The 121,896-nt window shown below is 39.1% G+C and overlaps 2 protein-coding genes across 3 annotated transcripts; both read left to right on the top strand.

Annotated features, from left to right (window-relative positions):
• Nucleotides 1-1,588: 1,588 nt before the first annotated feature.
• On the top strand, nt 1,589-45,368 carry LOC106084668 (sialin). Of its 2 annotated transcripts, XM_013248531.2 has the most exons (7): nt 1,589-1,879; nt 17,917-18,140; nt 37,429-37,732; nt 37,804-37,917; nt 37,976-38,402; nt 44,274-44,550; nt 44,619-45,368. In XM_013248531.2, the coding sequence occupies exons 2-7, from the start codon at nt 18,094-18,096 to the stop codon at nt 44,956-44,958; spliced, it is 1,509 nt and encodes a 502-aa protein (XP_013103985.2). In that variant the 5' UTR covers nt 1,589-1,879; nt 17,917-18,093; the 3' UTR covers nt 44,959-45,368. The 2 variants fall into 2 exon arrangements, with proteins under 2 accessions (XP_013103985.2, XP_013103987.2); XM_013248533.2 differs by lacking the exon at nt 17,917-18,140 and having other exon boundaries at nt 1,590-1,879.
• Nucleotides 45,369-59,060: 13,692 nt separating this feature from the next.
• LOC106084656 (dual specificity protein phosphatase 18) lies at nt 59,061-69,978 on the top strand. The gene is made up of 2 exons (XM_013248517.2): nt 59,061-59,393; nt 68,893-69,978. The coding sequence occupies exons 1-2, from the start codon at nt 59,290-59,292 to the stop codon at nt 69,476-69,478; spliced, it is 690 nt and encodes a 229-aa protein (XP_013103971.1). The 5' UTR covers nt 59,061-59,289; the 3' UTR covers nt 69,479-69,978.
• The last annotated feature ends 51,918 nt before the right edge of the window (nt 69,979-121,896 follow it).

Raw genomic sequence — 121,896 nt, 5'->3', positions numbered from 1 at the left:
TTAGGCCCTTCGACATCCTTCGTAAATTTGGCTTAGATTGGTCAAGATTTGGATATAGCTGTCATATAGACCGATCCTCCGATTTAGGGTCTTAGGCCCATAAAATCCACATCTATTATCCGATTTTGCTGAAATTTGGGACAGTGAGTTGTGATAAGACCTTCGACATCCTTCGTCAACTTGGTCCAGGTCGGTGCATACTCGGAATGAAAGGTGGTTTACATATATACCCGAGGTGGTGGGTATCCAAAGTTCGGCCCAGCCGAATTTAACGCCTTTTTACTTGTTTAGTACTGAAATGCACAAATTCCCAAAAACCAATTTGCTCCCTCATCTTAGGATACCATTGTGTACCTAAATACCAAAATTCAGACATCTAGCTTAATCCGTAAAAAAGTACCAATTGCGATACCAAACGTACTATTTCTCCCACTTCCGGTACGATGTTGCAAATGTTTTTCTCCAAATCTTATTTTTTCGAGACGCTCTTTCATTTGAGCCCAATTATATCCTCCTACCCCTCTCCGTTCGGCCTATGCAAACAGTTCTCATTTTCGTGCTTCTTGGTCATTTGGAGTACCTAAACGTTCGAATATCTCCAAACCCAGCGTTATCTCGCGCCTACGACCCAGGACCAACATTCGTGCTAAATTTCATGATTCTAGCCATTTGAGCTGGGCAGTGATCAGTCAGTCAATCACTATCCCGTTTGGACCATATTCGGATACAACACCACTGTGACAAATTTCATCAAAATCGGACAATTAATGCTCCTTTTATGGGACCAAAAACTAAAGTCGGGATATCGATACACATACCCAAATATGGACCGATCTGGACCATCGGCACCGATAACGGCAGTGGGTAAAAAAGGTGAAACAAATAAAGAATTATAAGGTTTTGCTGGGCCTAAATTGGGAATCCAGCAGAATGTCGAGGAATCGCAAGGAGTCACAGCTTCAAACTTCAGTGAAACAGGGCCATGAATGCGCCTCTTACTTTTTTAGATTTTTTACCCATTTGAGTTAATAGTCAGGTGGGTAAAAAAATCTTTGCTTCCAAAATGTATGCAGAGTTTTGTGCAACAATTTAGTAATTACACACGCGATAACAGTACCCATAAAGTGTGAGAGATTAAACGATAAACGTAATCTGTCAACAATTGGTGTTTAATCGAAAATTGGTCAGTCATTTCGATAAAGCCTGCAGTGTTTTCAATTTTGCAATGAACATGGCTAAAATAGAGAAATTACCCGCCATCGGCAATAACTGGTTTGCAGAACCAACTCCAAAAGCTTTGGCAGCAGAGCAGCCATAAAAGATTTTCTTGTAAGAACAGCAAAGAGCAGCAGTATATGAGCTGGGGTTTTCAGCTCCACTTTTCCTTTCAGGCAATGATCGTTTTGTGATCGCTAGCCATCATCATAATCACATTTTCTTGTAGTTTCATCAAGGCAGCGGAGTAAGAGATTTTAACCAGCCATCATTGTCGCCAGCGATAAACGTTGTCGTTGGCGTTAATTTGCTCTACTGCTCTGCCAATGCCTTCAATTGAAAAGCGCTTAACTGGCGTTAAGCGGAAAGCGTGTAGTCAGTTCGAGCAAGCAACGCACCTGAGCATTCAGTCATTGACGGAGACTCGAAAGCTTAGGACGGTTATTTCAAGCGAGCAACGCGATTTTAGTTCAAGTGAAGTGAAGTGAAGTTCATTTTTGTTTGGTAACACCCGTGCCGTCGAGAGACCACCAGAAGACATACAAAGTAGTTTATGCTCGAACGCTCGCTCCGTGTGACGTGTGTGTAGAAACTGAAAAACAATAACCAACGTTATTTCAGGAACTGTAACCAGTAGCAGCTGATTGATCTGCAATCTTTCAAGGTAAACCACACCGTATGCAGGCGCTGTGGATAAAAGTGTGGTGTTTTGCTTTTAACTGTGGAACGGAAAGTTCAAACAAAGACTTTTAGTTGTCTGGTTATTATGATGAAAATTTGCATTTTCAGCCGGTTTTGAAATGTCTAAGAAATGTGCTTTTGCTTACAATATTGTGGTAGATTTTTTTTTTTCTTGAAAAAAATTACTTTTATTAATACACATGGTGTGATTTCCTTGTTGGGTTTTGCATTAAATATCTCTCCGTTTAGAATTGTTAAGAAATGACGTTATTGGTTATAAGAAAAAATTTAAACAATTAAAAGGGTGCTAAGTTCGGCAGGACCAAATATTGGAAACCCACCACCATGGATTCTGCAAAAAATGTATACAAAATAAATTTAGTTGAAGTGCCTCTAATTTTATTCTACATATCAAACTTCTGTCCAACCAGCAAAAATTTAAGCTACTAGGAACCGAACAAGGATGATCGATAGACTGGTTTACATGGGAGCTATATCAGGTTGTAAGCCGATTCGGACCGTACATGGCACAGTTGGGAGCTATATCAAGTTATAGACCGATTTGGACCGTACTTGGCACAGTTGTTGGAAGTCATAACAGAACACTGCATGCAAAATTTAAGCCAAATCGAACAAATATTCCGGCTTGTAAGTGGTCAAGAAGTAAAATCAGGAGATCGATTTATATGGGAGCTATATCAGGTCCGATTTCGAGCGTATTTGGTACAGTTGTTAGAAGTCATAGCAAAACTCTACATGCAAACTTTTAACCACATTGGATGAAAATTTCGTCTTCCATGAGCTAAATTCTAATCGGTTTACATGGGAGCTATATCTAAATCTCAATCGATATGTCCCATTTGCAATTCCCAACGACCTACTTGAATATTAAGTATCTGTGCAAAATTTCAAGCGGCTAGCTTTATGTTGACCGCTATCGTGATTTCGACTGACGGACGACATTCTGAGTCGATCTAGCACTCAGAATGTCGAGACCGTCAAAATCCGGAGAAAAATGCACACCTTATGCCCCATAGCCGATATGGACCAAATACTAACAAGTACAACCCATTGTTCAATTATGTATAACAAAATATTGGTATTTCTAGTACCTATATCTAAAAATAAACCCATCTGAACCATATACGACACGGATGTCGAAAAGTCTACCATAAGTCACTGCGTCAAATTTCAGTGAAATCGAAATAAAAATGCTCCTTTTACGGGACAAAGACCTGAAATCGAGCTATTGGTTTATATGGTAGCTATATCCAAATCTGGGCCGATTTGGACCAAGTTGCATTTGGACTGTACCAAATTTCGGCGACATCGGACAATAAATGCGCCTTTTATGCGCCCAAAACTTTAAAGCGAGAGATCGGTCTATATGGCAGCTATATACAAATCTGAACCGATCTGGGCCATTTTGCAGAAAAATGTCGAAGAGCCTTACACAACTAACTGTGCCAAATTTCGGCGACATCGGACAAAAAATGCGCCTTTTATGGGCTCAAAACTTTAAAGCGAGAGATCGGTCTATATGGCAGCTATATACAAATCTGAACCGATCTGGGCCATTTCGCAAAAGAATTTCAAGGGGCTTAATGTAACTCACTGTTCCAAATTTCGGCGACATCGGACAATAAATAGACCTTTTATGGGCCCAAAACCTTAAATCGAGAGATCGGTCTATATGGCAGCTATATCCAAATCTGAACCGATCTGGGCCATTTTGCAGAAGAATGTCAAGGGGCATAACTTTACTCACTGTCCAAAATTTCGGCGACATCGGACAATAAATGTGCATTTTATGAGCCCAAAACTGTAAATCGAGAGATCGGTCTATATGGCAGCTATATCCAAATCTGGACCGAACTGGGCTATTTCGCAGAAGAATGTCAAGGGGCATAACTTTATTCACTGTCCAAAATTTCGGCGACTTCAGACTTATGACTTTCAATAACTGTGCTAATTATGGTTCAAATCGGTCCATGTTTTGATATAGCTGTCGTATAAACCGATCTTGGAACTTGACTTCTTGAGCCAATAGAGCGCTCAATTCTCATCCGATTTTGCTGAAATTTTGCACGAGTTGTTTCATTATGACTTCCAATAACTGTGCTAGGTATGGTGCAAATCGGTACATAACTTGATATTGCTGCCGTATAAACCGATCTGGGGTCTTGACTTCTTGAGCTTCTAGAGGGCCGAATTCTTATCCGATTTGACTGAAATTTTGCAAGTGGTGTTTTGGTATCACATCCAACAACTGCGTTAAGTGTGGTTCAAATCAGTTCATAATCTGGTATAGCTGATCTTGGAAACTTGACTTCTTGAGCTTCTAAAGGGCGTAATTCTTATCTGATTTGACTGGTATTTTGCATGAGGTGTTTTGATATGACTTCCAACAACTGTGTTAAGTATAATTCAAATCGGTTCATAATCTGGCATAGCTGTCATATAAACCGATCTTGGAACTTGATTTCTTGAGCCTCTAGAGGGCTCAATTCTCATCCGATTTGACTGAAATTTTGCATGAGGTGTTTTGTTATGACTTTCAATAACTGTGCTAATTATGTTTCAAATCGGTCCTTGTTTTGATATAGCCGCCATATAAACCGATCTTGGGTCTTGACTTCATGAGCCACCAGAGATCGCAATTCTTATTCGATTTGGTTGACATTTTGCACGTGGTGTTTTGGTATCACATCCAACAACTGCGTTAAGTATGGTTCAAATCGGTCCATGTTTTGATATAGCTGCCATACAAACCGATCTGGGATCTTGACTTCTTGAGCTTCTAGAGGGCACAATTCTCATCCGATTTGGCTGAAATTTTGTACAATGGCTTCTCTCATGACCTTCACCATACGTATTCAATATGATCTGAATCGGTCTTTAGCTTGATACAGCTCCCATATAAACCGATCTCCCGATTTGGCTTCTTGAGCCCCTATAAGGCGCAATTCTTATCCGAATGAACTGAAATATCGCACAATGATTTCTGCAATGTTCAGCATTCATTTATGGTCGGAATCGGACTATAATTTGATATATTCTTTGTTTGCCAAAAAAGACATACCGCTCATAGAACTCGACAAATGCCATCCATGGTGGAGGGTATATAAGATTCGGCCCGGCCGAACTTTGCACTCTTTTGCTTGTTTAAGGAGCGATATCTAGAGCGGCCGTCCCACCTCCAAAGCCCGCCAAATGGAAATTTAAATCAATAATGACAATATTAGGCTCAAATGATAGGTATTTGAGACTAGAGCACGAATCTGAGACATGGTGTACAATCTCACAGCCATACGGGAGATATTTTCCAACCATAGCAATATAGGGCTCAAATGAAAGAAATTTTGGGAGAAGAGCACCAATATGGTATCTACATTAGGGCGAAATATCTGAAAGGCCGTACCAGCAGCCCCAATCAGGACTTTTTCCTGGCCCTGTCAGTATAGGGCTCAGATAAAATAAGAGAGTGAAAGAAGACGCAGCGGAGTGGGCCCTGTCCAGCTAGTCGATCGATATAACAAGCAAGTCGTAGAAAATGTTTTGCAAATGCAAATTTTGTCAATGACCCTTCCACTAAGGAATGGGGGCAAACTTCTCACATATTAATGAGTGCAGTCTGTGTTCAAGTTTAAGCTCAGTGATAAGGGGGCTCCTATTTATAGCCGAGTCTGAACGGCGTGCTGCAGAGCAACACCTCTTTGGAGAGTAGTTTTACATGGCATAGTACCTCATAAATGTTGCCAGCATTAGGGGGCAATAACCACGGCTGAAAATGTTTTTCCAGGCGTTCAGCGTCATAGGCAGACTTGCTAACCTCTGTGCTATGCTGGCTTCCCTTCAATGTTTAGTAAATTTACCAAATTAACGAAACCAAACCATTTAGCTGCATTTTAATGTCTTGTTTTCCATTTTATCAATGTAAGTATCGATATAGCAAAAGAACAACGGTCCAATTAACAAATTTAATGATTTATACAATCTTTCGTGGAATGGCCAATTAATGATAAACACCTTTAATCAATTTTTCACAATAAATCACTATTTTAATTTGTTATCACAAGAAAAAAAATCATAAATGAGCATAAACAATTATTGTCACAATAAATATCGGCATCTAAATCTAAAGAAAAATACATGTGGTAATATTAGAGCCAAAATCGATTGCCTTACTTTATTATATGGCAAAAATAGCCAATTTTGTTTTCGAGCTAATAGTTTATACTAATCAGTTCAACAATTGGGTTGCCCAAAAAGTGATTGCGGATTTTTCATATAGTCGGCGTTGACAAATTTTTTCACAGCTTGTGACTCTGTAATTGCATTCTTTCTTCTGTCAGTTATCAGCTGCTACTTTTAGCTTGCTTTAGAAAAAAAGTGTAAAAAACGTATATTTGATTAAAGTTCATTCTAAGTTTTATTAAAAATACATTTACTTTCTTTTAAAAAATCCGCAATTACTTTTTGGGCAACCCAATATAAGTATATGAACTATTGTCAGAGGTGAATGCTTTTGTTTTCGATATTCACCTATTAAGCTCAAACAGTAAATAAAGAAATCATCACGTAGAGAGAGAGGGAGCAATTTAAAAACACTTGTAGCCTATTCAGAAATTCCAACAACGAGTGTTCCTAACAATTGGAAATTGTGAATAAGATAAGATCTTTCTCTAGACACGTTAAGTTCATTAAAATAGAAAACAGTTGCTTTCATTTTTAGAACATAAAAAATTTACTTAGGAGAAATGGAAGCACGCCCAAAAAATCTAAAAATAAATAAACAAAAAACGGCCTTAAAAACCGATTATTTTACATTCCAGTTTTTATACCCACCACCGAAGGATGGGGGGTATATTCATTTTGTCATTCCGTTTGCAACACATCGAAATATCCATTTCCGATCCTAGCTTATATATAAAACTAGCTGACCCGGACCCGCTCAGCTGCGCCTCTTTTACTTTATATGGAACAAAAGTTCCCTTGCAATATTTATTTTCGACAATTAAAGAACTTTTAGTGAAATACCATGCAAATTTGACTAACAGTTTAACAATATAAGTGCCTTTATCTGAATCCCGAATTTAAGTTTGGATGTAAGGTGTACTCCATTCTTAAAATACTTAATTTCAGCCCGATATTCTCATGATGTCTGATTAAGTGGTGTTTTCAGGGGAGAGGTGGTCCCCCAGATAGTTAGCTCTGAAAAAATATCAGCATCGTGTTCTTCTCTCAAATACCATTTATTTAAACCCCACATTGCCATTGGCTTAAGAGGAGTTTACAGGATGAGGCGTCCCCCAAACACATGGCCCCAAAATAGGTTATCAAATTCGTTTTCTAATCTCAAATACCTTTCATTTGAGCCACATATTGACATGGTCGAAATTTGTTTTCCTTTGGGGGTGTTTTGGGAATGGGAAAGACCCCCAGAAAATTGGTCCCGCAAAATGGGAATGAATTCTTGCTCTACCCCCCAATTCCATTCATTTAAGATCCACATTGACATGGTCGCTAAATATGCCCGATTTAGGGGTGTTTTGGGGATTGGGATTGGGGTGGTTCCCCAAACACTATGCCGGGAAAATATATCAGCAACTTGCTCTTTTCCATTCATTTCAACTCCTTATTGCAAAAGTCAGCAAATATGTACGGTTTAGGGTATTGGCCCTAAAAACTATGAATATTTAGTTCCACTCTCTTTAAGACTCAAATTGTCTTGGTGAGCAAATATGTCCTATTTGGGGGTTGTTATGGTGGGTTGTTTGATTGATATCAAATTCGTGCTTTACTCCCAAAGACCTTTCATTTGAGCCCCATATTGCTATGATCGTCAATTTATCCCCTTTGGGGGATGTTTTTGGTGAAATACGGCCCCCCCAAACACTTGGTCCCGTATTTGGATATCAGATTTGTATTCTACACTCAAATACCTTTCCCCATAAGTCCTGTTTGGGGGGTGTATTGGGAAAGGGGTGGACCCCCAGAAACGTGGTCCCATATTTGGATATCAGATTCGTATTCTACTCGCAAATACCTTTCATTTGAGTCCCATATTGTCATGGGCGGTAAATATGTCCGATTTTGGGGTGTTTTGGGGCTTGGGGTGGTCCCCCTAGCACTTGGTCCGACAATTGGATATCAGATACGTTTTTTTATTCTAAATACCTTTCTTTTTAGTCCCATATTGTCGTGATCGGTATAAATATACGTTTGGTAGGTTTTAGGGTGGCCCCCCTAGGTACCCCATCTGAAATTTGGATACCAAATTTTTATTTTTAGTGTACTATATGACAGCACACGAAATTTCGCTTAAACCGCACCACCCATCTCCGAGATCTGGCGTTTCTGAAAAAAAGGGGTAAGGGGGAGGGTCAGATAACAAAAAATTTAGTACCCTATTTTCACCACGGGGACATTATGCACCATTTCAACAAAATCGGTTCAGCCGTTTCTGAGTCTATAAGGAACACACAAACATACAAACAAACACAAATTCATTTTTATTTTCTTCTTTTTCCGACATCTCTTCTTAGGCTAAAAAGGATATAAGAAATGATTTGCTCTGACATTAGAGCCATATCAAGATATGGTCCTGTTTGGACCACAATTAAATTATATGTTGGAGACCTGTGTAAAATGTCAGCCAATTCGAATATAAATTGCTCCCCTTGGGGGCTCAAGGAGTAAAATAGAGAGATCGCTTTATATGGGATTTATGTATATCAAGTTATGAACCGATTTGAACCATAGAGGCAAAAGAAGTCAAGTCTGTTTATTATACAGCTATATCAGGTTATGAACCGATTTAAACCATACTTACCACAGTTATTGGAAGTCATAACAAAACACTTCATGCAAAATTTCAATCAAAACGGATAAGAATTGCGCCCTCTAGCGGCTCATCAAGTCAAGATTTAAGATCGGTTTATATGGCAGCTATATCAGGTTATGAATGGTTTTAAACCATACTTAGCACAGTTGTTAAAAGTCATAACAAAACACGTCAGTCACGCAAAGTCTCAGCCAAATCGGATGAGAATAGCGCCCTATAGGTGCTCAAGAAGTCAAGATGCATGATCGGTTATATAGCAGCAATATAAGGTTATATACCGATTTGAACCATACTTAGCACAGATGTTTGCAGTCATAATAAAACACCTCATGCAAAATTTCAACCAAATCGGATAAGAATTGCGCCCTCTAGCGGCTCAAGAAGTCAAGATTTAAGGTCGGTTTACATGGCAGCTATACGAAGTTATGAACTTATTTAAACCATACTTAGAACAGTTTTTAAGTATACTCCCACCTAAGGATGGGGATATATTGGTTTTGTCATTCCGTTTGCAACACAAGGAAAAATCCATTTCCGATCCATATTCTTGATCAGCGTAAAAATCTAAGACGATCTAGCCATGTCCGTCCTTCTGTCCGTCCGTCCGTCTGCTTGTCTGTCTGTCAGTTGAAATCACGGCATTGAGCTGCAATTTTGCATACATTCTTTTTTTGCTTCATACGCTGGTTAAGTTCGAAGATGGGCTATATCGAACTATATCTTGATATAGCCCCCCTATAGACCGATCCGCCGATTTAGGATCTTAGGCCCATAAAAGCCACATTTATTATCCGATTTTGCTAAAATTTTGGACAGTGAGTTATGCTAGGCCCCTTCATCATCCTTCTTCAATTTGGCCCAGATCGGTTCAGATTTGGATATAGCTGCCATATAGACCGATTCGCCGATTTAGGGTCTTAGGCCCATAAATGCCACATTTATTGTGAAATTTTACTTAAATTCGTGGCAGTGAGTTGTGTTATGCCCTTCGATATCTTTGTTCAATTTGGCCCGGATCGGTCCAGATTTGGATATAGCTCCCATATAGACCGATCTCTCGGTTTTAGATTTTTGGGCCATAAAAGGCGCATTTATTGTCCGATGTCGCCGAAATTTGGGACAGTGAGTAACGTTAAGCCCCTCGATATATTTGTGCAATATGGCCCAGATCGGTACAGATTTGGATATAGCTGCCATATAGACCGATTCTCCGATTTAGGGTCTTAGGTCCATAAATGCCACATTTATTATCCGATTTTACTGAAATTTAGGACAGTGAGTTGTGTTATGCATTTCGACATCTATGTTCAATTTGGCCCAGATCGGTCTAGATTTCGATATAGCTGTCATATAGATCGATCTGTCGATTTAAGGTCTTGGACCCATAAAAGACGCATTTATTGTCCGATGTCGCCGAAATTCGGGACAGTGAGTCGTGTTTGGCCCTTTGACATCCTTCTTCAATTTGGTCCAGATCGGTACAGATTTGGATATAGCTGCCATATAGACCGATCCGTCGATTTAAGGTCTTGCGGCCATAAAAAGCGCATTTATTATCCGATGTCGCCGAAATTTGGGACAGTGAGTTAGGTTAAGCCCCTCGATATACTATTGCAATATGGCACAGATCGGTCCAGATTTGGATATAGTTGCCATATTGACCGATCTCTTGATATATGGCCTTGCGTCCATAAAAGCCACATTTATTATGCGTTTTTGCTGAAATTTGGGACAGTGAGTTGTGTTGAGCCCCTCGACATACTTTTGCAATATGGCACAGATCAGTCCAGATTTGGATATAGCTGCCATATTGACCGATCTCTCGATTTGAGGTTTTGGAGCTATAAAAGGCGCATTTATTATCCGATGTCGGCGAAATTTGGGACAGTAAGTTGTGTTAGGCCCTTCGACATGCTTCTTTAGTTTGGTCCAGATTGGTTCAGATTTGGATATAGCTGCCATATAGACCGATCTCTCGGTTTAAGGTTTTGGGGCTATAAAATGCGCATTTATTGTCCGATGTCGCCGACATTTAGGACAGTGAGTTGTGTTATGCCCTTCGACATTTTTTTTTCAATTTGGCTCAAATCGGTCCGGACTTGAATATTGCTGCCATATAGACCGTTCTCACGATTTAAGGTCTTGCGCCCATAAAAGGCGCATTTATCGTCCGATGCCTCCGAAATTTGGGGCAATTGTGTTAGGCTCTTCAACATTTTTCTGCAACTTGGCCCAAATCGGTCCAGATTTGGATATAGCCGCCATATAGACAAATATCTCGATTTAGAGTCTTGGCCCCATAAAAGGCGCATTTATAATTCGATTTCACTGAAATTTGACACAGTGACTTATGTTGGGCTTTTCGACATCCGTTTCGTATATGGTTCAGATCGGTTTATTTTTTTTTTTATATCTACTAAAAAGATTAATTCTTTTGTTATACACAATTGAGCAATGACTTGTACTTATTAGTATTTCCAAATCGGAACATATTTCGATATGGCTGCTAAGGTATGCATTTTTCACCGAATTTTGACGAAAAGTGGTTTCCGCATATACCCGGGGTGATGGGTATCCAAAATTCGGCCCGGCCGAACTTAACGTCTTTTTACTTGTTCTTATTCCACTTGGCGTGTTTCGGACACAACTACAAGAAGAACCGCCCTAATCATTGTGCTATAATTTTAATCGGACAATACTATTAGCATGAAAGACTTAGGCCCTGTTGTTCCTTAATACCATATTTGCCCGAAATTCGCAAGTATGTTACTAGTCAAGTTTTGAACTCTCACTTTCAAGGCCGTAAGCGAGTTTTTTTACTACTGTGGTCTATTAATAATTTTTTTAAATAGACATAACTTCAATTGCGACCTAACTACGTAGTTCATAAATCACATGTTTTTTATAGATCAGGAACTTCATCCAAGTCTTATCGGTAATCCAGGGAAAATAATATACAAATATTTTCTAGTCATCCATCATTGCTGGCAACATTTTGATATGCCATTCACTGGGAAGACTTTCATCCTAACCCAATTGAAATGTTTAGCATTTCTGGGAAGAAATGCTTATTTGTGTAAATAATCTCCAAAATAAACTTTAGTTCTACATTTCTACGTCGTGATCCGTTAATCTTTATTAACCATCATAATTTTGTTCAAAGCCTCTTAGCACATGCCAATTGGAGGGACGAGTGTCTATCTTTATAGCACCGTTCTATAATAAATCATATCTTTTGTTATTTCAATTCAAGAACTTTTTTTCTCAACACCTTTTGTTTTTTTCCTACTGGCAAGTGTTGTGATTACTCAATTTGAAACTTAATTCCCGTAAATTATAATTGACATTGAAGAACAAGCACACAAACAAAAAGTGAAAACATTTCTCTCTTATTAAAGAAGGAAAAATGTAATTAAAAGTTGACAATTTGCAAACGTTAATTAAGGCTATGTAAGCCCATGGGTTTAGTGAATTTTTGCCCTAAGCCTCAATTTTTTCCAAAATAATGATGAATTTCCTTTGTGCCTCTTCCATGACTAAGTTGTCATTTGCACATATCTTGGCTTCCTGGTTTCTAATTCCCACTACATTTATTATCTCCGTCATAGTGATCACAGATGTTTAGTTTCCACAATGAATTTGTCTTTTCAAATTATTTGAGTAAATATTGAAAGTGATCGGCTTTTTATTTCATTCACTTAAATTAGTCTCACATAATTGCAGAGTGTGTTAATACACTGTGCATATTTACCCAAGTGATTCCTACAGTTTAATAACTATATAATAAAAATGTCAGGGTATGGATTACGTTCGATTTTTCACACTTGAATTAATCTATTTTTCGTCAATGATTTAAATAACGAAATTGAAAGGTGAATTGAATCAATGCAATGTATCCCCAGTGCATCTGCAAATGTCAACACAAATTATCAAGAATTCTAATAAATACTCAATGAGAGATGAAAACCAGTAAGGAAAGGCAAAAGTCGGATAGCACTTATATCCAAATTTAGTCAGACTTTAATTTTGCATACCTATTGAAATATCAAATAGAACTTTACACAATGTTCTTACGATGGTACGAAATCTCATGAAAAACTTTGTAGAAATCGGATCAAAATTGTGGCTTCTACAGCCTTAAAAGGCCATATCGGATGAAAAATATACATGGGAGCTATATCAAAATCTGGACCGATATTTATGAAACTTTGCACACATATGAGGACGTTGAATAAATCGCTCTATGCCAAATTTTGTAAGGATGGGACCAAAATTGTGGCTTCTACAGCCTTAAAATGCCATATCGAATGAAAAATATATATGGGAGCTATATCAAAATCTGGACCGATATTTATGAAACTTTGCACACATATGAGGACATTAAATAAATCGCTCCATGCAAAAGTTTGTAAAGATCGGATCAAAATTGTGGCTTCTACAGCCTTAAAAGGCCATATCGGATGAAAAATATATATGGGAGCTATATCAAAATCCGGGCCGATATTTATGGAACTTTGCACACATATGAGGACGTTGAATAAAACGCTCTATGCCAAATTTTGTAAGGATTGGACCTTCTACAGCCTTAAAAGGCCATATCGGATGAAAAATATACATGGTAGCTATATCAAAATCCGGGCCGATATTTATGAAACTTTGCACACATATGAGGACGTTGAATAAATCGCTCCATGCAAAAGTTTGTAAAGATCGGATCAAAATTGTGGCTTCTACAGCCTTAAAAGGCCATATCGGATGAAAAATATATATGGGAGCTATATAAAAATCCGGGCCGATATTTATGGAACTTTGCACACATATGAGGACGTTGAATAAAACGCTCCATGCCAACGTTGGTAAAGATCGGACCAAAATTGTGGCTTCTACATCCATAAAAGGCCATATCGGATGAAAAATATATATGGGAGCTATATCAAAATCCGGGCCGATATTTATGGAAGTTTGCACACATATGAGGACGTTGAATAAAACGCTCTATGCCAAATTTTGTAAGGATTGGACCAAAATTGTGTTTTCTATAGCCTTAAAAGGCCATATCGGATGAAAAATATATACGGGAGCTATATCAAAATCTGGACCGATATTTATGAAACTTTGCACACATATGAGGACGTTGAATAAATCGCTCCATGCAAAAGTTTGTAAAGATCGGATCAAAATTGTGGCTTCTACAGCCTTAAAAGGCCATATCGGATGAAAAATATATATGGGAGCTATATAAAAATCCGGGCCGATATTTATGGAACTTTGCACACATATGAGGACGTTGAATAAAACGCTCCATGCCAACGTTGGTAAAGATCGGACCAAAATTGTGGCTTCTACATCCATAAAAGGCCATATCGGATGAAAAATATATATGGGAGCTATATCAAAATCCGAGCCGATATTTATGGAAGTTTGCACACATATGAGGACGTTGAATAAAACGCTCTATGCCAAATTTTGTAAGGATTGGACCAAAATTGTGTTTTCTATAGCCTTAAAAGGCCATATCGGATGAAAAATATATACGGGAGCTATATCAAAATCTGGACCGATATTTATGAAACTTTGCACACATATGAGGACGTTGAATAAATCGCTCCATGCAAAAGTTTGTAAAGATCGGATCAAAATTGTGGCTTCTACAGCCTTAAAAGGCCATATCGGATGAAAAATATATATGGGAGCTATATAAAAATCCGGGCCGATATTTATGGAACTTTGCACACATATGAGGACGTTGAATAAAACGCTCTATGCCAAATTTTGTAAGGATCGGACCAAAATTGTGGCTTCTACATCCTTAAAAGGCCAAAAAGGGCACTTATGCAAAATTTTGTGAAAATCGGGCAACAAATGCGACCTGTACCTTGATTACAAGAATACATGGACAGACGGACATAGCTAAATGGAATCAGAAAATGATTCTAAGCCGATCCGTATACTTATCAATGGGTCTAGCTCTTTTCCTTCTCAGCGTTGCAAACAAATGTACAAATCTACAATACCCTGTACCACAGCAGTGGTGTAGGCTATAATGAATCAGAACAATCTGCTAAAGGTGGAAGTCTGTAATTGTAGGCGATTTTTGATGAAGTCTACAGGGCTAAAGTAAAACAGGGTCAAAACTTTTTAATTGGCTTTTACGGTACTATGTATTGACTAAATCTTATATATCGATTTGTGTTTGTTTGTCTGTTCCTTATAGACTCAAAAACGGCTGAAGCGATTTTCTTGAAATTTTCCCAGATCGTGCATAATGATCCCGTGCTGAGAATTGGGTACTACGTTTTTATACCCACCACCGAAGGATGGGGGTATATTCATTTTGTCATTCCGTTTGCAACACATCGAAATATCCATTTCTGACCCTATAAAGTATATATATAAAGATATATATTCTTGATATAGCTGCCATATAGACCGATTTCTTGATTTATGGTTTTGGGCCCATAAAATGCTCATTTATTGCCCGATGTCCCCGAAATTTGGAACAGTAAGTTAAGTTAAGCCCCTTGACATACTTCTGCAATATCGCACAGATCGGTCCAGATTTGGATATAGCTGCCATATAGACCGATATCTAGGTTTTAGGTTTTGGGGCCATAAAAGGCGCATTTATTGTCCGATGTCGCTGAAATTTGAGACAGTGAGTTTGGTTAGGCTCTTCGACGTCCTTCTTCAATTTTGCCCAGATCGGTCCAGATTTGAATATAGCTGCCATATAGACCGATCTCTGGATTTAAGGTTTAGGGCCCATAAAAGAGGCATTTATTGTCCGATTTCGCCGAAATTTGGGACAGTGCTTAGTGTTAGGCTCTTCGACATGTTTATGCAACTTGGCCCAATTCGGTCCAGATTTGGATATAGCTGCCATGTAGACCGATATCTCGATTTAAAGTCTTGGCCCCATAAAAGGCGCATTTATAATCCGATTTCAATGAAATTTGACACAGTGACTTATGTTCGGCTTTTCGACATCCGTGTTCATATATAGTTCAGATCGGTATGAGGTATATGAGTATAAGGTATGAAATTTTCACCGAATTTTGATGAAAGGTGGTTTGCATATATACCCGAGGTGGTGGGTATCCAAAGTTCGGCCCGGCCGAACTTAACGCCTTTTTACTTGTTTGATATCTGAAGGGGGGCGGACCCTCCCCCTTACCCTTATTTTCAGAAACTCCAGATCTCGAAGATGGGTGGTGCGATTGAAACGAAATTTTGTGTGCTCTCTTATAAAATTTTGCCCATGAACATTCCACTAAGGAGCAGGGGGAAACTTCTCACATATCAATGAGTGCAGTCCGATTCAAATTTAAGCTCAGTGATAAGGGGCCTGCTTTTTATAGGCGAGTCTGAACGGCATGCCGCAGTGCGACACCTCTTTGGAGAGAAGTTTTACAGTTTGGCATACTACCTCACAAATGTTGCCAGCATTAGAAGGGGAAAACCATCGCTGAAATTTTTTTTTGATGGTCTCGCCAGGATTCGAAACCAGGCGTTCAGTGTCATAGGCGGACATGGTAAGCTCTGCGCTACGGTTGCCTCCGCTCTCTTATAGTAATCTAAAAACAAAAATTTGGTATCCAAATTTCGGTTGGGGTACCTAGGGGGGACGCCCCACCCCATAACCTACCAAATTTATATATATAGATTAGTCATGACAATATGGGACTCAAATGAAAGTTATTTAAGAGTAGAATACGTATTTGATACCCAAATGTGGGACCAAGTATTTGGGAGACCATCCCAACCTCCCAAAACACCCCTAAATCGGACATATTTACAGACCATGTCAATATGGGATTTAAGTGAAATGTATTTACGAGTTGAATACGAATCTGATATGAAAATGTGCGACCAAGAGTTGGAGGGGCCGCCTCTCCCTAACAATATCCCCAAACAGGACTTTTTTACTGACCATCGCAATATGGGGTCATTTAAGTATAGAATACGAATATGATATCCAAATGTGGAACGAAGTGTTTTTGGGGCCGCCCCTCCTCAAAAACACCCCCCAAAGAGCACAAATTTACCACCATAGCAATATGGGGCTCAAAAAAAAGGTCTTTGGTAGTATCCCACGAATATCTGATGATATTTGGGAAAAAGTTTCTATGAGGCTAACCCACCCCATAACACCACCCAAATTGGAAAAGAAGGTGCTTTCAAGTAGAATACGAGGCTGATATAAAGGGTGATTTTTTTGAGGTTAGGATTTTCATGCATTAGTATTTGACAGATCAGGTGGGATTTCAGACATGGTGTCAAAGAGAAAGATGCTCAGTATGCTTTGACATTTCATCATGAATAGACTTACTAACGAGCAACGCTTGCAAATCATTGAATTTTATTACCAAAATCAGTGTTCGGTTCGAAATGTGTTCATTCACCGTAACGTTGCGTCCAACAGCCTCCCCCTTACCCCAAAAATGCCACCCATATCCGAAAATGGTCCGATGGGCACGACAAGGCTATCAAATGAAAGGTATTGGAGACCAGAAAACGAAGATGGTATTAAAATTTGAGTCCAAGTACCCAACGGGCGAGCTTTTCACACTTTAATGAGTGCTTTCCGATTCAAGTTTGAATTCAATTATAAGGGTCCTCCATTTTATAGCCGAGTCCGAACGGCGTCCCGCAGTGCGTCACCTCTTTGGGAAAAATCTTTTAAATGACCATGCATGGCATTGTACCTCGCAAATGTCGCCAACCACCGTTTTGTCCGATGTTCTCGCCAGGATTCGAACGCGTTCAGCGTCACGAATTCGATATCCGCATTCAGGGCGAAGTGTCCCCACCCTAAATAGACATTAGGGAGTTAAAGAAGGCGCAGCGGAGCGGGCCCTGTCCAGCTAGTAGTATATAAAAGAAAAATCAATAAAAGATGCAAACATTTAATACATCTTTATAAATTTTAGGAACTTTCATTTGTTAAATCATAAATGTACGCCTTTTTTAAGTAACTTAGCAACCCATCATTATCCTCACCCTGATTAGAGCTAAAAATCGTAACAAATTCATCTCTAAATTTGTTTACAAAATACATGAAACTTTCTGTAATTGAGCATCGTTATAGTCGCATGATGTTTTGTACAATATTTCGTGTTGTAAATAACTTTAATTGAATGCCTTTTGTTTATTTGTTTATTCATTCATTACAGATAAATCTGCTAGTCCGTCTGTATAACCGTCCAAAAACAAAAAAAAAAGGAGTGTGCGTGTTCCAGAGAGATTTGAACTGTTTGCATGGCTTGCATTAACCAGTAATAGACGTCAAGAGCTGCATCATTTATCGATAGTTTTTATACGAATTCATGAACTAACCTTCAAACAACACAATGGCAAAAGGGAACGGTCATAATTTGGAGGCTTCAAACTACGATCCGTAAGTAGAAACTGACGATGGATAAATATGATATTCTATCGAAATTATTTCCATGGGAAATTCAGTCACAATTTTTTCTATGGAAAATTTTATCAAAATTTTATTATTGTAACCAATTTGTTTTAAAAGTTTCTTTCTATAACAAAATTTTCAAAATTGCTTTGGTTTAAACGTTTATTTAATGCATATTGTATTCTTTGTAAGGCAACTTTAAGCTTTTACTTTTCAATGTTGTTAAATTTTTTTTATACCCACCAACGTAGGATAGGGGGTATATTCATTTAGTCATTCCGTTTGCAACACATCGAAATATTCCGACCCTACAAAGTACATATATTTCGGATCGTCGGAAAATTCGAAGACGATTTAACGATGTCCGTGTGTCGGTCCGGCTGTCTGTCGGTTGCAATCTCTCTAGAGCCTTAAACAATTGAAATATTGAGCGGAAATTTGGCACAATTACGTCTTTCCGATGCACGCTGGTTAAGTTCTTGAACGGGTCAAATCGGACCATATTTGGATATAGCTGCTATATAGACCGATTTTCCGATAAAGGGTCTAATGCCCATAAAAACTTTATTTTTCATCAGATTTTGCTGAAATTTGTAACAGTGAGTAGTTTAAGGCTTTCCGACAACTGATCCAAATATGGTTCAGATCGGACTATATTTAGATATAACTACCATATGGACCGATCTCCCGATAAAGGGTCTGAAGACCATAAAAGCTTAATTTTTTTACCCGATTTCGCTGAAATTTGCAACAGTGGTTTATTTTAAGCCTCCCAACATCTGACCTAAATATGGACTAGATCGGTCCATATTTAGATATAGCTGCCATATAGACCGATGTCCCGATAAAGAGTCTGAGGCCATAAAAGCTTTATTTATTATCCGTTTTCGTTGAAATTCAAAACAGTGAATTATTTTTAACCTCCTGACACCCGACCAAAATATGATTGAGATCGGACTATATATAGATATAGCTGCCATATAGACCGATCTCCCGATAAAGGGTCCGAAGGCCATAAAAGCTTTATTTATCACCCGATTTCGCTGAAATTTGAAACAGTGAGTAGGTTAAGACCTCCCAACATGCGACCTAAATATGGTTCTGATCGGACTATATTTAGATATATCTGCCATATAGACCGATGTGCTGATAAGGGGTCTGAAGGTCATAAAAGCTTTATTTTTGGACCGACTTCGCTATAATTTGAAACAGTGAGTAGGTTAAGACCTCCCAACATCCAACCTAAATATGGTTGAGATCGGACTATATTTAGATATAGCTGCCATATAGACCAATCTCCCGATAAAGGGTCTGAAGTCCGTAGAATCTTTAATTATTACCCGATTTCGCTGAAATTTTAAACAGTGAGTTTTTCTGGGCCTCACGATATCCGATCTTAATATGGTTCAGATCGGTTTATAATTGGATATATCTGCCAAAAAGACCAATATTTTGTTCTGCAAAAGTGAATAGTGACATATATATTAGACCACCCAATGTCCGTGCCGAATTTGGGTGCTTAAGTTATCCAATTTTCATCGGATTGTGACGAAATGGAATTTACATATATACCCAAAGTGGTGGTTATCCAAAGTTCGGCCCGGCCGAACTTAATGCCTTTTTACATGTTGAAGAATAAATTTGCCAATATTTAACACCCTCTGTTGCTTATTTTGTGCATTTGCAAAAATAAAATCAATAATTCTCCATCGCTACAATAAGCAAAACGTAATTTTACTATAAATCATATTTTTATACCCTCCACCATAGGATGTAACTCCTCGAAATAGTCGACTAAGACCCCATATAGTATATATATTCGTGTTCGTCGTGATATTTTAAGTCGATTTAGCCATGTCCGTCCGTCTGTCCTTCCGTCCGTCTGTCTGTCCGTCCGGCATTCCGTCTGTCCGTCCGTCCTTCCGTCGGTCCATCTGTCTGTCGAAAGCACGCTAACTTTCGAAGGAGTAAAGCCAGCCGCTTACAATTTTGCACAAATACTTCTTATTTGTGTGGGTTAGTTGGGATTGTAAATGGCATATATCGGTCCATGTTTGGGTATAGCTGCCATATAAATCGATCTCGCGTCTTGACTTCTTGAGCCACTAGAGGGCACAACTCATATCCGATTTGGCTGAAATTTTGCATGAGGTGTTTTATTATGACTTCCAATAACTGTGCCAAATATGGTTTGAATTGATCCATAACCTGATATAGCTGCTTTATAAACCGATCTCGGGTCTTGACTTCTTGAGCCACTAGAGGGCACAATTTTTATCCAATTTGGCTGAAATTTAGTATAAGGTGTTTTATTATGACTTCCAATAACTGTTGTATGTTTAGTTGAAATCGGTCCATAACCTGATATAGCTGCCATATAAACCGATCTCGGGTCTTGACTTCTTGAGCCACTAGAGGGCACAATTTTAATCCAATTTGGCTGAAATTTTGCATGAGGTGTTTTATTACGACTTCCAGTAACTGTGCCAAACATGATTTGAATCGATTCGTAACCTGATATAGCTGCCAGATAAACCGATCGGGGATCTTGATTCTTGACCCCCAAGAGGGCGTAATTATTATCCGATTTGGCTGACATTTCGCATGAGGTGTTTAATTACGATTTCCAATAACTGTGCCAAATATGATTTAATAACCTGATATAGCTGCCATATAAACCGATCTCGCGTCTTGACTTCTTGAGCCACTAGAGGGCACAATTTTTATCCGATTTGGCTGAAATTTTGCACGAGGTGTTTTATTACAACTTCCAATAACTGTGGCAAATATGTTTCAAATCGGTTTATAACCTGATATAGCTGCCACATAAACCGATCGGGGATCTTTATTCTTGACCCACAAGAGGGTGTAATTATTATCCGATTTGGCTGAAATTTTGTACATCGGCTTCTTCCATGACCTCCTACATACATTTCAAATATGGTCATAATTGGTTTGTAGCCTGAAACAGCTCCATATAAACCAATCTCCCTATTTTACTTCTTGAGCCCCTAAAAGGCAAAATTTTTATTCGATTTGGCTGAAATTTTACACATAGACTTTTACTGTGGTCTCCAACATTCAATTCAATTGGCATAGTAATTCTTTTCTTGTATCCTTTTTTTGTCTTAAAAGAGATACTCGACAAATGCGATCCATGATGGAGGGTATATAAGATTCGACCCGGCCGAACTTTTCTTCTTTTTACTTTCCACAATCTAGTTTCCATTCTCCATGTTTCTAAGCCAAGCCCCTTGCTTGAAGCAAAGCAATTAAGTACTAGGAAACAAATCGTTTAAGCTCGCAAAGAATTATTCAAAATCTTGTTATTTGCTATCCACTTTGAATGATTTTGCAGCAAAAATGCAATCACTTCATAATTGAGTTGACTATCAGGCCGTTAGTCCGCTGCACATGTTTCCACAAAAGCTCTGGCTATAGGGGGTGTGTGTGCGTGTGTGTGTTTGTGTGTGGGTAACCCCACCACACTCAAGTGCTTATTATATTTCACAGAAATTGTGTAATAAATCGATGCTCTTACCTCTCCGCCACGACTACTTCTAATTATAGCAGGCGGTTTATGATAAGGGGCCCGCGCATGTAGTCAGATTCCTGAACTTAAGTACGTATGGTTGTTTACAAATCTAAATACGGTATTTGTACAATATTTATGATATCTCTCTAAGATCACCGTAAAGATAAGCAAATGACTGACATTCAATTACCCAATTTAAAAAGATTTAACATAACCATCGTTTAACGTCAAGGCAGCACGCTCAGAGGACACATCATGCGTAGATAGACGGTGTAGCGAGTTGTGTAGCAAATGTATGGCACATCAGAAAATTGATATTTATTTAGACCTAGGAAGCGTTATTGTCATCATTTTATACAATTGAAAGGTAGGTAATAACAATTAACTCTTATCTATGAGTATTTGAATACCAACTAATTGATGTATTGATAGCAAAGAAACAGAGTGAATAAAAAAATTTAATAAATATTATTTCTAATCAAAAAATAAGTGGAAATTATCTTTAAAAAATAATTTTTATAATTGTTTGCCCTAGAATGGCGGGTGTACCAATTCACCCACTTAGCTTGCAACATATAGGCATAATCGTTTGTTCCCAGTCTTCTTATACCTGTCCTAGTAGACTGGGGGCCTCCTCGTATAGCGCAAACATGCGTACAGCCATAGTCCGAACTTTGAAGGGTAAGTAGAGGGTAAGCCAATAAAACACTTGAGTTAAATCAAGATTAATTTGTTTTATTAAAGCAACATAAATTTAGCACATCAAAAGAATAAAAGTCTTGGCAACTATTACTGCAAACGAGTAAAAGCGTGGGCCGGACCATCTTACAGACCATACGCTCTGGATGGCATTTGGCAAGTTCCTTGAATGACCTTTCAAATAATGAAATCGGTTAATACTGGACATACAGGGTAGCTGAAACAAAGTATTACCAATCCAAATGACCACATACAAAAATGTGGCTACCACAACAGCCAGTTTTTATACTCAACACCATAGCATGGGGGTATACTAATCTACACTGATAGAGAAATTTACTTGCCAATATCGCCTGGCCTTATTTTGTTTTGCTTCATTGGCAACGATTTTTAATACCATTTGGTATCAATTCAATATCAGACAAAGGAGGCTATTAAGAATTGATGGCGTCACATTTGTATTCTAGTCATTGCGCCAGAAGTGTTGTTGAGCTTTGTACTTAAAATATTGACGCCATTATAAAATATTTCTTAAACAAATAAAAAAAATGTTTAATACAATTTAAGCGCGTAAAAACCTGTTCAAATAATCGAAAGTGGTGAAAATGGAAATATTGGGTTGCCCAAAAAGTAATTGCGGATTTTTCATATAGTCGGCGTTGACAAATTTTTTCACAACTTGTGACTCTGTAATTGCATTCTTTCTTCTGTCAGCTATCAGCTGTTACTTTTAGCTTGCTTTAGAAAAAAGGTGTAAAAAAAGTATATTTGATTAAAGTTCATTCTAAATTTTTGTAAAAATGCAATTACTTTCTTTTAAAAAATCCGTAATTACTTTTTGGGCAACCCAATATATACTCACCACCATAGATGACCATAGACCACCATAGAAGGGTGTACTAATCTACATTGATAGAAAAATGAACTTTGCCAATACCGCCTGCTATTATTTTGTTTTGCTTCATTGGCAACGATTTTTAATACCATTTGGTATCAATTCAATACCAGACAAAGGAGGCTATTAAGAATTGATGGCGTCACATTTGTATTCTAGTCATTGCGCCAGAAGTGTTATTGAGCCTTGGACTTATAAAATATTTGTTAAACAAATATAAAAACAAGTAAGAAGGCGTTAAGTTCGGCCGGGCCGAACTTTGGATACCCACCACCTCGGGTATATATGTGAACCACATTTCGTCAAAATCCAGTGAAAAATGCATACCTTATGCCACATAGCAGCTCTATAGATATCATCCGATTTAGCCAAATGCTTATAAGTACAAGTCATTGTTCAACCGAGAGATCGGTCTATATGGCAGCTATATCCAAATCTGGACCGATCTGAGCCAAATTGAAGACAAATATCGAAGGGCCCAACACAAGTCATTGTCCCAAATTTCGGCGACATCGGACAATAAATGCGCTTTTTATGGGCCCAAAACCTTAAATCGAGAGATCGGTCTATATGGCAGCTATATCCAAATCTGAACCGATCAGGGCCAAATAGAAGAAAGATGTCGAAGGGCCTAAGGCAACTCACTGTCCTAAATTTCAGCAAAATCGGATAATAAATGTGGCTTTTATGGGCCTAAGACCATAAATCGGAGGATCGGTCTATATGGCAGCTATATCCAAATTTGGACCGATCTGGGCCAAATTGACGAAGGATGTCGAAGGACTCAACGCAACTCACTCTCCAAAATTTTAGCAAAATCGGATAATAAATGTGGCTTTTATGGGCCTAAGACCATAAATCGGAGGATCGGTCTATATGGCAGCTATATCCAAATTTGGACCGATCTGGGCCAAATTGACGAAGGATGTCGAAGGACTCAACGCAACTCACTCTCCAAAATTTTAGCAAAATCGGATAATAAATGTGGCTTTTATGGGCCTAAGACCATAAATCGGAGGATCGGTGTATATGGCAGCTATATCCAAATTTGCACCGATCTGAGCCAAATTGACGAAGGATATCGAAGGGCTCAGCGCAACTCACTGTCCCAAATTTCAGCGAAATCGGATTATAAATGTGGCTTTTATGGGCCTAAGACCATAAATTGGAGGATCGGTCTATATGGCAGCTATATCCAAATCTGGACCGATCTGGGCCAAACTGACGAAGAATGTTGAAGGGCCTAACACAACTCACTGTGTCAATTTTCATCAAAATCGGTTATAAAATGTGGCTTTTATGGGCCTAAGACCCTAAATCTGAGGATCGGTCTATATGGCAGCTATATCCAAATCTGGACCGATCTGAGCCAAATTGACGAAAGATGTCGAGGGGCCTTACACAACTCACCGTCCCAAATTTCAGCAAAATCGGATAATAAATGTGGATTTTATGGGCCTAAGACCCCAAATCGGCGGATCGGTCTATATGGGGGCTATATCAAGATATAGTCCGATATAGCCCATCTTCGAACTTAACCTGCTTATGGACAAAAAAAGAACCTGTGCAAAATTTCAGCTCAATATCTCTATTTTTAAAGGCTGTAGCGTGATTTCAACAGACAGACGGACAGACGGACAGACGGACGGACATGTCTAGATCGTCTTAGATTTTCACGCTGATCAAGAATATATATACTTTATAGGGTCGGAAATGGATATTTCGATGTGTTGCAAACGGAATGACAAAATGAATATACCCCCATCCTTCGGTGGTGGGTATAAAAATGTTTAATACAATTTAAGTTCGTAAAAACCTGTTCAAATAGTCGAGAGTGCTGAAAATGGAAATAGTACAAATTCTAAGGACATTCTACATCAAAAATATGATAGTCTTTTGTGTGGTAAACAATGATGTGTTGGTGAATTCATTTGAAAACCTCTTCTGGGAATCAATAGATATGGATATATCATCCGATTTTGCTGAAATTTTAGGCAGTGACTTGTGTTAGAGCCTTCGACAGTCTTCTTCAATTTGGCTCAGATCGGTCCAGATTTGGATATAGCTGCCTTATAGAGCGATCCTCCGATTTAGGGTCCAAGGCCCATAAAAGCCACGTTTATTATTCGATTTTGCTGAAATTTTAGACAGTGAGTTGTGTTAGAATCTTCGACAGTCTTCTTCAATTTGGCTCAGATCGGTTTAGATTTGGATATAGCTGCCATATAGACCGATCCTCCGAATTAGGGTCTTAGGCACAAAAAAGCCACATTTATTATCCGATTTCGTGAAATTTGGGACAGTGAGTTGTTTTAGGCCCTTCGATAGACCGATCCTCCGATTTAGGGTCTTAGGCTTATAAAAGCCATATTTATTATCCGATTTTGCTGAAATTTGAGACTGTGAGTTGTGTTAGGCCCGTCGATATCTTTCGTCAATTTAGCTCAAATCGGTTCAGATTTGGATATAGCTGCCATATAGGCCGATCCTCCGATTTAGGACCGATATTTCGATTTAAAGTCTTAGCCCCTTAAATGGCGAATCCGATTTCACTGAAATTTGACACAGTGACTTATGTTAGACTTTTCTACATCCGTGTGGTATATGGTTCAGATCGGTTTATTTTTAGATATAGCTACTGTACTTATTATGATTTGGTCCAAAACGGAACATATTTCGATATAACTGCAATGGGACATAGGGTATGCAGTTTTCCCCAGATTTTGATGAAAGGTGGTTTACATATATACCCGAGGTGGTGGATATCCAAAGTTCGGCCCGGTCGAACTTAACACCTTTTTACTTGTTTTGGTTCATTAGCGGGTGGAATAATAACGGTTTGGTACTTAAACCAATAATGGTCTGGTGCTAAAACCAATAACAGATTAGTATTAAAACCAATACCAGTTCGGTAATAAGGCTAGAACCAAACGTTACTAATCATTTAATGTTTCATCCATAACATCCGGTATTGTTATTACACCATATCGGTACTGCTTTACTATCAATACCGTATGGTACTGAAATGAGCATGTTTGGTAACAACTTTTCTCTGGTTTGTAACACCTCGAAATATTGATCTAAAATTACTTACTTTACTTTAATTGGCTATGACAGGATATTTGTTCCACTAGCCGAATGTAGAATAGCGTTCTACGCGCTTCGATCTTCTGCGCTCATTCTAAAATCTCTGACACCAAGTTTCGAGGTGTCTCCCACCACTTGATCTTTCCATCGGGCTTTTAGTCTTCCCGGTTTGTGTGTACCACCGTGTTTGCCTTCAAAAGACTTCTTTGCCGGAGCTTCTTCATCCATTCTGACAACATGACCTAGCCAACGCAGCCTTTGTATTTTGAGGCGTATACCTATGCAATCGTCGTCATACAGCTCATACAGCTTGTGGTTCATACGTAGCCTATATTCTCCATTAACGTAAACTGCTCCATATATTTTACGAAGAATCTTTCTCTCAAATACCCCAAGCATTGAATCATCTGCTTTCGCAAGTACCCTTGCTTCAGAACAATATAACAGCACGGGTAGTAGATCGGTCCAAATTTGGTTATAGCTGCGATATAGACCGATCCTACGATTAGAGCTGGAAAACAATAGATAATGGTACAATTCGATATTTTCGACAGTTTAATAATAAATATTGATACTATCGTTATTTTCCCATCTCCAATATTTCAAACGAAAATGACAACTAACAAGTAAAAACATGCTAAGTTCCGCAGGGCCGAATCTTATATACCCCCCACCATGGATCGAGAAGTAAATAGAGAGATCGATTTATATGGGAGCTGTATCAGGCTATAGACCGATTCAGACCATAATAAACACGTATGGTGATGGTCATGAGAGGATTCTTCGTACAAAATTTCAGGCAAATCGGATATTAATTGCGACCTTTAGAGGCTCAAGAAGTCAAGACCCAAGATCGGTTTATATGGCAGCTATATCAGGTTATGGACCCGATTTGAACCATACTTGGCACAGTTGTTGGATATCATAACAAAACACGTCGTGCAAAATTTCATTCCTATCGGATAAGAACTGAGCCCTCTAGAGGCTCAAGAAGTCAAGATCCAAGATCGGTTTATATGGCAGCTATATCAAAACATGGGCCGATATGGTCCATTTATAATCCCAACCGACCTACACCTATAAGAAGTATTTTTGCAAAATTTGACGCGCCAGGTTTACTCCTCCGAAAGTTAGCGTGCTTTCGAAAGACAGACAGACAAGCGGACGGACAGACGGACGGACATGGCTAGATGGACATTAAATGTTACGACGATCAAGAATATATATACTTTATGGGGTCTCAGACGCATATTTCGAGGTGTTACAAACAGAATGACGAAATTAGTATACCCCCATCCTATGGTGGAGAAAATAAAAATCGATTTGTATAGAAGCAATGTCAATGCAACCAAACCAACCAAATAAAACCAAGATTAAAAAAGTCAGTTGGAGGTCATAAGAGAAATCATTGTAACAAATTTTAGCCTAATCGGATGAAAATAGCGCCCTCTATAGGCGCAATGCATCTTAAAGGATACATTTAGTGTCCCATCGTTTTTTATACCCACCACCGTGGGATAGGGGGTATATTCATATATTCATTCCGTTTGCAATAGATCGAAATATCAATTACCGATTCTACAAAGTATATATTGGGTTGCCCAAAAAGTAATTGCGGATTTTTTAAAAGAAAGTAAATGCATTTTTAATAAAACTTAGAATGAACTTTAATCAAATATAAATTTTTTACACTTTTTTTCTAAAGCAAGCTAAAAGTAACAGCTGATAACTGACAGAAGAAAGAATGCAATTACAGAGTCACAAGCTGTGAAAAAATTTGTCAACGCCGATTATATGAAAAATCCGCAATTACTTTTTGGGCAACCCAATATATTTCGGATAGTCGTAAAATTCTAAGACGATTGAGCGTGTGTCTGTCCGTCCGTCTGTTGTTTAAATTGTGATATTGAGCTGAAATTTTGGCACATATACGTCTTTTTGATGCACGCTGGTAAAGTTTTTGAACAGGTCAAATCGGACCATATTTGGATATAGCTACTATATAGACCGTTCTGCCGATAAAGGGTCTAAAGACATCAATGCTTTATTTTTCATCCGATTTCGCTGAAATTTTTAACAGTGAGCAGTTTTAGGCCTCCCGACATCTGATCCAAATATGGTTCAGATCGGACTATATTTATATACAGCTGCCATATATACCGATCTGTCGATAAAGGGTCTGAAGCCCATAAAAGCGTTATTTATTACCCGATTTCGGTGAAATTTGCAACAGTGAGTTATTTTAAGCCTCCCGACATATGACCTAAAATGGATTAGAGCGGTGCACATTTAAGTGTAGCTACCATATAGACCGATCTCCCGATAGTGGCTACCATATAGTCCGATCACCGGATAATGGGTCTGAAGACCACAAAAGATTTATTTATTATCCGATTTCGCTGAAATTTGGAATAGTGCGCAGTTTTAAGCCTCCCGACATCTGGTTAAGATTGGACTATATTCGATCTGCCGATAAAGGGTCTGAAGCCCTTAAAGCTTTTTTTTATCTGATTTTGCTGAAATTTGAAACAGTGAGTAGTTTTAGGCCACCCGCCATCCGACTCAAATATGGTAAATATCGGATTGTACTTAGATATAGCTGTCATATAGACGGATATGGCAGTTAAGGATCTGTCCCCCCCCCCCCTGGCTACGTCCCTGTTGGCAGCTATATTAGGTTGTGAACCGATTTGGATCATACTTGGCAAATTTTAGCCAAATCAGATAATAATGCGCTCTTTCGGCTTCGTCAACAACTAATAAAATTTTTCCATCTTGGGCTTGGAAAACCAAACAGAGTTTGGCGAGAAGCCTCAATGTGTAAATGCTTAGTATGGTTAATGATCCAGCGGTGTTATTGGACCTTATTTTTTCGAAAATGAGATTGGATCAACAGTTACAGTGAATGGATTGCGCTATGGAGAGATGATTAATGATTTTGAATATTGGATGGTATTGAGCTGGACAAAGTTTGGATGGTATTGAGCTGGACAAAGTTTGGTGCCACACAATCAACGTTAACATTGCTATTTGGCGGTAAAAAGTTTCAGAGCTGTGCTATTTTTGATAGAGGTGATCACACATTGAGAATTGAGGATTTCGCAACTTGCGATTTCTTCCTTTCGAGCCACGTGAAAGATAACGTGTAAGTCAACAGTCCTGCGTCAAATCAAGACCTGAAAGATAGAATTCGTGAGGCTATCGAGGACAAAGGTTCTGTAGCGTGGTCATGGTGCCCATTTGGCTTGTGTTCTTTATCGCTATTAGCGGCATACCTTATCTTAAAAAATTTTATTTTTCTTTGTATACCAAAATAACATTTCTAATTGGAAAACTTGGTTCCACGATTCCAACTGTTCAGTTGTTAATTTCAATGTTAAATGCAGAATACCCCAACATAACTACGATTCCAAGAATTAAAAAAAAAAAAAAACAAATAAGTAAATAAATAAAGAAAAACACTTAAATAAACGAGTTTCTGGTGTCACCATTTCGCTTAATCCCCGTAAATGGCTTTTAATTGTTATTTACTCACACAATTCTTTGTTTCAGTCAGTTATAATTGCATTGAAGTATTGACTGATAATTCTGAAATGCAAAGCGCGTAACGTCATTATGACGATGATATATTTGATATAAATTTAATAATACAAATAAGACTGCTTCCACAATATTTTTAGGGCTTAAACCTTTATGAAATAATTAAAATTTTCATGATGTTTAGTAATCCTACGATTGATAGATGGTTAAAGGAAACGATAAGAAGGGGCAATAGGTATGAATGATCATGCGCTTTATAGATTTTCTTTTTCTTTAGATTAAATCAAAAGGAGACAACACATAAATATGTTGGATGATTACACGATTAATTGTTACCTGGAATATACCCACCACCGAAGAGGGGTATACTCATTTTGTCATTCCGTTTGCAACACATCGAAATAACCATTTCCGACCCTATAAAGTATATATATATTCTTGATCAGCGTAAAAATCTAAGACCATCTAGACATGTCCGTCCGTCTGTCTGTTGAAATCACGCTACAGTCTTTAACAAGTAAAAGCGTGCCAAGTTCGGCCGGGCCGAATCTTATATACACTCCACCATCATAAGTGGATCCGTCGTACAAAATTTCAGGCAAATTGAATAATAATTGCGACCTCTAGAAGCTAAAGAAGTCAAGATCCCAGATCGGTTTATATGGCAGCTATATCAGGTTATGAACCGATTTGAACCTTTTTTGGCACTGTTGTTAAAAGTCATAGCCAAACACGTCGTGTAAAATTTCATTCCAATCGGATAAGAATTGTACCCTCTAGAGGCCTAAGAAGTCAAGAGCCAAGATCGGTTTATATGGCAGCTATATCAGGTTATAAACCGATTTGAACCATAATTGGCACAGTTGTTGAAAGTCATAATAAAATACGTCACGCAAAATTTCAGCCAAATTGGATAGGAATTGAGCCCTCTATAGGCTCAAGAAGTCAGGACCCAAGATCGGTTTATACGGCAGCTATATCAGGTTATGAACCGATTTGAACCATTATTGGCACAGTGGTTGAACACCAGAACAAAACACGTCGTGCAAAATTTCAGCCAAATCCGATAAGAATTGCGCACCTCAGAGGCTCCAGAACTCAAGACCCAAGATCGGTTTATATGGCAGCTATATCAGGTTATAAACCGATTTGAACCATAATTGGCACCGTTGTTGAGTACCATAACAAAATATGTTGTGCAAAATTTCATTCCAATCGGATTGGAATTGCGCCCTCTAGAGACTCAAGAAGTCAAGATCCAAGATCGGTTTATATGGCAGCTATATATCAAAACGTGGACCGATATGGCCCATTTACAATCCCAACCGACCTACACTAATTACAAGTATTTGTGCAAAATTTCAAGCGGCTAGCTTTACTGCTTCGAAAGTTAGCGTGCTTCCGACAGACAGACGGACGGACACATGGACGGATATGGCCAGATCGACATAAAATATCACGATGATCAAGAATGCATATACTTTATGGGGTCTCAGACGAGTATTTCGAGTAGTTACAAACAGAATGACGAAATTAGTATACCCCATCCTAGGGTGGAGAGTATAAAAATAGAGATATTGAGTTGAAATTTTGCACAGTTTCTTTTTTTGTCCATAAGCAAGTTAAGTTCGAAGATGGGCAATATCCGACTATATCTTGATATAGACCCCATATAGACCGATCCGCCGATTTAGGGTCTTAGGCCTATAGAAGACACATTTATTATCCAATTTTGCTGAAATTTGGGACAGTAACTTGTATTAGGTCACTCGACATCTTTTTTTCTATTTGTCCCAGATCGCTTCAGATTTGGATATAACTGCCATATAGACCGATCTCTCGATATAAGGCCTTAGGCCCATAAAAAGGGCATTTAATGTCCGATTTCGCCGACATTTGGGACAGTGAGTTGCGTTATGTTCCTCGAGAACTTTCTGCAATTTGGCCCAGATCGGTCCAGATTTGAATATAGCTGCCATATAGACCGATTTAAGGTCTCGGTCCCATAAAAGGCGCATTTATTGTCCGATTTTGCCAAAATTTGAAACAGTGAGTTGTGTTACATCTTTCGACATCCTTCTTCAACTTGGCCCAGATCGGTCCAAATTTGCATATAGCTGCCATATACCGATCTTTCGATATGAAGTTTTGGACCCATAAAAGGCGCATTTATTGTCCAATGTCGCCGAAATTATGGACAGTGAGTTGTATTACATCTTTCGACATCATTCTTCAACTTGGCCCAGATCGGTCCAAATTTGCATATAGCTGCCATGTAGACCGATCTCTCGATTTGAAGTTTTGTGGCCATAAAAAGCGCATTTATTATCCAATCGCGCCAAAATTGGTTACAGTGTGTTAACTTAGGCCTCTCGACATCTTCTTGGTATATTTAAAGTTTTGGGCTCATAAAAGCCACATTTATTATCCGATTTTGCTGAAATTTGGGACAGTGAGTTGTGTTAGGCCCTTCGACATCCTTCATTAATTTGGCCCAGATGGGTCCAGATTTGTATTTATATAGCTGCCATATAGACCGGTCTTTCGATTTAAGGTTTTGGGACCATAAAAGGCGCATTTATTATCCGATCTCGCCGAAATTCGAAATTCGTAACAGTAAGTTAGGCCCCTCGACATCTTCCTGGAATGTGACACATATCGGTTCGGATTTTGATTTAGCTGTCATTTAGACCGATCTCTCGATTTAAAGTCTTGGGCCTATAAAAGGCACACTTATTGTCCGCTTTCACCGACATTTAGGACAGTGAGTTAGGTTAAGCCCTTAGACATTCCTCTTCAATTTCGCTCATATCGATCCAGATTTGGATAAAGCTGCCATATAGACCGATCTCTCCATTTAAGGTCTTGAGTGTCGGCGGAATTTGGGACAGTGAGTTGTGTTACACCTTTCGACATCATTCTTCAACTTGGCCCAGATCAGTCCAGATTTGAATAAAGCTGCCATATTGACCGATCTCTCGATTTAAGGTTTGAGGTCCATAAAAGGCGCCTTTATTGTTCGATGTCGCTGAAATTAGGGACAGTGAGTTGTGTTAGGTCTTTCGACATCATTCCGACCGATCTCTCGATTTGAAGTTTTGTGGCCATAAAAAGCGCATTTATTATCCGATCTCGCCAAAATTCGTAACAGTGTGTAAACTTTGGCCTCTCAACATCTTCTTGGAATATTTAAGGTTTTGGGCTCATAAAAGCCACATTTATTATCCGATTTTGCTGAAATTTGGGACAGTGAGTTGTGTTAGGTCCTTCGATATCCTTCTTTAATTTGGCTCTGATCGGTTCAGTATTAGATATATCTGCCATATAGATTATCTCCCGATTTAAAGTCTTGGGCCGATAAAAGGAGCATTTATTGTTCAATTTTGACGAAATTTGGGACAGTGAGTTATGTTAGGCCCTTCGACATCTCTCTTCAATATGGCTAAGATCGGTTCATATTTGATTAAAGCTGCCATATAAACCGATCACTCGATTTAAGGTTTTGGAGCCATAAAAGAGTTTCAATTGTCCGATTTCGCCGAAATTTGGGACAGTGAGTTAAGTCAAGCCCCTCGACATACTTTTGCAATATCGCACATATCGGCCTAGATTTGGATATAGCTGCCATATTGACCGATCTCTCGATTTAAGCTTTTAGCCCCATAAAAGGCACATTTGTAATCCGATTTCGGTGAAATTTGACAAATCCGTGTCGTATATGGTTCAGATCGGTCTATATTTGGATATGGCTACCAAAAAAAGCAATATTTTGTTCTACCAAATTGAACAATGACTTATTAGACCTCTGTACTTATTAGACCTCTGTACTTATTAGACCTCTCCTTATTCGTGTCGAATTTGTTCCGAATCGGACCATAATTCGATAAAGCTGCTATGGGGGCACACATTATCCATTTTTCATCGGATTATGACAAAAGGTGGTTTACATATATACCCTTGGTGGTGTGTGGGTATTCAAAGTTCGGCCTGGCCGATCTTAATACCTTTTTACATGTTTTTCCAAAAAAATTGCATTTGAGTTTGCAACATTTTGCTGTAATTTCCCTTGCGATTTCTTTGATAATATATCCATTCTTGTCTCTGCATACACACGTAAAAGGCACAGATAATATGGTCACCTGACCTGATATCAGCCGAATGTTACCTAGTAACCCGGCAACGAAAATTCATACACGCCAATTGAATTCCAGTTTTTAATTTGAATGCTCAAGTCTGTATTCAACTGTATTCCAGTTTTTAAGATGAATGAGCTCAAATAAGCTTAACAAGAAAGTATGCTTAAAAAATTACACTCTACATTTGCGATCAGTCGTTATTATATCCCATCTAAGCAAAAGCAAATTATTATGCAAACTCCATCTTAAAAGTGGCATAAGTTTTAGCCTAATACTAAGAAGAAAAAAAAATTTTTATTTTATATTTAACTAAACGCATATATGAAAGTCATTTCATCCTTCTGTACCTATTTATACTTTCATATTTTTAAACTAATCTATTTTTTATCAAACATATTGGTATAAGAAATGGCTAATAATTAGCAAAGTTGATTCGAAATACGTTTAAAATGTGGTTATTTTGCATATCATATGCAAGACGCCATCTGTAGGTCATTAGCCTGCAAAGCTTTTTCGTTACTTGCGTATTTCGTTGAGTGTATTGAACTGAGTTAAACAAAAAGATCTGAACACCTTCGTTGAACGGGTGAACACACCTCAGCAACCACACTTAGATACATTCAAACGTTCAACTGGCTGCCTGACGCTCGCTGAATTATAAAAGCGAAAGTGATTACAATAGTTTAATGGCTGCTCTGAACTAGCTTGGCCCTAATAGCCTTAGGAGAACAGTGGGACTCACTGCTAGCAGATTTTAAGAAATAACGACAAAAAGATTATTAAAAAAAAGGGATACAAATGCTTGGATATCCACCACGATCCATGACGTTTATTCGGTAGATCGGTCTCTATACCGCTGTATCCAAATTTAGTCCGATCTGCATTATAAAGGGGTTAGGATGTTGACGGATTAAAATAATGCTGGCCACATTTGTGAGGTACTATGCCATGTAAAACTTCTCTCCAAAGAGGTGTCGCATTGCGGCGCGCCGTTCGGACTCGGCTTAAAAGGGAGGCCCCTTATCATTGAGCTTAAACTATGACTCTGTAATTGCATTCTTTCTTCTGTCAGTTATCAGCTGTTACTTTTAGCTTGCTTTAGAAAAAAGTGTAAAAAAGTATATTTGAATAAAGTTCATTCTAAGCTTTATTAAAAATGCATTTACTTTCTTTTAAAAAATCCGCAATTACTTTTTGGGCAACCCAATAATTTATGCCCCCATAGCAGCTATACCAGAAATTGATCCGTTTTGGACAAAATTCGACACGGACATTGAGTGGTCTAATAAGTACAAGCCATTGTTTAATTTTGTAGAACAAAATATTGGTCTTTTTGGTAGCCAAATCCGAATAAAGACCGATTTGAACCATATACGACACGGTTGTGTCAAATTTCACCGAAATCGGATTATAAATGTGCCTTTAATAAGCCCGAAACTTTAAATCGAGAGATCGGTCTATATGGTAGCTATATCCAAATCTAGACCGATCTAGGCCAAATTAAGGAGGGCTGTCGAAGGGTTTAACATAATTCCCGGTCCCAAAATTCAGCGAAATCGAACAATAAATGCGCCTTTTATGGGCTACAAACCTTAAATCGAGAGATCGGTCTATATGGCAGCTATATGCAAATCTTGATCGATCTAGGCCAAATTGCACATATATGTCGAGGGGCTTAACTTAACTCGCTGCCCCAAATTTCGGCGACATCGGAAAATAAATGCGCCTTTTATGGGTCCAAAACCTTACATCGAGAGATCGATCTAAATATATGACAGCTATATCCAAATCTGGGCCGATCTATGCCATATTGCAGAAGTATATCGAAGGACCTAGCACAACTCACTGTCCCAAATATCAGCAAAATCGGATAAGAAATGTGGCTTTAATTGGCCTAAGACCCTCAATCGGTGATCGGTCTATATGACAGCTATATCCAAACCTGAACCGATATGGGCCAAATTGAAGAATGATATCGAGGGAGTTAGCCTAACTCACTGTCCCAAATTTCAGCAACATCGGACTATAAATGCGCTTTTATGGCCCCAAAACCTTAAATCGAGAGATCGGTCTATATGAAAGCTATATCCAAATCTGGACCGATCTCATCCAAATTAACGAAGAATGTCGAAGGGCCCAACACAACGCACTATCCCAAATTTCGTCGATATCAGCCAATAAATGCGCCTTTTATGAGCCCAAGACCTTAAATCGAGTGATCGGTCTATATGGCAGCTATACCAAAATCTAGACCGATCTGTGCCATATCGCACAAAGATATCGAGGGGCTTAACGTAACTCACTGCCCCAAATTTCAGCAAAATCGGATAATTAATGTGGCTTCTATGGGCCTAAGACCCTCACTCGGTGGATCGGTCTATATGACAGCTATATACAAATCTGGGCCGATCTGAGCCACATTGAGGAAGGATGTCGAAGGGCCTAACATAACTCACTGTCCCAAATTTCGGCGACATCGGACAATAAATGGGGTATTTTTGGGCCTAAGATCCTAAATCGGCGGATCGGTCTATATGGCAGCTATATCGAAATCTAAAACCGATCTGTACCATACTGCAGAAAGATGTCGATGGGCCTAACACAACTCACTATCCCAAATTTCGGCGACATCGGACAATAAATGGGGTATTTATGGGCCTAAGACCCTAAATCGGCGGATCGGTCTATATGGCAGCTATATCCAAACTTGAACCGATCTAAATGAAGAAGGGTGTCGAAGGGCCTAACAATAATCACTGTACCAAATTTCAGCAAAATCGGATAATAAATGTGGCTTTTAAGGCCTAAGACCCTTAATCGGCGGATCGGTCTATATGGGAGCTATTCGAGATATGGTCCGATATAGTCCATATTCGAACTTAACCTGCTTATGGACAAAAAAAAAAGAACCTGTGCAAAGGTTCAGCTCCATATCACTATTTTTAAAGATTGTAGCGTGATTTCAACAGACGGACGGACAGACGGACGAACATGGCTAGATCGTCTTAAATGTTTCCGCTGATCAAGGTCGGAAAGGGATATTTCGATGTGTTGCAAATGGAATGACAAAATGAATATACCCCTATACTTCGGTGGTGGGTATAAAAATTTTTATTGAACTTGGAATGAATAATTTTTGCAAAAGCCTCTATTGATATAAAATTTTCATTATTTATTTTAAGAAAATATCTTTTTGGCGTTTTTCTATTTTAAACATCAGCCCTTAGCTTTGCGATCATTTGAATAGTTTTTATATTCCCATGTTGTATACGCATTGGATTAATGACATCAGCTCTTTTCATTAAGTTTTTCCTGCTCGCAATGATTAATTTTATTTTTTGCATTTTCTTTCATCGTCACTTGGCACTTTTTTTCTCTTTACAGCACTGCTATTGAAGAGGATGAGCCACTCACATGGAGATTTTGGCGAAAACGTCGTTACATTGTGGTGTTGTTGGCATTTTTCGGCTTCTTCAATGTCTACTCGCTGCGTGTCAATTTAAGTGTGGCCATTGTGGCCATGACAGAAAATCGCACTGTGATTGATGAGAATGGACAAGAGTCATGGGAACAAGATTTCCCCTGGGATTCCAAACAGAAAGGTCTCATATTGAGTTCCTTTTTCTATGGTTACATTTTGACACAATTCATAGGAGGTTTTGTGGGTGCCAAAATTGGTGGAAATATAGTGAGTGGAATTTTTTCTTACGAAAAAAGGATAACTTTTCAAAACTTATTTAAAATTTAAAATTTCTTTAGGTATTTGGCATTGGCATTGGAGCCACTGCTATTTTGACCCTATTCACCCCATTGGCCGCCAAGCATAGTTTGGAAATGTTATTGGCTGTGCGCATTATTGAGGGTATATTTGAGGTAAGTGGATCGCGATATATTACCCTTAAATCGCTTTAATTAATTTTGGCTTTTACAGGGTGTTACATTCCCTTGCATTCATGCTGTGTGGTCACGTTGGGCACCCCCACTCGAAAGATCTCGCATGGCCTCCATAGCATTTGCGGGCAATTATGCTGGTACTGTGATAGCTATGCCTTCTTCTGGGCTTTTGGCCACAGCCTATGGCTGGGAAAGTGTCTTCTATGTGTTTGGTGCCATTGGCTGTGTCTGGTTGATCCTTTGGATGGTCATTGTACGCTCAGGACCAGATCGTGATCGTTTCTGTTCGGCCAATGAGCGTGATTATATCATGAAGAGAATTGGTGTGGGTGCCAATAAGTCTATAAAGCATCCATGGAAATCAATATTCACCTCACTGCCATTTTTTGCCATCGTTGCTTCGCATTTCTCGGAAAATTGGGGTTTCTATACGCTGCTGACACAATTGCCGACATTCCTAAAAGGTAAAACGAAAGACCATGTACATATAAAGGGTGATTTTTTTGAGGTTAGGATTTTCATGCATTAGTATTTGACAGATCACGTGGGATTTCAGACATGGTGTCAAAGAGAAAGATGCTCAGTATGCTTTGACATTTCATCATGAATAGACTTACTAACGAGCAACGCTTGCAAATCATTGAATTTTATTACCAAAATCAGTGTTCGGTTCGAAATGTGTTCATTCACCGTTCAGCGATGAGGCTCATTTCTGGTTGAATGGCTACGTAAATAAGCAAAATTGCCGCATTTGGAGTGAAGAGCAACCAGAAGCCGTTCAAGAACTGCCCATGCATCCCGAAAAATGCACTGTTTGGTGTGGTTTGTACGCTGGTGGAATCATTGGACCGTATTTGTTCAAAGTTGCTGTTGGACGCAACGTTACGGTGAATGAACACAATTTGAACCGAACTCTGATTTTGGTAATAAAATTCAATGATTTGCAAGCGTTGCTCGTTAGTAAGTCTATTCATGATGAAATGTCAAAGCATACTGAGCATCTTTCTCTTTGACACCATGTCTGAAATCCCACGTGATCTGTCAAATACTAATGCATGAAAATCCTAACCTCAAAAAAATCACCCTTTATTTAAAAAACAACACACATTAATAGTGAGAAGTTTGCCCTGTTCCTAAATGGAATGTTCATGGAATGTTGAATGACATTCTAGACATAGCAGCAGATAGTAGATTTTATTGTTAGCTACTCACCAATAGATGGCGCTCAAATATTTCTGTTGACTCTACGAAAAATTTCTGCTCTAATTGAAGTTTTTGATGTGATTTTAAATGAAAATGTTGTGCCAATAGAATGCAAATTTGATATCCAAATATCGGTTAAGCCACCTAACCCCTAAAATCTTCCAACGCACAATGGGAACAAAAAAATCTGACGTTTAAGATAAAATGCAAATGCAAATTTTGCCAATGGACATTCCACTAAGGAACTGGGGCAAACTTCTCACATATCAATGAGTGGAGTCCGATTCAAATTTAAGCTCATTGATAAGGGGCCTCCTTTTTATAGCCGAGTCCGAACAGCGTGCCGCAGTGCGACACCTCTTTCAAAAAAAGAAGTTTTACATGGCATAGTACCTCATAAATTTTGCCAGTATTAGGAGGGGAAAACCACCGCTGAAAATTTTTTCTGACGGTCTCGCCAGGATTCGAACCCAGGCGTTCAGCGTCATAGGTGGATATGCTAATCCCTGTGCAACGGTGGCCTCCATGCTTAAGATAACTCTTTGAAATGTGTAATAGTTAGAGGTGTAAACGAGGCCTTAAATGGTCCGGGAACCTCTGGGCATGCCCATAAAGTTGGTCACCTCAGTGCTTCGAATATTTGTTCCAGCTGCCAAATCATTATTTGTGGTCCGATTTCCAAATTTTTATATTGGCTGGAAGGTGCTTAAACTGCCCACAAAACCGCCCTCGACTGTTGCACATCTCTCAACGAGATGGCTGAACAGTTCAAAATTCACCTGTTTTGGGTGCCGGGACACAGAGATATCCCAGGGAATTCTAAAGCAGACGAGGTTGCGAGACTGGGAACTACCTTACACACTCCAGGAACACTGGAATCTGTGGGTGTGCCTCTAGCGACATGGAAGCTAAGTTTCCAGGACCAGGCCCGAAGGGCAACCAATGATAGATGGTCACAAAGAGGTTGATGTGAGCATTTCAAAACTATGTGGCCTCATCTAGAATTGAAGAGGTTGACTGATTTGCTGTCATTGGCTAGAACAGATGTCCCAATCATTGTGTCCGTCATGACCGGTCACTGTCTAATCGGAAAACATGCTGACAGACTGAAGGTTGCCAGCAACGACTTTTGCAGAAGCTGTGAGGACATCAAAGAAGAAGAGTCTATAGAACACCTTCCGTGTGTTTGTCACGCACTAGCAGTTAGAAGGAGTTCCACTTTAAGTTCTCATTTCTTTAAGAACCTGTCTGATTTAGCGGATGTGAACGTTCGCAAGTTACTGGGCTTTTTAGAGCGATCTGGATGGTTCAACGGTAGGAACCAGAAGGCATCTTCCTTCTTCTGTTCCTGTGGTATCACAATGGGCGAAAACGTCTAAGTGAGTCTGATGGCACCACTGCCACTTAAACCTAACCTAACCTTGTTCGTCTATCTGTCGAAAACACGAAAACTTTCAAAGGAGTAAAGCTAGATGCTGAAATTTTTTTTAGTTGAGTCGATGTTTTGATATAGCTGCCATATATACCGATCTCCTGATTTTAATTATTGACCCTCAGGTGCGCGCAACTAAAATTGGCTAAAAATTTTGTATTATGACATTTTCTATGACACTCAACAGATATGTATGACCGAACCGGTCCAAAACCCGATATTACTTCCTTACAAACCGATCTAACGATGATACTTTTTGAGGGCGTCTCTAGAGGGCGCAATTCTTATCCGATATGGCTGCAATTTTGCACAATAACTTCTCCTATGACTTTCAATCTGCGTGCCAAATACGGTCTGAATCGGTACATAATCTGATACAGCTGTTACTTAACCTATTCCGGTTTTTACTACTTGACCTCCTATAGATCTTCACCATCCGAGTCAAGTAAGGTCCAATTCGGTCCATAACGTGATAAAGCTCCAATAGCACAGCATTTTTATACCCACCACCGAAGGATGGGGGTATATTCATTTTGTCATTCCGTGTGCAATACATCGAAATATTCATTTCCGACCCTAAGAGGTGTATATATTCTTGATCAGCGTAAAAATCTAAGACGATCTAGCCATGTCCGTCAGTCTGTCTGTTGAAATCATGCTACAGTCTCTAAAAATAGAGATATTGAGATGAAACTTCGCGCAGATTCTTTTTTTGTCCATAAGCAGATTACGTTCGGAGATATATCGGACTATATCTTAATATAGCTCCCATATAGACCGATCCGCCGATATAGGGTCTTAGGCCAATAAAAGCCACATTTATTGTCCGATTTTGCTGAAATTTAGGATAGCAAGTTGTGTAAGGCCCTTCAATATCCTTCTTCAATTTGGTTTAGATCGGTCCAGATTTGGATAGAGCTGCCATATAGACCGATCCGATTTAAGGTCTTGGGCCCATAAAACACACATTTACTATCCGATTTTGCCGAAATTTGGGACAGTGAGTTGTGTTAGGCCCTTCGACATTTCTCTGCAACTTGACCCAAATCGGTCCAGATTTGGATATAGCTGCCATATAGACCGATCTTTCGATTTAAGGTTTTGGGCCCATAATAGGCCCATTTATTGTCCGATGTCGCCGAAATTTCTGATAATGAGTTGTGTTAGGCCCTACGACATTCTTCTTCAATTTGATTTAGATTGGTCCAGATTTGGATATAGCTGCCATATAGACCGATCCGCTGATTAAAGGTCTTTGGTCCATGAAAGCCACATTTGTTGTCCGATTTTGCTGAAATTTGGAACAGTGAGTTGTGTTAGGTCCTTCGACATTTTCCTCAATTTGATTAAAATCGGTCCAGATTTGGATATAGCTGCCATATAGACCGATCCGCTGATTTAGGGTCTTAGGCCCATAAAAGCAGCATTTTTTATCCGATTTTGCTGAAATTTGGGACAGTGAGTTGTGTTGGGCTCTTCGACATTTTTCTGCAACTTGGTCCAAATCGCTATAGATTTGGATATAGCTGTCATATAGACCGATCTCTCGATTCAAGGTTTTGGGCCCATAAAGGGCGCACTTATTGTCCGATGTTGCTGAATTATCTGAGAGTGAGTTGTGTTAGGCCCTTTGACACCCCTCTTCAATTTGGTTTAGATCGGTCCAGATTTGAATATAGCTGCCATATAGACCGATCCACTGATTTAAGGTCTTGGGCCCATAAAAGCCACATTCATTCTCCGATTTTGCTGAAATTTAGTTCAGTGAGTTGTGTTAGATTCTTCGACATATTTCTGTAACTTGTCCCAAATTGGTCCAGACTTGGATATAGCTGCCATATAGACCGATATCCGGATTCACCGGATTTTGACGAAGGTGGTTTACATACGAGGTGGTTTACATATGTACCCGAGATGTTGGGTATCCAAAGTTCGGCCTGGACCCTATAAAGCATACATATTCTTGATCGTCATGGCATTTAAATAGATCTAGCCATGTCCGTCCGTCTGTCGAAAGCACGCTTACTTTCGAAGAAGTAAAGCTAGCCGCTTGAAATTTTGCACAAATACTTTTTATTAGTGTAGGTCGGTTTGAATTGTAAATAGGCTATATCGGTCCATGTTTTGATGTAACTGCTATATAAACCGATCTTGGTCTTGCCTTCTTGAGCCTCTAGAGGGCGCAATTCTCATCCGGTTTGGCTGAAATTTTTCATAAGGTGTGTTGTTGTGACTTCCAATAAATGTGTTTAGTATGGCGCAAATCGGTTCATAACCTGATATAGCTGTTATATAAACCGATCTGGGATTTTGACTTCTTAAGCCTCTAGAGGGCGCAATTCTCATCGGATTTGGCTGATTTGTTTCACGATGTGTTTTATTATAACTTCCATCAACTGTGCTAAGTATGGCGAAAATCGGTTCATAACCTGATATAGGTGCCATATAAACCGATCTGGGATTTTGACTTCTTGAGCCTCTAGAGGGCGCAAATCTCATCCGATTTGACTGAAATATTACACATGGTATTTAGGTATTATTTCCAACAACTATGCTTAGTATGGCGCAAATCGTTTCATAACCTGATATGGCTGCCATATAAACCGATCTGGGATTTTGACTTCTTGAGCCTCTAGAGGGCGCAAATCACATCCGATTTGGCAGAAATTTTGTGCAACGGCTTCTCCCAAGACCTTCAACATAAGTGGCCAATTTGGTCTGAATCCATCTATAGCTTGATACAGCTCCCATATAAACCGATCTCCGATTTTGCTTCTTGAGCCTCTAGAGGGCGCAATTCTTATCCGAATGGACTGAATTGGCTGGGAACTTTTGATGCATCCACCATATAGCCCTGACCTTGCACCATCAGACTACCATTTATTTCGATCTTTGCAGAACTCCTTAAATGGTAAAACTTTCGGCAATGATGAGGCTATAAAATCGTACTTGGTTCAGTTTTTTGCAGATAAAGGCCAGAAGTTCTATGAGCGTGGAATACTTAATTTGCCAGGAAGATGGCAAAAGTTTATCGAACAAAATGGCAATTATATATTTGATTAAAGTTCATTCTAAGTTTTATTAAAAATGCATTTACTTTCTTTTAAAAAATCCGCAATTACTTTTTGGGCAACCCAATATTACACAATGACTTCTACAATGTTCAGCATTCAACTCATTTATGGTTCGAATTGGACTGTAACTTGATATAGCTCCAATAGCATAACATTTCTTATTATCATTCTTTGTTTATCTAAAAAGGGATACCGCTCAAAAAACTCGACAAATGTGATCCATGTTGGAGGGTATATAAGATTCGGCCCGGTCGAATTTGGCACGCTTTTGCTTGTTTTCTTATTTCACTGTTTAACGGGACATGTAGGTAGACCCTTACCATATGACACTCAAACGGAAGGTTTTTGGGAGCAGAGTACGTATCTGCCGTACATTCGACGGCCTCCGATCGAATATTTGGGCGGATCGGAATAATATGCGATATAGGGAGAATAAGATCGAAACTTGCATTGTATTATGGGGTAAAGGGAACCAAAAAAGTACCTGTTATTGTTTAAAGAGTTTGTGTCTGATACAGTCCTTCTCTCCCCCCTTTAAATATAGCGGTACATTTAAATGTGATGTCTTTCAAATTGTGATGTCTTTCAATTAATTTTTTTTTTCGGTACACTTTTTTTTCTTTCAGATACCCTCAACTTTGATTTGGACAAGACTGGTTTCCTGTCGGCTGTACCCTACTTGGCTATGGGTATTCTCCTTGGTGTCTCCGGCTATTTGGCTGATTGGCTGCAGGTTAAAGGGATATGGACCACCACTCAAGTAAGACGCAATTTCAATTGTGGTGCGTTTTTGGCTCAGACAGTCTTCATGATACTTACCGCCTATCTGTTGGATCCAACATGGTCGGTGGTTTGCATAACCATAGCTGTGGGCTTGGGAGCCTTTGCTTGGTCTGGTTTTGCGTAAGTTTTTGGACATTTACCCATATCAAATTTTCTTGTATATAAAAATTTTCATTTTTTAATTTTAGGGTGAATCATTTGGATATTGCCCCTCAACATGCCAGTGTTTTGATGGGCATTGGCAATACCTTTGCCACCATTCCGGGCATAGTGAGTCCCATGTTGACCGGTTACCTGGTAGTCGATCAAACCAGCGAAGAATGGCAAACGGTCTTTTTCATATCGGCGGGTATTTATCTGGTGGGCTGTGTCATCTATTGGATATGGGCCTCTGGAGAGCTACAGGAATGGGCTAAGACCCCAGAGCAAAAGGCTCACGAAATGACTCAACATCAAGTGTCGAACAACAACACTTCGCCAAATGCCTATGTCAATGAGGCCATGGACATGAAGGAGGAAATGAAATGATAGCTTCCCCATAAGACACACACACACACAATCATTTCCACTTCACCATCCACCATGCATTACATTCCAAGAAAAAATTTTCATTGAATTTGTTTTTTTTTATTATTTTTGTATTGTTTTCATTTACTTCTTATGTAAATATTTATTTTTGAAAATATTTTTAGAGCTCATCGATACAAGATGATGATGATGATGAGGGAGACATCAAATGCTGTTGTTTTTTTTTGTTCTGTTTGTGAAAATGTCTGCTGAATAATCCACAAATTGTCTTGGATTCCATTCCAGATCAATGTGCAATTTCTTTGTTATCGTGGCACACATTTTGCCTTTAGGTCAATACACTATTCTTAGTGCTGTTTAAATGTACGAAAAAAAAAACAATAAACAAATAGTGATGACAAGTAATCGAATCGAAATCTCTTTGCCATGATCAAAGCAGGCATTCCTGTACTAAGGAAAATTAATGCATTTCAGCAAAAAACCAAAACAAAAAGAAAAATAATTCAATTTTTATTCACAGCTACTAAAAGCCCCACTCCGCCCCTCAGGAAAATACCTTTGCTCGCTTCATCCCCACCCTCATGGCTTCTCTTTCATATTTTTGTAAACATTATTGGAATTTTGTTGAATTTGGCTCTGAGCCAAAGATAATTTTAATTGAAATTAATGGCTAAAATTCTTAAAATTCCTGAGGTGTACGAGTGCGAGTGTGAGTACCAACGAGCACTGAGGCTACACGCTTGCCTACGTACATGTGTCCACTAGGCCGTAAGTCCAAACATCCATTTATTTACATGATGAGCCAAAGCCATTGCAAGACAAATTGGCCACCGCCGCTACGAGCTCCTTATATGAAAATGAATTATTCCGCCGTTGTTGGTTTAAATAGTACGCCGAAATTCTGTATGGGGGTGCTGGTGGTGAAGCATATGTAGCTGTCAAAGAAAAGTTAATTAGACAATCGAAAGAATAGTCATGTCTCTAAACAACGACACTTGGGGATAAAAGTAATCCCCATTATATAAGAAAATATTTTTTATTTTCTTTTGGAATGAGACCATCAATTTTGTGGCCAAATGATTTACGAGGGAAATGGATATTTGAATATCTTAAATGGGTCATTCTATTTTAATTTATGTTATAGGCTAACACAAAAGAAAACTAACAAAAAACCATTAAAAAGTCGTTAAGTTCGGCTGGGTATAACGTTGGACACCCAGCACCTCGGGTTTCGTCAAAATCCGGTGAAAAATGCATACCTTATGCCCAACAACCCTCTAAGTACAATGTGGGACCTATATCCAATTCTGAACCAATTTTGATGGACCTCGGCGAGCAAATATGTTTAAACTGTAAAAACTACGGTTGACAAATGACAACATTATGGCAAATTACCCAAAATCTGACGAACGTATATATGGGAGCTATATCTAATTCTGAACCGATTCCGAGCAAACTTCTCTGATAATGTGATAGTCGTTGAGGAAAGCGTTGTGCAAAATTTTGGCAAGATTGATCAAACAATGCGCTTGCAGTGGCTCTAAAAGTTAAAATCGGGAGATATATTCATATATATGAGAGCTATGTCTAAATCTGAGCCGATTTCCATGAAATTCACCAGTAATACTGAAAGTCATAAGAAAATCGTTCCAAAATTTCGACAGAATCGGATAACAAATGATCACTTTTTTGCAATATTAATGGAAATCGGACAAATATATATATGAGAGCTATATCTAAATCGGAGCCGATTTCGAGCACACTTCTCAGATACTGTGGCAGTCGTCGAGGAAAGCGTTTTACAAAATTTTGGCAAGATGGATCAAACAATGTGCTTGCAGTGGCTCTTAAAGTGAAAATCTGGCTATATACATATATGAGAGCTATATCTAAATCTGGACCGATTACCATGAAATTCACCAGTAATATTGAGAGTCAAGAGAAAATCCCCCCTGCCAAATTTCAAGAAAATCGGTTAACAAATGACCATTTTATTGCAATATTAATGCAAATCGGATGAACATATATATGGGAGCTATATACAGATTTGAACCGATTTTTTCCAAATTCAATAGGCTTCGTCTCTAGGCCGAAAAACAAGCCTGTACCAAATTTTAGGACGATCGGATGAAAAGTGCGACCTGTACTTTGTACACAAATTAACATGGACAGACGGACAGACAGACAGACAGACGGACAGACAGACAGACAGACGGACAGACAGACAGACGGACAGACAGAAAGACAGACGGACACAGCTAAATCGAATCAGAAAGTGATTCTGAGTCGATCGGTATACTTATCAATGGGTATATCTCTCTTCCTTTTGGGTGTTACAAACAAATGCACTAAGTTATAATACAGTAGTGGTGTAGGGTATGAATAGTCCGATCTGAACCATATACGACACGGATGTCGAAAAGCCTAACATAAGTCACTGTGTCAAATTCCAGTGAAATCGGATTATAAATGCGTCTTTTATGGGACCAAGACTTTAAATCGAGATATCGGTCTATATGGCAGATATAATCATATCTGGACCGATCTGAGCCAAGCTGAAGAAGGATGTCGAAGGGTCTAACACAACTCACTTTCTCAATTTTAGGCGACATCGGATAATAAATGCGCCTTTTATGGGCCCAAAACCCTAAATCGAGAGATCGGTCTATATGACAGCTTTATCCAAATCTGGACCGATCCGTGCCATATTGCAGAAGTATGTCGAGGGTCTTAACTTAACTCACTGTCGCATATTTCAGCGCCATCGGACAATAAATGCGCCTTTTATGGGCCCAAAACCTTAAATCGAGATATCGGTCTATATGGCAGCTATATTCAAATCTCGTCCGATCTGGGCCAAACTGAAGAGGGTTTTCGAGGGGCTCACTGTCCCAAATTTTTGGCGACATCGGACAATAAAAGAGCCTTTTTTATCTCCAAAGCTTAAAATCGAGAGATCGGTCTATATGGCAGCTATATCCAAATCTGAACCGATCTTGGCCATATTGAGGAAAGATGTCGAGGGGCCTAACACAACTCACTGTCTTAAATTTCAGCAAAATCAGATAACAAATGTGGCTTTTATGGCCCCAAAACCTTAAATCGAGAGATCGGTCTATATGGCAGCTATATCAAAATCTTAACCGATCTGAGCCAAATTTCTGAAATATATCGAGGGGCTTAACTTAACTCACTGTCCCACATTTCGGCGACATTGGACAATAAAAGAGCCTTTTATGGACCCAAAGCTTTAAATCGAGAAATCGGTCTATATGGCAGCTATATCAAAATCTTGACCGATCTCGGCCATATTGCAGAAAGATGGCGAGGGGCCTAACACAACTCACTAACCCAAATTTTAGCATAATCGGATAGTAAATGTGACTTTAAGGGGCCTTAGACCCTAAATCGGCAGATCGGTCTATGTGGGGGCTATATCAAGATATAGTCCGATATAGCCCATCTTCGAACTTAACCTGCTTATGGATAAAGTCATAACAAGTAAGAGCGTGCAAAGTTCGGCCGGGCCGAATCTTATATACCCTCCACCATGGTCGCATCTGTCGAGTTCTTTGTGCTGTATCTCTTTTTAGGTAAACAAAGTATAATGAGTAAGGACGGAGAAGCAGCTATATCAAGTTATAGTCCGATTCGGGACTCAAGAAGCGAAATCGGGACATCGGTTTATATGGGAGATGTATCAAGCTTTAGATCGATTCTGGCCATATTGCACACGTATGTTGAAGGCCATGGGAGGAGCCGTTGTACAAAATTTGTGCTAAATCGGATAAGAATTGCGCCCTCTAGAGGCTCAAGAAGTCAATACCCAAGATCGGTTTATATGGCAGCTATATCAGGTTATGGGCCAATTAGGACCATACTTGGCATAGTTATTGGATATCATAACAAAACACGTCGTGCAAAATTTCATTCCAATCGGATAAGAATTGCGCTCTCTAAAGGCTCAAGAAGTCAAGACCCAAGATCGGTTTATATAGCAGCTATATCAAAACATGGACCGATATGGTCCATTTATAATCCCAACCGACCTACACTAATAAAAAGTATTTGTGCAAAATGTCAGGCGGCTAGCTTTACTCCTTCGGAAGTTAGCGTGCTTTCGACAGACTGACGGACGGACGGACATGGCTAGATCGACATAAAATGTCGCGCCGATGAAGAATACTTTATGGGGTCTCAGACGAATATTTCGAGTAGTTACAAACAGAATGACGAAATTATGGGTTGCCCAAAAAGTAATTGCGGATTTTTTAAAAGAAAGTTAATGCATTTTTAATAAAACTTAGAATGAACTTTAATCAAATATACTTTTATTACACTTTTTTTCTAAAGCAAGCTAAAAGTAACAGCTGATAACGGACAGAAGAAAGAATGCAATTACAGAGTCACAAGCTATGAAAAAATTTGTCAACGCCAACTATAAAAAAAATCCGCAATTACTTTTTGGGTAACCCATAGTATACCCCCCATCCTATGGTGGAGGGTATAAAAAAAGAATCTGTGCAAAGTTTCAGCTCAATATCTCTATTTTTATACCCACAACCGAAGGATGGGGGTATATTAATTTTGTCATTCCGTTTGCAACACATCGAAATATCCATTTCCGACCCTATAAAGTATATATATTCTTGATCAGCGTAAAAATCTAAGACGATCTAGACATGTCCGTCCGTCTGTCCGTCTGTCTGTTGAAATCACGCTACAGTCTTTAAAAATAGAGATATTGAGCTGAAATTTTGCACAGGTTCTTTTTTCATCCATACGCAGGTTAAGTTCGAAGATGGGCAATATCGGACTATATCTTCATATAGCCCCCATATAGACCGATCCGCCGATTTAGGGTCTTAGGCCCATAAAAGCCACATTTATTATCCGATTTTGATGAAATTTGGGACAGTGAGTTGAGTTAGGCCCCTCGACATCCTTCGTCAATTTGGTTTAGATCGGTTCAGATTTGGATATAGCTGCTATATAGACCAGTCCTCCGATTTAGGGTCTTAGGCCCATAAAAGCCACATTTATTATCCGATTTTGATGAAATTCGGGACAGTGAGTTGTGTTAGGCCCCTCAATATTCTTCGTCAATTTGGTTCAGATCGGTCCAGATTTGGGTATAGCTGCCATATAGACCGATCCTCCGATTTAGGGTCTTAGGCCCATAAAATCCACATTTACTCTCCGATTTTGCTGAATTTTGGGACAGTGAGTTGCGTTAGGCCCTTCGACACCCTTCGTCAATTTGGCTCTGATCGGTTCAGATTTGGATATAGCTGCCATATAGATCGGTTCAGATTTGGATATAGCTGCCATATAGACCGATCCTCAGATTTAGGGTCTTAGGCTCATGAAAGCCACGTTTATTATCCGATTTTGCTGAAATTTGGGACAGTAAATTTTGTTAGGCCCTTTGATATCCCTCATCTATTTGGTGCAAATCGGACCAATTTTGGATATAGCTGCCATATAGACCGATCTCTCGATTTCAGGTTTTGGGCCCATAAAATGCTTATTTATCGTCCGATGTCGCCGAAATTTGGAACAGTGAGTTAAGTTAAGCCCCTCGACATAATCCTGCAATATGGCACAGATCGGTTAAGATTTGGATATAGCTGTCATATAGACCGATCTCTCTTTTTAAGGTTTTGGGCCCGTAAAAGGTGCATTTATTATCCGATGTCGCCGAAATTCAGGTATACAATTTTCACCGGATTTTGATGAAAGGTGGTTTACGTATATTTCCGAGGTGGTGGGTATCCAAAGTTCGGCCCGGCCGAACTTAACGCCTTTTTACTTGTTAAATACTGTTTTGTGATTTCAATAGACAGACGGACGGACATGGCTAAATGGGCTTAGATTTTTACGCTGATCCGAAATATGTATACTTTGTAGGGTCGGAAATTGATGTGTTGCAAACCGAATGACAAAATGAATATACCCCCATCCTTCGGTGGAGGGTATAAAAATATGTAAATCTTGGACAAAGATCTACTATAGGAAACATTTTTAACGGCAATTAAAAATTCAAAATTTTACTACAATAATTTGTGGCCATGCACAGTAGAGTGAGTGGTGTATTGTCCTCAAATATAATGTTGTCAAAATCGTTATCTATGACGAATTCTAAACAATAGTTTAAAATCGTGCTTCCGATTTTAAGGACAAAGTCTGTGGGTTACTGGTTTTTCATCTATGACCAGACGAAACTATTTAAGCTGCTATCCTTGGATTTTGGATGAGAGGCAACCAACTCTCACAATATACATTTTACCACCTTCAGCCCATTCTACACCAAGATGGAGTGCAAGGTTTCAACGATGTTGTTTATGTCTGTTCGCTTAAATCCAGTGATGCAATATTTAGTACTATGTAAATGGTATCCTCAGAGCACCTGTTGCTCTTGAATCAAGTACATCCAAAATTGTAAATATACCAGGTCTATGGTAGATTTGCCAGATCTTCTAGGCTCAATCACCAACACGATGCTCTGTGTAGTTTAGCCGAATTGTGCAAAGAAAGTGGTACATAAATAAAAAGCTCAGCAGGTAGTCCGTTGGCTCCAGCTGCTTCATTATTTAATTGAGTTACTGCTTTGCCACCTTATTCCAGCTAGACAGCGTAGTGGATTAGTTCTTAGATTCTACATTCCTTCGACTATGGAAATACATGCTGTATAATGTACAGCTTCATGATTAATAGGATTGAAGCAATTCACCTTAGACTTGATGAATACTTTTGCTCCACACTTTTATATGCCACAAAATTTCGCTGTCAAAATTTCGAACAAAGACTTATATGTGGATGGACATATTTTTGAATGTGACCGACACACCATCGAAGAATGTTAGGAATTTTGAAGTGAGGCAACAACAACCGCAAAAATAAAACAATGCAATTTCCCCCCTCACCAGAAAGCCAACAAAGAAAAATAACAAATTATGACGAATATTTGCGCAGAGAAGTGTACATGTAAAACAAGGCATTGTTGTTTCTCGAAAGCCTGTGAACTATAATGTGTTAGTAAACATTTATTTGTGCTTGTAACTGTTTATATTTCCCCCCAAAGATGAGAAATATGGGGTCTGCACCCCCATCTTTAATGTTGCAAAACATTTTACCAATTGACCTTGGTTGGTTGCTATACTCGCACTTAGGGATGAATGGGACTAACAATAGCCCATTTTGCTGCATCTTTTTATAGCTCTACCTTTATAACCAACAATCTGTCTATCGCAGTGACAACCCGCTGATTGATTTATACAATGTGAAGCGAAATTCGATGCTAACGATAAATTTTGATCTAAATTTGCGAATTTTTAGAATTTTGTTTATTCGCACAAATAACATGGCATTACATCATCCATCACACCCTGCTCTTAAGCGGACCGTCTAATTGTTTGGATGGATGGGGGAAGAAACCAAAAAAATACAAAAAAAAAAAAATAAATAAAAACAAAAACACGGTGGACACTGAATGAGAATACCTGGCAAAAATCGATACGCTCACATGCAAACAACAAACGGAATATATCAACGAACGAGACACCGTGACATGCCACCTCTACACCTTCAACACAATAAACATCATAGCCACCTCTATTACCGTTGTTCGCCCACAACCCGCCCATCTACACATCGTCTGTGGTGACCGCCTTTATGGTTGTGAGTAAGCGCCAATGTTCGTTGGCACACTGGGATGTTGCGTATCGAAATGGCATGAAAAACATTTTTAAAATTGAGTTTTTAAAACATTCACTGCCCGTTCGAAAGGGTAGTGGGAGAACTTTTCATATAAGATAAAGTAGTTTTGGTACTATTTCTCTTAGGATAGGGTACTTTTGGGGAAGGATTGTACTATTTCCTTAGAAAAAGTACCATCTCCTTGAGAAAGGGGTGATTTTAGTACCTTTTTCATGAGAAAGGGGTTGCTTTTTTGTAAGCCTTTCATGAAAAAAAGGGTTGCTTTTTGTACCGTTTTCATAAAGGAGGGTATTTTTGGTTCCCTTTCCATGAGAAAATGGTAGTTTTTGTAAAGTTTCTATAGGAAATAAATAGGTAGTTTTAGTACCCTTTTCATGAGAAAGAGGTATAGTTTTTTGTAGCCTTTTCATGAGAAAGAGGTAGTGTTTGTGCCCTTTCAACGAGAAAGGGTAGTTTTTGTACCCTTTTTATACCCTCCACCATAGGATGAGGGGGTATACTAATTTCGTCATTCTGTTTGTAACTACTCGAAATATTCGTCTGAGACCCCATAAAGTATATATATTCTTGATCGTCGCGACATTTTATGTCGATCTAGCCATGTCCGTCCGTCTGGCCTTCCGTCCGTCCGTCCGTCTGTCTGTCTAAAGCACGCTAACTTCCGAAGGAGTAAATCTAGCTGCTTGAAATTTTGCACAAATACTTTTTATTAGTGTAGGTCGGTTGGTATTGTAATTGGAATGAAATTTTGCACCACGTGTTTTGTTCTGATATCCAACAACTGTGCCAAGAATGATTCAAATCGGTTCATGACGTGATATAGCTGCCATATAAACCGATCTGGGATCTTGACTTCTTGAGCCTCTAGAGAACGCAATTCTTATCCGATTTGATTGAAATTTTGTACAACGGATCCTTTCATGATCATCAATATACGTGTTTATTATGGTCTGAATCGGTCCATAGCCCGATACAGCTCCCATATAAATCGATCTCTCTATTTTACTTCTTGAGCCCCCAAAGGACACAATTCTTATTCGAATTGGCTGACATTTTACACAGGTCTCCAACATATAATTTAATTGTGGTCTAAACCGGATCATATCTTGATATCGCTCTAATAGCAAAGCAAATCTTTTCTTATATCATTTTTTGTCTAAGAAGAGATTCCGTGAAAAGAACTCGACAAATGCGCTCCATGGTGGAGGGTATATAAGATTCGGCCCGGCCGAACTTTGCACGCTTTTACTTGTTATGAGAAATATGTAGCTTTTGTACCCTTTCCACGGGAAAAGATTAGTTTGTGTACCCTCTCCATGAGAAAAGGGTAGTTTTTGTACCTTCTCCATGAGAACTGGGTAGTTTTTGCACCCTCTCCATGAGAAAAGGGTAGTTCTTTTAACATTTCTATGAAAGAAGGGTAGTTTTAGTACCCCTTCTATGACAAATGGGTAGTTTTAGTACCCTTTCCATGAGAAAGCCTTTTCTGTAGCCTTTTCATGAGAAAAGGACAGTTTTGGTACCATTTCTATAAGAAAAGTGTAGTTTTTGTACCCTTTCCACAAGAAAAGAGCCTCCCGACTATATTTGGAATATAGCTGCCATATAGACGGATATTCCAATTTATGGTCTCAATACCATAAAAAGCTGATTTGTTGCCCGATTTCGATGAATCTGTGACTTGTATAAGATTTCTCAGAACCTGAATTAAATATGATCCAGACCGGCTCCCATTGCATATAACTACGAATATGATAGTCGAGTTATAGCAAACAAGTAAAAGCGTACTAAGTTCGGCCGGGCCGAATCTTGGGTACCCACCACCATGGATTCTGCTAAATTATGGGAGCTATATCTGGTTATAGACCGATTTCGACCACAATTGGCACAGTTGTTGAAAGTCATAACATAACACTATGAGAAAAGGGTATCCTCTCCTTCAGAAAAGGGTAGTTTTAGTAGTCTTTCCATGAGAAAAGGGAAGTTTTTCTACCCTTAAAATGAGAAAAAGGGAGGTTTATGTGCCCTTTCCATGAAAAAGGGTAGCTTTAGTAACCTTTCTACGAAAAAGGGGTAGTTTTCGCACCCTTTCCATAGAAAGGAAAAATGTATAAAAAATAAATCTACTTAAAGGGTATTATTCTATTCTACATACCAAACTTCTGTCAAACTAGAAAAATAAAACTTCTCGGAACCGAATTAGTATGATCCGAAAACCGGTTTATATGGGAGCTATATCAGGTTATACACCGATTTGAAGCATTTTTGGTACAGTTTGTTGGAAGTCGTAACAGAACACCACATGCAAAATTTCAGCCAAATCGGAAAAATATTGCGGCTTGTAAGGACCAAAAAAGTCAAATCGAGAGATCGGTTTATATGGGAACTATATCAGGTTAAAGACCGATTTGGAGCGTATTTGGCACAGTCGTTAGAAGTCGTAATAGAATACCACATGCTAAATTTCAGCCAAATTGCTTGTAACGACTCCAGAAGTCAAATCGGGAGATCGATTTATATGGGAGCTATATCAGGTTAAAGACCGATTTGGATCGTACTTGGCACAGTTATTGGAAGTCATAACGGAACACACCATGCAAAATTTCAGCCAAATCGGAGAAAAATTGTGACTTCCAGGGGCTCAAAAAGTCAAATCGGGAGATCGGTTTATATGGGAGCTATATCTAAATCTTAACCGATATTGCCCATTTGCAATCCCCATCGACCTACATCGATATTAAGTATCCTTGCAAAATTTCAAGCGGCTAGCTTTACGAGTTCAACCTATATCGTGATTTCAACAGACGGATGAACGGACGGACATGGTTAGATGGACTCAGAACGTCGAGAGGATCAAGAATATATATAGTTTATGGGGTCTGAGACAAATATTTCGAGGTGTTACAAACGGAATCACTAGATTAGTATTAGTGGTGGTGGGTATAATAACAGGAAGAGATGTCATTGATAAACAAGTTAAAGAGAAGTGCCTTGGGCCACTTCTACCCTGCGGAACTCCAGATGTGTGAAAATAGGGCCTTGACACACGCCCTTCAACTTTGCCATTGCATACTCTGTTGGTAAGATATTAATGAATCCATTGTAGAAAATTAGAATGAATACCTAGATGCTGCAGTTTTGAAAGTTAAATACTATGTGACACCTTATCAAAAGCCTTAATGAAGTTTGTATAAATGACATCAACTTGTCTACCTCCCTCGAGTTCCAAAATACAGTAATCAGTAAAAAAAAGTTTGATAAGATGTGGTGGATCTTCCTGAGGAAATCCCATGGTGCTAAGTTCGGTCGGGCCGAATTTTATATACCCTCCACCATGGATCGTTTTTGACGAGTTGTTTTCCCGGTGTCTCTTTTTAGGCAAACAAAGGAAAGGATAGGATAAAAGTTAAGAATTGCTATGCTTTTGGAGTAATATCAAGTTATGGTCCGATTCGGACCATAATGGAATGAATGTTGGAGACGGTAGAAGTCAGTATAAGTCATTATGTAATATTTCAGCCAAATCGAATAAGGATTTTGCCCTTTAGGGGCTCAAAAAGTAAAATAGGGAGATCGTTTTATAAGGGAGCTGTATTAGGTTATTTACCGATTCAGACCATATTTGGCACGTATTTTGAGGATCATAGGAGAAGCTGTTGTACAAAATTTCACACAAATGAGATAATTATTGTGCCCTATAGAGGCTCAGGACGTCAAGATCCCAGATTGGTTTATATGGCAAATATATCAGGTTATGGACCGATTTTAACCATGCTTAGTACAGTTATTGGAAGTCATAGCAAAACACGCCGTGCAAAATTTCAGACAAATCAATTGAGAATTGCGCCCTCTATTGGCTCAAGAAGTCAAGACCCGAGATTGGTTTATATGACAGCTATACCAGATTATAAACCGATTTGAATCATAAAAAGCACAGTTGTTGGAAGTGATAGTAAAATACCACGTGCAACATTTCAGTGAAATCGGACAAGAATTGCGCCCTATAGAGGCTCAAGAAGTCAAGATCGGTTTATATGGTAGCTATATCAGGTTATGTACCGATTTGAACCATACTTGGCAAAGTTGTTGGATATCATAACAAAACACATCATCAACATTTCAATCCGATAATAATTGCGCCCTCCAGGGGCTCAAGAAGTCAAGACCCAAGATCGGTTTATATGGCTGCTATATCAAAACATGCACTGATTTGGCCCTTTTACAATCCCAACCGATCCACAAGAGCAGCGACAATGCTGGAAGAGCATATTTTAAAAAAACTTTCGTGTGAACTTTGAATACCCACCACCTCTGGTATATATGTAAACCACCTTTCATTAAAATCCGGTGAAAATAGCATGTCTTATGTCTAATAGCAGTTATATCGAAATGTGTACCGATTTGGACCAAATACTTATAAGTACAAGTCATTGTTCTATTGTGTATAACAAAATATTGGCCCTTTTAGTAGCTATGTCTAAAAATAAACGGATCTGAACCATATACGACACGAATGTCGAGAAGCCTAACATAAGTCACTGTGTCAAATTTCAGTGAAATCGGATTATATATGGGCCTATTATGAGGCCAAGACTTTAAATCGAGATATCGGTCAACATGGCAGCTATATCCAAATCTGGACCAATTTGGGCCAAGTTGCAGAAAAATGTCTAAGAGCCTAACACAACTCAATGTCTCAAATTTTGGCCACATCGGACAATAAATGCGCCTTTTATGGTTCCAAAACCTGAAACCGAGAGATCGGTCTATATGGCAGCTACATCAAAATCTGAACCGATCAGGGCCAAATTGAAGAAAGATATCGAGGGGCCTAAGACAACTTACTGTCCCAAATTTCAGCGAAATCGGATAGTAAATGCGGCTTTTATGGGCCTTTGACCCTAAATAGGCGGATCAGTCTATATGGCAGCTATATTCATATCTGTACCGATTTATGCCATATTGAAGAAGTATGTCAAGGGACTTAACTTAACTCAACGTCCTAAATTTCGGCGACAGCGGACAATAAATGCGCCTTTTATCGGTTCAAAACCTTAAGACGAGAGATCGGTCTATATGGCAGCTATATCCAAATCTGAACCGATCAAGGCCAAATTGCAGAAATATATCGAAGGACGTAAGACAACTGACTGCCCCAAATTTCAGCAAAATCGAATAATAAACGTGGCTTTTATGGGCCTCAGACCCTATATCGGAGGATCGGTCTATATGGCAGCTATATCCATTTCTGGACCGATCTGGGCAAAATTGACGAAGGATATCGAGGGGTCCAACACAACTCACTGTCCCAAATTTCAGCAAAATCGGATAATAAATGTGGCTTTTATTGGCCTAAGACCCTAAATCGGCGGATCGGTCTATATGGGGGCTATATCAACATATAGTCCCACTTAGCCCATCCTCGAACTTAAACTTCTTATGGACAAAAATGGAATCAGTGCAAAGTTTCAGCTTAATAGCTCTATTTTTGAAGACTGTAGCGTGATTTCAACAGACAGACGGACGGACATGTCTAGATCGTCTTAGATTTTTACCCTGATCAAGAATATATATACTTAATAGGGTCGGAAATGGATATTTCGATGTGTTGGAAACGGAATGATAAAATTAATATACCCCCATCCTTCGGTGGGGGGTATAAAAAGGGTAGTTTTTGTACCCTCTCAATGAGAAAAGGGTAGTTTTTGTACCCTTTTTAGAAGAATGGAGTACATCGATAGAAATGGAGTTGCACTTTGCAAATACCGGCTGGTATTATTCACTCAGTATTTGTGCATGAGCCGGTGCCACCCGGCTTCTCACTGAGACTCTCCGCTCGATACCGCTGACTGTCCACGACTGCCGTTGCAGCTACTCCGTATGGAGCATTCGACTATCCGCAACCTGTGGACGCCCGGTAGCTCGCGACTAAGCTTGTGATGACAGCAATGAGCATCACAAAGATTAGACCTCAATATTCCAGCCTTTGTGGTGCTATCCCGTGCCTATAGAAAAATTTAGTTCTACTACCCTTTCCCTTAGAAAAAGATAATTTGAGTACACTTTTTTTTAGAAAAAAGGAAATTTTAGTTAATTTTCTATAGGAGGTAGCTTAAGCGAAATATTTTCTGCTTACACATGCTCTAAGCATAATAAGCGTAATTAAATCCCACTGTGCTTGGTTGTGTCAAACACCCTCTTTATGAGTTTCGATTTGCTAGGAGTGTTGTTGGTGGCTCAAAATGTATCGGCTGCAAAGCGAGTTGCTGTTCGTTTCGGCAACCACCAACGACACCAACAACACCAACAACAACAACAAGAAATACAAGAAGAGCATTAACAACAACCATAAATGTTTTGTTTGAAATATTTACGTTTGGTTTTTTATTCTCTCAACTCTGAACATTGCGGTGGATGGATGGACTACAATGGCCTGGCCAAGACATGCCAGTTCGTTTTTAAACGCAGAGCGAAAAAGACGTGTGATTTGGCTAAAGCTAAAAAGCAAAATATACACAAAATATTAACAAAATTTCAAAACATTAAAAAAAATCCGGTGAACATTTTTGTGTGTTTTTATATAAAAGGCAATTAAAAAGAAATCGCAATACAATGCAAATTTTGGAACAAAGAGAACCTCTACGCAACACCACCAGCTGCAATGAGAAGTTCGAATTTGAAAAGGCCCAATCGGAAAAATGCGAAAATCCACAAAGGTAAGCCACCACAAAGGTGGAGCATATGATATTACAGACTGGTATAGGCCTAAATTTTCCAGGGAACGTTAACTCCCTCATATGTAACATTGTTTAGTAGAGTACCCAGTACCCCCCCTCCAAAAATAACAAATAATTGGCCGAATACCTTCCGCTTCTGTGCTTTGTGGAGTCGCCACGTCGCACATTCTTCGCTTAAGAGGGAAAGTGTTTGTTTTTATGCCTCTTTAACAGCCAAATGACAACATTGTTGCTCACACTACCATCGCTTCCCACAGAACCCCCACCGCGCTCACACACCTCTTGTCGATGACAGCAACTAATAATTTGGCCCATTACCAAAAGCACACAGGAAAAAATACCACAAATGTGCCTCTTACCCGCCTCTTTGGCATTCTACAAACATTTCTTTGTCTCTTAGTCACCCAACGTGGCACGGCACCGCATCGTCGTCGTTGCCGCCTTTGTCGTTCTGACGCTTGGTATGTGCGAACTCATAAATGGCCCCAAAAAGAAAGTCTCCCCACATTAATGGCTGATCTGCATTCCCAAACCCAGAACACATTCGGTGACCATAACGACAGAAGTGAATTGCCAGAGATGGTTGGATGGAGAATAGGAAACATTCCAACCTCCGACGCCGCCGCCGCCGCCGCCGTTGCTGTGTTCATTTAATAGGGGGAGATGGCATGAAGCGAACGGCGACTGCGGCGACAACAAACCATCCATCCACCTGACTTGCCAAAAATAATCGAATATCTTGAGCGCACACACATTTATACTGGGGTTATTTTTAAATCAAAATTTTCGAAAATAATTCTTGTCGGCCAAGAACGATCGTCGGTTGTGTGGTACCCCTACCTACCCATGCGGAATGTTAATGATGTTGCATCCCAAATGTTGCGATAAAACTTTTGATCTCTTTGTATCTTACATGGGTGGGTGTGACAAATTAATTTACGTAAAACAGACACCAAAGGTATTTTGAAAAAAATACACAGGATACGAAAGCACAGGGAAAAGTTGAAATAAACCGAATTACGTTAGCATTGGAAGACATTTTACATTGCAAGAGATAAGATTTTAAATTTTCAAAAAAAAAACAAGTAAAAGCGTGCTAAGTTCGGCCGGGCCGAATCTTATATACCCTCCACCATGGATCGCATTTGTCGAGTTATTTTCCCGGCATCTCTTCTTAGGCAAAAAAAGGATATAAGAAAAGATTTGCCCTGCTATTAGAGCGAGACTTGGAGACCTGTGTAAAATGTCAGCCAATTCAAATAAGAATTGCGCTCTTTGTGAGCTCAAAAAGTAAAATAAAGAGATCGATTTATATGGGAGCTGTATCGGGCTATGGACCGATTCAGACCATAATAAACACGTATGTTGATGGTCATGAAAGAATCCGTCGTACAAAATTTCAGGCAAATCGGATAGAAATTGCGACCTCTAGAGGCTCAAGAAGTCAAGATCCCATATCGGTTTATATGGCAGCTATATCAGGTTATGAACCGACTTGTACTTTATTTGACACAGTTGTTGAAAGTAACTATAAAAAACGTCTTGCGAAATTTCAGCCAAATCGGATAGGAATTGCGCCCTCTAGAAGCTCAAGAAGTCAAGTCCCCAGATCTGTTTATATGACAGCTATATCAGGTTATGAACCGATTTGAACCATACTTTGCGTAGTTGTTGGATATAATAACGAAACACGTCGTGCAAAATTTCATTCCAATCGGATAAGAATTGCGCTCTCTAGAGGCTCAAGAAGTCAAGACCCAAGATCGGTTTATATGGCAGTTATATCAGGTTATGGAGCGATTTAAACCGTACTTGGCACAGTTGTTGGATGTCATAACAAAACACGTCGTGCAAAATTTCAACCCAATCGGATAAGAATTGCGCACTCTAGAGGCTCAAGAAGTCAAGACCCAAGATCGGTTTATATGGCAGCTATATCAAAACATGGACCGATATCGCCCATTTACAATACCAACCGACCTACACTAATAAGAAGTATTTGTGCAAAATTTCAATCGGCTAGCTTTACTCCTTCGGAAGATATCGTGCTTTCGACAGACAGACGGACGGACGGACGGACGGACATGGCTAGATCGACATAAAATTTCACGACGATCAAGAATATATATACTTTATGGGGTCTCAGACGAATATTTCGAGTAGTTACAATCAGAATGACGAAATTAGTATACCCCCCATCTTATGGTGGAGGGTATAAAAATTAAAATTTACGCAATATTTCGTAAATATTTTAAGGAACGTCATTCCAAACTTAGATTCCAAAGATAGAGCGCACAAACATACAGTAACAATAATTCATACTGATCCATTTCGAAGAGAAAAATTCCGCCTTAATCAGGGCAATGTAGCAGTTAAACGAAAATAATATTATTTAGTATTAAAACATCCTTTAAAGTAACATCGGGAGGACTTCTCCCATATCAATGCGTTTAAGGCCCAGTTTTTCAAAATTTTAGCTAAATTTTCTGAAAGCGAAAATTGCAAAAAAATTTTATCAAAAGACAAAACCAAACCTATGTTAGGAATTCTGCGCTACTTACAAAATCCTTAATAGTTTTCCATGCCACTCCCCTAACTTGGTTCATGTCTGGTATAGTGCCCCACCTAAGTGTCGGCCTCTGTTAGACACGACAGTCGGGCAATGACAAAGGAAATGCTCCTACGTCTCATTATCTTCCCCGCATGCCCTACACATGCTTGCCGCACCGATTTTACATAAATGAGCTCGTAGTCCTTCCTATGGGTCCCGTCGTGATACCAATAGCTATACTGACCTTCTTACTTCCTTTCAGTAATAGACTCGTCTTCTAACGATCAGGATCCCCCATAGAATTTTCTCCGTCCTATCGACCGTTTCACTGTTCCACAGGGTTGCATGCGTATTCGTCGCCACGTTCTTAATTCTAACTGCTTCGACCCCAAAGCCTTCGGGTTAAACGAGTTTATTGACGGCAGTCCTCTGGCCTTCACCGCCAAATCATCTGCCCTTTAATTCCCCCTTGCTCCGTTATGGCCCGACACCCAAACCCAATTTCATCACAATCCGATGAAAATTGGATAACTTATGCACCCTGTTCTACAGGATTGCATGCGAATTTGTACCCACCCCCTTAATACGGACTGCATCGACCCGAAAGGCTTCGGGTTAATCAAGTTTATTGACGGCAGTCTTCTGGCCTTTACCCCCAAATCATCTGCCTTTCATTCCCCCATACTCCGTTATGGCCCGGCACCCAAACGATGCGGATTTTGCCATCCTCAGAAAAGGCCATAATCTCCTTCTTACACTGCAAGACTGTTTGTGACCTTACCTCCGTGGCTGTTATTGCCCTCATGGCAATTTTACAGTCCGTAAAGATGTTCACACTCGACGTCTCTATAAACTAAATTTCAATAAAAAAAATAACAAGCAAGAGCGTGCTAAGTTCGGTCAGGCCGAATCTTATATACCCTCCACCATGGATCGCATTTGTCGAGTTCTATGCGCGGTATCTCTTTTTAGGCAAACAAAGAATATTGAATAAGAACAGTTATGCTAATGGAGCTATATCAAGTTATACTCCGATGCGGACCATAAATGAATGCTGAGCATTGTAGAAGTCATTGTGTTCAGTTCATTCGGATTAGAATTGCGCCTTGTAGGGGCTCAAGAAGCAAAATCGGGAGATAGGTTTGCATGGGAGCTGTATCAAGCTATTGATTGATTCAGGTTCGGTACATAACCTGATATAACTGCCATGTAAACCGATTAGGGATAATGATTTCATGAGCCTCTAGAGGGCGCAATTCTTATGTGATTTGTAATCAATATCCCAAGATCGGTTTACATGGCAGTTATATCAGGTTATGTACCGATTTGCGCCATACTGAGCATAGTGATTGGAAGTCATAACAAAACACCTCATGCAAAATTTCGGCCAAATAGGATGAGAATTGCAGTTACACGACGATCCAATTCGATTAATGCTTTGATTTGGTCATCATCAACTTCATTTGGCCGACCTGAAAAATCCGCAATTACTTTCTGGGCAACCCAATATATGTACTTTATAGGGTCGGAAATGGATATTTCGATGGAATGACATAATGAATATACCCTCATCCTTCGGTGGTGGGTATGAAAGCATGTAGTATCACGAGTCTGCACTTGTGCACATTATTTCCATGACCATGGAGACATACCCACTTCTGAGGGCTTTGTTTGAACCTATCTGGAGCATACATGCTGTGGGTGTTGATCGGCGTGTATGTACTTCAAATAGCATTAAATTTAGGTTATATCTCCCATTAAGCCCCTTCTTTCGATGCGTATTAAATAGTTTTTCTGCCCAAGTGCTTTAATCTCACCTAACGTCAAATAACCCCCATAAACAGCAAACAGTCTTATAAATTCGCAATGCCTCCCAACCCCATATAGCGTTCATTGATATCTTTATAGAAATTCCACAATGTGAAAGATATCTTTATTTTGGTATAAAAAAACAAATGCCGAGAAAACAAAACGAATCTTTTTTTTTTAAGTAATCTATGACGTCCATCGTGCCGTCGTTGGCCTGAGAAAACAACGAAAAACAGATCACTAGAACGCAATGTTTCCCCATCTGCCTACCCCCCCAAAAAAAAAAAAACAAATGAAAATTCTCGAAGAGAAAGTGTTGTGAAAATATGGCAAACAAATCGATATGGATTTCGATCATGGAAAACAATCAATGATTCTATTTTTACCATACCCAGGATAACGGGGGGCTGCTAGGTGCTGCAAACGAGGTAAACACAATAACAAAATTCCATACAAAAATATAACCAAAATAAAGTTGTAAACACATCCAAGACAGCATCAGAGAATTTGCGAAGGAGGGATGCTTCAATTGACTGCTTGACGTCAGTTAGTCAGTTGATGATGGTGTTAGGTCATGTCTTTGTTGTTCGAAATTTCCACAAAAGTGTTTTCTTAAACATGAATAATGCTGATATGCAATTAGGCGAAGAAAAGTAAACAGAAAACGAGTGGCATACAAGAGGATAGCCGCAACGATAGACGGACGGACGGACAGACAGACAGACAGATAAGTGAATGGATGGTTGGATGGATGCCTCAAAATTCGCTTTAGGCAATGCTTTTGATAATTGACGTTGACTATGGGGATGATGATAGTGATGATGATGCTGACTATTTTGCCTACCTTTGTAGCCTCTGCTTGACTTTTTGTGTGTGTGTGTGTGTGTGTGTGAAGGGGGGGGTGGGGGGATGATGGATGAATCCAAATTTGAATGAACAAAAGAATTTCATGATTATGTTCTGCTCTCTCGACACCTTCCTTCCCTGTCCCATTCATGCAAAGTGAAAAGAAAAGAAAACAAAAACAGCGTAAAGTGTTTTAATTAAATTCGCCTTCCAACACTTGTAGGCGTTCGCCAACCATAATGACTTTGTTTAGATGGCTTATATGTATAATTAAATGTTTTTTTTTTCTTCTCTTTGGTGTGTTATGTGATGGGACTTCATCCCCAAATCAAATCATTTGTTTTGAAATTTTATGATTGGTTATTTTAATTTGTTTTTGAGTGAAAGTGAATATGCGTTCTGTTTATTATTTTCTTTTTGCGTTTTTTCTAGCGAATTTTTCCTGACCCTCAAATTTACGATCAATTCTCACATTTTTGTCATTGTGTTTTGTTGTTGTTGTTGTTGTTGCTTCTTTGGCATATTTATGAATGTGACTGCAATTAAGGCCTCTCATTTGAGCATTCCTGGCTATCAAGGCAATTTGGCAATCTGCGATCTCTTCAAGCAAATGCGGGTATCTGTGTATGTTTGCTAGAAAATGCTTTTTGGCGGTTTTTATACCCACCACCGAAGGATGGGGGTATATTCATTTTGTCTTTCCGTTTGCAACACAACGAAATATCCATTTCCGACTCTATAAAGTATATATAATCTTGATCAGCGTAAAAATCTAAGACGATCTAGACATGTCCGTCCCTCTGTCTCTTGAAATCATGCTACAGTCTTCCAAAAAATAGAGGTACTAAGCTGAAACTTTGCACAGATTCTTTTTTTGTCCACAAGCGGGTTAAGTTCGAAAATGAGCTATATCGGACTATATCTTGATATAGCCCCCCAAATAGGCCGATCCGCCGATTTAGGGTCTTAGACCAATAAAAGCTACATATATTATCCGATTTTGCTAAAATTCGGGATAGTGAATTGTGTAAGGCCCTTCGACATCCTTCGTTAATTTGGCTCAGATCGGTTCAGATTTGGATATAGCTGCCATATAGACCGATCCTCCGATTTAGGGTTTTGGGCCCATAAAAGCCACATTTATTATCCGATTTAGATGAAATTTGGGACAGTGAGTTAAGTTAAGACCTTTGACATACTTCTGCAATATGGTACAGATCGGTCCAGATTTCGATATAGCTGTCATATGGACCGATCTCTCGGTTTTGGGTTTTGGGACCATAAAACCCACATTTAGTATCCGATTTTGCTGAAATTTGGGACAGTGAGTTGTGTTACGCCCTTCGACATCTTTCGTCAATTCGGCTCAGATCGGTTCACATTTGGATATAGCTGTCATATAGACCGATCCGCCGATTTAGGGTCTTAGGCCCATAAAAGCCACATTTATTGTACGATTTTGCCGAAATTTGGGACAGTGGGTTGTCTTAGACGCTTCGATATCTTTCGTCAATTTGGCCCAGATTGGTTCACATTTGGATATAGCTGCCATATAGACCGATCCTCCGATTTAGGGTCTTAGGCCCATAAAAGCCACATTTTTTATCCGATTTAGATGAAATTTGGGACAGTGAGTTGTGGTAGACCATTCGACATACTTCTGCAATATGGCACAGATCGGTCCATATTTGAATATAGCTACCATATACACCGATCCGCCGATTTAAGGTTTTGGGCACATAAAAGCCACATTTACCATTCGATTTTGCTGAAATTTGGGAAAGTGAGTTGTCTAAGACCCTTCGACATCTTTCGTCAATTTGGCCCAGATCGATCCAGATTTGGATATAGCTGCCATATAGATCGATCTCTCGATTTGAGGTTTTGGGTCCATAAAAGGCGCATTTCTAGTGCGATGTCGCTGGAATTTGGGACAATGAGTTAAGTAAAGCCCCTCGACATACTTCTGCAATATGGCACAGATCGGTCCGGATTTGGATATAGCTGCCTTATAGACCGATCTCTCGATTTAAGGTTTTGCGCCCATAAAAGGCGTATTTATTGTATGATTTTGCCGAAATTTGGGACAGTGAATTGTCTTAGACCCTTTGACATCTTTCGTCAATTTGGCCCAGATCGGTTCACATTTGGATATAGCTGCCATATAGACCGATCTCTCGATTTAAGGTTTTTGGCCCATAAAAGCCACATTTATCATCCCATTTTGCTGTCAATTGGGACAGTGAGTTGTGTTAGGTTTTTCGACATCCTTCTTCTATTTGGATCACATCGCTCCAGATTTGGATATAGCTGCCATATAGACCGATCCTCCGATTTAAGGTCTTGCGCCCATAAAAGGCGTATTTATTGTCCGATTTTGCCAAAATTTGGAACAGTGAGTTAAGTTAAGACCCTCGACATACTTGTGCAATATGGCACAGATCGGTTCAGATTTGGATATAGCTGCCATATAGACCGATCTCTCGGTTTTAGGATTTGGGGCCATAAAAGACGCATTTATTGTCCGATTTCGCCGAAATTTGGGACAGTGCGTTGCATTAGGCTCTTCGATGTTCTTCTTCAATTTGGCCAAGATCGCTCCAGATTTGGACATAGCTGCCATATAGACCGATCTCTCGATTTAAGGTTTTGGGCCCATAAAAGGCGCATTTATTGTCCGATGTTGCCGAAATTTTGGACAGGGAGTTAAGTTAAATCCCTCCACATATTTCTGCAATTTCGTCTAGATCGATCACGATTTGCATATAGCTGCCATATAGACCGATATCTCGATTTAAAGTCTTGGCCCCAAAATAGGCACATTTATAATCCAATTTAACTGAAATTTGACACTTTGACTTATGTTTGGCTTTTCGATATCCTTGTTGTATATGGTTCAGATCGGTTCATTTTTTGATATAGCTACCAAAAAAAATCAATATTTTGTTATACACAATTGAACAATGACTTGATCTCTGTTAGGGGATATAAGGTACCCGAGGTGGTGGGTACCCAAAGTTCGGCCCGGCCGAACTTAATGCCTTTCTACTTGTTCCTTTTCGATTAGAACAACAAAAAACTGCTTAATGGAAATATTTGTGTTTTTTTTTTTAAATATCTACATGATGTCGTTTCTGCGAATGGTGGAAGAATAATTTTCAAATCGAATGCCACATTTTGGCGTCATAAATTTTTTTCTCCAATGAATTTGTTTTTGTTGATGACCCAATTTTAAGTGAATAGTGGGTTTTTCATTGAATATGAACTTCAATGAAAATTGCAATGATGTGAAGGTCAAGAAGCTATGACTAATGATGTAGTTTGTCCTAAAAAAAATGCCTAGGCCAATTACATTATTATTTTTTTTTTTAAATAGTTTACTATATTGGGCCATTTTATTGCGCAGAAAGATCCTATAGGAGTTTGAAAAACGCAATACCGGAAGACAACACAGTTGTTGGAACGATAAACAAAACATAAAATTTATACGATATGAACTATGAAGAAAATTTTTAATATAAAAAAATTACCGAAAATCAAAAGCAAAAACCATATTTGAATCGGATATCAGCTTTAATTAACTGACTTTTTCAAATTTCAGCGAAATCGTGTAACAATTGCGGCTTTTATGGGCTTAAGACCCTAAATCAGCAGATCGGCCAATATGACAGCTATATCGAAATATGGTCCGATCTGAACCATATTTGAGTCGAAAAAACTCAAAATGCAAATTCGCAAATTTTGCCCATGAACATTCCACTAAGGAACAGGGGCAAACTTCTTACCTATCAATGAGTGCAGTCCGATTCAAATTTAAGCTCATTGATAAGGGGCCTCCTTTTAATAGCCGAGTCCGAACGGCGTGCCACAGTGCGTCACCTCTTTGGAGAGAAGTTTTACATGGCTTAGTACTTCACAAATGTTGCCAGCATTAGGAGGGGAAAACCACTGCTGAAAATAATTTTCTAATGATCTCGCTAGGATTCGAACCCAGGCGTTCAGCGTCATAGAGGGACATGCTAACCTCTGCACTAGTAAGGGGATAACCAAACGCTAAAAAAATTGTTGATGTTCACTCCGCGATTTGAACCCAGGCGTTCGGCGTCATAGCCGGACATGCTTACGTTTGCGCCCATCACTTGGGTCAATCTTCGAACCGCTTAGAAGAACTTTTGCAAGCATTCTCACAGAGGAACTTTTACAAATAATCTCCCATTGTCAAATTTTTTTCCCCCCATTTTAATGTGCGTCTTTATTTTCCTCTCTTTACAGCTTCCCAGGAGTTTCGCAACTGTTACCCAGTCTATATCTGTGCGGTGCCAGCGTTCTGTCTCCCACCCTAATCACTACACTTGGCATTAATTTTGTCATCAATGCTTCCTCTGAGTTGCCAGACACCCCACTGCCCTCCACAACCAATACCCTGTATTTACGCGTCAGTATTCCGGATCGTCCCAGTGCCGAGTTATCCAAACACTTTGATGAAGTTGCCGACATGATTGAGGAGGTCCGCCTTAACGGAGGCAAAACCCTGGTCCATTGTGTGGCCGGTGTTAGTCGCTCAGCCACACTATGTCTGGCCTATCTAATGAAGTATTCGGAAATGTCTTTAAGAGAGGCCTTCTTCCATGTCAAGAGTATACGTCCTCAAATTCGTCCCAACACAGGATTCTTTCAACAGCTGCGATGCTATGAGGAACTACGCTATGGCTCACAGTCAGTGCAAATGTTATTCCTGGAATGTCTGCAGCGAGAAATACCCGATGTTTATGAGTCGGAATTTCGTCCCATGGAAGAGTTCTATCGCAGGCAACGCAAGGTGAATAGATGTGCTCATGAGAAACCTTTGGCCACATAAGCGCAATGTGGCCTGCCGGCAGAGAAAGGGAAAATGTAGAATTTCCGCAATCACCACACTACTTCATAGCACTGTGAAGCAGAAGAAAAAAAGCATTTTGATCATAAATTGTCACACGTCTCAAAAATGACTGCCGAGGAAAGCATTTGTTCATACTTTCGCGGTGCAGTTGATGGAAGAATGGCCTGTTTGTTATGAAGTCGCTTGATGGTCCAAAAATTTCATTTCGAAAAGTTCATTCTGGTCCTTGCTGGAAGGCGAAAGTTCGTTCGTGAATCGTTTGTAAAATATGCATGCATATGTCTGTTGTGAATTTAGAATAGATTTAAAGCGCACATCTTTAATTGTTATATGTGAAATTTTTGCATACAATCGCAAACACACACACACACACAAACAAAATTACATTAATATTGTAATATAAACAAAAAAAATCTAATAAACTAATATGATTTTTTTAAATAAAAAAATTAGTTCAAGCACTAAAAGTTAAAAGAAAATCTGTCTTTTATTAAGAACGAATTCAAATAAGACACGTGAATTAAGAACAAGTAAAAGCGTGCTTAGATCGGCCGGGCCGAAGCGCATATTCGGTGTGCCTTTGGCACTTTAAAAACTGTTGCATACTTTTAGGCTCTTAAATAAGCGTGCAACTTGTTAGGGTGGGTAGCAACGTTTTCTTTGCGAAAACGATGCATCTACACCTGAGAAAATGTTGTATAACTCCAACATCAGTTAGATTGTGGTGACAATTTTAGCTTCCAGAGTTTTTTGTTTGTTGATTTTTTAGTTTGATTCGTATAGACTTAAAACGTCTGTTCTATTTTCATTTTCTACAAAAAAGGCATTGTAAATAATTAGACATTTTTTGTTTGTTGGTTTGTTGTGACGTTTGAGCCGATTTTGTTGAAAATGCTCAGGTTGGTTGGGACTGAATATTACTTCGATATATGAAATTGGGTTATTATTTAAAAAAAATCGATAAATCAGAGATGAATGAACCGAATTAAAAGAACTTTTGTTTGCCCAAATATCCTAATTTGGGGTCAAATAACGCTTCAGTCCCAAGAAACCTCTCTGACATATGTTGCGAATGGAACAAGATGCAATTAAGCGGTAAAGGTCTTACAGGGTGACATTCGAGATATTTTGAATGAAATTGAAAACATTTGAATGACAATCAAAAATTTTATCGTTTGTTTCTCTTTCGATACCAGCTTAATGATCGAAGATTTTTTGGAATGGAAAAGGAAAGCCAGAGATCACAACACACCAACCACTTTGGGACGCCTTTTTTTTGGTTAGAAGACTTTTCAACTATATTAGGTGTAAAGGTTTCAAGGGTCATACATTGGTAGGTCGTACTTATATCGCATATACCGCGAAAACGTGTCTACGATTGAAGAATCCGTTCACGTTTAAAATTTGTGTTAAATCGCATAACAATTGTGGCTTCCAGGGGCTCAAATTGTCGAATTTGGAGATCGGCTCATATAGGAGCTATATCAAGTTATCCACCAATTCGGACTATACTTGTCACGATTGTTGAAAACCATAACAGAACACTGAGTGTAAAATTTCAGCCGGATATCAATTGCGACTTCCAGGAGCTCAAGATTGATTTCTATGAGAGTTATAACAGGTTATAGACCGATTTGGACCGTACCTCGCACGACTATTGGAAGTCATAAAAGAACACAATGTGCAATATTTTAGATAAATCGGATAATAATTGCAGTTTCTAGGAGTTCAAGAAGTCGAAGGACCATTTTATATGGGATCTATATCCAAATCTGAACCAACCAAAGAAATACATCAAAATATAGTATCTATGCAAAATTGCCAGTGGCTAGCTTTACGTGTTCGACCACTATAGTAATTTGCTCAGACGGACAGATATTGCCAGATCGACTTAGAGAGTCAAGACGATTAAGAATCAATATTTTGGTGAGTTACAAACTACATTAGTATGCCCGCATCCTATGGTGGTAGGCATAAGCTAAAAAAAGGCCTCTGGGGGGTGGGGAAAAGAACCCCAGAAAAGTTGTGTACCTTATAGGGCGAGAAGAATTGTGCCTTATAGGGGCTTAAAAGTAAAATCGTCCAAATGGTTTATATGGGAGCTATATAAGATTACGACCCGATTCAAACCACATATTTCACTTATTTTGAAAGTCATAGGGGACGTCTTTGTGCAAAATTTCAGCCAAATCAGACAAGACATGCGACCTCTGGAGGTTCAAGAAATGCAATCAGGGGATCGGTTTATGTGAGAGCTTTAGCAGGTTCTAGAGATCATAATTGGCACGTATTTTGGAGGTCATTTCAGTCAAATCGGATAAGAGTTTAGTCCTATAGGGGTTCAAGAAGGAAAATAAGGTTATCAGGTTATGAACTAATTCAGACCGTTTTTGGCACGTATGTTGAAGGTCATAGGGGAAGTCGTTGTGCGAATTTTCAGCCAAATTGGATAAAATTTGCGTTCCCTAGAGGCTTAAGAAGTATAATCGGGGGATCGAGTTATATGGGAGCTATATCAGGTTATGAACCGATTTAGAACATACTTGGCACAGTTGTTGGAAGTCAGAATACACCACCTCAAACAAATACTAACGTCATCATTCCTTTTGTAATACATTGAAAACCCCCAAAAAGTTAAAATAGGTTTATAACTTGGTATAGCTCCCATATAAACCGATTGCCCAAATTGACTTGAGGCTCTAGGCGGCCCCATTATTAACGTGCAATTTTAAACGTGGTATTTTTTATGATTTCTTATAATTATGACAAATACGATCCATTTGTGTCAAATGCGATCCATGGTGAAGGGCAAATAAGATTCGGCCCGGCTGCACCTAACGCGCTTTTATTTGTTACTTCTTTAATATCAACAGTAAATCGCAACTATCTATTTTAGAGTATACTTTTAGGCTCCAACAAAAACAGTATCATCCCTGATGGGCCAGACGTTTATCTCATTCAGTTTATTGCAGTCTCTATATTGTTGGCAGCGATCATTAAACACTCTTCAAAAAAAAAAAAAAAATGCAAAAACAAAAGCTGCCAAATGTTTCTAAGAAATAAAAACATATTTCTCCATCTATATTTATGTGAAGATTATTTGAATATAATTTGTTAATGTCTCTTTTGTCTTCGGCTGCGATGTTTCTTTTCTTCTCCAATGGGAGCAATGATCGCACCTTGCTACTTTTAGTCTTGCGGGCGAAATGAATACTTTTATGAATGGTCAATGACCGAAAGGTGCTTGACTCCCGAATAGAAGAGGAAACTACGTAACATTCCAAACTGCGTCTATTAAAAAGCAGCCAAACCCCAAAACGAAAAGACAAAAAACACACACACACACAAAATAAAGAAATGAAACTCTCTTTGTACGCACATAAATCAACCTCCCCAAATTTAAAGTATCACTTCATAGAGATGGACTGTCAAGGTGTTGTTGTAGTCTTCATGTTTGTTGTTTCAGTTGGAGTGTTTTAGGGCTTTGAGTCTCTTCTTATTTGACTAATTGTTGCTTGTCACTGTGGCGTCAGAGAAGGAAAGCCAAGCGCAAGTGAGGGCATGCGTAAGTAAAAGCAATTGCTTTCAGTGTATGTGTGTCAGTTGTATGAAGAACGAAGAGTGTTACTACAGCCGGCTTGCCATTCATAGCTGACTGCCAAATATCAACTTCGTTGAGTAAGTTCAATGACATTCGTTGTGCTGCACTCCTTTGCTTCCCCAAAATTTTGGGCATCTTCTCTCTCTCTCTCTGCTTGCGCAAAGGCACACGCATACCTACATACACATATTACCAATTTCACTTTTACCGGCCGGCAGATATCACTCATACGCCAAACCAAGCTTACCTCCGATCAGCTCAGCTCGAACTGAAAAATTTTACTTCGATCTGCACCAATACACACGAAGGGCAACAGCACTTTGTGTTTTATGTGTGTTAGTGGAAGTGTGTGAATATGGTGGTTCGTTTTTTTTCGGTAAGAACACTACCGAAATCATCGAAAGGTCGTTGACCAAGTTGTGGATATGCTCAGTGATGAAGTATTCCCATTGGGCGATCAAAGTACAACAGCATCTGAGGCCCCAGCTGTTGAATGTGACACAGTGGGAGATAGTTAACATTTTTACAAAAGAAAAGATAAATAAATATGAAATAGAGTGGTTAAAAACTTAAAGTTCGAAAAATCAAAAAAATATAAAACCAGTAAGGAAAGGCAAAAGTCGGGCGGTGCCGACTTTATAATACCCTACACCTACCATATAGGTAAAAAGTGGGAGCTACGTCTAATTCTGAAACAATTTTGATGGACCTCGCCGGATATTTTTAGATGGGTTGTTAAACAATCCGTATCACATTTCGAGCAAATATGTTCAAACTGTAAAAACTACGGTTCACAAATGACAACATTATTGCAAATTTCGCAAAATTTGACGAAAATATATATGGGAGCTACATGTAATTCTAAGCCGATTTCGAGAAAAGTGTTGTGCAAAATTTTGGCAAGATTGATCAAAAATGCGATTGCAATGGCTCTAGAAGTGAAAATCGGGCGATTTACATATATGACAGCCATATCTAAATATGAACGAATTTCTATGAAATTCATCTGTAATGTCGAGAGTCTAGAGAAATTCCTTCCTAACAAATTTCAAGAGCATCGATTGACAAATGACCATTTGATTGCAATATTACTTGCAGATTGGACGAACATATATATGGGAGCTATATCTAAATCTGAACCGATTTCGAGCAAACTTTACAAACATTGTGGAAGTCATCGAGGAAAGCGTTGTAAAAAATTTTGGAAAGGTTGGTCAATAAATGCGTTTGCAGTGGCTCTAGGAATGAAATTCAGGCGATATATATATATATGAGAGCTATATCTAAATCTGAACCGATTTCAATGAAATTCACCAGTAATGTCGAGAGTCAAGAGAAAATCCTTAGTAACAATTTCAAGAAAAGCGGTAACCAAATGACCAATTTATTGCATTATTACTGCAAATCGGACAAACATATATATGGGAGCTATATCCAAATCTGAACCGTTTTTCATGAAATTTATCTGCTATATTGCAAGTCATAAGAAAATCCTTGCTGCCAAATTTCGAGGGAATCGGTTAACATATGACCATTTTATTGCTGTATTACTGCAAATCGGACAAATATATATATGGGAGCTATATCCAAATCTGAACCGATTTTATCCAATTTCAATAGGCTTCGTCTCTAGGCCATAAAACATGCCCATACCCAATTTGAAGACGATCGGATGAAAATTGCGACCTGTACTTTGTACACAAATTAACATGGACAGACGGACGGACGGACAGACAGACAGACGGACATAGCTAAATCGAATCAGAAAGTGATTCTGAGCCGATCGATATACTTATCAATGGGTCTATCTCTCTTCCTTTTGGGTGTTACAAACAAATGCACTAAGTTATAATACCCTGTACCACAGTAGTGGTGTAGGGTATACAAATGCAATTTATGTTTGAAATTCTTTTTCTTCTCCTTATACATAAAAGCTAAAGTGTGTTTCCTTGTTCCGTAAGGACTTGAAAATGGCTACTTACTTAGGCCACTCAATCCAGATTTATGGCCTTTCGAGATTTAAGTGCTAAATCCTGTGTTTTTGCAGGTTTTACCGAACAAAAATTAATCCCATTCATGCAGGATTTGTTTATACCCTCCATCATAGGATGGGAGGTATACTAATTTCGTCATTCCGTTTGTAACATCTAGAAATATGCGTCTAAGACCCCATTAAGTAAATATATGCTTGATGGTCATGACATTTTAAGTCGATCTAGTCATGACCGTCCATCTGTCCGTCTGTCTGTCGAAAGCACGCCAACTTTCGAAGGAGTAAAGCCAGACGCTTGAAATTTTCTTGATCATCATGACATTTTAAGTCAATATAGCCATGTTCGTCCGTCTGTCCGTCCGTCCGTCCGTCCGTCTGTCCGTCCGTCTGTCCGTCCGTCTGTCCGTCCGTCCGTCTGTCCATCTGTCCGTCTGTCCATCTGTCCGTCTGTCCATCTGTCCATCTGTCTGTCGAAAGCACGCTACCTTTCAAAAGAGTAAAGCTAGACGCTTGAAATTTTGCACAAATACTTTTTATTTGTGTATGTCGGTTGGGATCGGTAATGGCCCAAATCGGTTCATGTTTTGTGATAGCTGCCATATAAACCGATCTTGGGTCTTGACTTCTTGGGACCCTACAGGGCGCAATTTTTATCCGATTTGGCTGAAATTTTTGTTTGTTTTGGTATCACTTCCAACATCTATGCTAAGTATGGTTTAAATCGGTTAATAACCTGAAATAGCTGCCATATGAGCCGATCTTGGGTCTTGACTTCTTGAGCCTCTAGAGGGCGCAATTTCTATAAACCGATCTTGGGTCTTGACTTCTTGGGCCCCTACAGGGCACAATTTTTATCCGATTTGGTTGAAATTTTGCACAAAGTGTTTTGGTACCACTTCCAATAACTGTGCTAAGTATGGTTTTAATCGGTCCATAACCTTATATAGCTGCCATATAAGCCGATCTTGGGTCTTAACTTTTTAAGCCAATAGAGGGCGCACTTTTCATCCGATTTTGCAGAAATTTCGCACAAAGTGTTTTGATACCACTTCCAATAACTGTGCTAAGTATGGTTTTAATCGGTCCATAACCTTATATAGCTGCCATATAAGCCGATCTTGGGTCTTGATTTCTTGAGCCTCTAGAGCGCGCAATTTCTATCCGATTTGGCTGAAATTTCGCACGAAGTGTTTAGTTATGACTTCCAATAACTGTGCTAAGTATGGTTGAAATCGGTCCATAACCTGATATAGCTGCCATATAAACTGATCTTGGGTCTTGATTTCTTGAGCCACTGGAGGCCTCAATTCTCATCTGATTTGACTGAAATTTTGCATGAAGTTGTTTGTTATGACTTTTAATAACTGTGCTAAGTATGGCGCAAATCGGTTTATAACCTGATATAGCTGCCACATATACCAATTTCGGGTCTTGACTTCTTGAGCCACTAGAGGGCGCAATTCTCATTCGATTTTGCTGAAATTTTGTACAACGGCTTCTTCCGTTCTACACAGCTCCCATACAAACCGATCTCCCGAATATGCTTCTTGAGCCCCTACAAGGCATAATTCTTATCCGAATAGACTGCAATTTTGCCCAATGACCTCTACTATGGTCTTCAACATAAAATTCACCTATGGTCCGAGTGGGGCTATAGCTTGATGTATCTCCAATAGCATTACAATTCTTATTCATTATTCTTTGTTTCCCTAAAAAGAGTTACCGCACAAGGAACTCGAGAAATGCGATCCATGGTGGAGGGTATACAAGATTCGTCCCGACCGAACTTAGCATGCTCTTACTTGTTAAACCTGATTTTATGGCTGCAATAATCGATAAAAGTACCAAAATATGCAACTTTTTTCCAATGTATCAACTACAATATCCCCCACTGTGCCACAAACCTCAACAGCATGCGTGAGTTAAGTTTAAGCTTCCATTACGCATGTTTTTAGAGGCAATGACCGATAACGACTGCGCAGCATTGCAAGAAAAGGGAAATTCGAATGTTTTCATTTCGGACAAAATGAAAACAACACAAAAATCCCAAAACTTTTGCCATCCTTCTTTCTCCTCACTATTTGTACCCCTTTTGTGGTGACAACAATGACACCACTTGTTGTGGTGACGGTGACGATGGAGGTGATGGTGATGGTGTTCTTTGGTATTTGCAATTACATTCAATAAACTCAGTCAAGAGTCAGCGAGTCAGTCGCCTAGACCCAGTCAAACAGTCGGCCAGAAGAGGAAGAAAAAAAAAACGATGAGAAACTTTCATTTTATGAAAAATAAGACGTGAATGCAGTTCAACGCTCAACGAGTGTATTGCAATTTCGCCATATCTAGCAAAGCTCTGCATTAGTGTATCGTAATTGAGAAGCTTAGTTTTCATATTTAAGTATTTTTTTTCCTAAAATTCTCATCTTTAGTCTAAAAGTAAACGTAGCAATTACCATAGCTCTTGAATCCAAGGGTCCATTGAGAAGCTGAATACTGAAACCATAGAGACAATTGTAATGATGTTCAGTTTCCAGTTATTTGCGGTTTGGTGTGAAGTATATGCCACTATTGCTGTTAGATTTCTGAATGAATTGGTGTAGGCTACTCAATTGGCAAATGGTATAGCCTGAGTACATGTTTTGAATTCGTTCTCATCGAAGACAAAACCAAAAATCACAAATAATTATGTATAGAGGACGACAAATAATGAGAATATTTTTGTCATGCTGAAATCGAATTTGTTACAATGACCCTTAATGGGGCCAGAAGATTAGTGGATGCTGTGTTTAAAAAAGTATGCTTTGAAGTAAAAATGAAGAAAAATAAGTTAGAATATAAAAGTAAGTAAGAAATACTTGCCAAGTTTGGCCGCAATGAATCTTGGCAACCGATCAACATGGATACCACAAAAATTGACTCAACTTGATGTAGGGCACAGGTGTACTTAATGTACAAAATGTCTGCCTAAACGCAAAATATTTAAGCTTCTTGGGACTGTAGCTATTTTAGGTTATATACTTAGCATACTCACTGGGAGTCATAACAGGATATTACGTTAAAAATTTCAGTCAAATCGGATAACAATTTCGATTTCCACGAACTTAAGAAGTCAAAACGTGAGATCAGTTTATTTGGGAGCTTTAACAGGTTATAGACAGATTGGGGTCGTACTTAAAACGGTTGCGGGAAGCTGTAACTTTACACTGTGTGCACAATTTCAGCCAAATCGGTTAACAATTGCTGCTACTAGTGGCTCAAGATATTAAATCAGGAAATCGGTTTATATGGGGGCTGTATTAGGTTATACACCGAATTCTAAGCGGATATCTCTATTAGTTCGACCGCTGTCATAATTTGGCAGACGGAGCGACTTAGATCTACCAAGAATGTCAAGATGATCCAGTATAACATTGACAGAAAAAATTTAAATTCGGTTTTAATTATGAAATTAATTGATCCAATTAATTTTTTAATTCAAACTGCGAAATGTCAGTTCACAGTTTTTGAAAAAAAAGATTGAAAAAATTTTAAATTTGAAAAAATTGCATATTCGATTTAAAAAACAAAACTAGCAAAAGGGCGTTAAGTTCGGCCGGGCCGAACTTTGGATACCCATTACTTTGGGTATATATGGAAACAACCTCTCGTCATAATCCGGTGAAAATTCATAATTTATGACCCCATGTTTATGGACCAAATTCGGCACGAACATTGATTGTCCAATAAGTACATGTCATTGTTGACCTGTGTATTACAAAATATTGGTCTTTTTGGTAGCTATTGGGTTACCCAAAAAGTAATTGCGGATTTTTCATATAGTCGGCGTTGAAAAATTTTTCACAGCTTGTGACTCTGTAATTGCATTCTTTCTTCTGTCAGTTATCAGCTGTTACTTTTAGCATGCTTTAGAAAAAAAGTGTAAAAAAGTATATTTGATTAAAGTTCATTCTAAGTTTTAATAAAAATGCATTTACTTTCTTTTAAAAAATCCGCAATTACTTTTTGGGCAACCCAATATATCCAAATATAGACCGATCTGAATCATATACGACACGAATGTCGAAGAGACAAACAAAACTCACTGTCCCAAATTTCAGCGAAATCCGACAATAAATGCGCCTTTTAACGGCCCAAAACCTTAAATCGAGAGATTAGTCTATATGGCAGTTAGATCCAAATCTGAACCAATCCAAAACAAATTGAAGAAGAATGTTGAATGGCTTAACACAACTCACTGTCCCAAATTTTGGCAAAATCGAACATCAAATGCGTCTTCTATGGACCCAAAACCTCAAATCGAGAGATCGGTCTATATGGCAGCTATATTCAAATCTGGACCGATCTGGGCAAAATTGAAAAGTGATGTCGAAGGACCTAACACAACTCACTGTCCCAAATTTCAGCGAAATCGGACAATAAATGCGCCTTTTGTGGGCGCAAGACCTTAAATCGACGGATTGGTCTATATGGCAGCTATATCCAAATCTCAACCGATCTGAGCCAAATTGAAGAAAAACGTTGAAGGCCCCAACACAACTTACTATCTTAAATTTCGGCAAAATCGGACAATAAATACGCCTTTTATGGGCCAAAAACCTTATATCGAGAGATCGGTCTATACAGCAGCTATATCCAAATCTGGACCGATCTGGGCGAAATTGTAGAAGGATGTCGAATGGCCTAACACAACACAATGTCCCAAATTTCAGCAAAAACGGATATAAAATGTGGCTTTTATGGGCCTAAGACCTTGAATCGGAGGATCGGTCTATATGGGGCTATATCAAGATAAAGTCCGATAAAAAAAGGATCTGTGCAAAGTTTCAGCTCAAAATCTTTGTTTTTAAAGCCTGTAGCGTGATTTCAACAGACAGAAGGGCGGACGGCATGGCTAGATCGTCTTAGATTTTTACGCTGATCAAGAATATATATTCTTTATAGGTTCGAAAAGGGATATTTCGATGTGTTGCAAACGGAATGACAAAATGAATATACCCCCATCCTTCGGTGGTGGGTATCTTCTTATTTATGAAAATGAATTGGTGTTTGTTAGCCACTTTGTTTATTTGATTGTGTGTTCCTTATAGACCCAGAGACTGCTGAACCGATTTTCTTTAAATTTTCACAGATGGTGCATAATGATCGCGTGGTGAAAATGGGGTACTACATTTATTGATATCTGAAGGGGGGGCGGACCCTCCCCCTTACCCTAATTTTCAGAAATGCCAGATCTCAGAGATGGGTGGTGCCATTTAAGCGAAATTTTGTGTACTCTCATATAGTACCCTAAAAATAAAAATTTGGTACCCAAATTTCGGATGGGGTACCTAGGGGGGCCGCCCCACCCTAAAACCCATCAATTATATATTTAGACCAATCACGACAATATGGGACTCAAATGAAAGGTATTTAGGATAAAAAAACGTATCTGATATCCATTTGTCGAACCAAGTGCTAGGGAGACCACCCCAACCCCAAAACACCCCTAAATCGGACATATTTACCGACCATGACAATATGGGACTCAAATTAAAGGTATTTGCCAGTAGAATACGAATCTGATATCCAAATGTGGGACCACGTTTCTGGGGGTCCACCCCTTCCCCAAAACACCCCCCTAACAGGACTTATTTACTGACCATGGCAATATGGGGCTTATATAAAAGCTATTTGAGTGTGGAATTCGAATCTGATATCCAAATATGGGAACAAGTGTTTGGGGGCCGCCTCTCCCCAAAAACATCCCCAAAGGGGACAAATTTACGACCATAGCAATATGGGGCTCCAATGAAAGGTCTTTGGGAGTAAAGCACGAATTTGATATCAAAAGTAAAGCAAGAAATTTGATATCAATATTTAGGTAAAGAGTCTATGGGGCCACCCCACCCCCACAACACCACCCAAATAGGAAGTATTTGCTAACCATTGCAATATGAGGCTCAAATAAGAGAGTTTTTAGAGTAGAACACGAATCCGATATATATTTTCAAGGCCAACTCACTGAGTGGGCTCACATCCCCCAAAACACCCGCCAAGCCGGTCATGTTTGGCGACTATAGAAATATGGGGCTCAAATAAAACGTATTTGGGAGTAGACCAAATGTCTAGGGGACGTCCCACCACCATAACAACCCCCAAATATTTAAAATATTTATAGTTTTTCGGGCCAATACCCCAAACAAGACATATTGCTGACTTTTGCAATAAGGAGTTTAAATGAGATTAAGAAACTAATTTGATATCCAGTTTTGAGGACAATGGCAATATGGGGTTCAAATATATGATTTATAGATATATGAGAATAGAGCACGTTGCTGATATATTTTCCGGGCTTAGTGTTTGGGGGACCACCTCAATCCCCAAAACACCCCTAAATCGGCCATATTTACCGACCGTGCCAATGTGGAGCTTAAATGAAAGGTATTGGGGGGTAGAGCAAGAATTGATACCCACTTTCGGGACCAATTTCTTGGTGGTCTACCCCTTTCCAAAAAAACCCCACAAACAGCAAGTTTTTACCGACCATCGCATTATGGGGCTCAAATAAAGGTATTTGGAAGTAGAATACGAATTTGATATCCAAATGTAAGACCATGTATTAGGGGCATCACCCCTTCCTCAAAACACTCCTCAAAGGGTAAACATTTTTCGACCATGCCAATATGATAACCTATTTTGGGGCCATGTGTCTGTGGGGACGCCTCATAGTGTAAACTCTCCTAAGCCAATGGCAATATGGGGTTTCAACAAATGGTATTTGAAAGAAGAGCACGATGCTGATATTTCTTCAGGACCAAGTGTCTGGGGGACCAACTCACAACCGAAAACACCTCTAAATCAGATACCATGAGAATATCGGGCTGAAATAAAGTATTTAAAGAATGTAGTACACCTTACATCCAAACTTAAATTCGTAGACCAGTAAAGATCATATGGGATTCAGATAAAGGCACTTATTGGGTTGCCCAAAAAGTAATTGCGGATTTTTTAAAAGAAAGTAAATGTATTTTTAGTAAAACTTAGAATGAACTTTAATCAAATATACTTTTTTACACTTTTTTTCTAAAGCTAAAAATAACAGCTGATAACTGACAGAAGAAAGAATGCAATTACAGAGTCACAAGCTGTGAAAAAATTTGTCAACGCCGACTATATGAAAAATCCGCAATTACTTTTTGGACAACCCAATATATTTTTAAACTGTTAGTCAAGCGATATACTATTTTAGTTGCATGGTATTTCAATAAAAGCTCTTTAATTGTCGGAAACAAATATTGAAAGGAATATTTTGTTACATATAAGGTAAAAGAAGGTGCAGCGGTGCGGGCCCGGTTCAGCTAGTTTTACTATAAAACTGAGATATCCGCACAGGCAAGCACATTCTGAAGGATTTTGGAGGATCTAATCGGTCCTGAGTAGTGTTTTGGCAACAAAGTTTAGTTTGCACTTTATGACCCAAAGTCGAGAAAATGACCCGTAAGAGAAAATGGACTTAATTGCGAGATATAGCGAGAAATGTCCTAAACTGGAACCCACAAGGGCAACGAAGGAGTGGAAGCCCGAAAAACACATTTATCCGCTTTACGAAAAGAGAGTTGGAATCAACCCATATATCGTGGAATCAAGCCAAGGCTTCGACCAAAGATAGAGCTCGGTGGAGACAGCTTGTTGATGGCCTATGTTCACACTAAAATGTTTACTATTGGTTATGCTCATATACCAACTGCAGACGACGGATCACTCTTCAACACGACAATGCGAGCTCTCACACATCGGTTCAAACAACTGCATTTTTGAGCACTCAAAACATCGATTTGATGAGTCATCCGCAGTATAGTCCTGACTTGGCACCGAATGACTTCGTTATATTCCCGTACGTAAGAAATAAAATTAGAGGTCAACGTTTTTCGACACCTGAAGAAGCGGTTGATGAATTCAGAATGCATGTTTTGGAAATACCTCAGTCAGAGTGGCGAAGGTGCTTCGACAATTGGTTCAAACGCATGCAAAAATGTGTAGATCTTAATGGGGAATATTTTGAAAAACAATAAAGCGATTTTCGATGATTAATATTTGTTTTTGTTCTCTAATCCCGAAATATAAAAGGCAACCCTCGTACAATTAAATATAATACATTTTTAATGGAAAGTATCTTTATCCACTTCGCAGTTGCCGAAGGATTTTGAGAATTATTCTGATTCGAAAAATAGTGGAATTTTATATCGCCGTCATATGAAACAATATCCTTAATTGGAATATCCTCTGTAGAGTACATAACTAAGTTTGGCCCGCCCAACTTTAAATCCATTTTTCACTTGCCTGTGTATATCTCTCTACTACTCACAAATTTCTGAATGGGAATAAGGTCAAATGCATGACGATCATTTACGACCTACCATTCATTGACGCAAGACGCATATTCTATTCCCTCCAAAAACAAAAAAAAAAAAATCCTCCATGCCGCATTGCATCCCATTATGAGTACCATTATTACAATTATTTTATTTGGGTTCTCTTCATTTCGTTCTGCTGCACTTTTTGGCGTAACGTGATTTTAATGTTAGTACCTATCTGCCGATGGCTGCCTAACATCCTCATGCAGCCCCATGTAGCCATAATGGTGGTTGGGTTACCCAAATGGCAGATAGAAGGTAGATAGGCAGCATTCTTGCCTGTTGCATCGCACCAACCGTGATGTCTATTTCGAATTCTATTTTTGCACATAAAAGTGAGAGAATGAATGGCAACATTTCTTCCATTGGCCCACTTTTAGTGTGTTTACCCCGGAAGTCAGTTCATATGAAGAATTGTGAATTGTGTTGCGCATGCGCAACGAGCAACGAACAACACAGCAATTCTGGATGGTGGCTGAATGCCTGGCTGTAGTGGCAGCCTGTGTGCATAGAACAGGAATGGTGCAAGCAGTGTTTGCACTTACTCCATGATGGGGGTTATGAAACGGGAGGCTTTGGGACTCTGCGCAGTATTCCCATTTCAGTTGTAATCATCGATGCAGTCGACAGCGTAAATTGCACACAGACACCCGATAGAATTACATTGGTGTTGAGTGTGGCCATCTAACGGTTCTAGCTCTATCTTTGTTGTCATCGCAGGGGCTGCTGCCGCCAACTCCTCGGTTGCCATTTCTGCAGAACGCCTTCTATGCCATGCATTTGGCATCAGCCGTGCTGCACATGCAACATAACGGTTAAAATCATGGCCACTTTACTGCTTCCTTCTATGAAGTGTTTCGTTGTTCGTCCCATCCTCCTCGCCATCTCTCCACCACAAACAGCCCGCCCAACAACGGTTTTTCACCTAATTCGGCGTTGGCCAAGTTGCCACGACAATGGCAGCACTGCACTGCAGTGCATTCTGTTGCAATAGAGAAAGCAACTTTTTCTAATCGATTCCAAGAAGTTGGCAAAAACCACAGCCACAATGGTGGCGAGAAAAGTGGGCAACAAGTAAGCTATTAAAAGAGTAAACGAAATGAAATTTCAGCTACGTCTCTGCAGCGGGAGAAGTTTTCTACAGAATGGCCATATCGACTTGAGACAGGCTTTTGAATATTGTGGCTACTTTCAAGCTTACGCTCGTTGTGGTCTCTGGGTAGCGAACTTCTGCAGTCGTTGCAACTTTGAAACGGCTTTTCTTCTATTTGTTGCCATTTTCGTTATTCTTTCTCTGCAGGTTTTTTTTTGTTTTGACGATTTTTGCTTTTTCTTTTTCTTCTTCTTCTTTTTCTAAGATACACTTTTTTGCCATAGAACTCGGCAAATTCTCAGCTTAGAGTCACTGCTCCAAAAGTGGGTGAATGTACAGTAATTTTTCGAATGTTATTGCCTGCTGAAATGTTGTCATAAAAGTCTAAACTGCAACTCGCTATTGCGCATGCGCGTATGCTGCATTCACTTATTCAAACAACACTCAGAGATGCCGCCACATCGATGATTGTCGCAATTATGGCACTTGATTTGAATTTTTTTTTTTCGATTTCTTTACAGTTTTGTTTCATTAGCTCATGCTGTGAATATATCAATAATTAGCAATAAATTGGAAAATATGTAACCAATGAATGGATTTATTGCAATCAAATGAGAGAAAAGTGCAAGAAGTTATTTTAGGGGTTGCCCAAAAAGTAATTGCGGATTTTTCAGATAGTCGGCGTTGACAAATTTTTTCACAGCTTGTGACTCTGTAATTGCATTCTTTCTTCTGTCAGTTATCAGCTGTTACTTTTAGCTTGCTTTGGAAAAAAAGTGTAAAAAAGTATATTTGATTAAAGTTCAATCTAAGTTTTATTAAAAATGCATTTACTTTCGTTTAAAAAAATCCGCAATTACTTTTTGGGCAACCCAATATTTCTTTACCAATGGTAAATCTTACAAAATTCTTCGAATAATAAAACAAGTAAAAAGGCGTTAAGTTCGGCCAGGCCGATCTTTGGATACCCACCACCACGGGTATATATGTAAACCATCTTTCGTCAAAATCCGATGAGAAATCCATTCCTTATGCCCCAATAGCAGCTATAACGAAATATGTTCCAATTTGGACCAAATCGTAATAAGTCTAAGTCATTGTTCAATTTTGTATAACAAAATATTGGCCCTTTAGTAGCTATATCTAAAAATAAACTGATCTGAAGCATACACGATACGGATATCGAAAAGCCTAACATAAGTCATTGTGTCAAATTTCAGTGATATCGGATTATAAGTGCGCCTTTTATGGGGCCAAGACTTTAAATCGAGATATCGGTCTACATGGCAGCTATATCCAAATCTAGACCGATTTGAGCAAAATTACAGAAGAATGTCGAAGGGCCTAACTTAATTCAATGTCCCAAATTTCAGCGACATCGGGAAATAAAAGCGCCTTTTATGGGCCCAAAACCTTAAATCGAGAGATCGGTCTATATGGCAGTTATATTCAAATCTGGACCGATCTGGACCATATTGAAGAAGGATATCGAAGGGCCTAACATAACTCACTGTCCCAAATTTCGGAGAGATCGGCCAATAAATGCGCCTTTTATGGACCCAAAACTTTAAAACGAGAGATCGGTCTATATGGCAGCTATATCCAAATCTGGACCGATCTGTGCCATATTGACAAAGGATGTCGAGCGGCTTAGCATAACTCACTGTCCCAAATTTCGGCGACATGGGATAATAAATGCGCCTTTTATGGGCCTAAGACCCTAAATCGGAGGATCGGTCTATATGGCAGCTATATCCAAATCTAAACCGATCTGAGCCAAATTGACGAGGGATGTCGAAGGGCCAAACACAACTCACTGTCATAAATTTCACCAAAATCGGATAATAAATGTGGCTTTTATGGGCGCAAGACCTTAAATCGAGAGATCGGTCTATATGGCACCTATATCCAAATCTGGACGGATCTGAGCCAAACTGAATTGGGATATCGACTGACCTAATACAACTCACTGTCATAAATTTCACCAAAATCGGATAATAAATGTGGCTTTTATGGGCCCAAGACCCTAAATCGGTGGATCGGTCTATATGGTAGCTATATCCAAATCTAAACAGATCTAAGCCAAACTGAACTGGGATGTCGAGTGACCTAACACAACTCACTGTCATAAATTTCACCAAAATCGGATAATAAATGTGGCTTTTATGGGCCCAAGACCCTAAATCGGTGGATCGGTCTATATGGCAGCTATATCCAAATCTAGACCGATTTGAGCCAAATTGCAGAAGAATGTCGAAAAGCCTAAATTAATTCACTGTCCCAAATTTCAGCGAGATCGGGCAATAAATGCGCCTTTTATAGGCCAAATACCTTAAATCGAGAGATCGGTATTTATGGCAGCTATATCCAAATCTGAACCGATCTGCGCCAAATTGAAGATGGATGTCGAAGGGTCTCACACAACTCAATGTCCCAAATTTTGGCAAAATCGGACAATAAATGCACCTTTTATTGGCGCAAGACCTTAAATCGGTGGATCGGTGTATATGGCAGCTATATCCAAATCTGGACCGATCTGAGCCAAACTGAACTGGGATGTCGACTGACCTAACACAACTCACTGTCCTAAATTTCAGCAAAATCGGATAATAAATGTGGATTTTATGGGCCTAAGACCCTAAATCGGTGGATCGGTCTATATGGGGGCTATATCAAGGTATTGTCCGATATAACCCATCTTCGAGCTTAACTTGCTTATAGACAAAAAAAGAATCTGTGCAAAATTTCAGCTTAATATCTCTATTTTTAAAGACTGTAGCGTGATTTCAACAGACAGACGGACGGACATGGCTAAGTCGTCTTAGATTTTTACGCTGATCAAGGGTCGGAAATGGATATTTCGATGTGTGGCAAACGGAATGACAAAATGAATATACCCTCATCCTTCGGTGGTGGGTGTAAAAATTGATACAGATTGCCTTTTCCTATTAAAAGTTATACTTTTCACAATTTAAAATTTCCGAAAGAAACTAAATTACGAATTATGATGAAAAATGTACTAAAATTTTTTGAATTTTTTTTTTTTTTAAGTTTTGGTTGGTAATTTTAAATTATTAAAGCCTTAAAAAAGGAGGAAAAAATCTAAAATAAAAAAATTACTTCACTTAGTTATCATTTTTCCACAAATTGTGACGTTCATAAGAAATAACTAGTCACCTAAAAGGCGTAGCTCCTTCTTTTTCTTTTCAAACATTCATTTTATAGGCTGAACACTTATCTGTCTTATGCCGTTTAAATCATTCAATTGTCTTATTCAGTTCAAAAGATATGACTTTTGCAACGAAAAAACTGAAACACTGTGCGACCGACACGACGTAAATCGAGGTATTACTGTAGTATACAAATTTTTGCAAAATTGCAAATTTTGCCCATGAACATTTCAGTAAGGAACAGGGGCAAACTTTTCAAACATATCTATGAGAGCAGTCCGATTCAAGTCTTAAGCTCAATGACAAGGGGCCTCCTTTTTATAGCCGAGTCCAAACGGCGTGCCGTGGTGCGACACCACTTTGGAGAGAAGTTTTACATGGCATAGTAGCTCTCAAATGTTGCCAGCATTAGGAGGGGAAAACCACTGCCGAAAATTTTTGCTGATGGTCTCGCCAGGATTCGAACCCAGGGGGACATGCTAACCTCTGCGCTACCACCGTATGTTATTTCTTTGAAAATTTTCTTTCCTGGTTTTGCAATTTGACATTGTGATTGGACAATTTTTTCTGCTCCTTTATTGACACAATTTTCTTTTCTCAGAATCTTTAGAGCTGCCTCATTTTATTATGCATTTATTGGTTGTTATTATTGAACGAAAGACCTCTCTAATGAGCTGCAGCAGCTGTTTCAGTTTTAGATCTTAGCATTCATGGTTATTAACCTTTCAGCACTCTTCATCTGGCGGCATTTAAAAATACACCAATGATTGAATCGGTGCTTTTGGGAAAGGTGTTTGCTTAGGCCATTACCAATTCCGCTAGGCTGTTTGTTTTAGGTCTTCTGTATATGTCGCTGGTTGTTATTATATGTTGTCGTCATTATTGTTGCTTTTGTTGATGTTGCTATTGTTGCTTTCTTTGGTTATTGACAAGAGTGGCCATAATGTAAAACTGGTGTTAAGAGTGGCTGTGGTTGTTGGTGCCACTGCCACTGCCACTGCCACTGCTACTATTGCTGTTTGATGTCTCGTATTGTGGGTTTTGCACATGCGCAAAAGTATGCCAATGAACTTTAGCGGCCGAGTACCCGAGAACGTTGTACCAAAGCCCCCAACTCACACACACACACACACACACAAGTATTCATATAAAGACGACATTCATTATACGATAGTGGTGGTGGTGGTGATGGTGGTCTCTTAACTTCTGGTTGTTGGTGGCTGGCGGATCGCTTAACTTCCCTCCTTCTGTCATTTTGCAGCATTTCTTTTATTTAATTTTTTGTTTTTTGTGTAGGCCATAATTTTATAACAACCAGCGACAAAAAGCCAGGCTTTGTGATATAATTCGCCAAATTGTGTTATTCTTCATGGACTATCTTTGATCTGCAGTGTTGTGTGTGTGTGTGTTTGGTTTTTTTTTTTTCATTTTCTGGCCTGGCAGCCAGCCATAAGACCCACATCATTGTGGAAGACCAAGACTGGACTCCCAGGGAATGTGGAATGTTCTCGGCAATCTTTGTCATCGTCGTGGTAGTCGTGTGACCACGAACACATGTGTGCTACGACTTTATTATTCTTACAAACAGTTTCATATTCAGATCCCGAATTTATCAAAATTGCACATCAAGCGGTACGCGAATGAAAGGCTGAATGTGCATATAGCAACCAACAACCAACCGATATTGCCTTTTTATTGGCCAAAATTGCCAACAACACAACTTTATTTGTGCCATTTCGACAATTGCGAACTGAATTGGTCTCTTCTCGCCAGACAGATCACCTTTCGAACAAAGGTGATGGCAATAAAACGCTACACAAGTTCCCGTGTAATGGACACAGATTTAATCAATTTCGCACTGAAAAGAAAGGCAATCCCAGAATGGTTTTTTTTTTCTTGTTTATGTGCCATGGGGGGATTTCGCAAAGCTTAATAGGGTTTGTTGTTAAACTTCATTGATTTATGTTGGTGAATTTAATGATTGTGCTACCTTTTGGTGGTGTTGACCGCCAAGCATATTAAAACGAAAGGCTATAGTATCCTTACGTTTAATGATGCTTAGAATAAGTATTATACTAGGATTTAATACAATTTTCTAAAATTGAAGACAGACAGACGAGCATTAAGGATCAGGGCAGAATTCTCTCATATCAGTCAATGCATGCTCTCCGAATCAAGCTCTTAGCTCAATAATAGGAAACCTCCTTTTTGTAAGAGAACGCCGAAGAGAAGTTTTTGCAGACCAAGGCTTAATGGAAAATCAGTTAAAAACAAGCAAAAGCGCTTTAAGTTCGACCGGGGCGAATATTATATAACCTACACCACCAACGTAGCCAAGAATTGATTTTGGGGGGCCCATCTCACTCTGATTCGAAATCGAAAAGTTCTCAAAATCCTTCCATAACTGTGCAATGGATAAACAAGTAAAAAGGCGTTAAGGCGAACTTAACTTCATTTCAGCCCAATATTCTCATGATGTCTGATTTGGTGCTGTTTTCGGGGTAGAGGTGGTCCCCCAGATACTTGGCCCTGAAAAAATATCAGCATCGTGCTCTTCTCTCAAATACCATTTACTTAAACCCCATATTGCCATTGGCTCAAGAGGAGTTTACAGGATGACGCGTACCCCAAACACATGGCCCCAAAATAGGTTATCAAATTCGTTTTCTGATCTCAAATATTGGGTTGCCCAAAAAGTAATTGCGGATTTTTTAAAAGAAAGTAAATGCATTTTTAATAAATCTTAGAATGAACTTTAATCAAATATACTTTTTTTACACTTTTTTCTAAAGCAAGCTAAAAGTAACAGCTGATAACTGACAGAAGAAAGAATGCAATTACAGAGTCACAAGCTGTGAAAAAATTTGTCTACGCCGACTATATTAAAAAATCCGCAATTACTTTTTGGGCAACCCAATACCTTTCATTTGAGCCACATATTGGAATGGTTGAACATTTTTTTTCCTTTGGGGGTGTTTTGGGAAAGGAGTGATGCCCTAAATTCATGGTCCTACATTTGGATATCAAATTCGTATTCTACTCCCAAATACCTTTATTTGAGCCCCATATTGCGATGGTCACTAAAAAATTGCTGTTTGTGGGGTATTTTGGGAAAAGGGTAGACCCCCAGAAAATTGGTCCCGAAAATGGGTATCAATTCTTGCTCTACCCCCCAAAACCTTTCATTTAAGCTCCACATTGACATGGTCGCTAAATATGTCCGATTTAGGGGTGTTTTGGGGATTGGGGTGGTCCGTCAAACACTAAGCCCGGAAAATATATCAGCAACGTGCTCTATTCTCATATATCGATATATGATTTATTTGAACCCGATATTGCCATTGCCCTCAAAATTGGATATCAAATTCGTTTTCCAATCTCATTTAAACTCCTTATTGCAAAAGTCAGCAAATATGTCCGGTTTGAGGTATTGGCCCTAAAAACTATGAATATTTAGTTCCCCTCTCTTTAAGACCCAAATTGTCTTGGTGAGCAAATATGTCCTATTTGGGGGTTATTATGATGGTGGGACGTCCCCTAGATAGTTGGCCTCTGATGTGGATATCAGATACGTGGTCTACTCTCAAAATAAATTTAATTTAAAAAAAGTGTGAAAAAAGTATATTTGATTAAAGTTCATTCTAAGTTTTATTAAAAATACATTTATTTTCTTTTAAAAAATCCGCAATTACTTTTTGGGCAACCCAATATGTCCGATTTAGGGGTGTTTTGGGGCTTGCGGTGGTCCCCCTATCACTTGGTCCGACAATTGGATATCAGATACGTTTTCTTATCCTAAATACCTTTCATTTGAGTCCCATATTGTCGTGATTGGTCTAAATATATGTTTGATAAGTTTTAGGGTGGGGCAGCCCTCCTAGGTACCCCATCCGAAATTTGGAATACCAAATTTTTATTTTTAGTGTACTATTATTTTGGGATACACAAAATTTCGCTTAAATCGAACCACCCATCTCCGAGATCTGGCGTTTCTGAAAATGTAGTACCCTATTTTCACCACGGGGTTATTATGCACCATCTGTGAAAATTTCAAGAAAATCGGTTCAGCCGTCTCTGAGTCTATGAGAAACACACACAAATATACAAACAAACACACCTACAAACAAACAAACCTACAAACAAACACACATAGATTTTTATATATAAGATATCCAAATCTAAACCGATCTGAGCCAAATTAAAAAAGAATGTCGACTGGCCTAACACAACTCACTGTCCCAAATTTCGACGACATCGGACAATAAATGCACATTTTATGAGCTCAAGACCCTAATTCGAGAGATCGGTCTATATGACAGCTATATCCAAATCTGGACCGATCTACGGCATATTGCAGAAATATGTCGAGGGGCTTAACTTAACTCACTGTCCCAAATTTCGGCGACATCGGACAGCAAATGCGCCTTTTATGGGCCCAGAATCTTAAATCGAGAGATCGGTCCATATGGCAACTATATCCAAATCTGTCGAAGGGCCTAACGCAGCTCACTGTCCGAACTTGATTGAAAATATGTCTCTAGGAATTTTTGTCATAAAAAAATTTTAATTTTGTCCTCAGAAAAAATATGAAAAATCTCAAAAAATTTCCATGAAACATTTCCAAATGTTTTCCGTAGAAATTTTTTTTTTTTTTTGAAATTTTCCTCTGTCAGAATATTTATAGAAATTTTGTCTATAAAAATTGTATTTATTTTTTATTTTTCAAAAAATTGTTTTCCACGAAGAAGGAGACCCTGGCAATATGCACGTATAGCTCTCGTATATATGCATAGTCCGAATAATATTTGATCGACATTTTTAAAATTTTTTATGGCCCATCTAAAAACTGAAGCCCATCAAATTCGATACAGAATTAGAAAAGCGTCCATGTAGTAATGTTGCTTTATACCTACTTATAGTGTAGGTGTAGGGTATCTCATAATCAGCCACACCCGTTTTTGTCCCTTCTTATTTGAAATTTTTAAGAACTTTTGAGTCATATTCTCAATGCATTTCAATAACTGGACCCTTGGGAGCTTATAACCTGCAGGTATTTTTTAATTCAACCAATAAAAGATTTATTTTAAAAATTAGTTTTTTGTTTACTCATTATCTGTACAATACAATCACTTGAGAGATCCCTAATTACAACATGGCCTTTTAATACTCCCGCATCCTCGTATAGTAATTTTCCACCAAATCAACACTCTGATGATATCCTATGGTCAAGACACAACATTCACCAAACTCACACAGACATAAGGAAACATACAGTAAACCCCATGGCGAGATTCACTTCTTAACGATGGACTTGTTTGTTTGTTTGCTTTCAGTGTTTTCACACTATTTTCAAATGTAAGTTACTTGCGGTCATTGGCTTTTGTGCAAAACAAAAAAAAAAAGAAACAATCCGCAGCAGAACATGGCTAAAAGGCAGAGAACTGCATCTGGAATAATACAATATAGCCGTGGTGCAAGGCAGCAGTGCCAGCATTCGCTTGCAGTTTGCTACCTTCGCCTTGATCGTTTTCATCATCAACATCTCTTCGTTGCGGTTGTCCGTGTCGTGGAAGAAAAATCAGGTTTTCGCATTGCTGCTCAGTTTCTAAGGTGACTGTAGGCCATTGGTCTGGTTTCCAATGATCCAATGGTATGAGGAAGTTCAACTCAAACAATCGCTGGGGGGGGGGGGGGGACGATCCCCCCACCAGAGTCACAAGAATCCACAACGCGAGAGAGAGCCGGAGTGAAAGAGCGCAAAAAGTTCTTCAATATTCAATAAATTCATACATTTTAATACAGAAACAAAGCGAAACAACAGTGCCATGCGACTTCTCTCGATTACAAACATTTCCATTTGTTTGGCTGCGGCGGGTTGGTTGGCAAAACGAAAGACTTAAGGCACAAACTTGAATATGATGGCTTGTTGGTCGTCAACGACGTCAGCCGTTGTTGTTCTTATGCGACTGCTGATCGTTCACTTGCAAAAAAAAACAACACAGCGCATAACTGCACATTCTCTCTTTCTAGCTCTCTGTGTATGGTGTGTGGCCACGAGTATCTATGTGTGTGTGTGTGAGTGTGTATTGGCCAGACTCAAACAACAGCCGTCTTCTTAAGCAGCTTCGTTCGATTGCTTGGCGGCCATACCACCATTCTGCCAACCACACCACAGTTCATCGAACTTGAGCGTAAATCTAGGCTAAGCACTCGCTCTGAGTTGCAATGAAAACGAAAAGTACCGCAAATGTACCGCTATTCGAACGTTCTGCCTAGCGTCTTTCTGCGCGCAAATTGTGTACTTTGTATGCTGCTGCTGCTGCCGCTTCTTCTTCTCCATGTTTGTTGTCGTCGTCGTCGTCGTCGTTGTCGACATCAACATAGTCGTCATAGTTGTTTTCGTCTTCAACTTCTATAACGTCAAAGAAGATGGCTGTGTGCCTGTGTGTGCATATGTCTGTGCATAGCAGTGTGGGTTGCAAAATTTCCTACTCCTCTATCGTTTAGATCTCTGAATGTTGTTGTCTTTAGAACCGCTGAGTCCCCGAAGAATTTCTTTTTATGATCGTGCGTGGTTTTTTTCTTCTCTTTATTTTCTTTTCACTAGAAATTTGACACTTTTTTCTATGCGGTGATGTTGAAATGGGAAGTTCTAAATTTCTAGTTTTTTGTATTTTTGGTTTAGCAGAGTAGAAAAAATAAATCCAAAGAAATATGATGAGGACAAATTCGTTCATTCACCGTGAGCTTGGTGGCAGATATGTATTTTTAAACCCGTAAATACTCCACATATGCAAATGAACTTCAAATTTCTTTCACCACATACCGGCAACCAAATTAAGGTTAAATTCGGCAGAAATTTATTTATATTGGCGCTATTTTTAACAAAATTCTGAAAAATGTGTTTCTGTCACGTGATTTCTTAAAATAAATCAATTGGGACACATTGTGTGCAGCGAAAAATCGGGGCACTTAGGATTCTAAAAATAAAGCATATGACAACTTAAATTAACTTTACCAATGGCATTAAATCGCAAAAGGTCAATAGCCTTAAAAATACGAATCAAACATAAGGCAACTTTTTTTTCCTTTGGTATAAAACCTAACAAGTAAAAGCGTGCCAAGTTCGGCTGGGCCGAATCTTAGAAACGGTGGTGGGTTTCTAACATTCGGACTATGCTAAAAATTTATACAAAATAAATTTAGTTGAAGGGCGCAATTTTCTTCTACATGCCAAACTTCTGGTAAACCTAAAGCTTTCAGGAATCATACAATGATAATAGAGAGACCGGATTATATGGGAGCTGCACCAGGTTATAGACCGATTTGGACTGTACTTGGCACAGTTGTTGGAAGTCATAGCAGAACGAAACGTGAAAAATTTCAGACAAATTGCGGCTTGTAAGGGCTCAAGAAGTCAAATCGGGAGATTGGTTTATATGGGAGCTATATCAGGTTATAGACCGATTTGGACCATACAAGGCATACTTGTTTAAAGTCATAACAGAACACTACATGCAAACCGGACAAAAATTGCCAAATCGGACAAAAATTATGGCTCTCAGGGGCTCAAGGAGACAAATCGGAAGATCAGTTTATATGGGAGCTATGTCCAATTTTAAACCCAATGACCTAAATAAATATTAAGTATCTTTGTAAAATTGTAAACGGCTAACTTTACGCGGACGGACATGGCTATAGATCGACTCAGAATGTCGAGACGATCGAGAATATATATACTTGATGGGGTCTTGGAACAATATTTCGAGTTGTTACAAACGGAATGACTAGATAAATATACCCCCATCCTATAGATAAGTATACCCCCATCCATTAAAAAATTTATTAATAAAATCAAGGTTGGAAGGTCAATAGTGGCAGTTTAGGCATTACGATTTGCTTTAAAATTTTATTTTCGTATGAAAACCAGTAAAGCCTACTAAAATCAGGCCTGATAGCAGCGATTCAAAGCCTTCTGATAGAAGGACCGTATGTCTTCAAAAATCAATCTTCCAAGAGGACTATCTGGCAACTTCTAAAAGTTTGACAACCTTCTTAATGTATTTCTTCTGAAGTACCCCATAAAATACTTGGGGCACATGTGAGTGTCTTCTTCTAATGTTTTTAAGCAGTAATTCTGTCTTTCTTAGAGTCACGTATTTACAGTGAAAGGCAAGTACTAACCAGACCTCGCGGATGCAAAACAAGGTATGATGTCAGGCCTCGAAGTCGCCGTCGCCGCCGGAAGCCAACTTCACAGCGGGAAAAGACATACCATACATACCATACCTGACATACCATAATAATCTGTTTTTATACCCTCCACCATAGGATGGGGTTATACTAATTTCATCATTCTGTTTGTAACTCCTCGAAATATTCGTCTGAGACCCCATAAAGTATATATATTCTTGATCGTCGTGACATTTTACGTCGATTTAGCCATGTCCATCCGTCTGTCTGTTGAAAGCACGCTAACTTTCGAAGGAGTTAAGCTAGCCGCTTGAAACTTTGCACAAATACTTTTTATTGGTGTTTTAGTATCATTTCCAATATCTGTGTTAAGTATGATTCTAATCGGTTCATGATCGAGTATAGCTGTCATATGAACCGATCTTGGATGTTGCCTTCTTGAGCCAATAGAGCGCGCAATTCTCATCCGATTTCGCTGAAATTTTGCATGAGGTGTTTTGTTATGACTTCCAATAACTGCGCTAAGTATGGCGTAAATCGGTTTAGAACCTGATATAGCTCCCATATAAACCGATCTGGGATCTTGAATTCTTGGGCCTCTACAGGGCGCAATTCTCATCCGATTTGACTGAAATTTTGCATGTAGTGTTTTGCTATCACTTCCAACAACTGCGTTAAGTATGGTTCAAATCGGTTTAGGTTTTGATACAGTTGCCATATAAACCGATCTTGGGTCTTGACTTCTTGACCCTCTAGAGGGCGCAATTCTCATCCGATTTCGCTGAAATTTGGGACGAGGTGTTTTGTTATGACTTTCAATAACTGTGCTAAGTATGGCGTAAATTGGTATATAACCTGATATAGCTGCCATATAAACCGATCTGGGATCTTGACTTCTTGAGCCTCTAGAGGGCGCAATTCCCATACGATTTGGAAGAAATTTAGTACAACAGCTTCTCTTATGACCTTCAGCATACGTGTCTGAATCGATCAATAGCTTGATACAGCTCCCATATAAACCGATCACCCGATTTTGCTTCTTGAGCCCCTACAAGGCGCAATTCTTATCCGAATGAGCATATTCTTATTCAATATTCTTCTTTTGCCTAAAAAGAGATACTGCGCATAGAACTCGACAAATGCGATCCATGGTGGAGGGTATATAGGATTCGGCCCGGCCGAACTTAGCACGTTCTTACTTGTTGTACATATTGGGTTGCCCAAAAAGTAATTGCGGATTTTTTAAAAGAAAGTAAATGCATTTTTAATAAAACTTAGAATGAACTTTAATCAAATATTCTTTTTCACACTTTTTTTTTTTTAAAGCAAGCTAAAAGTAACAGCTGATAACTGACAGAAGAAAGAATGCAATTACAGAGTCACAAGCTGTGAAAAAATTTGTCAACGCCGACTATATGAAAAATCCGCAATTACTTTTTGGGCAACCCATATATTGGACTTTGCTTAAAATGAAAACTTGGACAAACAAACGGGTTTGTTCTAATTAGGCAAAGCATTTCCCCTAATTGCAACAAATTGTCAACAATTATTAATTTATTTTATTTTCTTAATTGTGTAATTTTAAAGTCTGTAAGAGTCCATTCAATAAAATTACAATCAACTCTACTTTCAATCAAGAACTACTTTCGAATCAATAAATTTGGCAGTAACATTTTGACGTTTCCACAAGAAACAATTCTGAGAAATTTTAACTGTTCACATCTCTAGTGTAAATAAATACCACAAACATTTCTAAGAAACTTTTAAACATAAAAATAGTGGCATCAATTATGGTTCCAAAGACCCCATGAATCAGCAATAGAAAGTTTAATGGTTCGCAACAATAAGTTCTTCAAAAACTAAACGGGTGGTGTCTGGCAATGCAAAATGTTATTAACACATTTACGATTGTGACTCTTTTTTTTAAACAACCAACACGCAGGGGATGTCCCCTTTATATGCAGTGCGTTATGTTGGAGAGTAGTAGTGTTTATTGACAATTGTTTTGAATTTCTGTTTGTCGTAGGTGGGGGAAATAATATTAGCCGGAAGTAGATGCCACACTGTATCTGGCAAAAAAGTATTTTCCCGTCAATGCTAATGCAATGCAATGCAAATTTGCCCATGCACATTCCATTATGGAACAGGTCCAAACCTCTCACATACCAAAGAGTGATGACCGCTTCATGTTTAAGCTCAATGATAAGGTGACTCCGCAGTGTGAAACCTCTTTGGGGAGAAGTTTTTACATGGCAAAGTACCTCAGAAATGTCGCCACCATTAGGAGAGGATAATCACCGCTGCAAAATTTTCTGATGTTCTCACCATGTTATGGGAAGTCATAACAAAACACCTCATGCAAAATTTTTTCCAAATCGGTTGAGAATTGCGCCCTCTAGCGGATCAAGAAGCAAGATGCAAGATCGGTTTATATGGCAGGTTCGTAACCGATTTCGACCGTGCAGTGGTTGGAAGTGACACCAAAACACCACGTGCAAATTTACAGCCAAATCGTATATGAAATACGCCCTCTAAAAGCTGAAGAAGTCAAGACCCAAGATGGGTTCATATGGCAGCTATATCAGGTTATGAACCGATTTGAACCACAGCTGTTGGAAGTAATACCAGAATACCACGTGCAAAATTTCAGCTAAATCGGATGAGAATTGAGCCCTCTAGAGGCTCAAGAAGTCAGGACCCCAGGACGGTTTTTATGGCAGCTTTATCAAACATGGACCGATTTGGCCCATTTACAATCCCAACCGATTTACACTAACAAAAAGTATTTGTTCAAAATTTCAAGCGCCTAGCTCTACTCCTTCGAAAGTTAGCGTGCTTTCAACAGACAGACAGACGGACGGACGGTAGGACGGACGGTAGGACGGACGGTAGGACGGACGGTAGGACGGACGGTAGGACGGACGTTAGGACGGACGTTAGGACGGACGTTAGGACGGACGTTAGGACGGACGTTAGGACGGACGTTAGGACGGACGTTAGGACGGACGTTAGGACGGACGTTAGGACGGACGTTAGGACGGACGTTAGGACGGACGTTAGGACGGACGTTAGGACGGACGTTAGGACGGACGTTAGGACGGACGTTAGGACGGACGTTAGGACGGACGTTAGGACGGACGTTAGGACGGACGTAAGGACGGACGTTAGGACGGACGTTAGGACGGACGTTAGGACGGACGTTAGGACGGACGTTAGGACGGACGTTAGGACGGACGTTAGGACGGACGTTAGGACGGACGTTAGGACGGACGTTAGGACGGACGTTAGGACGGACGTTAGGACGGACAGACGGACGGACATGGCTAGATCGACTTAAAATGTCATGACGATCAAGAATATATATACTTTATGGAGTCTTTGACGTATATTTCGAGGTGTTACAAACAGAATGACGAAATTAGTATACCCCCATCGTATATATGGAGTGTATAAAAATTATTTTGTGTTTGTTTGTTTGTCTGTGTTTGCCGACTTTGGTATATTACCAATATGGTCAGGAAGTAGGAATAAGTTTTACAATTTATTGAAAACGGAAGGGGGCGGACCCTCCACCGTTACCCCTAAAACACCACCCAAAATCAAAAGTGGACTCAAAAACGGGACTCAAAACGCATATTGTGTAGGTTGGTCTGGAAGGAAACATAGGCTATATAATTTTTTGGTATCGGAAGGGGGACGGACCCTCCCCCTCATGCCAAAAACACAACCCAAAATCAAAAGTGGATAGATGGGGACAATATAGGTATCAAATGAAAGGTATTGGGGTGTAGAATACGAATATGGTATTAAAATTTGAGTCTAAGTACCCATGGGACCGCCCCAAATCCAAAACTCCCCAAAACAGTCATATTGGACGTTCATTTTAATATGGGGCTCAAATGAAAGGTATTCGGGAGTCGATTTCGAATCTGGCATACAAACTCTGACTCTCATAGCTTTGCAACCCCAAACAACCAAAAAAGGTGAAATTAAGACAAGACCCACATTTCTCATAAAGCCAGCTTTAAAATTTCCTTCTACTTTGTAAAGTAAACACTTCAACTTCAACAGTAGAATGACAGCAAGTACCACCTTCTTGTACGCCAATCTCCACCTACAACTAATTACAATTTCGCACTTTATGTTATTTGTTTTCTTTCTTTTTAGGGGGGAATATGTGAACTTGCTCCATCATTACTCCCAGCTACTGATGATTGTTTGCTTAAATACCACCGCCTTCACACCTCCAACCAAAAGGGGCGCCGAAACCAAATCCATCCATACATTTAGTCCGTCCATGCGTCTGTCGATCGGTCAATGACGCATTTCCGTTATCTGTGCTGTCGAAGAAAGAAAGCAAATTCGCAGAAGCGGATTGAGTCAGTCAGACGGTTGTTTTGACCAAAAGGTTCTTGGCCACAAACACAAAACAGTTCTTTTGCCTCATAAACGTATGGCGAACAGGGGGAATGGCGTAAATTAAAGTAAAGCAAAACACAAACGATCTTCGAAAGCAAAACCAATTGGTGAAAGTTCTGCGAATTTTTGTTTGCGCGTTCAACGCCACCGTACAAATCAAACGGACGGCCAAACGAAGGAATGACGGCGGGCAAACGAACCAACGAACGCGTTGTTGGCGTTGCAGATGGAGTGAGTGTCTTTGCTATTCTGATGTGTTTGTGTTTGTGTTTTTTTTTTTTCATTGTTTTCCTTGCCTTTGCTTTAAGCTAAGCAAGCTTAAAGAGAAACAAACTGAGGCGGGAGACAAGCTAAACGAGCGTATAAGAAGTGAAGTGACAATGAGCCATACATTGTTGACATGGCTTACAAGGGAGCATTGAACTTTCTGTTGATGGCTGCAGAAGCGCGAAACGAAGAACAAGAAGAAGAACGTAGCGACGTTGAAAAATAAACACAATTATGGGCCAACCACAAGAGATATGGAAGTTCGTATGTCCGTCCGTACATCAGTTCATCATTCCGCCCGCTTGTCAGTACGCACTTAGCCATATCACTCATACGGGCACATAAAAACATTGCCTTAAGAATATTTTTTTGGAGCCGTTGTTGTTGTCGTTGTTGTTGTTGTTGGTGGCGGAGTTAGAATGGCTTAGAAATGTTGTTTTCAAGAAAAATATTTGCTTTCAAACATCATTCATTTGCATAAAATACATGTGTATGTACTTGTGTATGTATGTGTGCGATGTTACATGTTGAAAGAAAATTAATGCCGAAATCCGATTAGAATGATCCATAAGGTTCTATGACAATTTAGAAGGTAGCTTCAACTTATAAAATGTATGTTTTTCCTTAATGAGGTAGGAAATCGATATTAAAACAAGTAAAAAGGCGTTATGTTCGGCTGGGCCCAGCTTCGGGTACCCACCACCTCGGGTATATATGTAAACCACCTTTCATAGAAAGTCGGTGAAAATTGCATACTTTTTGTCCCATAGCGTTTATATCAAAACATGATCCGATTTGGACCAAATACTTATAAGTAGAAGTCATTGTTCAATTGTGTATAACAAAATTTGATCTTTTTTGGTAGCTATGTCTTAAAATAAACCAGTCTGAACCATATTCAACATGGATGTCAAAAAGCCTAATATAAGTCACTGTGTCAAATTTCAGTGAAATCGGATTATAAATACGCCTTTTATGGGGCCAAGACTTTAAATCGAAATCCGGACCAATCTGAGCCAAATTGACGAACGATGTCGAAGGGCCTAACACAACTCACTGTCGCAAATTTCAGCAAAATCGGATAATAAATGTGGCTTTTATGGGGCTAAGGCCCTAAATCGGAGGATCGGTCTATATGGCAGCTATATCCAAATCTGGACCGATCAGGGCCAAATTGACGAAGGATGTCGAAGGGTCTAAGAAAACCCACTGTCCCAAATTTCAGCAAAATCCGATAATAAATGTGGTTTTTATGGGCCTAAGACCCCAAATCGGAGGATCGGTCTATATGGCGGCTATATCCAAATCTGAACCGATCAGGGCCAAATTGACGAAGGATGTCAAAGGGTCTAAGAAAACCCACTGTCCCAAATTTCAGCAAAATCGGATAATAAATGTGGCTTTTATGGGCCCAAAACCCTTAATCGAGAGATCGGTCTATATGGACCTATATCCAAATCTGGACCGATCTGAGCCAAATTGACGAACGATGTCGATGGACCTAACACAACTCACTGACCCATATTTCAGCAAAATCGGTTAATTAATGTGGCTTTTATGGGCCAAGGGCCCTAAATCGGAGAATCGGTCCATATGGCAACTATATCCAAATCTGGACCGATCTGAGCAAAATTGACGAACGATGTCAATGGGCCTAACACAACTCACTGTCCCAAATTTCAGCAAAATCGGATAATAAATGTGGCTTTTATGGGCCTAAGGCCCTAAATCGGATGATCGGTCTATATGGCAGCTATATCCAAATCTGGACCGATCAGGGCCAAATTAACGAAGGATGTCGAAGGGTCTAAGAAAATCCACTGTCCCAAATTTCAGCAAAATCCGATAATAAATGTGACTTTTATGGGCCTAAGGCCCCAAATCGGAGGATCGGTCTATATGGCAGCTATATCCAAATCTGGACCGATAAGGGCCAAATTAACGAAGGATGTCGAAGGGTCTAAGAAAACCCACTGTCCCAAATTTCAGCAAAATCGGTTAATAAATGTGGCTTTTATGGGCCAAGGGCCCTAAATCGGAGAATCGGTCCATATGGCAGCTATATCCAAATTTGGACCGATCTGTGCCAAATTGACGAAGGAGGTCGAAGGGCCTAACATAACTCCCTGTCCCAAATTTCAGCGAAATCGGATAATAAATGTGGCTTTTATGGGCCTAAGGCCCTTAATCGAAAGATCGGTCTATATGGCAGCTATATCCAAATGTTGAACGATTCGGGCCAAATTGACGAAGGATGTCGAAGGGTCTAAGAAAACTCACTGTCCCAAATTTCAGCAAAATCGAGCTGCCATATAGACCTATCCCTCGATTTAAGGTCTTGTGTTGGGCCTTTCGCCATCATTCTTCAACTTGGCCCAGATCGGTTCAGATTTGGATATAACTGCCCTATAGACCGATCTCTTGATTTAAGGTGTTGGGCCCATAAACGTCGCATTTATTGTCCGATGTCGCCGTAATTTGGAACAGTGAGTTGTGTTAGGCTCTTCGACATCCTTCTTCAGTTTGGCTTAGCGATCTAAGCCAAACTGCCAGATTTAGATATAACTGCTATATAGACCGATCTCTCGATTTAAGGTCTTGTGTTGGGCCTTTCGCCATCATTCTTCAACTTGGCCCATATCGATCCAGATTTGCATATAGCTGCCATATAGACTTCTCGATTTTAGCTTTTGGGCCCATAAAAGGCGCATTTATTGTCCCATATCGCCGAAATATGAAGCAGTGAGTTGTGTTAGGCCTTTCGGCATCATTCTTCAACTTGGCCCAGATCGGTTCAGATTTGGATATAGCTGGCATATAGACCGATCTATCGATTTAAGGTTTTGGGCCCATAAAAGGCGCATTTATTGTCCGATTTCGCCGAAATTTGGGACAGGAAGTTTTGTTAGGCCCTTCGACAGCCCTCCTCAATTTGGCCCAGATCGGTTCAGATTTTGATATAGCTGCCATATAGACCGATCTCTCGATTTAAGGTTTTGGACCCATAAAAGGCGCATTTATTGTCCGATTTCGCCGAAATTTGGGACAAGAAGTTCTGTTAGGCCCTTCGATAGTCATCCTCAATTTGGCCCCGATCGGTTCAGATTTTGATATAGCTGCTATATAGACCGATATCTCGATTTAAAGTCTTGGCCCCATAAAAAGCACATTTATAATCGGATTTCGCTGAAATTTGATACACTGACTTATGTTAGGCTTGTCGATATCCGTGTCGTATATGGTTCAGATTGGTCTATAGTTGGATATGGCTACCAAAAAGGTTAATATTTTGTTCTACAAAATTTAATAGTGTCTTGTACTTAGACCTCTCTGTATCCATGCCGAATTTAGCCCAAATCGAACCATATTTCGATAAAACTGCTATGAGGGCATAAATTATGCATTTTTCAAGGGTTTTTGGCGAAATGTGGTTTACATATATACCCGGGGTGTAAGGTATCCAAAGTTCGGCCGGCCGAACTTAACGCCTTTAAATTTTTTTTGTTAAATTTTCATTCGTTTGTTGTTTATTTTTTTTTTTTAATTGAATGTTTAATCTTAATTCGAATAACTTTATTTTAAATAATTCATATACAAGCCCATACTGTTTCGATTGTTTGTTGAGAAGACCAACCGGTCCAAAGCTGATGAAAAACTTATACCTCTGTCGTACTCCTCTGACTTATCTATGTATCCGACCGGTGGGAGTTTGTGATGCAACTTTCTCTCCAGCTTGGTTTAAAACATAGGGCCATTCAAAAATTATCTTAAATTGCGTCACTATTCTTTGATATTAGAAGTTTCTGACAATCTGGGATACAAGGGTTTGCCTCCTTATGATATCAATAAGTATAATTCACCTGAGTCACATAGTATCGCCATTTGGTAACTTGTCCTTTTTTAAGTTTCTAATCTAGTCATTTCACACCTCAAAATATCGATCACTAATCCTGCAAAGTAAATATGTTCTTGATCGCCTCTACATACTATATGTGTACGTATGTATATGGATCCATGTCCGAACTTCCGTTCGTCAGTCTGTTTGCCCCACAGCATCCACTTTAGGCTTATTAGACATATGTCTACTTCTCCACATATGTTCTACACATTAGTTTATCGATATGACAGAGGTTGTGATGGCCTCGCAAATAACTGGCAACCAATTCGGATATCAGATTCCTACTTCACATATACTTACCTTTTATTTGACAACCATAGCGCAGAGGTTAGCATATCCGCCTATGACGCTTAACTCCTGGGTTCGTATCCTGGCGAGACCATCAGAAAAAATTTTGAGCGGAGGTTTTCCCCTCCTAATGCTGGCAACATTTGTGAGGTACTATGCCATGTAAAACTTCTCTCGAAAGAGGTGTCGCACACGCCGTTCGGACTGTGCAATAAAGAGGAAGCCCCTTATCATTGAGCTTAAATTTGAATCGCACTGCACTCATTGATATGCGAGAAGTTTGCCCCTGTTCCTTAGTCGAATGTTCATGGGTAAAATTTGCATTTTTATACTATTGGGTCTACATGTTCGTTTGGGGAATTTTTGAGAGCGGTTCCCTCAGGCACCTTTTTAACACACAATTTTATGAGATTTATATTCTACTCCCAAATATCATTCATTTTTGTACCGTATTGTCTCTATCGACCTACATGTCAGTTATGGGGTATTTTCGGAATGGAGAAATCTGTCAGTCACCAATCTGTTCTCACTACGACTCCCAACTGTTCTCACAAAGACTTTTTATTTCAACCTCATATTGTGCCGTTAGGGGTTTTTATTGAAGGTTGGGGCAAACCCCTCAACATGTGGCACCTACTCCCAAAAATCGTTCACTGGAGTCCCATAATGTCCCGATCAATCCATATGTCCGTTTAGTGTTTTTTCGGGATTTTTTTTTTAGTGATAGTTCATCCAATTGCTTACATCCCGCAACAGCATTGCTTCTGAGTTTATTTAAGAAGAAAGTCCTTCGTGATGGATTTCAAGCCTAATAGTGTGACTGCATTATATTTGGCTGGGAAAACACTTCCGACTATTGTTGGCGAACTTATACACCTCAAAGTGAACAAAAGGTTTGTCTATCGCACCAAAAATCTTTATAATGATACTGGTAGCGTTGCCAAACGCCACAGTGGTGATCCAAAAACCACTGCAAAAATACCTGAAATAGTTCGGCGGGCAAAGATTAGAGCCTTCGCAACGAAATCCACGCCGTAAAGCTGTGAGCAAAATGACCGCCTCATAACTTGTGGCGTATTTTTATACCCTCCACCATAGGATGGGGGTATACCAATTTCTTCATTCTATTTGTAACACCTCGAAATATGCGTCTGAGACCTCATAAAGTATATATATTCTTGATCGTGATGTAATTTTAAGTCGATCTAGCTGGCATAGCTGCCATATAAACCGATCTTGTGTCTTGAATTCTTGAGCCGCAGGAGGGCGCAATTTTCATCCGATTTGGCTGAAATTTTGCATGGGGTGTTTTGTTATGACTTCCAATTACTGTGCTAAGTATGGTGCAAATCGGTACATAACCTGATATAGTTGCCATATAAACCGATCTGGGAGCTTAACTTCTTGAGCCCCTAGAGGGCGCAATTCTCATCCGATTTGGAAGAAATTTGGCACAACGGCTTCTCTCATGACCTTCAACGTACGTGTCTAATATGGTCTGAATCGATCAAGCTATTGATCGCTCCCATATAAACCGATCTCCCGATTTTGCTTCTTGAGTCCCTACAATGCGTAATTCTTATCCGAATGAACTGAAATATTAGACAATGACTTCTGCAATATTTGGGCGAAGATCATTAATTTTTAGCAATTATTGTTTGTTTCCCTTTCGAGGCGAATGATCGGAGATTTTCTTTGCAAATGGAAAAGGAACGCCAGAGATCGCAACACACACCAACAACCATGGGAAGCGTTTCGTCATTTGGTTAGAATCTCAACTCATCGGCCATATTATATGTGAAGGCTCCAAGGCCCGTACGTTGGTATGTTGTATTTATACCGAATTTATTACGAAAACGCTTATGATATATATGCCCCATTAATCACGCTCGATAACCCCGTCTGTTAGCTGTACTTTTCCCAATGCTTGTGTTTTTGTGTTATGGCAGATTTTTTGTCTACACAATTACACCACTCCCATGGCATACACGTGATTTTGTGCATCTGTTGAAAGTTGTATTGATGGTTTCGAACAATAAACAACGACAATGGCTCTCGCTATGCCCAGGATCGAATCCCGGCTGGGCTCAACCGAATTTTTTTTATTTTCAAATTTTGGCCTGTTGGGGCGTAAATTATCTAGAGGGAGCAATTCTTATCCGATTTGGCTGAAATTTTGCATGAATTGTTCTGCTTTGACTCCCAACAACTGTGCCAAGTATAGTCTAAATCAATCCATAACCTGATATAGCCGCAATATAAACCGATCGCCCGATATGACTTCTTGAGCCTTTAGATGGCGTAATTCCTATCCGATTTGGCTGAAATTTTGCATGACGTGTTTCGCTATGACTTTTAACAACTGTGCCTAGTATGGTTGAAATCGGTTATAACCTGAAATAGCTGCCATATAAGCCGATCTTGGGGGTTGACTTCTTGAACTTCCGATTTGTCCGAAATTTTGCATGAATCGTTTTAGTTTGACTTCTAACAACTGTGTCAAGTATGGTCTAAATCAGTCCATGGTCTGATATAGCCGCCATATAAACCGATCTCCCGATTAGATTTCATGGGCTTCTAGAGGGCGTAATTCTTATTCCATATGGTTGAAATTTCGCATATGTCGTTTTGGTATTACTTCCAACAACTGTTCTAAGTATGGTCTAAATCGGTATATAACCTGATATAGCTGTCATATAAACCGATCTCCCAGTTTAAATTTTTGAGCCTCTGGAGGGCGCAATTATTACTCGATTTGCCTGTCATTTTGGATGTGGTGTTTTTCTATGACTGGTGTTTTTCTATTTGAAAAAGAACTTGACAAATGCGATCCATGGTGGAGAGTATATAAGACTCGTCCCGGACGAACTTAGCACGCTTTTATTTATTTTCGTTTGTTTCTCAACTTACATTACTCATTGCATTGTTAAGTATATCCCACTGCCAAGTCCAACATATGGAAATTCCAGATTGATCATAATTTCTTCTTTCGAAATCCAATTTAATGCACTTAACGAGGATGAGTCATTGCCAAATAAAGGTTGGTATGAGTTATCGCATAGTTGAGTGCTCCAGCAGATTGGCATAATTCTGAGTAACATAATTTCTCCAACATTCACTCCAGCTATGAATTCACTTGACTGAATCTGGTGACATTTGCACACACACACACACACACACTAAAAAAAAGCCCCTAAAACATAAACATCGAGAGTTCAATAAACTCCCATGAACTCGAGAACACCATTTCCGCGTTATTAGCCGTTGTCGTTGCAGTCAACAATGTCGATGTTAAGAAAAGACACAGAAAGAAAAACGAAGCGCCGTCTCAACATCGTTGGCAACTGCGCAGAACTCTGAGTCGGGATGAAGCAATGGCAGATCTGAGCTGCAGCATACTTTCGTTGCAAATCGTTGTTGCATTGCAATGCAGGCACGACGACCAGTTTTGTAAGACGACTGGCAAGAGAAAGCCTTTCTTTTTATTTGTCTTTACCCCCCCTCCCACCGCATGATGGCAATGGCTGCCTACCAGCCAACAAATTGCCAAGTGCTAAGCCGAAGCACAAAAACCCCCACCAGCTAAGATTTAAGCTAACAAATCCCACATTCTAATGCTATCTGTTTGGCTAATGATTTTTTGTTTTTGTTTTTGTTGTTTTGGAGTCGTAAGATTTGTTCTGTTCTTTGTTTTCGTTCTTTTCTGGGAGGCATTCACATCCCGAAAAGTTCGTGGGGTAAAAGGCCTGCTATCATTGACCTTTTTGCCCGGATTTTATAAGAACTTTTATGTGTGTGTGTGTGTGTGTGTGTGTGGTAATCCAAAAAATACCCACAATCATAAAAACAAAAACCTCAAAGCTAATGATAGAGGCTATTATCCCCCTACTCCTCATCCAGTACTCAACCATGGACTATGACTTATGGCCATTATTATTAAAAGTTAAACAAATTTTCGTTTTTTTAGATGTTTTTCATTTGTATGCTTTGTTTTTGATGGTTTTCGTGATGGAACGTGTTACATTGTTGGCGGCGGAAGGGGGAAGAGGTGTTGCGCGCTTTCCCTACTTCTCTCTCCCATCGCTCCCGTATTTCGAGCTAATGTTCGGGCTGGAGTTGAAAGAACTCTAAGGGGAGCTTAGAAACAAGCAAAGCTAAGTTCATGCACCGGCCAATGAACTCTGGATTCTTTCTTTTTCCCATTTTTTTTGTTTTTGTTACTTTTTTTTATTTTTGAAACTTTTTTATTTTTCGTAAATCTATCAACAACAACATAATAGACCAGCACAATAACCTCTCGCACATTGAATACATGTATACTTTTATGTAGGTGTGTGTGTGTGTGTGTGTGTGTGAGTTTGTAAGTGCGTGGCGGCGATCTAATAGAGCTTCGCTCTATTGCGGTATGGAGTTCAACAAACTCGCACACTCTCCTATAAATTTTATAAACGATGGGGCAAATGAACTCTTAATTAGAGTTAGAATTCATGATGACTATGATGAACATCATCATGATGGTGTTGATCGTGATGATCGTGAAATAGAAATAACAATAAAACTATGAAAAAATAACATTCATCAAAAAGAAAGACAGACGGGCAGATAAAACGAAACATTAAACAAAACAAACAAAAAAACACTTTTTCATGCCAAATATTTAAAATGATATCGGGACAATAGAATAGATGACCTCAACCACCACATTTGTATAACCAAAAGAGTAGGCACATAATGTTCAACTCTTGTATAATTACAAAGTTTCTACTTTGCAAATTTCATTAGGATTCAATTTATTGGGTTGCCCAAAAAGTAATTGCGGATTTTTCATATAGTCGGCGTTGACAAATTTTGCATTCTTTCTTTTGTCAGTTACCAGCTGTTACTTTTTGCTTGCTTTAGAAAAAAAAGTGTAAAAAAAGTATATTTGATTAAAGTTCATTCTAAGTTTTATTAAAAATGCATTTACTTTCTTTTAAAAAATCCGCAATTACTTTTTGGGCAACCCAATATTTAGGTAATATTAAGTTGGCAATCGTGGCACAGAAACCGTACGCCTGGATTCGAATCCTGGCGAGAACATCCGCTGGTTATCCCTACTAACGCTTCCTTTACTGCACTTTGTAAGTTACTGCGTCATTTGATTCATTTGTATGGCAGCCTTGTAAAAACTTTTGCTCAAAAGATGTCGCTTTAATGGAATGTTTGTGGGAAAATTTTCAAAATTTAGATAGCCTTATACTGTGAGGGTTTCTTAATTCCAAGCCAGGTATAAGTTCAGTAGAGCAAAACTCCCTGAGGAGGATCATAGTTCTCATGCCAAATTCTTTCTTTAGGGCCTTTCCAATATAAACTAAGCCGAAGTTGAAAGTTCCCTTATTTTGCGGTATATTCGAGATATGTTAGATTTTTCCGAATTTTTTTAACAGCAACCCAAAAACAAAAATCACATATTAGAAGGTGTGGTCAAGCATCTGAGGGGAATGTCACATCCCAAAAGCCTTTCTAAACGGTGCAATGTTTGACTAAAATCAAAGGTATTTAAAAGTAGATTTTAAAATGGTATAGCCCAACTTCTGCCATACCTCTCGAACATTGGTAAAATATTTAGGTATTAAGGGTTCGCTAATCGAGTTTTTCAAAAACATTTCTTTCGTAAAACCAATCTCATTTGTAAGTCTTCTATTACCAATAGTTCGTTAAAGCATTTGCCATGACATTGCCCGGCTTTCGCGGCCAACAGACGCCGGTATTTAGGTGGGGACACAATACTAGACAGAAACCAACTTAGGGGCGTGGTATGGAAAACTATTAAGGATTTTGTAAGTAGCACGGAATTCCTATTTTAGATTTTCTTTTTGAGAGTTACTTTTTATACCCTCCACCATAGGTTGGGGGTTTACTACATTCGTCATTCTGTTTGTAACTCCTCGAAATATGCTTCTCAGACCCCAAGAAGTATATACGTTCTCGATCGTAATGACATTTTAAGTCGATCCAGCCATGCTCCTCCGCCTGTCTATCTGTCTGTCTGTCGAAAGCATGCTAACTTTCGAAGCAGCAAAGCTAGGCACTTGAAACTTTGCACAAATACTTCTTATTAGGTCGCAGGTCGGTCGGGATTGTAAATGGGCCATATCGGTCCATGTTTTGATATAGCTGCCATATAAACCGATCTTGGGTCTTGACTTCTTGAGCCTCTACAGGGCGCAATTCTTATCCGATTTGAATGAAATTTTGCACGACGTGTTTTGTTATGATATCCAACAACTTCGCCAAGTATGGTTCAAATCGGTTCATAACCTGATATAGCTGCCATATAAGCCGATCTTGGGTCTTGACTTCTTGAGCATTTAGAGGACGCAATTCTTATCCTGTTTGTATGAAATTTTGCACGACGTGTTTTGTTATGATATCCAACAACTTCGCCAAGTATGGTTTAAATCGGTCCATAACCTGATATAGCTGCCATATAAACCGATCTTGGGACTTGACTTCTTGAGCTTCTAGAGGTCGCAATTCCTATCCGATTTGGCAGAAATTTTGCATGACGTATTTTATTATGACTTTCAAAAACTGTGCTAAATAAAATTCAAATCGGTCAATAACCGGATATAGCTTTCATATAAACCGATCTTGGGACTTGACCTCTTGAGCTTCTAGAGGGCGCAATTTTTATCCGATTTGGCTGAAATGTTGCATGACGTATTTTACTATGACTTTCAACAACTGGGCTATGTGTATGGTTCAAATCGGTTCATAACCTGATATAGCTGCCATATAAACCGATCTTGGGTATTGACTTCTTGAGCATCTAGAGAGCGCAATTCTCATCCGATTGGAATGATATTTTGAACGAAGTATTTTGATAAGATGTCCAACAAATGTGTCAAGTATGGTTCAAATCGGTTCATAAGCTGATATAGCTTTCATATAAACCGATCTTGAGACTTGGCTTCTTGAGCTTCTAGAGGGCGCAATTCTTATCCGATTGGAATGAAATTTTGCACGAAGTATTTTGATATGATGTCTTACAAATGTGTCAAGTATGGTTCAAATCGGTTCATAACCTGATAAAGCTTTCATATAAACCGATCTTGGATTTTATTTCTTGAGCTTCTAGAGGGCACATTTCCTATCCGATTTGAATGAAATTTAGCATGACGTACTTCATTTTTACTTTCAACAACTGTGTCAAATAAGGTTCAAATCGGTCCATAACCTGTTACAGCTGCCATATAAACCGATCTGGGTTTTTGACTTCTTGAGCCTCTAGAGGTCGCAATTATTATCCGATTTGCCTGAAATTTTGTACGACGGATTCTCTCATGACCGTCAACATACGTGTTTATTATGGTCTGAATCGCTCTATAGCCCGATACAGCTCCCATTTAAATCGATCTCTCTATTTTACTTCTTGAGCCCCCAAAGGGCGCAATTCTTATTCGAATTGGCTGACATTTTACACAGGTCTCCAACATATTGTATAATTTAATTGTGGTCCGAACCGGACCATATCTTGATATCGCTCTAATAGCAGAGCAAATCTTTTCTTATATCCTCTTTTGCCTAAGAAGAGATGCCGGGAAAAGAACTCGACAAATGCGATCCATGGTGGAGGGTATATAAGATTCGGCTCTGCCGAACTTAGCACGCTTTTACTTGTTAATACCATATTCGTATTCTACTCGCCAATACCTTTCATTTGATACCCATATTCTTCCTATTGGTCCACTTTTGATTTTCGGTGGTGTTTTTGGGGTAACTGGGGAGGGTCCGCCCCCTTCTACTATGAAAAAAACTAAAAAGCCCTTTCCTCCTTCCTGACCATTTTCGTAATCTACTCCCAAATACCTTTCATTTGAGTCCCATATTGTCATTATCGTCCATTACATCTATTTTAGGGGGTTTTGGGGTCTGGGCGGCCCCCCAGTTACTTGGATCCACTTTTTAATATAAAATTCGTAGTCTACTCTTGAATACCTTTAATTTGAGTCCCATATTGTTCCGATCGGTTCACTTTTATTTTGGGATCGTCCTTTTAGGGTAAGGGGGAGGGTCCGCCTCCTACCAATATCAATAAATTAAATTGCCTATTGCTCCTTCCGGACAACTCCCCACAATCTGTGAATATTCTAAAGAAATTTGTTCAGCTGTTTTTGAGTCTATGCGGAACAAACAAATTTACAAACCCACAAACAAACACAAATTAATTTTTATACCCACCACCGAAGGATGGGGGTGTATTCATTTTGTCATTTCGTTTGCAACACATCGAAATTTTCGATTTCCGACCCTATAAAGGATATATATTCTTGATCAGCGTAAAAATCTAAGACGATCTAGCCATGTCCATCCGTCTGTCTATTGAAATCACGCTACAGTCTTTAATAATACAGATATTGAGCAGAAAATTTGCACAGATTCTTTCTTTGTCCATAAGCAGGTTAAGTTCAAAGATGGGCTATATCGGACTTTATCTTGATATAGCTCCCATATAGACCGATCCGCCGATTGAGGGTCTTAGGCCCATAAAAGACACATTTATTATCCGATTTTGCTGAAATTTTGGGCAGTGAGTTGTGTTAGGTCAGTCGACATCCCAGTTCAGTTTTGCTCAGATGGGTTTATATTTGGATATAGCTGCCATATAGACCGATCCTCCGATTGAAGGTTTTGCTCCCATAAAAGGCGCATTTATTGTCCAATTTTGCTAAAATTTAGTACAGTGAGTTTTGTTGGGGCCTTCGATATCCTTCTTCAATTTGGCGCAGATCGGTTCAGATTTGGATATAGCTGCCATATAGACCGATCCACCGATTTAGGGTGTTTGGCCCATTAAAGCCACTTTTATTATTCGATTTTGCTGAAATTTGGAACAGTGAGTTGTGTTAGGTCAGTCGACATCCCTGTTCAGTTTGGTCAAATCGGTCCAGATTTGGATATAGCTGCCATATAGACCGATCTTTCGATTTAAGGTCTTGCGCCCATAAAAGGCGCATTTATGGTCCGATTTTGCTGAAATTTGGGACAGTGAGTTGTATTGGGCCACTCGACATAATTCTTCAATTTGGCCCAGATCGGTTCAGATTTGGATATAGCTGCCATATAGACCGATCCACCGATTAAGCGTCTTGCGCCTATAAAAGCCACATTTATTATCCGATTTTGCTGAAATTTGGGACAGTGAGTTAGGTTAAGCCCCTCGACATACTTCTGCAATATGGCACAGATCGGTCTGGATTTGAATATAGCTGCCATATAGACCGATCTCTCGATTTAAAGTTTTGGGTCCATTAAAGGGGCATTTATTGCCCGATCTCTCCGAAATTTGAGACAGTGAGTTGTGTAAACCCCTTCGACATTCTTCTTCAATATGGTCCAGATCGGTCCAGATTTGGATATAGCGGCCATATAGACCAATGCTCTCGATTTAAGGTTTTAGACCCATAAAAGGCGCGTTTGTTGTCCTATGTCGTCTAAATTTGGGACAGTGAGTTGTGTTGGGCCCTTCGACATCCTTCTTCAATATGGCTCAGATCGGTCCAGATTTGGATATTGCTGCCATATATACCGATCTCTCGATTTAAGGTTTTGGGACCATAAAAGGCACAATTATTGTCCGATGTCGCCGAAATTTGGGACAGTGAGGTGTGTTAGGCTCATCGACATTTTTCTGAATCTTGCCCAAATCGGTCCAGATTTGGATATAGCTGTCATATAGACCCATATCTCGATTTAAAGTCTTGACCCATTAAAGGCGCAATTGAACAATGACTTGTACTTATAAGTATTTGGTCTAAGTCGCAACTTATTTCCATATAGCTGCTATGGGGCATAAGGTATTCATTTTTCATCGGATTTTGACGAAAGGTGGTTTACATATTGGCTTGCCCAAAAAGTAATTGCGGATTTTTTAAAAGAAAGTAAATGCATTTTTAATAAAACCTAGAATGAACTTTAATCAAATATACTTTTTTTACACCTTTTTTCTAAAGCAAGCTAAAAGTAACAGCTGATAACTGACAGAAGAAAGAATGCAATTACGGAGTCACAAGCTATGAAACAATTTGTCAACGCCGACTATATAAAAAATCCGCAATTACTTTTTGGGCAACCAAATATATACCCGAGGTGGTGGGTATGCAAAGTTCGGCCCGGCCGAACTTAAAGCCGTTTTGCTTGTTATATATAAGATGTTGCTGATTATGATCTGATTTCTATGAACAGCAATGTCCGGTGTCATAAGAAAAGCCTTTGTGCAAAATTTCATGGAAATAAGTTCACAAATGACCACATCCAAATCGTCCAATATATATATATGGGTGATATAGCCAATTTTCCAATTTCAGGAGTCTTCTTCTCTAGACCAATGGACATCTGCCCATGCCAAATTGAAAGACGATCAGATGAAAATTGCGAATTGTGTTTTCTACACAAATTAACATGAACAGACAGACAGACGGACAAAGCTAAATCGAATCAGGAAATGATTCTCAGTTGATCTTATCAATAGGTCTAGCTTTCTTCCGTATGGGTTGTTACCAACAATTTCACTAAGTTATAATACCCAGTACCACAGTAGTGGTGTTGCTATGATCGAATAGCAATGAAGTTTATTGAAATTAAAATCTTTCCATGTGTTTTGCTCTGCTTTTCTCCAAATATGGGTGATAATACCTTGCAAAAACGGCGGGCAAAAGGCATCATTAAAAAATGCAAAATATACATATGATCGTGATGCACTCAAAAGTTTTTGTTTCTGAAACTTTATTACAACGTTTTAATGCTGTGAATTGGGAAACATTTTTTATGACATTTTTATGTGTTATTCAGTGGGACAGTCATTCATTCTTAAGTGTTTTTCCTCAATTCCTTATCGGACATCAGCCACACCAGGGACCTTTCTCTTTTTTTCTTATTCTTATATTTTTTCGTTTTGGGGCAAACGGCAAATGAGCTGCAAAGACGCACAAAGCTTTTATTTTTTTGCTATGGCGTACATTTACTTTGCCAAAAAGGTTAACCGGGGTTAAGTTGGCTCTTACATCATTGGCCCAAAAGTCAAACGGAAGAAGAAAACATTTATGACTGGCCAAAGAAACTCTCGAAATTATACAACCATTCAAAGAGACGTGGGACGTCAGTCTAGCTCACATTGCTCGTGTCGCTCTGTTCATAGTTATAAACTAAAAAGTCGCAGACGAATAACATGGACAAGAGGAACATAACATTTACCTATGGTGAACAGTAACAAGTTTGTTGTCTAAGTCTTTTGTTTGCTTTCAAGTCAACGATCTCCAGACACACGGGGCCGCCTTTTCATTTCATTTCATTTCATTTCTTTCTTAGTTTATTTATGGTGGTGGCATTCTTTCTCCTCTCCCCATCTCAGCCCCTTTCTCTCTCTCACTAGGTCTCCTTGTTTTTTTTGGTTAATTTTACAACATTCAAACATTTCAGAGTTCACTGAACGCCAAAAATTCTCCAGCGCCCATCCACAAACAACAGAAACAATACAGCTGAACACAAAAGAACAACACAAACAACATCAACAGATATTACCAACAAAGATGACCAATGGTCAAAACCGGGGTTTATTGACCCTTTTGCATAAGACGAAGAAAAGTAACCAAAAAAAGAGTAAAAAAGCATAAAGAAATAAATAAAACTCAAACATATAGGGAAAGAAGAAAGAACAGTTGCTTAATAACTAAATAAAATATGTTTTGGTACCTATGTCGCCATCAAAGTTTGTGCATTTGTATATTTCCTTTTTTTTTTTTTTTTGGGTAAGTGTGTAAGTACCTACATACCATACTTCTTCTGTATTTGAATTCACGCACATACCCACTTTGAGCAGAGAAGAGCTTCTTGTTGAAATGGAAACGTTGACGACCGAACAAACGAACGAAAGAGAGCGTTCTTTTTGTTTTCTTTTCGAATTGTTATGACTTTTTTGGGTCTTTTACTTTTGGTTGTTGAAAATCGAAACGACTGCGTTTTTTCGTTTAAAATACATCCGTGTTTTCCCCAATACTTTCTTCTCTTCCAGAAACAAATTTATGGATGATCATACGTTGCAATGAATTAAAGTGCCTTCACCAAATTGTTGGAGAGGGCTCGAAGCGACGTCAGAACAATCAACAGCAGATAAAAATAAATTGTTGACAAATGCGGGTATTTTTCTTCGATTAGTCCAGCAATAAGTGGGTGTGCTGTTTTTGACATTTACATAAATGATTAAGATGTGCAAAATGTCCAACTGTTCAACATTTTGTGATGTACCTGAAGATTTTTTGAAGGCACCCGAGCAAGATGTTTGATGTTTAAGGAAAGTAGCCACATGCATTTTCCTGTAATAATAATAAAAACAAGAAGTAAAATAGAGGGATCGATTTATATGGGAGCTGTATCGGGCTGTAGACCGATTCAGACCATAATAAAGACGTATGTTGATGATCATGAGAGAATCCGTTGTACAAAATTTCAGGCAAATCGGATAATAATTGCGACCTCTAGAGACTCAAGTAGTCAAGATCCCAGATCGGTTTATATGACAGCTATATCAGGTTATTGAGCGATTTGAACCATACTTAACACAGTTGTTGGATATCATAACAAAACACGTCGTGCAAAATTTCATTCAAATCGAATAAGAATTGCGCCCTCTAGAGGCTCAAGAAGTCAAGACCCAAGATCGGTTTATATGACAGCTATATCAGGTTATTGACCGATTTGAACCATACTTAACACAGTTGTTGGATATCATAACAAAACACGTCGTGCAAAATTTCATTCAAATCGAATAAGAATTGCGCCCTCTAGAGGCTCAAGAAGTCAAGACCCAAGATCGGTTTATATGACAGCTATATCAGGTTATTGACCGATTTGAACCATACTAGGCACAGTTGTTGGATATCATAACAAAACACGTTGTGCAAAATTTCATTCCAATCGGATAAGAATTGCGCACTCTAGAGGCTCAAGAAGTCAAGACCCAAGATCGGTTTATATGACAGCTATATCAGGTTATGAACCGATTAGAAGTATACTAGGCACAGTTGTTGGATATCATAACAAAACAAGTCGTGCAAAATTTCATTCCAATCGGATAATAATTGCGCCCTCTAGAGGCTCAAGAGGTCAAGACCCAAGATCGGTTTATATGGCAGCTATATCAAAACATGGACCGATATGGCCCATTTACAATACCAACCGACCTACACTAATAAGAAGTATTTGTGCAAAATTTCAAGCGGATAGCTTTATAATTTTTTGATCGGGAGGGAGGCGGACCCTCCCCCTTAACCCAATATGGGACTCAAATGAAAGGTATTCAAGAGTAGACTACGAATTTCATATTAAAAATTGGATCCAAGTAAATGGGGAGCCGCCACGACCCCAAAACCCCCTAAAATAGGTGTAATAGACGATAATGACAATATGGGACTCAAATGAAAGGTATTTGGGAGTAGATTACGAAAATGGTCAGGAAGAAGAAAAGGGCGGGCCCTCCCTCGTTACCCTAAAAACACGACCTAAAATAAAAATTGGACCAATAGGAACAATATGGGTATCAAATGAAAGGTATTGGAGAGTAGAATAGGAATATGGTATAAAAAATTGTGGTGAAGTATGCTAGGGGTCGTCCAACCCCAAAAACTGCCCCAAACAAACATATGCTATATAATTTATTGATATTGGTAGGGGGCGGACCCTCCCCCTAACTCTAAAATTACGACCCCAAAATAAAAGTGAACCGATCGGAACGATATGAGATTCAAATGAAAGGTATTCAAGAGGGGGGTCACTCCGACCCCAAAACCCCCCAAAATAGATTTATTGGACGATAATGATAATATGGGGCTCGAATTAAAGGTTTTCGGGAGTAGACTACGAATATGGTCCAGAGGGAGCTATAGGCTATGTAATTAAATGATGTATGAAGGGGCGGACCCTGCCCCGTTACCATAAAACGCCACCCAAAATATGAAGTGAAAGGTATTGGAGAGTATAATACGAATATGGTATTCAAAGTTGGATCCAAGGAATCCAGAGGCCACTTCAACCCAAAAATTTTCCCCAAGCAAACATATTGAATGTACATATAAATATGGGACTCAAATCAAATGTATTCGAGAGTTGATTACGAATAAGACATAAAAAATGATGTCTTAGTATCTGCGGGTCGCCCCACCCACAAAAAGCCCCTCAAATACGAATTTTACTCGATCATAGCTATATAAGACTCAAATGAGAGGCATTTGAGAGCGTGATAACAGGAGTTGCAAACCTTAACGTTAAGGTTGCAACCATTTTTAGCTCATCGCTAGACAAGACTAAACGACGTGTTGCTGGGCAATACTTCTTTGTTCAAAAGTTTTACATGGTTTAGTAGTAAGAACTATCGCCACTGCACCAAATATAAAGACTGGCAAATTAGACTGATAGATTAGTTAATATGGCAATTTGATTTGATTAAAAAAAGACAAAATGATAACTATTTAATAGGTAGTCATATGGTGAATAGCCATTCATGGACAACCACCACGAGAGAGTAGCACTAAAATTTAAGTTAGCGCCATCTGGCTGTCTTCAATAAGATTTACTTGATCCAATTGGATTTAGTTGATCCAATTGAAAACAGCCAGTAAATGGCGATAAATTGGAGAAGCTTACATGAACAGAGAGAGGGCAGAGTGGAAAAATTAATCATCCAGCATATATCGTTGTTATGACAACCTATCGGTCCTTTGAATAAAGAAAAATAAAATATAGGAATTTCATTGCGGTTGTTTGCGGCATTATTTTTTAACTTTTCCACTCAAGACGGTGTTTAAAGTAGTTTAATTGCCTATCTTTGCCATAGATATAAATACAAAAAATTTTTTTAGAAAAAAATGTTGCAGAAAAATCTTATTAGTAAAAATGTCAAAATTTTAGAGTAAGAATAAGAAGCATATTTTCCGCGTGGTGAAAATTAAGGCACAGCGATGCGGGCTGGGCTCAGCTATCTATATATATAAATGAATTTTTGTTTGTTTGTCGATTGCTTTGTTTGTGTGTTCCATATAGGCTCGAGAACGGCTGAAGCTATTTTCTTGAAATTTTCACAGATGGTTATTATGGACCCGTGGTGAAAATAGGGTACTTCATTTTTTGCAGTACCCTATTTCTCAAAAACGCTAGATCTCGGAGCTTAATTTGTTTGCACACTAACACCTAACCTAAAAATAAAAAAATTGACATTAAAATCTGGCAAACGGATTTATAGACCAATCACTACAACATATGACTCAAATTGAAGATATTTGAGAGTAGAAAACGAATCTGATATCCAATTGTGGAACTAAGTGTTTCGTGGGACACCCCATCCCCATAAAACCCCTCCATGGCAATATGGATCTTCAATGAAAGATCTTTGGGTATAGAGCACGAAATTGACTTTCACTTTTGTGACCAAGTCTCTGGGGGTCCACCACACCCTAAGAAGGACTTTTAATTACCATTGCAATGTGGGGTTTAAATAAGAGATACTTGAGTGTAGAAAAATCCATGGGAAAATTGGAATACATTTTCAACTACAATTACGCAGAAATTTTCAAATTTAGAGTACTTCTCTCCAATAACCTGGCGGGACGCCCCATCCTAAAACCCACCCGAACGAACATGTTTGGCGATTGGAACAATATGGGTATCAAACGAAAGGTATTTAAGAGTAGAGTACGAACTTGGTATACAAATTTCACCCTAAGTTTTCGGGGGGTCCCCCCACCCCCCAAAAAACCCACCAAAAGGACTCTTTCACCGCTTTGGGCAATATGGGTATCAAACGAAAGGTATTTAAGAGTAGAGTACGAACTTGGTATACAAATTTCACCCTAAGTTTTCGGGGGGTCCCCCCACCCCCAAAAAACCCCCCAACAGGACTCTTTCAACGCTTTGGGCAATATGGGTATCAAATGAAAGGTATTTCAAAGAAGAATACAAATTTGGCACAAAAGTTTATTTTTTGGTGTCTGAGACCGCACTTATATGACACAGCATGTTATATAACACAGCATGTTATTTCACTAAAAGCTCTTTAATTGTAGAAAATAAATACTCAAAGGATAATTTTGTTCCATATAAAGTAAAAGAAGCATCGGTGGAGCGGGCCCGGTTCAGCTAGTTTTTTTACAAAACTTTAACATCCGTATTTGATTACTTCTCATGTGTGACTACCCCCCACACAATGAAAGCAGTACAGATGGTGCAATGACTTCCTTCCTTAATGCTACCAAACCAAACGACATGTGAAACCTCTTTAAGATCACACCAACTGCCACTTAGAACCGTTAGGTATGCATAATACCATTTCATCATTGGTCCTTTAGGCTCTATAAAAAAATCTCAAAACAAAAGAGTTATAGGATATTCAAAATGATTACAAACCGTTATGCAACAAATTTGATTATTCCAACGGCAACAACAACAACAAACATCAACAACATCCTTGCTATGGGATGGGAATTTGAATCTGAATAGAATATCCTCTCCGTTATGATACAACAGCAGATAAACAACCTATGAAATCCTTTATTAAACAATCATTATGACAAGGCTTGTGTCAGCCAGCCTGGAAATCACGCGAAACCAAAACAACAAAGGCAATGAAATTCTTTTACAAAGCATCTTTTGTTTCTCAGGACCTGAAGACACCATATGATGGTGTTTTCTTCATAGGAAGAAATTAAATCCTCATGGGTTTTTGTCGGACAAGACAGTCGACCGTAGAAAACCAACCCCTTTACACCTTTCAAGTAAGCGCAAGCAACTAAAAAGGATATGCATGCTCTCTACACACGCACACATTCCCACACCGCCTGAAAGCAGTAACTAACTGTTTCTCGCTCAATCCTTGCTCTTGAGCCTGGCAATAAAGTGAAAATGAGGGTTGTACTACCAACTACCAAGGAAAGGGGAAAAAAGGGATGAATGGCGGCGGAAACGGATTATGTTGCATGACTAATAACAATTTCCATCAGAAGGTGCTAACAAACAGCAGGTAGATGCATTGCATTTGATGGTGCTGATGTTCCA

The sequence above is a fragment of the Stomoxys calcitrans genome, chromosome 1, assembly GCF_963082655.1.
Source record: "Stomoxys calcitrans chromosome 1, idStoCalc2.1, whole genome shotgun sequence".
NCBI classification, from domain to species: Eukaryota; Metazoa; Arthropoda; class Insecta; order Diptera; family Muscidae; genus Stomoxys; species Stomoxys calcitrans.
This window is presented reverse-complemented; position numbering and strand designations above follow the sequence as displayed.

What these genes read in the sequence shown, in the direction of transcription:
- LOC106084668 (XM_013248531.2), top strand. Translation starts at nt 18,094, where the DNA reads ATGGCAAAAGGGAACGGTCATAATTTGGAGGCTTCAAACTACGATCC. An exon ending in GAGGCTTCAAACTACGATCC is followed by an intron (nt 18,141 to 37,428) that starts GTAAGTAGAAAC and finishes TTCTCTTTACAG; the next exon opens with CACTGCTATTGAAGAGGATG. An exon ending in TTTGCTTGGTCTGGTTTTGC is followed by an intron (nt 44,551 to 44,618) that starts GTAAGTTTTTGG and finishes TTTTAATTTTAG; the next exon opens with GGTGAATCATTTGGATATTG.
- LOC106084656 (XM_013248517.2), top strand. Translation starts at nt 59,290, where the DNA reads ATGCAAATTTTGGAACAAAGAGAACCTCTACGCAACACCACCAGCTGC. An exon ending in AAATGCGAAAATCCACAAAG is followed by an intron (nt 59,394 to 68,892) that starts GTAAGCCACCAC and finishes CTCTCTTTACAG; the next exon opens with CTTCCCAGGAGTTTCGCAAC.